Source organism: Aphis gossypii, chromosome 1 (genome assembly GCF_020184175.1).
Source record: "Aphis gossypii isolate Hap1 chromosome 1, ASM2018417v2, whole genome shotgun sequence".
Lineage (NCBI taxonomy): Eukaryota > Metazoa > Arthropoda > Insecta > Hemiptera > Aphididae > Aphis > Aphis gossypii.
In genome coordinates, this window is record NC_065530.1 from 60,393,424 (window position 1) to 60,530,189 (window position 136,766).

The window sequence follows — 136,766 nt, forward strand, 5'->3', positions numbered from 1 at the left end:
ATGGGTGTGTACGACATGAGTTGTCTATCTAAAAGAAAGTGATCGATTATAATTTATTTTAAAAACTGTACTGGGTGGAGCTATCAATATGATTTTTTACTGTTATTTATTTGTTATTTTTGCATTTCTTACCAAATTATAAATATTACATAATTGTACATTATTTTATGTATCATTGGTGGTAAGGTTATAACGTATAATATAATACTATTTTATTAAAAACTATACCAATCTGTCAAAGGTAATAAAATATATAAGTATATTATAAATAAATCATAATTTAATTTTAACATTACAATCTCAAAGAAGGTAATCATCAATTTACAAGAAAATTATAATTTATAATACATTCATGTCATGTATCATATTACATGCCTTAATAAATTAATGCACTTGCATCCAAATGTTATGATTTTCCGACATTCATCACTTGGACAGTAAATGGTTTTTCGCCCAAGGGTGAACGTCAAAGTAATTTCGAGGGTATAATATTATAAAAGTTATTTTAGACCATCGTTTACTGCAATATGTCACGAGCTAGTTTATATAGACTAGAGTAGAATAGAATTTACTTAAAACTAAATATAAGTAATAACTTCTCCTACGTGGATTTGTAGAGACTTTAATTCGACAACTCAGTGATTTTAACGCTGCGATACTTTAAAATATTTACCAAACTACAATAGAAAATATTATTATATTGTTTAATTAATTACTTTAATACAATTTACGATTTATTAGTTAAAATTGTATACATTTTATAAGCTGAATATTTTCTTAAGCTAATATACTATTCAAATTGATCCGTGAATAATATTTATAATATATTGGTATATACTACTATACCAGTTTTTAATCAGTTTAACCTATTATTATAAAAGTGATATAAAATTGTAATAAATAACTATTATTATATACGGTATATTAAATATATACAACAAAATTACTTAAAAACAATTATAACTAATGTATTCAAAATTATTCACATAGCCTAGAAATATTATAGCCATTATATTTTAATTTATTACAACCAATATTCCAAAAACCATAACATAATTCAATAATTATATAATATAATAATTGTCAAAGTACAATAATCAAATAAAAATATAAATCTTAAACAATTTATTTATTTATAATATACCTAGTAAATGCTAGATCATTAGTGAAAATTATATGTGAATACTGAATATTATTACTCGTATACTTAAATATTTAATGAACATTGTATAAAATAAGTTATAAAGATCAATATTTTATATAGATAATAATATATACTATAATATACAATTAATTACACGGAAAAAAATATTTAACCACTAAAACTATAATTTTTTATCTTTAAAAAAAAAATTAATACCTAGTCAAATGTCTAAAATATAGTATAACTAAATATCTACTCGAAAATAGAAAAAAAACAATACTAATAATACCTAATGTTTCTGTATACAAATTGTAAATAAAATATTAAATCTTAAAAACTACATTTTATATACATTTTATTTAATTTTAAAGAGTGCTAAATAGTATTAAATAGCAAAGATGCTTTGCTGTATTTAAATATTAATACAATTTAAAAAAAAATAATAATAATATAATCGTAGTCATTACATTTTAACGCTAGATAAACATGAAAATAGGTTATAATATAATTTAAAATTAACAGATTTTAAATCTTTTCTACGGTATATTTTATTTTAATAATAGTAAATGATGTCGTTTAAACTTTATAATTAAAATATATCAAATCTTTTCTTTGTTATAATTGTTTCTAACTCTTTAAGTTAACTGTCAAATTTACAGTTGCTTTTAGTCAGTCATAATTTTAATATACGAGTATACCTATTACTTTTATGTATACGGTATACCACTACTAAGTATTGATAAAATAAGTTTTAACCACAATAATTATTAGGTACTTATTAGCTACTCGTATATCCTACTATAACTGAAATTAGTTCAAAAACACAGCAATTTATAATACAGCTTAAACAATTATCTGCTTCTAATTAAGAGAACTATGAAAAAAGCTTATTTTAAATATATATTACAATGTTTTATGTAAGTACAAATTAAAATATCTATAATCTATATATTATAAATATTCCTAAAATTAGTATACTAGACAGTCAAAATTCTTAAAGATTCAAGAATTAGTACCTGACTGATCAAAAAATGTTCGAGTAATCCACGTTTCGACAAAAATTATCATATCATGTTCAATGGAAATATTTTATCGAAAATTGTATTGTATACGTATAACTATACAAGTTTAATCAAAAAATATGTCCCTACGGACATGTATATACCTACGGGTTACTCATAAGAATTCGTTTGATTGATAGACACCTTTCCCCTGCCTTCGCTGGAGATGATTCCACTACGCAAACGTCGTTTTGACCGGTGTTAAATTTATTTTCACCTCCGACCCGATTAAATCTAGAATACCCTCATCGACGAAGTCATTCGTCCCTCTCAAGTATTTTTGATGTTTATCACAAGTACACACGCACATTCACATGCAAACACAAAACAAACAGGGTGCGTATAATGTGTGTGTATATGTGTATTGTACTCACTGCGGGTTGCGTCGGGCGCTCAATTCGATATTGTCGCGATCGAAAATAATGTATTATATCAACCAAGTCCCCTCGAGCTGACCTGCCGTCAACCACCCGTCGTGACTCCTAGCCGCTTGTTGTGTAGGTACAATAATAATACAAAATATTATATTATGTTATTATATTTTCAATTTTTACGGGCGTCCACATTCCGCCGTCTTCGTCGCGCGTCACTCAAATGGATTCTTATTATCCGACTACTTTAAAAACAGCAGCAAACAACGGTCCCCGTCGTTATTATTTAACATCGTCTTATTTTATATTTTTTTTCTTACCAATTATAGTCTGTTATCGCCAGTACGAATTTTAAGCTACATACTACCTATGGTATATGGTATATGTGTATACCATTGTTACGATATCGCGTCCGGTATACGCGATTATTGGAAATTCCGTCACAATCTTCCTGCGGACGGTGGCGGCGAAGTGATCGCGTTACTTTATATTACTTTAGGTACCTACCGAAACGAATTTGTCGGACGATGATAATATAATAAACACATCGATTGACACGTGTGTCGGTCGAATATAACACGGATTCACACGTGAAAGGGCACCTCGACTGGGTCCGGTCATCGATTAACCTTTGTGCGTCTCGGAGCCCGGAACAAATGGATCATGCGTGCGGAGATCACGCGGCGAGTAGGCGACTAATTGTCGGCTGTACATAATACGATGTCGCGTTACCACAATTTGTTTTTTTTTCCACCATTCGGTTTGTGCGTGCCTTTTCACAATACAATAATATATTACGACGACGTATTTTAAATCGATTTTTATTATTTCCATTCTAATTTTCACGCTGCAGTCGAAATATTCGATTCCACTGCAGTCTCCCTACAAATCGTCGCGTGCTTGTCGAGCCAAATTTTTCCACGCGCAGTTCCGACGATTTTCTTTCTCTCGCGATCATATATACCACTCGTCCATCGACCGTCACACACTATTGAAAATTACACACACAAATCCATGCCTCGTGCCTCATGTCACACGTGCGTGTATGCGTGTGCGTATAGCCTCGAGCCGAGACCAACGCACGCAAAGGTACCCGGCTGATACGACAGACTTCTCTTTACGAATGACTTATTATAAGTAATTACGTATCACACCCCAACGAAAGATATGATATGATACAAAAAATTCTGACTTAAGTGTACTAGTAAATACGTATGACAATACTCGTGTAAGTGAAATAACTTTCTAAATCCTTTCCGGTCTTGCATTTTCTATCAAAATAACATGAGATCTAATTTAAAGATACATAACATATTATTGTATAAAACTATAGAATATAATAGAATTTACTAAAATGGATTTTTAAAAATATCATAGGTATATTAAGTATCATATATTTTTCTTTAATTTTGTTTTTCTAAAAATTACATTTTTTCTATAAATCTAATATTATGTAATCTTTTCTTGCGGAGTTGTGATAAATTGGTCATATATTCTACAGGTACCATGAACACAAATCAAAATCAAAACATTTCTGCTGACTAGCGTGTGCTTGTGCTATAATAATTTTATAAATTCATACTTAAGTAGGTAAGATTAGTCTGTGTACCATATAGTCCGTGTACAGTTCATTCCTGTCGAATACGACAGTAATAATCACACCCTCGTTATCTGCTATGCTGGCCGTTTTAGTCAACTCTCCCTCTTAGAGCAATAATAGCAATAGGTAATCATAATGACTCAAACGCATTTATAGTATACACGTTATCGTTAAATAGAATACAAATCAATATATTATCATATTATTAGTTTATCCATAGTTAAAAATTTAATTAATTACCTTTGATATAGTTTGATTAAAGATCGATTCATAATATGGTTACAGTTTAACACAATTCTGTTACTAATACAAGCTATAAATCATCTTTAAATGAAAATTAAGCTAGTTTAATACTTTCAGTAGTTACCTGTTTAAATAATTATCTGTATATTTTTAGACATAAATTTGAAAAACTAACTCTAACATAACTATATATTTTATGATTTGAGCCCATAAATAATTTGATAAAAATTATATGATTAAAAACTATTTAAATTTATGGGACATATTTTTTCGAGTTAAAATAAACTAGATTCTTGTAGAAAATTAAAAAATATTTATTCTTAGGTAATTTTTCACGTATATTATATTGTTTAAAGTTGTCATGGTTTTGGTTGTAATTATTACATTTTGATTGATTTATAAGTTAAGTCTTCAGTTGTGATTAAACTATTTAACTTAAACGAATCACATTGTATCATGGGTTCTATCAAAAAGATTTTACCACCTCAACCACATTATTTGTCCGGATACGCAGGGTATGTTCCAGGCTACAAATTTTACTATGGCCAGAGTTATGGAAAATTAACTCACGATTTGTTTTTTGACAAAACAATTAATCGGTCTAACATACCAGTACTGAGTGATCTTACTAACGTACATGATGATACGTTTTTTACTCCTGAAGAAATGGACTCCATAAATAAGCGATGTGAAACTAGAAGTTGCAAATATACTACTAATATAATACCAGGTTATGCCGGATATGTACCTCAATATAACTTCTTATGTGGAAACAAGTATACATAAATATTTTCAAATAATATAAATTATTGATTCCTAATATAAAAAATATCCATTAAAAAGGCATCCTAAAGATTGTTATTAAATTTTAAATAAAAATTATAGAATTTTATGTTTAATATGTCTATTATTGAATAAGATTTACTGTGGATGCAACCCTGGGAATGACCAATTTTGTAAAAATTCAAAATTCATGTTTATGTCCACAATGTGAACAGACACAAGGATATTCTAAAAAATTTGATAAAAATATTAAAGATGTCAACAAATATACACATCCGTTCAAAAAGGTTAAGTAAAAACTGCAGTAATAAAATGTTAATTCATGGAAATGTCTTTTTATTATTATTTTCAACGTAATATTATATTATTATTATTATTATTATTATGTAATCAATTATTATTAACTAGGTAAAGATTTTCAAAATATCATTAGTAAAAATGTATAATAACCAAAACAACTTTTATTTTGTAGTTAAAATAGTAGATACCTAATTAATTTTAGAATAATTAACATTCAACCAATGCTCGTTAATTTTTTTATTCAATTGCTCAATATTGCTTAGTTTTTTTTTAAAAATTTGATTTTTTACATTTAATTTATATATATATGTATAAACATAATATCATTAGTTTATCAATACTTTTACTTTGTTTTTTTTTTTTTAAATACAAAATTGAAATAATTATTCATTGTTGTATACAATTTTGGATAAAATATTATTAAAATATTTTTTAGAACGTTGATGGTGTAAAATTATTTAAAGAACAATACGAACCAACCTTGCCAAGTCCACCTAGCCTTACACCTTATTTTTTGGAAAACGGAAATCCTCACAAAAAATTTATGGTTGGTTACGCAGGACATGTACCAAATTTATTATTTCAATTTGGCCAGTCATATACTCCTTCCACAAACGATGCGCTAAACATATTTACGGACCAATTAGAGAAACACAAGTTAAATTCTATATAACGATAATATTTAGATAGGTACTAAATGTATAATATAATACATTTTTTTTAAATAAAAATAAATACATAGAAAAACAACTGTATAAGTTTGGTTTTATGGTTTTAGGAAGTAATCGAGTTAATATAAGTTAATAATGCTCTTCTGTAGAGTATTAGTGTTTACTAATATTATTTATTTATTAATAGAATATTAACTACTAAACGTTTCCAATAAAATGCTTCTTCGTCCAATTACATGCGAAAAAAAGCTCTTTTATAGCACCCTAATATTTTGAGATTTTTGTACGAAATCGAAATGTAACCACTAACCATGGTAATTTTTTATTTGTGAAGAAAAATACAGAATTTTATTTAGTTACAAATGACATTTCTTTACAAAATAATTATAAAATCATGACACTTTAAAATATTATGTTTACCTATTTCTTTGAAAGTAAAACTTATAGTGGAACATTGGATTTTATAATATAGTTTAATCAATTTATAAAAAAAAAAATTGTGCAAAATTATTATTGCATTGGTAAATTATCGTTACGAAATTAAAAATTGTTAAATTTTATTTCAAATTAAGTAACTACAAAAAAACATCGTCGTGTCGATCAGACTATTAGCAAAATCGAAATTAAGTCCGCAGCTATTTTTAAAACTGTGATTTGCCATTAATATAGTTGTAATAACAGCTAGGTATTATCGTTATTACCAGTACAATTTCGATTATTCTATTATTGGAAATTCCATCACAACTTGGCACGTGGAGCACACGCGTCCGGCGACACTTATATATTGCTACCGAAACGAATCCGTCGGACGATAATGACACTTCGATTGACGCTTGTGCTGGTCGAATGTGACATTATTGTAACAAGGATTCACACGTGACAGCACCTCAACCTGGTCCGGTCATCGATTGACCTCTATGCGTCTCGGGACTTGGAACAAGCGGACCAAGCGTGCAGAGATCACGTGAGCAGTAGGCATTCAATATAATCACATCGCTCGTATAATACGTCACAGCAATTTATTTTTTTTCCCCGATCGATTTGCGCACCTCGCGACAATATAAATAATACGACTCGACGACGACCGAAGTATCTTAAATCGATTTTCATTATTTCCATTATGGTTTTCATGCACACGCTACATTCGGAATAAGCTATACGTATAACCACTGAGGTCGTCGAGTGTTCGTTCGGTCGGATTTTTCCACGCGCCGTCCCTACGACGTCATGTCCTCTCATCATGCTACTCGTCCGTCACACACTATTGAAAATAATAAATAAAAAATATAATTATTACACAGACACACACACGTATATCCGTGATTGTACACAATATCACAATAAAGTGTCTGTGTGCGTAACCCCGGGTGCATGCACATACAGCCCGGCTGACACGACCATCGTATATTATATTACGTGACATTATTATGTTTGACAAAAACGTTTGAGACTTCGTGGCTGAATACATTTTTATTCTCCACCAACCAAGCCTGTGAAACATGCTCAGAGATATGATGAAAAAAAAACGTTCAGCGTATACCATCATGTCTAAATTTATTTAGCCGTGTAAGACTTATTAATTTTTTATTATTATCGTTATTACTGCTGTTGTTTTCGCTCCGGGATGACCGAGCTGATTACTATTTACTGTACGGTGCACGGTATAAGTGTGGGCGATGAGGGTGTGATTATTACTGTCGAGTTCGATACGACTACGTGGACTATACACGACGCGGCGTAATACGTAGGTACAAAAACCGTATACGGTAGCCCGCAGACATTTGCGAGCAACCGCTTCTGGATTTGTGTGTAGAACGTCCGTCTATACCACTGGTAATATACAATAAATATATGTAATTACTATTTATTGTAATAACGGACTCCGGAGACCGCGGTTTGTCGTATACACGCGCACCTATAATATACGTATGTGTGTGTGTGATTATTTTATACAAACTATTCGGTCACAATATGGTCAGCAACATATAATATTAAATTTTGAATAATCTCCTTTGCATATTGCTATAAGGTACGGTTCTAGGTGTATCATTACGTACTTCGAACTTATTCTATCGCTCGTCTACAATAAACATTCTTCGACGTTTGAACGATCGTACCACCGCCGTTGCGCATCATCTGTAAAAACTGGATTTTTGTCCATACGCTTTATAAATATGCAAATTATTCTGTATTCCATGGGTCGTGTAATTGATTTCGTATTTACGCGCAGTATACTAAATGTATGTTATATAATGTGCATTTTAATATGTTTACCCAGTCATCTTACTGTTGTATTGTGTCTTAAAAATTACATTTTCAGGTCTGAGGAGTAAGGTCGATCAGAAAACGAATACCATATAATTCAAACACAGATTCGAAGAAATACGAGTCTTGTATTATCCGTTTTGGACGTATCGACTACGGCTGTATTTCATAGAGTTGTATTATTTTAATTTGACTTCGGTAATATTTTAGTCGTTATACCTATTATATTATACGGTCGCTCTTTATTATATTCGCTACAATTTTCAAATTGAACATGAACAACTAAACAAGTATAAAGTAATATATTATATTATGCTCATATTTTCATACGTAATCGTCTTATTCACGTACGTGCAATTTTCTATTGATTTATGTGTGTAAAAAAAAAGCTTATTTGTTCGCGCAGCGGAGAGCTATAGCTGGTTATAATATAATTATTATTATAACCGTGTGGTTTGTTTATTAGAAAACATTTCCTGACAATAACTTCAAACGACATAACGTATTTATTTTTATTTTTTAATTACAATATTTTTTAATAACAGTTTTGAAGCGAAACAGACAATTAAAAAAACATTCACTGTTGGATGCCGTGTCGATGGGGTCCGAATATAAAAAAACAATAGACGAACGCTCACTCACCACGAGTCCCGTTGAATCACTTATTATTTAATAATACAATATTACACATATTTCTAGTAGTATTCGAAGCTTAGTGTCTATACATATATATATGTATGTACGTATGCATATATAATGTATATATATTACATACATTTATGTATGTGTGTGTGTTCGTATGATATGTCCATGATTAGTGGGGTCGACACCGATAATTTTACGGTGGATCACATCACGCATTACCTTATGCGAAGAATAATAAAAAAAAATAATAAATCGTGAACGACTAACCGGATCAAAATATAAAGTTTTAGACGGTTTTTCTACTTTTTTTTTTATTCTTTTTATTATTTATACCCGAACATCATTGCAGCACACACGAATTTGTCCGTCATTTACTCGATCCACCCTAACCACGATATATGTATGGTAATTATTATATATATATACGATAATATAGGAAGATTCCAATGGTTATCTGTCAAAAATCACGTATCTGGTACCGGTATACATCGGGCCCAGGTGCCGTTTGGACGATTAGTGTCGGTGGTTAGAATATATTATGTTATTGGGTTCAAAGGTGTAAGACACGCGGGTGATTTTTAACGTATTGAACACTCGAGTTTTTTTATATTTATATATATGTATATAGTATATTATTTCAACAATCGTATCGAATTAAAATAAAATCCTAACGCGCCCTAAACCATCGCTTGTCGTTATCCCGTGTGGTTCTAAATTAATAAATCTGTTTTTTATTTAAATACCGAGATTTAAATGCCAGCTTGAATTGATAGAGAAAAATTCTGTTGTGTACATCATCGTCACTAAAATGAATAATGTTTTGTACTTTATTATAGCACGCAACAGTTATAAATTAAAAAATGTAGCACGAACATACCTCCCAATACTATTTCATAATACATTTATTAACAGTTCATAAAAACATCAATTAAGTTAATTAAATGGACTTAATGCGGTTCATAATAAGACTATTCGTTATTTGTTTTTTGCACGATTGAATTACCCTTGGTCTAACATCAACGTTGAGTCATAATTCGATTAGTTTAGTAAAATTATATACCTGCCTAATATAATTTACTGGATTAAGCATGTGAACACGTGTGTGTCATATAAATATAAGTCGGGTAAGTATATAGAGTGATGATTGATGACATACACCCCTTAATGTGACCAACTAAATAGATATTGAATGGATATTTTATTGCATTAATGAAAAATAATGTACCTACATAATGAGTGTTTAAAAACTAAAAATTAAAATACTAAAATAGTATTTGGTGGAAATGTATTCATATATTTACCAGATTTTAAATTTAACCAAAATTTACTATAAGTTAATAACTGGTAACTAAAGTATATTATGTAGTAAAGTATTCAAGTACCTACTGCTTTTTGATACTAATCTTAGTATCAAATACTTTTAAATTAATTAATTTATATTAAGTATAAATAAAAATGTCATTGTCAAATGCTAATAAAGTAAAAAGTAAAAGTTTTTAAATCTATGTAGTAACTATCTTTTTATATTCTGGGAATTAATTTATAAACCATCAGAATTCATAAAAAAAAATATATAGAATACAATTCCTAGCTTTAATCAAACTTTTCAAGTAAACCGACTTTTGGTCAAATTGATTGACAATGAAAATATTTTAATAAAAATTGTGTTTTAACCACGCTGAGATCTTAGAAAATAGGATTTTATAATCAAGGTTGCTAAGCGATAACATTAATACGACAATACAATTCCTAAAGTTTAGGGCCTAAACTATCTATTAAAATTCTAGCTTAAAAATTGTTTAAAAGATAAATTGTATGTACAAGTTATCGAAATAGATTACAATAATTGTTATGAAATATTTTTTATAATCGAAATAACCATAAATATAGTTTTACTTGAATAGAAAACTTAGTTCACACTACACTATGTAACCGTGTCATTTCGAGTAAATATAATATATTCCATTGAAAGTAACGTGTTATGTACCTACCAATATTTTTAAACCTATAAGTAACGTGACATGACACAGTGTAGTGTCATTTATATTTTTAAACTTGTCTTAAATAAATTTATTATCAACCAATATTGATAATATGATAACAAACTTTTGTTGTGTTCATTTAAAATTAGAATTTCTGACTTAGAACATTGCAACTTAGCTAATAACACAACAGTGCTATTTAATATATATATCTATTTGTACACATTAATAAATGATTAGATACTCTCAACTATAGTTTAAGATTTAAATCAAATGTCCTGCTTTTCAATAATAATGCGTAATAACATTAACTCTCCGTTAAACCATAAATAACATTTAAATGTTGAAATATATATACATATTTATTTGATTTTAATTGCTTTGGTGTCATTCTGTTCAATTTACGGCATGCGATTCTACGAGTATAACAACAGTATCTTCAATCATTAACTCTAATTATTCTAAAACAGCCTTAATGTTAATAAAAAAAAAAAATTGTATCTATAGTTGCCGTACAACGTTAACTATACATTTAGAACCAGCAGGAATGACTTCTTGCCACACCCGTAAACAAATCATCATATAATTAATTCTATATATAATAACCTTGTACCACTACATACCAGTGTATCAGCACACCAAACTGCACACAGAAAGTTTAAAATGATGTTGCAACCATTTTTGCACCAAAGAAATTACATAGGTATTATGTATACCATTTATCATTTAATTGGCTAATAAACGTTAAGCGTTGATTATCACTTTAGGTTATAAAATATATTGTGTATACATATTTTTAAACTCAATTATTGTTTAGGCCACTTAAGTCATTAACTCTGTAAATACGCATTACATTGCTTGAGCAGTAGCCAGTAAGCTATAATGAACGTACCTAGTTATTAACGCACTGTGGTAGTAAGTATTGTAGTTGCCAATCAATTGAGTTCAATGCAACATACAATTTTGTCGTAAAATCTTTAATTATCAGTTATTTACATTTCAACTCTAAAATATTATTTAGAATTCAAAAATATAAATCGATTATAAATATAGCGCAAGAAAATTGACAAAACCTGACATTTTTGTGACGTTAAATAATATTCTTTTTTAAGAGCACGTCGCGCCCACATGTGTTGTCTCTGCCCTATACACGCGTAACATAGTTAAAAACTGTTTTGCGTGGGATGACTTTACTCCCTAGATATTTATAACAAAATTAGCAAAATTATAAATTGAACTGAGAAGAATTTTATCTGTGCCATAGCCGTTTTCATTTTTTGATAGTAGTAACCATCGATTTTTAATAATTAAATTTAAAAAACCCTAAAGTTCAGAGACAACACATTCAAGCTAGGTCAACGTTGATTATATATGTATGTATGGCATATCATATGAAATTTTATAAGAAAAAAATTAAAATAAAATAATAATACATAGAACTCAATTTGTTATTTTATCTGCACTTCGTAAATTACTAAATATCTTTTCAGTTATAATTACACCGTTTATATATTTTTTCTCCAAAATTTTGTAAGTAAACAGCTATAAAACATCAATTTTAATATAGTTATAAATTAAATGATTATTATTTACAAATAAACAGTTATTTTTAATATTATCAAGTATCAACACAATTGTACATTTAACAATTTTTATCTACTATAACGACGTAAATCGTTTTATTGTGATATTAAAAAAAAAATAATAACTTATAATGGTTAAGCCGTCTTATTACAACATTTTTAATATAGTTTACTAAAAGTATATACTAACCTTAAATATATACAGTAGGTATATACCATACACATTATATAGATTTGAATAATTCACTAGTGGGGAATTATTATTTGTCCACCTACAACCCAAACTCCAAAATGATAATAATTCAAAATCGTATTCACATACAGCGGTCAACTCTTAAGGTAGGGATATTTTATATAAGATTTTAAGAATAATAAATAAATTTATTACATAATAACATTATAATACGTTAGGTATGTAGAAACGCGCATCTTCCAGTAGTTTAATCCAAAACGACTGAGCGTGTTATGTCCCGACATTTATGTTTTTTCATAGTTCCCTGCGTATTACAATAATAATAAAACTCGGAGAATAAAATAAATACAGTATGGTTTATAATATTTGACGAGAATAAAAAAATATACACCGACATTTGACACATTTAATTATTATGGTTTTTTTTATTTAATGATATACATATTCGTCGGAATATCGGACTATTATTATGGATTTTGTATGTTATATTCCATTATCCAGAAATACCTGTTTTCTTCCCGCCCCGACTAAACGTACAAAAACATTCCGCCTGTCAACCACGTACAAATAGGGTTTATGTCATCTTATACATTATCTTGTATATATTTATATATAGGTATATTAGGTATAGAAATATACACCATATAATAGGTGTCCGAGTGTATAGCTTCGGATTTCAGACGGATACTAACACGCAAATGTACTTTACTGTATTACACTATTACAATACTTGCCAGTAGAGTTCTTGGGATTTTCTATTTAAAGGGGATAAAAATATTGATTTCGAAGTTTGCTGCGAGGTCGTGGTCTCCACTCACACTCATCATTATTATTAAATTTCAATAAATATTATTTTTTAACAAGTCTCATGTTTAAAAGTAGGGTTATGATTATGAAATATATATATATATATATATTTTTTTTTTTTAATTTTGTGTTTATTGATATGTTTCACAAAATCATCACTAGATGGTCACACTGATTTTAATCGTTAGATAAAATTTTCTTAATATTCGATTCAAAATATTTTCAATTTTTTACTGGCTTATACAAAATACAATACAATTTAGTTTAGTCTCATTTTTTTTTTTTTTTTTAGTCTTGTAATAAAAGACAGAATATAGCGTATTGCGTATTACGCGTGTTATTTCGTTATGACGACAGCTGCACCTTATTAAAAATAATAAACGTTATAGATTTTATATATAACTATATATATAATAAGTCATGAAGGACAAAACAGCGTCCATCGTTTTTTTGGCGCCTTTTTCCCTGCGTTCTTAGTACATCTCTGACACACATTCCGCGCTGGTTTCGACCCACCCCCTCCGTAAATTTACTTAGACGACGACCGACGGTGCTGGCGTCGTCTACTCAAGATGCAAAGAGTACCTGCTCCTATATATAAATATTATACATACGTAATGTAGTCTCGCCGTTCCATGTTCGTATTCGGCGAGACTGAAAAAGGGTCTGGCGACAGTCGCCACTGGAGTAGTCTGGGGACACTCAACCTAGACGTCTGATGGGACTATACGGATGTCGCATTAAGCATTTCGTAGCAATCCCAACAACTCAGACGAAGGATTCGAATCCATATAAATCTCTTAGTGATTTCGTGTAGTCTAATAATGTAGGCACCTCGTCCGTCTGTAGGTATATACAATAAACATTATTATATACTCGCAGCAGTGCTGCAGTACATATTATTATTATTTATTATACCTACTCGTCTTTCGCTCCATGGTTTGTGTTTGTGTTTTGTTTTTTTCTTTCATTCGACGTTTTACAATTCGAAATTATATTTATATCGTACTACATTAACTTCCTTTTTTCGAAGGGTGAACAGTATACGAGACGGGGCTCGGTACAAAAACATTTTTTCAACAATACTTCAAACTGCGTGGCTTAAATCGTCGAACAATAATAAGAAGGCAATTACAAATTAATGTCGACTCATTTTTTTTTTTATGCAGTAGTGCACCTATTGATGTTTAAATAAATAATATTTGAACACGCGTTCTATCATAAAACACAATGCATATAGTATATACTACCAAATTTCAAACTTAAGTGAATTGTTTTCCATTTATAAACAATAATAATAATATGGTAGGATTTTAGTAGTCCTTTTATATAATATATGCTCACATACATTTTCAAAGACGTTTAATTTTTAATTTAAATTATTTTTTTTTAATGTAGAAATAAATTGTTTATTTTATAATTTGAATTGATTATTTTTTTTCAAACATATTCATATATTTCATAAAATATTTTTTTTCTGGTTAATTGTTTAAAAATACAACATTGCGAAAAATTGAACAAAAATAAGTATTTTATTTCCAAAGCCAGTATTTCAGGAATAAACATTTTATTATAGTACTTCGCCTAAACAATTGGAACAACATAATACATAATATAATTTTATAATATCAAAAACGACTTCTAACAAAAAAAACCTCCTTGTAACGATTTGTGTATAAATACTTTTATTTACTTACTTTCATTCTTGGTCGTACATTTTATCACATGAAATACGTGAACAATAAAGAATAAAAACCGTTTTTCGTATGAAATAGAAAATTCAAAGATCAACTAATACAAACTTCTAGAACTCAATAAAATTACACTTAAGATTTGTTATACAATGTATACATTAATGGCTTCACAGTCCACTTTAAATGTCTTCGAATAGGTACTTTAGTACTTATTTTAAGTTATTAGTTAAACATCCATTAGGATACGTATTAAAACTGGTTAGATTGTTTAAACTAAACATTTTTAACTATGATAATATTATTTTATTACAAATTACCAGCTGTATAAAAAAAAACAACACAGTTTTCAATTTGTTGTTTTTCTTTTTTACAATAGTAGTTAATTTTTGTAAATAACTTATTAAATCAAATTTATTGTTGTCAAACATATTAAATTATTATTTTAAGTAATTTTTAGTTTTCACTTAAAAATAAAATCATAAACTTATGATTTTACCAATAACAATACTTTTTATAGTAATTATTATATTTATTAACCTAAAAATATAAGTATAATTTATCATAATATTAAGAATTAAAAATATTTTAAACATTATAATTATTAAAGTAAAAATATGTTTAAAATAAAAATTACAAACTAGGTTAATTGTATAATACAGTATTTTACAATCAATGTTCGCCGAAAAGTCCAAATGTATCACGAAATATAGATACTATGAATAAGTAAAATGATACAATAACTTTCAAAAAATATTTAACAAAAGTTATGTAAATTTAATAAGTACGCGAGATTGGTATTGACTACGATTACAAAGGTACTTATGTATTACAACAACATTTAATCATCACACATTTCTATACTATGCGATTGAAAGTCCCGTTAGTAGGTACTATTATTTATTACACAAATAATAATGTGTTATAAAGCTTGTTTAAAACCCATTTGAATATTTGATTAGACAATTAGTAAATTCACTTTGAAATATTTAATCTATGCAATCGAAAAAATTTAACTTCAATAATATAGTGACGCACTCACGATGTTTGGTATAATCAAAACAACAACACATGGTTGAAGATGATTACAATAATAATAATAATAATAACTGATCATTCCTGACATAATACATAATTATGGACCACACTATATTATAGACGTGTAAAAGTAATCAAGAATATTGGTGGAATAAACGTTTAAGGTATAAAAGAAGAATATTCCAACGTGGTTACGTGCGTCGTATATGTACATCATCGGGTTGGGTGCGGTTTTTGCGGTTTGTTTCTAATAGGAACCAATTTTATAGGTGTCGAATCACGTGGGTTAAATTTGTATTATTGTGTACTGTAGACGTTGATTTTGTCCGATGAACTCAATTGGTATAATTTACATTCAAACTGTTTCGTTCTCGTCCGGCTATGTTTTAACTCATAAATAAATGGGTTTTATTGAATGCTAATCTGTGAAAATAATATCATCCTACGCCTGAAGGAATTCATTATTAAGTGATCTTGGTATATAAGAGTATACCTAACAAACCGTTATACCTATTGTTTAAAATCTAGAACACTATAAATTTTAAAAATAAATGTAATTATTACCATAATTATTAATTCATAAAATATTATTGTACGTCGGTACCGACGATACTTAATGAATATTAATAAACATAAAATGTAATATAAAGTATCAAAATTGAGCCGTACTTATTATAGATAGGTCATATCATTCGCATTTCTCGATCATAGTCTAACCCAAAAATCATTTACAATTGATATTTGTCAATATTGCTATCATATAAACACAATGTAATGATAAAATTCAATACAAACATTAGATAGGAAATACACAATAATTATAAGTGTATTAATTTAAATATTCTACAATTATACAAATAACTAGCAGTACCTGTCCGCTCTGCCAGTAAATTCTTTAATTTATCTAATTTATATTTTTGTATAGAATACAAAAAAATAATATTTCAGATATTTCAATATTGAAACCTAACCTGACATTTTTTCAAGACCTCACACTCGAATTAATCCGAACCTGTAATACCCCTAAAAACCCTGAAAAAATCAAACACCCAAATTGACCAAAATTCAAATATACATTCTCGTTAACCCGAAACCCGAATAATTTATTTTATATTTTTATAATCTTCATGTGTTATCATTTCGTTATATATTTCTTGGGGTTAGTTTGATTTTGTAGATGGTTTAAGGTTTAACAGTACTAATAACGGGAAACATTTTAAAATTATAATCATACTTAAATTCATTATATATTGGCATAGGCAATAATAAAATTGTTCAAAATAAAATTTGTAGGTAGGTACCTAATTAATTTCCCATTGTCTTAGATCTTATAGTTTCTAGAAATGTTTCTTAGAAAAATGTAACTACTGTACTTTAATAAACCGAGTTTAATCTAAAACAAATTTTGTACATTCGTGTTAGGAAATTCTAGGAAATTTTAGGAAATTTTATCAATTATAAATAACATAAATCATTTTTTTTCGAATTAATATACATTTTATTCTTTTTTTTTTAGGGGTGGATTGGCTTTCAATAAAAAGTTTTGATTTTTCTAGACTATTGAACACCTGTATTAATGAATATTAACCCGAATAATAACGGTTATTAACATTCAAACGTTTATTTAGATTAATTATTCTGGTGTTTGAACACCCGAATACCACCCAAGACCCGAAATCCGAAACTCAAATAAATGATTCGAGTGCTAAGTCCCGCATTTTTTATTGGTAGCATTCTAGTATTTCTATTATATTATTACTCACACTTCGTTACCTTAAATCGCATTCAAAGTTTTAATCGTTATAGATATATAATATATTGGTTTTATAATTTATATAATGGGAAAGATAATAAAAGTTTATTTTTCAAATCTGATGTATCATGAATGTAATTTATAATTATATAATATTATATATTATAATTAATTATTATTGACATATTAAGAAACAATAATATAACAATATTGAATATACGTATCTGCAACAGTGGTGTACCTAAATTGCCTATTCATCACGCCGTATGCTCGTATAATATTGTTTCGTTGAAATGCATAATTTATCAATACCTAGTTAAAGAATTCATTAGTCAATAATTTATCGTAATATTATAACTAAATATTACTTGTTTTAGATCATAGAATATCCATTAAGAATCTTTTTTTCAAAATAATAGTTTTTCATTATTCTCAAATGCATGCATACTATCCATAAAGTTTAAATGTCTACCGAGTACTTGTTAAACAACTAACAGTGTTTTTAATAATTCTACTCTTGTGACTATTATATTATACTAATTTATACTAGATTTTAAATCATTAATTCGTAAAAATTATGTATGGATATAATAACAGTTAAATAAATAGGTTAAGTAAAAAAAACGCCAATATATCTAATATCTTTATAAAACTTACTATGGTTTTATTTTTAAAAAATTGTACGCGATTAACAAAAGTATGAATATTCTTTTAGATTTATATGGATACAACACTCAGTCGAAGTAAGAAATGTAGACGGATCGTAATATCCATTTTAATTAAAAATTAATGTTTATATATTTATGCTTAACATTGATAAAGTGCATTTGTAGTTGTAATATGATAAATATTTTTCGACATTTTTAGAATTTTAAAAACAATATTATATCGAATATTTAAATGTATTTCAGACCATGTTTTATCAACCCATAATAATTTAATCGTTTTTTTAGCTTTTAATTGACATTAAAGTCCAGACTTCGTATAAATACAAAAGAAAAACATAGATTAATTTCAAATCGTTTTACCGACAGCAGAGTATACGAGCTCAACCACGAAAAATTCTAAAACCACACGATGTAATATTGTAGGGTGTTTCATAAAGACACGCATAATATATCAGTAAATTATTTGGAAAACGTTCGGTCGTTGGTCCCTAACGGACAAACCGCAATCGAATCCCACGTCGGTTATCTTAAAGCCTCGCGCATTGTTCAAACGTACAATGTGTTTATTACTTTATTTTTTGTTTTGTGGTTAAGCTGCAGCTAAATCAATTTAATCTATAAGAGATACCAGTTCGTTTCTCTTAACAGTTTCCAAGTATGTTCGTAACTTGTAAGTTACAATTTACATCCAAAAGCATATTATACCTATAACGTTATAATAGCAATTCTCTATAAATAAATTATGCATCATAATCTGAAGCATTATATACTATAATAATATACTGACACTATACATCATATGTTTATCAGCCAAGTACCTTATTATATTTTATTTCACTGTGAGTATATATAATATACTAACTACAATCATAATTTAATACATTCGATTGGTATCTGAAAGGAAATGGCGCTTATAATAAACATTTAAATTGTTATGAATTGTTAAAATATAAATATTATATATTATTATGTTATGATTTCAGTAGGTATTATAATATTATTATTATTGTTTATTATTATTGAATAAATATTAATGTATAGCATCCAAAATAAAAAGGACTCGATTTTCATTGTATACACAGGTGTGTTGTAGGCAGGAGCATTAAAAAAACTATATGGTAATATAACAAAATATATTCCTATAATACCACTATGTATATGATTATAAGTTTAAGAACAAAAGACTGCAGCCGTTGACGCGAGTTATTGTTCTATTGCCTATTGGTTTCTCTTATATGGCCTGCGCGCGGAGGACTTTGCCATTCGAACAGTTATTAATGACCCCTCAGACACCTATGAATTAATTATCTATCGCTAACAACGCGTGTAAGACACTAAGACGAAACACAGATTTATCAAAACCGTATATGACACGTAATTAAACATTATTACGACGGACGCTTTACTCCGGGATGCTGCCGCACCAAGACACCCACGTATGGCGTAATAACTCTAACGGGTATAATTAATTAGGATTATATATGTGATTAAGATTTGTTTTTTCTCTCTATTATTTTTTTCCTAAGTTCGTCCCCTCCAACCAAAACCCCCTTGTCGACTTAATTCAATACAATATATTCAGTATTCAAACACGTGTGCTTCGATGCAGCCGCGGACACGGACAATAGAGATTCGAAATTCGAAATACACTCGCTCCATACAACATAATATTATAATAACATCATATTATGGCTTACTGTATGTATGTGAGGAGAATTAAATAACATATTTGATTTTTAACCTTGGAAGAATATTAAAGTTTTAGATGCCGTATAATGGTCACAGACGAATTGTAAATACCAAATGTTGATGGTATATTTATTATTTCAGTATACATTAATTTAATATTTTGCAGTATATTTATACATATTTAATAATATTATATTAACGTATTTTAATCACAATAAATCTTTTTGTTAATTAATTCAAAATCAATAAAAAATTAACCGTTATTTATTTTAACAAAATCAATTTAATTATTTTATAATTAAGTAATGTTTTATATTCAAAAAATATTAATACGAATTATATTCATACAAAGTAAATATACACGTGGACGGAATGTAAACTGAGTCTGGCTATATAATAACAGATAATAAAAAGCTACGTTATTGTAAACTCGACCGAAATTAAAATATTCTTACAAACTACAAAATTGAAAGTTGTAAAAAATTATGGTGAAAATACAAAAAAAATTTTATGATAGTTAATTTACAAATAGCTACACCTATAAAATAAATACAGTAGCTTTAGACTTAATAAAAAATAAATAATTTTATAAATTTTCTATTTTGAAATTTTAAAAAAAGGAAATCGTATCTTCCTATATAAATTAAAATAACAAAACATAATATATATGATAGGTAGGTCATGTACTATTTTTTATTCCCTCGCAAGTAATGCGTCTTTCGGAAAATTTTAAATGGTTCTTAAAAATATAAATAAATTGTACTCAGTTTAAATAATTAACGATTATTTAAAAATCCATACTTAATTTACGCAAATATTTTTTTTTATCCCTGGTTAATCAGATTTTAAGAGATATTGATCCGTTTATAATAGTTACTACTGTAATAAATTGCCGGTCAAAATTTACAATCGTTTGTTAATGAAGTATGTATATTATTATGATAATGATACTATTATCTATAACGTTAATATCTAAATTTTAAGTGCTATCTAAATTTGAATTTGATTTGAACTAATGAGCTAATAAAATATTAAAATAAAATTTTATGCATATAAAATGCATTAACATTGTACATAAATAACGTAAAACTTGACATTTCTTTCAATATTATCGTATACATATTACAACTATTGAACATTTGTAATTTGAGTAAAGTTGTACTGAGAAAACGATAAACTTTACGATTATATTATCTCCAGTATAAAAATTAAATAATAATTGTTATTAAAAATTTTAAGTTTGTAGAAGTAGATAGAAATAAAATTATTTTTACGATAATAAGCGAGACGACAAAATATAAATCTAGAATCATAAAATAAATAAATTCGAGAATATTCGTACATTATTTTTTATAACATATGTAGTGAATTTATTATTTTCTAACAAATTTTTGGTAATTAAATAATATTGAATTTGCCATTTCCGTTCAAACTCCTAATAAAAACAAAATTAAACACACAACTATGTAAATTAGATTGCCTAACCTAAGCTACCGATTATTTACTGTATTAATATTTTATAGTCTTAATATTCACACAAAGTTACGTGGATTAAAATATCTGCCTCTCAAACCTACATACAATGTTCATATACAACTATAAAAGTATAAAAAATGACATAATAATATTACTGTATCATAGTAGAATCTATAGTGTAAGTATATTATACGCATATTAATTGATAATAATTGATAAACGCACGATTGATGTAAACAATAATATAATTGCAAAATCATTTAATCGGACCTAATTAACCCAAACTTCCTCCTGCTGTGTTTATCTTAATTATATAATGCACAAAATATTTAATTTACATTTATGTTATATGATCAAAATTCTGACGAGCTTTTTAATAAATCTGCCGTAAGTAGCTATTATGGGCATTTTGTTTAAGAATAATGAAAAAAATTATTTTACATTATTATGCTTGCACAACTGCTATAATATTTAAATAAACATAATTGTATCCGTAAAGTGTATAATATATTATAACATGATATTAACACAATATAATATACTTAATGGGACACTATTTACCTGCTTTGTAAGGAGTTTTGTATAGGCAATAAAATAACATTTTAAAATTAAATAAGTATATTTAAATACCATAGTTGCCTAGTCCATAGTAACTTAAAAGTGATCTAATTTCAGTACCATATAAGTTGTTGTGTAATTACTAGATTATATATAAAAACGTGCTCGGGCAAAAAATAACTATTTAAGGAACAACAATCAAAAGGGCTGAATTTTGTTAGTAAGCCAAATTAATGATAATATTATACAGTATACACGATAAAACATTCAGTGTGTCATAGCGTTATTCTTTATTTTTGATATTATTAATACGAAAAAAAGTTATTATTGTTTTGAAAATTGAAATTTGTTATTCTGATATTTTTAAAGAAAAACAACTTTTTTTGACTTGAATGAAATGTCAAACAAACAAAGACGAACCTACGATAATACAACCAATATTGTCTTATGCAATCCTGCATCGTATACAAATCTGGTTTCTGGACTAGTGACTATATTATGATAGTTCGAGTTGTTCTTTTTCAAACATAATAGCTTTCACAGGTACTCTCTCATACGTATTATATTGTAAACGGTATAACGTACGTATAAATAGCTATAATATAAGTACTGACTTACAAGACGATACGATTTTACACCGTGATACCAACAATAGGATAATGGTACGATGTTATAATAATGTATAGATAAATAAATAAATTCTAAACGATTTCGAACTGGTTCAGTTTTATTGCACGCGTCGCGAATTCGAATCACATTAAGACATTGGCCGTCGCTGATTATATCCGTATAAAATAATATGACGATGATGATGATGATATTTTACATCACGTAGACTTCCCCAACGCTGGCGATCGACGACCGGCATGGCGACAGGCACACGCCCGACAACACGCACAACAGTAAAATAAAAATAAATTTAATACGAACGATATATTATATTTTACCGTATACACATCTCAGTTGTATCGTAATTATGTAGACGCCGCACGTGCGCGTTTGTTATATAATAATATATTACTCTAGTCACTACCACAGCATCACAAGAGCAACGCGCCTTTTTCGGACCAGTCCGGATCGGTCTGTACATTATTGTTGTACGCGGGTACGATACAGTGCGCGTGCCGTGGCGCCGCCGCTGCGAATTTCTCGAGAACGCGCGTCGTTCGATCTGTATAGAAGCTGGTATCTATAATGTATGTATGAACGTTTATTATTATTTCGCGTCGTATCCGCACGTGTACGATATAGAAACAATATAATATTGTAAACGTATATATTCTATTGCATAAGATATAATAATATCGTACGGACGAGAGACGACGGACGGCGTGATGATGATGATGATGGTAATTTGTAATCCTGAACACGCGTTCGCGTGCCAACATATAATATTATGTACGTCCTGTTGTATATCGATCTGAAACGCGTTCGTTGCGATTTTTCACGATATTGGTTTCTGAGCGGAGCGATAGACGTATATATTGCAGATTAAACAACGACGTGTATGTCGTTGTTTTGTTATTAGAACTATAGCTATTTAACCCGAGTTCGCTCTGGAAAAAAATGAACATTCGATAAGTATATGGCGCTAATCGGTGTATCTCGGTTCACGTGCAAATCGGCATAGGTGTACCTCGCTTAGTGAACTAATTCGATGGAAAAAGCAAACCCAGTGCCGGCGGAAGGCATATGCGACCTGTGCGACCGCACAAGACGGCAAATTTTTGGAATATTAGGGGCGGCATTGCTTATAAATAATAATATATAAATTACACGAGGGCGGCATATTATAGGTAATTGACACAGGGCAGCAGCGAAAAACCGCACTGAGCAAACCGCCTTGGGCTTATTGGAAATAGCACCATTAACATATTTTGGTATATTTTTTAACGTAGTTCCGCATCAACTCTTTAAATTTTACTAATACACTGATACCTCTAAGAACATTCTCTCAGTTCTCTGAAACGATTATAAGGTCTTTAAAAATATACTCGTATTTGTGCTTATTTGTATTTATTTCTTTTTACAAAAACTATGATTATGATAAGACACATGTCATTATTTTATTGTTTTAACGAGAATGATAATATTATTGTTCGAATTCAGTTTATATAATTATTTATATTTGTGTATGTGTATATAAATTCGTAATCATGGAAATGTATCAATTTTTTTTTTTATAACTCGTATAGGTAGATATTAAAATATTAAATAGTGTAATGGTATGCTCACTTTCACATAGGTATCATGATTGTAAATTTCTTATTTTTATTTAATAAAATAAATAACGGTCGAGTTGTAGCACGCACATAATAAACCCCAATAAACATCTTAAATAACTGATGAAAGGAACGATTTATATTATTTAGTCACGTAGGATATTATACATAGTCGTGACAGTGTAACGCAACATATGTGATCTATTTCGTGTGCCGCCAGAGATAATGGATGGTCCAGTAAGAGTCTGTGTCGCCGGTGATAAAGACAATTTCTTGGTAACACAGAGACCTTTGATGGGGCCGCCTGCGACTCTGGCTGGCTTGACCAAGTCGTCTCCTCTCATCAGTGCATGAGCACCTTTCATAGCGATCAGTACATGAGCACCCTCCAAAGACACAAGTGCACAAGCACCTCTCAACCAGACAAGTGCAGGAACACCTACAACCATCACAGATAGCCAACACATACTCAAAAGATCCTGCGAGCGACAACTGTGCCGTTTCATTTTTTTTAAACGAAATTTAATCAGTGTTCAGTCATTTCTTTTTGAGTAGGTATTCAAAATAATTCTTTCTAGACATCTACGGATAAGGTAAGGTGCATGCGCATCGATATTTATATAGTCATAATTTTATATAGGTATCATATTTTATTTATTAATTTATTAGTAGGTAATAAATTAATAATTCACTTAATATTTTATCAACGGTATACTTGATCGTTCTCGAATCACGACCTCGAGAGCCCTCCGACAATCAGGAGGAAAGTAATTACGTAAATTTAAACTTTATAAACGGGCGGCTCATAGGAGTTTGGTCTCCTTATCTCTAATCTTCATGATAACAGTAATACACAGGTGATAATGAAAAAATGATAGTGGCAATGATAAATGAATAATTCTGATATCACCGGGTATGAATTTGATTCGGTGCTGCCAACTGAACGATCCGACTGCTTGGCGAGCGTAAAACAGACGACGGCGGACTTCCCGATGAGGATTCCTGCGTCGGCAATTCAAACCCGTATACTTTAACGGCGACGCCAAAAGAAATACGACAACCAATTGTCCACGGAATAGATGTAGAATCACAATAGAATAATAAATCGGTCGGACGACGGATAAAATCACGGAAAATCATGGATTACAGCAATATATATCCACCTTGAATTACAGATAACATTTTTTTTTTGTTTTGATAACAACAAAATGATAAGGATAACCATATAACCACACCTCACAAACAGTATATTATATGTTCATGACCACGCCGTCCACGTGTTTACCATGAAGACTATGACAATAAAGATAACTTGTTGACTGTTGTTTTTTAACCAAAATTCAAATCCGGAATTATCGAAACAGTTAAAAACTTTAAACGTTTTGTACCAACGCATTCAAGGCTAAAATTACTGAATTTGCCTAACGAAGACCTTTTTTACTCCCTAATTTGGCCAGACCGCTAAACCACTACACTATTGTGGGGACTTTCTTACGTGTAAGCCAACTTAAATATTATCAGCTTTAAATAATCCAGCAGCCTTAGCAAATTAATATTTATCATATGAGTGAGTGCTGAGTGGTAAGTAACTTGTAAGTCTTAAAATGAATGTGTTTTCTTCATCTCAAAAAACATACAACTTAGTACATTTGTATTCAGCAGTTCCAATTTTATAAAATAAATAATAATAGAACAAATTAACCAAAATTGAAGATAAAAACATTAGGTAGGTATCAGTGTTTTCTCATGGGTTTTTAAAATTGTAAGAAAGTTATAATTAATACATTCAATGTTACAATTTAAAAAATCTGAACTCGCTTCAAAATTTAAATATTGTAAATAACGTATGAGGAAACAGATAACATTCTTAAGTTATACTTTAAGTTTGATAATAAATCAATTCACTCTATTATTAATGCTAATATTATATAGAATTGGAACTGCTGAACCTAAGGTAAATATGTTAATATGTTGTATGTAAACAACACGCCATGTGAATGTGGTGTTTTCTAAGTTTCTACACAAACTTTAAAAATATTTTACATATATTTTTGAAAATTATTTTCATATTCCATACAGTCTGCGGTTGTAATAAATGTATCAACAGTTTATACCTACTTAATGGTAAATACAAATTAATAATGAAATACTTTCTATGTGACTATGTTTTATTAAGGTACCTTGATTGAGTGTTGAACAGATTTAAATGTTTGTAGCCCATTTTAAAATCATTAATAAGCGATATCTATATTAATATGATAAAACTAAAGAATTTTTGTTTTTAAATATGCTAAACTCAGAAATTACTTAAACGATTTCAATAATTCCTTGAGACTTTGAGGATGATTTTAACTCTTTTTTTTTTTATTCTTATAAAATGCTAAAAAGTAGCCCACATATAAATTTTGTTTTAATATAAATATACAATTGCCATTGGTTACAAAAATAAAGTAAAAAAAAATATATATAATTAAAAAATAGCAATGGTCGAACTGCATTCAGGTAAACAATAGGTAATGAATGATCAAACTGCAATTGGGTTAAAAGTAGATGTTCGAAAAATTATGTTAATTTCTCTTATTATTAAAAATGCAATGATTGGCATACTAAGTATTATTTTTTTATACTTATTAATTTTTTACATGTATAAAATATATTATATTACAAGTACCTATATATTATTAAATGAAATTATTTTTGTAAAAATTTTAAGAAAATCTGTTATGACATTATGTTATATAGAACTGCCTGTCTAAAAACACTGTTCAAGAATTTATGGAGGGGAATGAGGTTTTACAAAATGTTTGGTACTTTCATGCATAACATTTTTGTTAAAGCTTTTTGAACCAGAGTACAATTTAAACATTACCTACTTTTTAACCTAAGTGCAATTCCACCTTACCCATATTTTCAATACCTACTTATTATTGTTATCATTTTATTTATGGCAAAAAAATATGTTTAATAAAATAATAAGTTTGAATGCACACCCTACATCCTCTCATTAGTGACATAAAAAATACTTATTTTTAATAATTTATGTTTATAGCAAGTGAAAAACAAGAAGATAAATTTAATATGGAGTTAAGAACAACTTCAAATGATGCCAAAATCTCTTCCAAGTAAGCAAATTTATTATTACTTATAAGTGTAAAATTACTAAATATACTTTTACCCTAGTTTGTTTTTAAAACATTTCTAACACTGGGTATTTTTATAATGTACATATTATTTAGTTTGTACATTGTACTTATCTAATTAAATTGTAAATACCTATTTATTAATAAATAATTTGTTTTTTTTTTTGCAATTTATTTTAGGTATGGTTATATATTAAACAATTCTAGACAGTTGATAATTCCACTTATTAGATGTGATCATTTACTCAATCGACCATCTAATGTAGTTATTAAACAAGAATTTATTGCCAAGACAGAGTATCATAATGATAGTCAATTATTACAAAGTGGGTAAGGATTGTATTTTTATAATAATATAATAAAGAATTTATTGATACTTTTTTGATTTTGATAACACTTTAAAAATATATATATCTGACATAATTTATAAATAATATACTATCTTTTAATAAATAAAAAATCATAATATTATAATATGCTTAATATAATTGTCTACATTTTTTATACATACAATAATTTACAAATTTTTCTGATACTTAATCATATAAAAATATTTTACTCTATAATCGTTTTTGTATGCATATCTAAATTATACATTAAAAATATTCTAATTTAGTATCGAAAAGATACTAAACCAAAATACTCTATGTAAATAGTTGTATACAAACATTTACAGCATATTCTAGTAGGCTGATTCCTCTATGATATTTTTGCTCTTCATGAGTCACCTTTTTTAAATATATGACGTACGATGATCATTTTTCAATCATTCTCGGTTTGTTCACTTCTGCAATGAGGAACTGTATATTTTTTTAGATTTTTTTAATGTGTTTACGATTTGTTCAATTTCTTCCAAACTTGGTTCTTTAACTTCAAGTTCTACATTATCTCTTCTTATTTATTTGTAAGGTAGGCAGTGATTGTTTTGATTATTTGAATTATCTAGTAGTTTTTCAAAATAGTTCTTAAAACTATTGACTTTTTTTTCTGGATTCGATAGAAGATTGTTCATATCATCCTTCATTATTAAGGAATGTGCTTTAAAGTTGTATTTTATTAAATTTCATTTGTCAAAAATTATCTTGGGTTTCTAAAAGTTTTACCGACTATAAATTATTTTACTTATTACCCATCTCAATAGTTATTTTTTACAAGGATTTAGATTTTCAACCAATAGAAGGGCTAAAAATTAAAAACTTACTGGTAGACTTTAAACGTCTATAGGTAGGTTAAGCAATAAGCCCCATAACTCCCCCTAGTTTTGCCAACAATAGGTAGGAGCCAGTTTATTAGAAAAAAAAGATAGATGAATAGGAATATTAATATTTTAGTATTATCAAAATAATAACTTATCTTTTTTAGACTAGAAAATAATTAATAATTTTCAAATTTAATTACTTAACAAATAACAAAAATTAATAAAATATAAAAATAAAATTATGTTTTTTTTATAGGACTGTACATAAAACTGGAGAAAAAGTAAACACAAATATTACTGATATAAAAATCGAAAATGATTATATCGATAATAATGTATTTGAAAGTATAGTTGTTAGGCAAGATCACTCTTCAAACTTTCTGGAAAATACCTTAACATGCGAATTGTGTTGTAAAAAATTTACTGATGAATTCAGTATGAGAAGACATATGAAAATATATAGGGGAAAACCCACTTTTACATGTGAAATATGTAAACAATCATTTCATCAAAAACCACAGTTGATCGCTCATATTTTAAATCACACAGAAGATAAATCTAACAAATGTGGTGTTTGTAATAAAATGTTTACAAGAAATGGATATGTAAAAATTCATATGAGGATCCATACTGGAGAAAAGCCGTATGAATGTAATTTATGTAATCAAAAATATGCTCACAGAGGAGGTTATGACATTCATATGAAAAATCATACTGGATTGAAACCACACAAATGTGGTTTATGTAATGCATCATTTAGTTTAAAAGGCCATTTGAAAAGACATATGTTGACTCATACCAGTAAAAGAGAAAGGACATATGTTTGTGACATTTGTAATAAGTCTTACTATAATAGTTCACATTTGAAAAGACACAAATGGCTTCATTCTGCAGAAAAACCTTATAAATGCACTATCTGTAATAGAACATTTTCAGACACGAGCCATCTCAAAACACACACAAGAATTCATACTGGTGAAAAGCCTTTTAAATGTGAAATTTGCAATAAATCTTTTATTGTAAAATCAAGTTTGACAATACATATGATGAATCACACAGGGTTGAAACCTTTCAAATGTAAAGACTGTTTTAAGACATTCAGTAATATGACACGACTGAAATCACATATGTCAGTTCATACAGGAGAAAAACCATTCGAATGTAGCATCTGTCATAAATTATTTTCTAAATCAACCAATTTACAATACCATATGATGAAACATAAAGACGAAAATCCTCATAAGTGTTTCGTGTGTAATAAAACATTCGCAATCGCATCATTTTTAAAAAGCCATATGGTTATTCATTCTTCCAACAAGCCTTATAAATGTAATGTTTGTGATAAGGTATTTTCCCAGGCAATACATTTAAAAGTTCATACTAGAACACATACTGGGGAAAAACCTTATAAATGTGATATTTGTTACAAATCATTTTCGGTATCTAATTCTTTAACTTTACACAAGAGAACTCATACTGGGGAAAAGCCGTTTAAATGTGAAATATGTGATTATAGATGTACAACATCTTCTTCATTAATAATTCATAACAGATTTCATTCTGGGAAGAAACCTTATAGTTGTGATGTATGTAACAAGGCATTTGTTGCTACTTCACTTTTAACTGTACATAAAAAGAAACATACAGGAGACAAACCGTTTAAATGTGACTTATGTCCTAGAACATTTATTCAAAAATCTACTATAAGAATGCACATTATGAGTTTTCATTCTAAATTCAGACCTTATAAGTGTGATGTTTGTAAGAACTCATATGCTTCAAAATCAATTTTGAAATTACATATGAGAATACACACTGGAGAATCCCCTTTTACTTGTGGTATCTGTAATAAATCATTTCGTCATAAACCACTGTTGAAAAGTCATATTATAAACCATACAGGAGAAAAAGCTTATAAGTGTAAAATTTGTTCGAAAGCGTTTACTAATAGCTCAGGTGTTAAAATGCACATGAGAATTCATACTGGTGAAAAACCATATAAGTGTGATTTATGTACGAGAGGATTCCGTTATAAAGGAAGTTTTGATATTCACATGGCCCAGCATACTGGGTTAAAACCCTTTAAATGTGATATATGTAATAAAGCCTTTGCTGTGAAATCAAGATTGATTCGGCATATGAGTATTCATACTAATGAGTAATGATTAAAAAACTAAGAATAAGAATTTCTGAAGTAAAATAAATGTACTTTCTTAGAAAAATTATGTTATGCATTTACATTTTAACTTTTTATAAGATTTATTTAAACACTTATCTATTTATTATTTTCTCTATCTAACATTATACAATTAAATTGATTAATTTTATGTTATGGCGAATGAAAGTAAATATTAATATTTGTCGGGAATTTCACCTCCACCTACTCATCCATAACATATTATTAATTTTTATTTTTACTACGCACTTACTAAAAATGAGTAAATATAGCATTAATTATTATGGTGTAATTTATAACATTTCTGTAAAATATGTGTAAGACTGTAAGAGTATAGTATTATATAATGACACGTATCTAGTATACCAAGTCTATATACATATAAAGTTCTAAGATCTTCAATCATAAATTATATTAAAAATAATAAATAAGAATATGTTTTTTTTTCTATTAAAATTATAACTGTGATACCTAACTGATAACTTAGTTGTATTTTTGATTACTTCACAAATACCTTATTATATACTCTAGTGTGTACTTGTATCCAGTTATATATTAATGTTTAATTACATTATTTTTTATCACACAATATTAATATTTTGTAAGTAAAAAAAAATGAAAGTTATCACATGAATCATAATGTAATATTCATAGACGTGTCTATGAGCGAGGTTGGGTGGGCAGCTGCCTCCCCAGCGATTTATTGAAGGGTTTTACCATCATTCGTTTATATTGAAATATTAAACAATATTGTGAAGATTGGATAAAGTGGTTGGCTGATTCTGGAAAAGAAACTATATTAAATAGTAATACAGTAGAAACTCGATTAACCGTCACAGTCGAGACCAGGTACTAGGACTATGACGTTTAATTGAATAGATGATTAACAGAAATTTTGCAAAAAAGAAGTATATATGTATATATTTTTTTTTTACGTATGTATTTTTAAAATAAAATTCATACTTACTAAATATTATATACTACTTTAAACAATATTAAACTAAAACATATTATATATAATTAGTATTTTTTTTTTTTGTTTTTTTGATGTTCTAGCTTTTTTAGTTGCAGTATTTAACTTTTTTTTTCGGCGGTAACCGATTACGGATAACAGAGAGTGACGGTTAATCTAGTTTCTACTGTACTAAGAAAAGAGTCACAGATATTTTAGGTAGGTAAAATGAAGTTAATGGATGTAGTATAAATAATGTTGTAAATTTATATTTTTTTCGTTAACTCGTTATTTAATGTTAACTTAGAAATAAAAAAGTAACTTATTATGTTAAGTTAATTTTAAATAAAAGTAACGAGTTAATTAACTTAATTTTAACTTTTAATTCATTAATGCCCAGCTTTGTGTAATATTGTTATATCATTCATTTGTGTACTTTAAAAAATGTTAAATATTTTTAATATTTCTGTAAATACAGAAGTAGAATGTATTAAAAAAAAACAGCTTATAAAACAGTGGTGCCCAACCCGCAGCCCGCGAGGCACATGGAGCCCTCGAAGGTAAAAAAGTGGCCCGTTACAATTGTTTAAAATTAAAGAAAATTAAAAAAAAAAAAGAATTTTATCTTATTAAATTAGCGATTTTTTCCGTTGGGCATTTCAATTATAAATTTTACGGTTAAATATCGATATTACTCGTGCACAAAGAGCGTACAGGTCAAACTATACCTAATATGTACAATATGTATCTCAATCTGTAATTTTTTTGTTAGTCAATAAAAGATATGAAAACAAGTCCAAAATATACTTATATATATAATATATATATATATAATATAATATATTGTACACTACTATGTATAGTATGTATAACAAAATTATATTATTAGATTAAGATTGAGAATATTCGTACTTTTATGTTTAGTTTAGTTGAAGATAATTGTTTACCTATGTGGTCTGCCGAGGAAAAAAGGTTGGACATCACTGTTATAAAACATTAATAATTACCTATTAATTTAGTTATTTGTTTATACTCATGAACGACACAAACTAACTGAACTCCCATGAGGGGCCAGGGGGTGACCAGACAGTGCACCTCCTCCCCGCCTACCAAGAAAAATAATATTAATTTATAATTTAATAAATATTACCATTTACCATGATAAATTAACCTAAATGTGGCTTACATTATCTTTAATTCTGTCTGCTTAAACTTTTACAGTAAGTATTGGTACTCACTACTCAGCTTTAATTAACACCCACCACTTACATCTCTCGCGTTTTCTATTTTATAATCAATAGCTATCCCCGTGCACTTTGTTAACCGTACAAAATGCATCCGTATTAAATTTGATTGCCTAATGCTAACATTAATTAGCGTAATACATAGGAATAAATAATATTTTTGGTTTTCTGATTTGGTGTATAATATATAAATGATATTTCCAACATATCAACTTTACATTGCTAATCCGCTTAGTGTTGCTTTTCTACCATTTAACGGCAATATTTTTCAAAATTTTTTTTTTAGATCCAAATTCGATTACCTTTTTATTCCTCCAAACCAAAAACCAACGACATATGTTATTATATAAAGTTTCAACAATGTGAACCAAAAACAACGGAAAAGTTTTGCACTGTTATATTAAACCAATTATTCACTTAAATACTAATTTTCTAATAACAACTAATAATAGGTAATAGGCACGGATGAAAAAAAATTATGTTAATGACTTATGTGCGTATTTTCCGATTATTTAGAAAACATAACTCAATTTTCTACTAATTTATATAGAATCAAAAATAGGCTTAAAACCTGCTCCACAATGTACTATCTCAACAACAACAAAAAAAAAAAAATCAAGATAATTGGATGAGTAGTTTTAGAGAACATGTTTGACAAAGATTTTCATTTTCATATTTATATATAAAACATTAACTATTAATACGACGCGAATGACTAATGTAGGATAAAAATGTTTGTAAAATAATTAATAATGTAAAAACATAAATAATGTGTTTGTAGTTCGAACACCCGACACCACTGAATACGACGTAAAGCGTTAAATTATTTACATTATTGTTATTATTTTTGGCACCCTATTAATTTTTTCAAAATAATTTATACATTAAAATCTTCCCTGAATCTAGATCTCTATTCATTAGTGAAAACTGTGCTAAAATCAGTTATTCAGTTAGGTGCTTTTTGAGCAAAAGGGCTTCTATTTTATATACCTAATGTAATAATAATATAAAAAATTACTTTTTGTGACTTAAATATAAAAGTTAGAAATTTGGTATCGCTGACATTATTGTAGACATTATCAAACTCTACAAGTTTTCTCTAGAACCCAATCATAATTCGACTCTCCTAATGAAAATGGAAGTAACTCGAATTTTTTCATTTTTCAGTACCTAGAGCTATTATAAGGTTTAACTTAAATTACTATTAATTATCGTTTTTTAACTGTTTCATTTTAAATATTTGTATTTTCTACCTTTGTTGTTTGATTGAATATAATATTATCACCATAATTTATAGTTTTTTAACTTCCACAGTAAATGTTTGATGGAAAATAAATTCAAGTTACATCTTTTTTTCATGGGGAAAAAAGTTATTCGAAGAAGTAACTCGAGTTACTTCTTTTTTCGTGGGAAAAATCATTTATTATAAAGAAGTAACTCGAGTTACTTCTTTTATTTTGGGTAAATATAGATAAGTGCTAAAAAAAATATTTTCAAATAAAATTATTTTATTTTAAATTAACAACAACATTATAACAAACCAAATCATAAAATCAACTATAAAAATGTTAAATTAAAGAAACAAAATAATTTGTACACCTATCTTAGGTAGATTCAAATAATTATAAAAAAAATAAAATAAAAGAACAAACTACTTACTAACTTAAAAATATTTAAAAACAGTAGACAAAATAAATAAATATAAATTATTCAACGCTCAGTGATCTATAAAAATCGTGATAAACTGATGGTATGAGTCAACTATCACATAAAGACAACAAATCTTTAACTTTAAGTTTTTCTGTTGGAATTTTTCCTGTATATGCAACTTTTGGTTTAAAGTGTAGTATATCATGGCATCTTTCTTTGTTTTTCTTAGTAGCTATAATGTCAAGAGTAATAAAATCTGTCGTATTAAGGTTATACCTACCTAATTTCTATTAAAAATGGCCTTTCATGCAATACTGATACCTCTTTCACATGATTCCATTTAATTCCATTTTTGTTTGTAGATGTTTTCCAATTAAATTGTTTATTTTCTACTAAACATTTGAAATCTAAAAATTCATTGTTTGACATTTGAATAACCAAATAAAGTTGTTTAGTTACTTTAGCACTTTGCACTAAAGTCACCCATTGCATTGGAACATAAATAATTGTTCCCTTTTTAGCACATTCGATTGTTGCATGCACACTATCACCTTCATTCTGTGTATGACCCTTCTCCAAAAATGTGTGTCTTATATTAACTTTATATGAATGAAAGCTACATATTCCCACATTGAGTATATGTATCGATTCCTATTTTGTCCTGCACAGTTATCTGAGTAGAAACTAAATTCACTTATACCATAGTTCTCCTTCATAAATTTAATAGATTTTAATAAACATGTACCAATCTCATTAGAACCTCTTTTTCCATCAGATTCACACCACATATAACAATATGCTTGTTTTTTGCCAATATCATAAACAGTAAAATTGTAGGTATGTGGCGAATTTTCTTTTGTAATAAAAACTCCCAACATCACCTTGAGGTGTTGTTAGAACTTTTTGGAGATCAAACACAGCTAAACAAAATTTTAAATCGGTTAATGCCTTTAGTTTATCAGATTTTTTTTGTCTTGCTAATGTTTTATTTATTATATGCAAATCATATTCAATTTGCATTGTAGTTTTCTCTAATGGACTGGCTAATTTATATTTTTCACATACATCACACTGATCCTTCTTTGGTTTAAAGAAGGATAAATTAAAATTATTATTAAAAATATCTGTGTATTGTCTTAATGTTTGCATTTAATACTCTAGGATCTAATGTGGACTTTTCTTTTATCCAATCCAAGTAAAGTCTGTGCATTTTTGATATAGATAGTCCACTTTCCAAGTAAGTTTGTAAAAACATGGATTTGCAAATTTGAATTTTTTCTAATTTAATAGTAAAATAATATTTACGAGAATAGTTTCTACGAGGTTGTGATATACCCTCAGAAGTACCAAAAGTTGTGCTATTCTTCTTACTCATCATTTGTATATTGCTTGAAATAAAGTCTCGCTGTCTCATATGGCTACCTAAGCTCCAATATGAATCAAAAATTATTTATACAGTTATAAAAAATAAAATATTATCTATATGACTATATCTGTGGTTGCAGCCTTGTGGTCCGCCGTGCTGCACAATACGTACCTATTGGCGGTGAATATTTTATATTAATTATTAATTAATCCACTTTAACGCATCATTTTCTAAAATCCTTTCTAATTTCTCGGTTAAATTATTGGAGGAATCGATATTCCAAATTTCAAGTTTGTATGTACATACTATGTTATGTAGTTTTTGAGATAGGTACAGCGATCAGTGAGTGCGGTATTTGGCTTTTATATATTTAGATATTATAATGTATTTTTGTAATTATTTATCTGTCAGACAAATTTGTGAACCAAATATTATAATACTCATAAGCCTGTAATTTATTATTTATATAATTTAAAATGGAGTTTTCTCTCCGTAAATAAATAAAGAATTAATTGCATTAACAATATTACCTACCTCAAACAATTTTTTATTTTGACATTCATTTTATCTGTAGCTACAACTGCCTTAGTCCAAAGTAATGTCTAGTATTTTGTGAGAATATTCAAAAACTGATGGAAGAGTATAAATTATGTTTAAATGTGAATTATTATTACATAATTTAAGAAATGATATCTTAAATCATGATAATTACTTAACTTTTAAAATAAATTCGCGCATTTTTGTGTCATATAATACCAACGTACGAAAAATGATTTTATTGTACAAAAGCGCATAACCACAACAAAAACATATGTTGATACTCTGATAAGAATATGAATATATTATTTTTAAGTTGGTTCACGACACTTTTATACATATACATTTACACAGCTCGGTCTTCACTTTTTTACACAATATTGATAATTGATATAGATATACTTTGTCCATTTATTCACATTTCACTGTCTATTCAGAATTGACTGATAAGTTCTTCGATTTTAGTAAATTTTAAGATTTATATTCATTTTTGAGTAAAATAAGTATACTGTTTTACAAATTTATATTCTTTTTGTATTTCGTTTATTGTTAACTCGATACATTATGGCTTCTGATGAGACACCGTTGTATAAAGCAATTGCAAATTACAGACCACCTCCATTCAATAAAGATACTGTATTAAATTACTACGCCCCAGCGTATGGCACGTTAAACTATGCACTTTTATCTATCAATGTGATGAACCCCGGACTTCTGCAAAGGTAATTAATGAATCTATATAATTTTCACGTTATCCAACTTTTAAATGGTATATTGTTTATGTTTATAGAATTGTACCTAAACCAGACCTCACAAATATATTTTTAATCAACTCTTGCGTTGGGTCATTTTTATTTATTGCTGCGCGCCCACATCTCAGCGAAGCGCCTCTCAAACTGCGCATAGTATACAGGTTAAAAATTATTCATTAAATTTAAACAATAATTTATTGTAAACATTTGTTAACAATTAATATTTTTGTATTTTTAGCGTTTATGGATCAGTTTTGTTCAATATGGGATCGGTATTATCATGGGCTATTTTACGTAGTTTATTACCAAATAACTCTGGTTTAGCTACTGTTGCTGGTTTAATCTCAGGATTTGCTTTGACTGGCTGTGGTGTTGCATATTTGAGCTACAATGACAAAACTGTTAAAGCAAATAAAAAGTAGACATTTGTTTTTATGGTGATAATTTAGTTTAAATAATCTCCTAAGTTCTTTGTAGTAATTTAATTCCAGAGGGCTGATTTTTTTTTTATAAATATTTTGTTATTATTTCTGTTTTTTTTTTTTTTATGTAGCTGGTAATACCAAAATTATGATAAGAAGTAATCCCATTCTATAATATTCAATATTCATATTATTCAATTAAAAAATTAAATAAATTAATTCGTTGTGTATTAATTCTGACCTTTTTTTGTATATTTATGTACACATATTTACATACATGATACATAGGTATTGATTTGTAATTTAAAATAATATAAAAAAATCATTAAATTTAGTTCTACAATATCATTAAATAATTGTCTGATAAAATGATAGTTATTACTTATAACTTAATAAATAATGTGACTTTAACTATATTATTATTTATTGTCTTAAGTAGAAAATAAATATTTTCATGTTTCTTATACTATATCAGGGATGGCTAAATTTTTTTTGGTCACGATCTATTAAAACATACTTCACTTTTGAGGATCGACTTCCATAGAAAATTTTTTTTATTATTGAATTACTATAATTATAAAGAAGCATATAGGGCGCGTGGCCCTAAAAATAAATTTTAACATAATCGCCTTTGAAATAATTGTCCACGATCAACTATTTAGCCGCCCCTGCACTATATAACAGGAATGGCTAGCAAGAAGAGACTCGTGAACCACCAAATATATTAATAAATATGGAAGAGCCAAAATGTAAAAAAAAAGTTATGTTGTTGTACAATACCTATATAAATTCATATTAAAAATTTTTTTACGATAATATGCGAACGGCAAGTCTAATGATGCAAGGCGCGGTTTGGCCACCCCTGCTATATAATATAATACATTTTTATCATACTATTTCTAATTTTGATCTTCAATACTTAACATAATTTTGTACCTGGCAAATTTCTTAATAAAATTTAAAACTTAAGTGCATTTATTTAATGTTTATCATGTATTATGAACAATTAATTGATTACTATTGAGTTAAGATATGCAATTTAGTGTTTTATCATTTTTTTATTGCTAATAAATTATTACACAAATATTAAAATATACAAATTGTTTTATTATAATTTGATAAAACGATTTTATTTCATAAGATAATCATAATTTTTTTATAATTAAATAAAAATGAATTCAAAATTCAAAATATTGATAAGAATTTAGTAATAAGTTATATTATTTTCTATTAACAAAATACAATAAGAATAGTATTTGTTATTTTTCTTATGAATTTTCAACTAGCACAAGACTTAAATTTATAAGAAAATGATTTATTTCTAATTAATATTAGTTTAATATTATATAACCTACATAGTGCGGAACAAATGCACTTTACTGACCTTCTCACTATTTTCTTATTCTTTTTTTTTTTATAATATATTTTTATACCTTTTTCAGAAATGATTAAATATTTTTTTCTCAAATAATTAAAAAAGTTATGATAGTTAGGTTAGGTTGTAATGGTTGGTAAGTTTGTTATTTTTACTTGTAGAATACAGTACAGCATCTATAGTAATTTAAGTTTTTATGGTTTGTAATAATTTTGACATTACTCAGAATTGATTTTACATAGATGTTTTTTATTTTTGACTGAAGTTGCAAATAGTATCAATTAGACGGAACACACAAATAGAAACCATCTTCAAATTTGAATAATTTTTTTACTCCTATAAGGCCCAGTTTTTCAATTGCCTTTAACTGGCAGTTAATAGAATTTAACTGCTGGTTAATACTTTGTCCCAGTTGATGTTAATAGATAAACAATAATAAACATAATTTTACTATTTATTTATTTTTTCACAGAGTACCTATCTGTAAGTAAAAAATATTTTTTTTTAAATATTTATCAATGACAAATAAAAAATAAAACTAATCAAAACCTTTGTTTAAATTGGTTTATAAATAAACGGGAGTTTGTAATTTGCACCAAATTAAAGATAGGTATGTAATTTACACCACTGCAGGTTGTCAAAAATAGTGTTTGTAATTTGCACCAAAATAAGGGTATGTAATTTGCGCCACCCACAGATAGTCGAAAATAGAATTTGTAATTTGCACCAAAATGATTATTTATTTGTTCGATTATCGAATATTCGATTATTCCTCGGTATCTTCGTAGATGTCGAGACTAGATGGACACGAATACGAATGACAGTAATAATTTTTTGGGATTTTTCGCCTTATCTGGTAATATTTTGACGTTTTATGTCCAATTATCGGTCATAATCGCGTTATATATATTTATATAATGTATATCAGTTTATTATTTTGATCAAACACTAAGCTATCTATACGTTTCGTCGTAATACGTAAGTTAACGTAATATTTTTGTAGTGCAGTTTTTAATATTTTTTGATTGAATAATGGAAATTAAGATAATTAAAAGTAATCGTGGGGAAGATATTTTAGAGTACAATAATCATTTTTATAATTATTTAATTTCACTTATAATTTTTTAATTGGCTAACTTTTTCTATTTATACAATTATACTTATCTATTCGATATAAATATTATATATATTTTTTTTTAATTAGCCAACTTTTTTTTATTTTCATAATAATACGACTTTAATCTTACATATATTTTTTTTATATTCAAAATTATACGATTTTATATAAATTTATTATGACAATTATAATATGCGCATAAGCTCAACTATTTTATAAATAAAAACTAAGTTAAATTTATATTAGGATATAAAAACTTGTAAGTTTATACTATCGAAAAAATAATTGATTTTAATTTTGATGCAAATTACAATTCCTACCTATTTCTTATTACCTGAGGATGGGGCAAATTACATATCTTTATTTTGGTGCAAATTACACATGTTGTAAATATTTTGGGTCAATTTTAATGCAAATTGACTACAGCCAAATAAACTAGTGTTTAAGCAATTTTTATCAAACTTGCTAATATAATCATAGAGCAGATTAAACATTAACCTAATAGTAAATTAGGTATACTAAATCAGAATACTTTAGTCAAACACTCATATTTTCAAAATATATCAAAATATATTTAATGTATTATCTTTATGAATGTCTGATGTATACACTAATATTTAAACATACAAATCCATTTAAAGCATGGTAAATATTACAAAATAATAACAAAAAATACTCAATGGTTTATAAGAAACAATACGTCATAAGACATCAAAATTCCAAAATTCATAGATAACCTACATTATAAATTTGGATAAAAGTTTCAAGTCTATTTTAAAATCAACAGTCTACATCTTTAATGTGCCATTATCTCAACATAGTATTTAAATTTCACATAAAACGAGGATGTCACGACTTAATTATTTGAACTCTAACACAAAATTATTAATTATTTCTTTTAAATTTAACTGACGAGCTCGGTCATTTTCAATAGATAGAATTCCAAGTCCACTTAATCTTTCTTCACACATAGTGCTCCGTAAATAATTTTTGATTAGTTTTAATTTTGAAAACGATCGTTCCGCTATAGCAACTGTTACAGGAAGTGTCAAAAATAACATGCACGCTGTACATATTTCAGAAAATGTTGTCGCTAATGTAGGGTTCTCAATAACAAGTAATTCGGTAATTGCTTTTACCGATGTTCGTTTTGTAATTTCTTCTTTAAAACAAGATCTGAACGATAAAATTTGACCAGCAAGCGCATTAGATAAATCAGAATCATAATATTCTACTAATTTATTAGCGGAGTTATAAATTTGTTCGTCTGTTAAATTAATCAACGAATTAGGTTGAATAACTTCAAATATTTTGAATACGTTATTTAAACTGGTAAAACGTTCTTTTAGTTACATTATTGCATTATCCAATGTTAAATAAAATATGTTTATTTTAAAATGTTCTTCTGCTGAAATAAAACAATTATCTTGGAGGATTTCGTCATAAAAACGTTTTATTCTTCGGTTTCGTTTTTCTTGAAACTTTTGTGATACACCCCATTTTTTTGCCATTTCTACTGCTATTTCAAAAAAATCACTGTATTGTGACCTGTATTCTTGAAGATTTATCAACGCAGAATTAAGCAAGGAAACTGCTGTGCTCAGTTCTTGTTTAGGAGACTGAAGAACTTTTGATACAACATTTACAGTTTCCAGAATTTTGCCAATGAAAATTACACTAAATATAAATTTAAAATCTTCCATATGAACTTTTAAATAATTAGCTTCAAATATTTCGTCTTTTTTTTTGCTTCTAAGAATTATTTGCGATAAGCATTTTAAAATATCAACTTAACGATGTCGAATAGCTAATAAAGAATCATACCTTGATGACCAACGAGTGGTACATAATCTTTTTAATGTAATTGAAATATTTGATGACTCTGAAGATAAAAGTAACTGCCAACGTATAATACTATTTGAAAAAAATGTATAAATTTTTTCCACAAGTCCAAAGAAATTTTTTATTTCCATTGATGAATTCATTGCATCGTTTAGAACTAAGTTCAAATTATGAGAAGCACAATGGATATATGTTGCCAATTTTTGTTTAGATTTTAACCTAGCCTAGACACCTGAATATACACCACTCATGTTGGCAGCCCCATCATACCCTTGACCACGAAGTTTTGACAAATTTAAATTATTTTTTGTTATACAATTAATAATAGATTCTTCTAAACCAGCACCTGATTGATCTAAAATTTCGACAAAGCCAATAAATGATTCATTTATTTGCAATGTCTTAGGATTACCATCAGAGTCTAAAATAATCGAAACATATCGAATAACTTGACTAAGTTGATCAGTCTTACTAATATCTTGAGTAGTATCCATTATGACAGAAAAAAAGGGTGATTGGTTAATACTTAAAATAATTTGTTCTAATATCGTATTTGCGAGTAAAGTAATTATCTCATTTTGAATAGTGTTACTTAAATAATTTGCTGTGCCCCTACTAGCTGGCATACTCAATAGTTTTTCTAATATAAAATCATATTTTGAAATAAGAGTAATTATGGATAAAAAATTGCCTTTATTTTTACTAAATTCTGTTTCTCGATGACCTCTAAAAGACAAGTTGGATGTAGCTAATGTTAAAGTGACATTGATAATCCGATCTAATACTTGTCTCCAAAAGTTACATTCATTTTGAATAGATAATTCCATTTCTTCGGAAATTGTTTTATTTAAGCGCCATTGTTCAAATATAATACAACATTGAATATGATCATTTGAATTATCATGGCGTTTAATATTTTGAGTAAGATGTCTCCAATCATTATTTCCCGTAACCCAAGATGAACTAATTCTATCTTGAGTAGAAAACAACCAACAGCATTGACAATATATTTTATTTAAAGTTAATGAGTAACATAGCCATGTACGTTTTAAGGTAATATTAGCCTGATTTGTAAAATAGTAAAATTTTTCTGAAAATGATCTAGAATTATCACTATCAGTTGGAAATGGACCCTTAGGCTGACAAGGGCCTTGTGAAATAATAAAACGTTTTTCTTGGTGGTTGAGTGGTTCTTTAAAATGAACTTTGTCGGTAGGAAAACGTTCACAGATTAAACTGTTAAAAATATTAGGTTCAACATTTTTAATATTAATAGTATCAATACTAGATATTTCAGTTGGCTCTAAGACTGAATTATTAGAAGTATTAATTGTATTTAATAAAGTACCTAAGACATCAATATATTGCTCTTTTTCTGTTTCTTCGTGGTTTTGTTTAAAATACGTATCAATTTTCGGCATTCGCTTAACAGATTCTTCTTTTTGTTTTTTTATTTTGCGTTTCGCAGCACCACTAGCAGATTTTGATGCCATTATATAAAAAATTAAGTACACTATTTTATTGAATAGATATTTTCAATTTTAAAAATTATTTTGAATAGACTCCGAATGATGAAACAGGACACAGGCGATTGATGAGCGATAATATTTAATCGTGTACATTTATGCCATAGACATCTATAGTATACGAATCTAGGACGTTTCCAATATATATAACAAGGCCTAGCTATGATAAAATTGTTATCGACGATAATTTGTCGTACTATATAATTTAGTATTCGTACCTTAAACTAAGAAAACGCATTAAAATCGTCAAAAAATGCAAAAAAATATGTTTAAATAATCAATATCATACATTAAGATGATCGTATACTTCTGGTAAAACCAAAGTACCTATTTTCAAAATTATTATTATGTAAAAAAATATAAACATCAATTCGGGGGGGAAACGTCTCAGTCCGGGGGGGAAATGTCCAGTACCGCTAAAATTCCCGGGGGGGGGGGGGGGGGGAACGTCCATATACCATAGTATACGTATAAATAATAATACGTACATCTGAAGATAAAGATTATAATACGACGGCCAATGTCGATAACAAAAAACCACGGGAAACAGATTGCTATAAATAACGTTTAGTCGCCGTCAAAGTGGTACAGACGTACAGTACATCACAGAAAATACAATATCTATATATTTTATAATAATGATATACTGATATCAGATAGAGAAAATGAGAACCGTTTGAAATTTAAAACTATTTTTTTATTTTTTCGTAAATAACTGTATTTATTTATTTAATATTTATATATTTTTTTTTTTTGTGGAACGTTGAACAATAATGGGCCCCCTCAAGCCGAGGGCCCGTGGCATTTGCACACATCGCACACATGTATGACACGCCACTGGCTAGGCCGCTAGGGATATTTTATTACCTATTGTAAAAAAAAAAACTAATATTAAAATAGGTACCTACCATAAAATACATTTTAAATTGACTAATTGCTTCTAAAACGTAGCGAAAGAAATGTAATATATACTTGTCAGTTGTCAGTACATTGTAGTAGATATTGATTACATTCACAGTGAAAATTAAAAAATGCAATTATTAACAGGACTCATAAATATAGAAAATAATAATTAATAATCACTAAATAATTATTACAATCCCAATTTTAAATATTATATTCAAATATCAAAGTATGTATTATAATATTATTATATTATACCTAGATTGTAGCTTATAATAATATACATTTCAGTCCTAAATAGTATGACAGAGTTTATTGTTCATAAATCGTTCAAGGTTCAACAATTCAACATAAGGTTGGAAATAAGATTAATTTTGGCCAATCTGGAGATGATGAATCATTAAAATCAAAAGGTAAATTGAAATTAATGAAATTATTCACAAGCTTATATATTTTTTTATACATTATAATATTATATTATAATAGATTATAGTTGATATAGTTAAGAGTCGTTAAATAATAAATACATTAAGCGTTAAATAGCAAATATTCGATAGTCTATTGGCATTTGGCGCCGCCCAGTAGTCGCTACCGCGACTGATCGACCCGGTCTCAAAGACGATATAAAAATCAAATTCCTTTGTTGTTACTCCGTGAAAACAGCTGTTTAACCGTTCTTCCAAGGTCTTGGCGCGCTCTTTTGGTCCCGCTCCCACCGACCACCTACCATTTACCATCCTCAGCGCCCGTTTTTGTTTTTTATTTATTTACTCGGATAGTCGGATGTGATATTATGATTACGCACTAGTGCGATATTCTTGCATGTTCTCCTCGCCGATCGCATTGGAAACCAGTCGATTATAATCGGTTTTTTTTTTGTGTGTACGTTCACAATATCGTCTCCACTACCTAAGTCGTCCGTCATCAACACGTAATTCAATTTAATCGTAAGTACGTTGTTTCCACTCAACAGCCATCAGTTACATAGGAAGCATGTTAATAATATTCCGTACTTAACCTTAAATGTCGTGTGTTTCAACTGAATTTTTTCATTTCGCGGTATCACGGATACTTTTATTTTGTACGCCAATTCAATCTTTTGTCTATTCTTTGCACAGGTGCCGTAACTCATAGTTATTGATCATGTCTAACACGCACAGAATGCGGTACAAAAACGAAGGCGTTGACTCGAAAGAGTTGCGTCGCAGGCGTGAAGAAGAAGGCATACAATTGCGCAAGCAGAAACGAGATATTCAGCTATTCAAAAGGCGCAACATCAACGAGACTATTCAGAATGAGGACCCTGATGTAAGTAATCCATTATGTGATTCGAGACTACAATATTTATATGTATTTCTATAATCTAACTCATTGATTTATCATGAATGCCATTGTATTAGTTGTACAGTACCTAATGTTAACAATGAATTGTGTTTTATTAGGTACTAAAACATAATATTCTATATTATTGATAACTTTCTGTTTGTATATCATATTATTTAAATATTTATTTTATAACTGTTTTTACTAGAACTTACAAATTCCATACTTAGTTCACTCAGTTAATATTAAATTAATGAAACCTTAATAATGCTTTTTATCTGCTCAACTTTGATATTTGATTAAATATTATTTTTAAACATACCTTTCACTTCAATACAATGTCTAAAATTATTGATAATAATTATCAATACCAACCTAGCACCTAATTATAATTGTTAAGATTAGAAATATTTAAAAGCTGTTACTAAATATATTTTAGTGGCTTAATGAGATGGAATAATCATTTTTCTTTATTTTGTATTGAATTTTTAATTAACATTTATATAAAATATAGTACTAACATTTTCAATTACATATGTTTATAGGTAGTTTTACCTAGTGCTGTGACTGATTGGTCTAATATAAATGAAGAACTGCTTAAACATTTATATAGCATTAATGAAGAAGATCAATTAAAAGCAACACAAAAGTTTAGGAAATTATTGTCATCTGAACCTAATCCTCCTATTGATGCTGTTATTAGCACAGGTGTTATTCCACGATTTGTAGAATTTTTGAAAAATACTACAAATAGCCATCTACAGGTATATAATTCAATATTTATATTTAATAATTCTGTATTTTAGGTAATTTTTAGTTCTTATACAAATCCTTTTTCTTAGTTTGAAGCAGCATGGGCCTTAACAAATATTGCTTCCGGAACATCAGAACAAACACGAAAGGTAATGGAAGCTGATGCCGTACCGGTATTCATATATTTGCTTGAATCACCACATGAAGATGTACAAGAACAAGCAGTTTGGGCTTTAGGAAATATTGCTGGTGATTCTCCCATGTGTCGTGATTACGTTTTAAACATGGGCATAATGAAGCCTTTATTAAAGTAATAATTTTTTTATAAATTTTTCTATAGTTGATTATAAATTTATTTACTTAATTAAATTGTACATATGCAAATATTTAGTAATTATTGACTTCTATTATATAATAATTTCTAAAGAAGATATTATATATTACTATCCATATGTGTTGTCAAAGTCTTAGAATTACTAAACAGTAAATTTACGATCAGTAAAACCAATTTTTTTTTGTTAGCTTTAATAGGTATTGAAGTGAATTTATTATCTATAGTATTTTCTTAGCTTTTATTATTTTAATTTTTAAGTAATTTATAACTTAGTAAAATATTACAATTTTAAAATCCGTTTACATTTTTTTTTTTAAATAACTTTTGAGTTATAAGCACTAGGGTAGTAAACCAACATTTTGCGAGGAATCTTCATTCTACTCCACTAACTTGACTTTATATACTTATAACAGTTATAACTCATAAACTATTCATCTAAATTTAAATTTTTATTTTTTGGAAATACTTCAAAAAAATACTCTGCTTCTGCATATGAAATAAAAAAATTATGTTGTTATTCAAAAAATCAAAAAAAAAAAAACTAAAAATTAATAAGAAAAATATTTTAAAGAATGTTAATATATTTTTAAATATTGAGTATTATTAGATACAAAAATCTCTGTATAGGTTAAAAATTTAAATATCATTAAAAACCTATGAGATGTCTTAAAATCTAGGTACTATTTTTATTTTTAACTTTTGTTAATTAGCAAATTCATTTTAATATTAAAACTAAAAACACTAATATGCTGTTTTACTTTTGTATGTCAAGAAAATTTGTGTAGGTATAGATGTCCTCTTTAAGTATAACATGTTTGAATATTTATAATATTAATTTATATATTCTTTTTTAGACTACTAAATAGTTGTTCACGACTTTCAATGACTCGTAATTCTGTATGGGCTGTATCTAATTTATGTCGTGGAAAAGTACCCCCACCTGATTTCACAATGGTGTCACCAGCTCTACCAGTCTTATCTGATTTGTTGAGTCATAATGATTCAGATGTACTGGCAGATACTTGTTGGGCTTTGTCATATTTATCAGATGGTCCAAATGAAAAAATTCAAGCAGTTATTGATGCTAAAGTTTGTCCAACTTTAGTTGAATTACTTATGTGAGTTATTATTTATAAACAAGATTAATTTGTAAATAAATATTATATATTGCTTTGTTGTTTAAAGGCACACACAAAACAATGTTGTCTCTGCTGCTTTGCGAGCTGTTGGTAATATAGTAACTGGTGATGATGCTCAAACACAAGTTGTTCTTAATTGTTCGGTCTTACCTTGCTTACTTAGCTTGTTAGGATCACCAAAAGAAACTATCCGTAAAGAGGCCTGTTGGACAATTTCTAATATTACTGCTGGAAATAAAAATCAAATACAAGTATGACGTTTAATATTAACAAGTTAAAACTAAAACACTGGTAGAATAAATTTTATATTTATAGGCTGTTTTGAATGAAAATATATTCCCTGCACTCATACATATTATGGCAACAGCTGAGTTTAAGACAAGAAAAGAAGCAGCGTGGGCAATAACAAATGCTACTTCGGGAGGAACCCAAGAACAAATTCAACATTTAGTCGAGCAAGTATGTATTTCTATTTAAACATTTTTTAATACTTTGTTATTTATTTTTCATATTTATATTTTTAGAAATGTATCCCTCCATTATGTGATCTCCTGACAGTGACAGATGTTAAAATTATCCAGGTGGCTTTGAATGGTCTAGAAAATATTCTTAAGTTAGGGGAACAATTAGCTAGACAAACTGGTGCTGTTAATCAGTATGCTGTTTTGTTAGAAGAATGTTACGGTCTAGATAAAATTGAGTTCTTGCAATCACACGAAAACATTGAAATCTATCAGAAAGCTTTTGGAATTATTGAACGTTATTTTGGTTCTGAAGAAGATGATCCACGTGTTGCGCCATCTGTACAAGAAACTGAACAGGGAATTGAACAGTTTGATTTTAGGGATCAAAGTGTCCCTATGACTAGATTCCAATTCTAAGAACTGTTACAGGAAACATGATTTGATTTTTTTTTTTCAATTGTTTTGTTCATGATTCTTATTGCACATACATTTTAGAACACAAAAGAGATTCTCTATCCTTTAAAGAACTTGTGACTGATTGCATTCAACTACTGGCATATTTCCGAAGATGACGAAATATTATTTGAACGACATTAATAAATGGTTTATTTCAACTAGTGTTCTTACATTATGTTATATTTTCTGTTTAATATTATACACATAAGAATCAAGTAATATTATATTAAAAAATTTTGCTTGAGTAATAATATACTTGGTAATTGTTGTCACAAGTTATTCAGAAAATAACTTAAAGTATGACTTTCAAACTACGTTAATCAATAATACAAAATATATTTTGTACATAAATGAGATATGTGTAGTCATTTTTGTTAAAATTGTAATTATTAAAAATAAAAATAAAAAATTTACTTAACATAAAAAAAAGTTTCAATGTGCACAATATTTCATAATTTATGTCTTCTATGTTGGTACTTTGTACCTTAGTAAATGGCAACACTGTGCTAATGCATTTATGTCCAGTCAAAGAGGACCTTATACATTTAATGTTTAAAGGCGGTCATTTATTTCGAAACTCTCGCCTGTTATTAATGTGCTGAATATTTAGGGGTGAAAAATGTTATAAGGTGTTCTCTTTATAATTCTCAAGTCATTGCTCTACGAAAATGAAAAGAATATGTGTCCTACTGATGTGTAAGTATTTAATTTATTTATATATATTCATCTACTAGATTTACTTAAATATAAAAAAAAAAACGACAATTTAAAATAATATTATGGTCCTTATATTTCTTACGAATATGACGTAGAGTACAGTATACTTAATAATATACACAATTAAATGTAAAACGAAAGGGTTATACATTGCTAGTTTTGGCGAAATACTTCACTGAGATTAATTGTTTTATTTTCAAAAATATATACTGTAATATTAAACGATATCACCGATTTATCATTTGTATTTAAAAACTTGAAGCTATAGTAGCCTATAGTAATAAATAATTTAGTTACCTATACAAATTATATAACATTATTTTATATTTACATTAATATATAACAAATTTATTATAAAAAGATGAATCTTTAAATTTCTATAAAATATGTACTGATTTTCTGAAGTATGAATTACGTGACTCGCGGTAAAAAAACTCCGCTGTTGAAATTACAATATAACATTATATATGTATATATAACAATATCTAAAAAATAGCTAATTTAACTATCGTTAAAAAAAAAATTATAATTTTTATAAAAATATCTTGGTATTGTTCTAATATTATGACTAACCTTTTCTAAAAATTTTATGGTAAGAATAGATAATAATTCATTCTTTGGCATAAATATTAACCAGTTGGATATATGTTGAATTGAATTTTTTTTTACCAGCTCACCCATGCTGTCGATAACTTATTTCGCCCTATCTGCCGCTACTTCTAATTTCATTTTGTGAATGAGTATCCAAATAGATGACTGTGGTCAACTAAATGAGTAAATCTGTTATTCCACGATTCACTTATATTATTCGTTCGGTGGTCACTATTAATCGTAGTTTTATGTGCATTCCAAGTATTCGGAGGAAAAAGTGGACTAACTATTTTTAAATTTAAATTTGGTAACAACCCCTTCTTTTTTAAATGGTCCAATTACGCAGGTTGCGTCAAAATAATTTAAAAGATTTTCTCCTTCGGGAGAAACAGTGTTTTAAGGTAAGTCATTCCTTCGAAAACATGTTCAAGAGGAAGAAATGAAAGGCCCTTCAACATTCCACAAAAATCAATAAATTCGTCGTTATTTTTATATCTGTTGATTAATCCTAAATCTTGGATTTTTTTGTAAGAACAATTTATATTAATACTAATTGGAAGTTTGATTGAGTATCACATCGTATTTTTATTTTACCTAATTATATGTACCGGGCTTTTTTACCATTGACTTTTTATACCACGGACTTTTTGGTAGTATACCGAATTACGAAACGGTATTTAGGAGTGTATACATAAACATACACTTTATTTTTACGTTTAATTAGTAATATTCGATTTTTTTTTTATCATAAAAAATTTTAAATGTTCATGATGCTTTTCAATTAGGACCAAAAAAATATTTGTGGGTTTTGTTCAATTTTAACTAACAATAATTATTCACTTAATTTGAAACCATTAATCAGTATTAAATACATTAAAAATGCTTTGTTGTTCACATTAAAAAATAAGATTTTGATATAAATTTCGCCAATATTTTTATGATTTTTAAAACAGTATTTTTCATTTTTATTAAACGGCAAATTGCAATTTTTGTTATGCATATTACGATAGTACAATTTCAAGTAGGTACCTACCTATGTCTATTCAACATTAATCGGTGACTATATCTACCTAATAGGTACCTACTTTGTTATTATAGTACTTATTACTAATATATTTTTTTAAATTAAAATTAAATAAATTTCACTTATTCCGTTATTCGTAGGTATCTAATATACTTATGTGTGTCTTATACTGTGAAATTCTTTCTCCCCTTATTTTTTATATCTACACATTAAACTAGCCTATTACCCAAAATACTATTGTACCTAACTGATTACGCTGAAGACAAAGTCATCATAACATAAATCTTCTTGCTGACTGATAATTTCCAAATTTATACCAACTTAAAAGTGGTACACAAAATGAAGTATTAAACCTAACTCATCTAAATACATTAGTACCTGTCTATACATACAACATCATCCACTCTATATCACTCCTTTTACCCAAGTGTCTACCTAAATAATGTTCCTATAATCCTATTTCAATGACTAACTCAGTTAGATACTTTGGTCTCAAATACTCAATACTTGGATAAACGACTCACTTAGAATAGCCTTATCTGTTTTAAGAAACACGCCTTAAATACCCGTCTTCGTAGGCAACGTATCTTTCTTATAAACCATAAACACTCAAAATTTAAATTTAAAGTTGTTTGTCTTTATGTAAATTATAAAACATCACTTAAACCACTGTGGAAACTATGGTCTACAATTATTATGAGGTGTCTACTGCAAAAGTTTCTATTACTAACAAAATTCAACAGTTCCAGAATATTAATGTCACGTACTCACGTCCCTTGTATCCGATTCCGCATTATATAAAGCTCTTTCGATAAAAACTGATAGAAGAAGCTGTGCGTTTCTACAAAAGCTTTCACAATCATCTTATATCCCACTTTAGTCCATTCTGTAAAAAATAAATAAAGTTTAGTTATTTAATTTGTTTTTTTTATTAAAATTTTAATGGTTAATATGTATCTAAATAGACTGAAATAATCTGCAATGTATTAATTAATTATGATTTAGATTAAAATTTGAAACAATTAGGAAATATATAGGTATAATAATCAAGTAAGTAGGTAGTTCTTGAAACATTTTTGTACCTACTAATCAAATTATAAAACGATATTTTTAATTTTAGTTAATAGTTTCTATATGTTTTAACTAAGTGTTTTTATAGTGTTATGATGATTGGCGAATACAAGTATTTAAAATATACCTACCTATTAATATTATTATAAATAGTTAATGAATACGCAATGATTTCATATCATTTATAAATTTTACTATAATAACTACATCCTACATTACACACTATACAGAATGACCTATTATATCCAGACCTAACTCTTAAAATGTATATTTTGTATTATGTTAAGTAGTTATCAAAAATTATAAAAATAAATCGGTCAAGAATTTAATTGCCTACACATTTTGAACACTTAAAAAATCAATATTGATAGGGTAGTTTAAATGTTTTTAAAAATGAATAAATATAAATAACGGTAATCTAGGCATAAGGTACTTATTATACTTATGGTATATCAATACCAAAAACCAATATAAGCGGAAATATACTATTAAATATTATTCATTGTATAGCTTTCACCACAGGAGTTTTTATTTAAGAAATGAGTTGACTGTTGAGACTGTATAATTTATTAATAACTACTTTTATACGCATGTTGCAGCTTAAACATAATCAAACTGTATTACCCCCTGTCGTTAAATCGTGATTTTACATAATTTGTCATGGCGATTTGTGACACCGCGGATAAGTCTAGGCCAGCAGTATGGTTGTATTATAAAGACTAGGGCCCGAAGGTTCATGTACTTACATATTTTTACTTACTACAGTGGTTTGTTAGAAAAATTAGTAGATAGGTATTTTTATTCTGCACATTTGAATCACACTGATATCTACGTTCAATCTTGTAATCCACATGATAAGGATATGTGTGTGGTGTGTGTTAGGAAGGGGGAGAATTTTACATATTATCTAACCACAGTATTAGGCGTTAGTCCTACGATCGAATGCGGACCTTCCACATAGGCGCAAATCGCAGGGGTGCTAAAGGTGTTTAGCATCCTGAATTTTAATGCTAGCACCCCGAATCCCGTAATTACCTATAACTTATTAACTATATTTTATAACATAGGTATTCATTAATATATGCTGCATTTGTAAATCTTATAAGTTATAATTAATAGATACCTATTTATCATTTATGACTAGCTACGGGAGAAGAATGTATGTATTGTGAAAATGTACTACCTGTGTATTGTAAATGTTTCTATATAAACTTTAAAAGTCAAGACGCACTTAATATTTTTCCGTTGTTAATCGGACATATTGACGAACGCATTTTAAATTTGTTAAACATTAAAACATGTAGAATAGTATAGGCACCGTATATCTGTGATTGTGTGTGTTTATATGTTAATATAGGTGTATAATATTTAATACTTATACTTTTCACTTTTTTCAAACTGATGTTTAAAACTTCTATCAATAAAAACTTTGATGGGGCCACGGACAAACTTCCTTTGGTCGTTTCCGCCGTTAGGGCGTTGTCCGCACTCAGCTGCTGTTGTTTTATATAGGTACACCTATTATAATGCATACACACAATATATATATATAATGATAGTAAATATAAACGTAAGCATTAATATAATGGCCACCATTGAATCGCATTGAATGATTCCGTTCCCTTTGCATTTAAGTACATAGCTCGCCAATGTATATATTTAATAGATGTAATAATATTTGCAATAAAGTTACAAACAAAAAAACCTTCATTATTTAATGCTGCGGTGAGTCGAAAAGAAGAAAAATATAGACCGGATAGTGGATATACATTTCAATGATAATATTATGTAAAAACCACGTTTGGTCATTGGTATTTTGTCTCGTTTATTCGTCCAATGTTGGATAATACCTAGGTATATTATATAGGTATAGTGTTCACTGTTCAATAAACAATATTGTATACATAATTGCTTTGCATTTTACAGACTTTGCTATAAATCAAAATAGGTACGAGAAATCCAATGTATTATAATAGAATAAATCAATAGAATCTAATTATAAGTCATACCTATTTAATGTATTTATTATTTTAAGTGATCGAGAATACTTAGAAGAATCACGTGAGAGGTTGGCAGTTCCAGCAGGTTTTGTGACTCGCGAATAGATATTATTAATAGATATTAGGTACCTATTAAATTTATAATGTTAAAAACTAAGTTCTATCAGTATATTTTTTAACTTTCAATTTGGACTTTATTTTTACACTAATTACTCTATATTCTATTTACAGGCTCGGCTAAGACATTTAAGAAAACCAAGGAAAACCTAAGTTTTGTCGTCCTTGACATATTTAATATTTATATATATACCTATTTTTTCACGAAATAACCTATATATTTATTTTAATTAAACTGAAATCAACATAATTTTGTGTTGGTAAATTATATTTATTTAAATATAACAATTTTCTAGATCAGTACAGTTATAACTAGTATAACCCCCCATTAGTTTAAATCAGTGGCGTAATAAAAAAATTTGGACCCCCCCCCCGCAAAAATAAAAAATGGGCCTCTGACATACCTATTGTTATATCAAATAATTCTAGTATACCTAATATTATAACCAAAGGCCCCAAATTACCATGGGTCCCTCCGCAACTTGGGGTTTGCGGGTCCTCAGTTACGCCACTGAAACTAAGTTAGTTACGTTTGTGTGTTAATATTTAATATTTTTACTGTGGATAATAGACATTACTTTTTGTGTTATCATAATAATAGGTCAAATGACGAGAAAAAAAATTAACATAAATACTTCATATTTAAAAAACTAATTTAACTGGCAATTAATAAAATTAAAGTTTATTTACTTTTAACTAGTAAAGTTAAAATTTGTAATATTAATATAGTAGATACAGAGATATTCATTAATATTTAAACTCGAGGATATTTATATTATTTACAAATTCATAGTGTCGTTTGTTAAAAATTATAGCAAAATAATTAATATTTATAATATTTAATACATCATACAAGATACGACTGTGTGGTTTATATCTTTATAAAAATTATTTATAATATTAACATTTCAAATGTCTTCCTCAAAAAAATGACGCCCTATAGGCGCGTCTATCCCTTGCTTCTCGGGTAGACCCTGTCTATGTATAATTAATCTGATAGTTAAGAGTGGCATGCCGCATGCAATACATATTATAAAGGTACATTAGAAAGAATTGATAAATCGTGACATTTGAATAACGATTCGTGGTGGAAGTTTAGTTTATTATACATAATATTATATATTATTGTACTATTATATATATTATTTATATTATTATTACTTAACTTCCTATATAATTTTATAGGAGGTTTTAAAATCGACATTGCTCATAAAAATATTTACGAGTACTTACCTAAATATTTTCAAAATATATTGAATAGAATACGTCATGTTATTTATACTACCTATTTAATATGATATTAAGCATTAATATTCTATATCTTCTGCAAACACAATAAATGTATTTGATCAAATTAAATAATAGCCATAAAAAAACTATTAATCGTACTTATAAAAGTATTCAATTTAGCAATGATTCAAACATTCTTATAGATACCTATATCTATAATATTATAAGTGGTAATGAAGAAACTATATAATTATTATAGAAATAAGGATAGTCATTTTCATACTTACTTTCTATCAACGCATCACCTATATATCATACATATATATATTTGTATAGTGCATAATTAATGTAGAATTTGATCGTTCTATGTCTATGATGATTGATGGTATATTATATTATTATATTATATAGGTAGATATAATAGACTTTAGAAAATATCTAAGTTATTAAAATAATAAAATACATTATATATCTAGGTAAAGTGCAGTTTATTCATAGCGTACTTATGTACAGGTTTTAATTTGAGTTGCAGAACTTAAATTTTGTTTGTATGTATATTTTATATGTATTATGTATCAATTCATTACTTTTATTTTAACTATCTAGATGTATAAAATGTAAAATATAAATACTATAATCTGGGTTAAGAAATGTTAGAGTGTAATTTCAAGAGCGACAAAAACTCTTACATACATATTAGATGTATAAAAAATACCGCACGAGTACGATTAATAATATTGTTGCCTTTACTTCCATTTGAGAAGTATTATTTTTGATTGGTGTTTTTGTAAGCGTTTAACGTAACTTTGAACAATAAAATAAAACCTCATTTTGAAAACTGGAAACTTAAAAATTAGAGGGTTATATAAGGAACTTAAACTCAACTTTTACTTTTTATGTTAACGTACGTATACCATGACCGTATATAATAATAATTCAATTTTTCGTTTAATTTCTGATATAACTATTAATGTGTTAATGATTTTCCGTTGGTAATAAAACAACAACACAACTAAGTTTTCGTCATAGCTTGCTTCGTGAACGCCGTGGTTATATTTGATGATTTTTGAAATGTCAGCAATTTTTGTACAACCCCTGCAGAAAACAACCTTTAGTGAAACAATATAATATGTATGTCCCTCGAGGACTTTAAATGTCATCCGAAATTGGGTCAAAATATATGATTACCACCTGCCCAAATTATATTAGGAATGTACTATCTACATGGATTATTCATACTGTGTGTACCTACTAAGTACGCTGTACGACTTACATTGTAAGGCACAGCTAGTAAGCAATAGGTATCTTGTACATCATATGGTTAATACTTCATACATATACGAGTAATATCAACCTTATTATTTTAGGCACCTACTACCTAGGTACCTATATAATATATACTATTTATTATTATATGCAGACACATCGAATTTTAGGAGGTACGATAAGATTTACACAATGGAGATTGATTGCACTTGCTATACTAGCAAGTATACCACCATTCCCGAGGGAATAAACACTATATTACTACTTAGTACTTACTATACACGTATACGATGAATGGTGGATTTCTTTAATTTAATTACAACATACTGCATAGAGATATTTAATATTGTTTGGAAAAGTAATTTTACCCGTTGGGTCATTGGGATGTCCCTCTCCCAAAGCTGATTTTTCCAGCCGGATGATTCCGATAAATTTTTCGTTTTTATTTTATACGTTTTGTTATAGGTACCTATATATGTGATATGAATAGTATGTTGAATGTATCTATTATTATCTATCTCCCTAGTCACCCTATATATATATATATATATATATTATACATACCTCGTGTGGCGTTTGCCTATTAATTGGCTATTAATTATATTACCAATTTATCTAAGTAAAGTATATCATGAAAATAAGACAATTTTACATTAAAATTACATTTGAATGTATAAAATGATTGTAACACTTCGTGCAGTATAAAAGCCTATAGCTCTATAGCTATATATTATTATATTGATTATGGTGTTCGTGTTAGTATGATATTGTGTTATGACGACTTCATATTAACAATAACTTTTCTTAAATACTATAAACGTTTAAAAAACGAACTTACCTATAGACACCTAGTGAAGATTCTCCAGAGTCGTTAAAAATTGAAAATAAATGTACTGATATCAATGTATATACAATACATATAATTAATCCATGGCTAATCTATACTATAAATGTTAATTGTTAATAAATATAATTAATAGGTATATGCGTATTCGATATATTTTATACTTTAGAAATTATTCAACATTCGTCATTTTCAGAATAGCTGGAACAAAAAATACTAATATAAGTTTATTATCTGCGAATAATGCATTACCTAGTCAGAGCCCAGAGGCGTGATCATCGTAGCAATGAGGGTGTAATAACCTCCCATTCTTTTGGCTTATTTTTGTCTAGAATTTTCATTATTAATTGATAGATTGAAAATTCGTATTTCAATCATTTTTATCGGTTTTTAATACTTCATATATTAAGTTTAGTTGATTTTGATAAAAATAAAATGTGTGATAAATTAAGTAATGAAAGTATTTCTATGTCAAAACGATAGAATGAAATAATGCGAATAATATTAACTATGTTTTTATCTTACTTTAAGTTTTAGATATTTGGACAACTGGATACAGCCAAAATGGAGATTCAAATCAAAAATCAATGGGTCGAAAATTATGTCCACCAATGGAAAACGTACCGCAGCCCATTAATCGAGTCAACACGTCTGCTATCCTTCATGAGTAAAATACAAATATTATGTATAATATACTTAAAGATGGTTTATGTCTTATATAATAACCAATAATTATTAATTTATACATTTAGAAATTTATTTATCTATGTATAAGAGAAAGAGTATTGTGTACCTTATTATGTAAAACTAATTACTATGTATACATATAGTATATAATACATACCACTATAGTATATTTAATCTATGATAATATATAATTTATAAATATTAAATATTAATATTATATAATATAGGACATACTGTACTACTATAACTCTGAACTCATATACTTTTACTAGGCATTTCGTTGAATTAAGCTATAATAGGGGTATTGAAAATGATATACTTAAAGTAAAATCTAAAATTAAATGTGTTTAAGGTTAAGAAATGAAATGAAGAAAAGGAATGCACACCACGGACCTCCAATTGATGCATATATCGTTCCAGATACAGACGAACATCAAGTAATTAATAATTTATTGAAGATATTATATAGGTGCAAAGTATACTCATCGAGTTATAAGATTTCATACAATTTCGATAACAAACTTTTTTAGTTTGTCTTAATATTTTACCATACAATAAATTATAAAAGTATTAAGAAACTCGAATAAAATCGATGAATTATATTTTTCATTATTTAAAAACATTTCATTGTATGTAAACAAAAGTTCGTTGCTTCGTTATAATATGTATTAAAAATGTTTTATTCAAATTATTAAAAAGTAATTAATAAGTGATACTGACTTATTTGTTCAGTTTATTTTGTAGGTTATTATTTGAAATCAGAATCACTCGTTTTTTTTTTTAACTATATGGTCTATTGGCTTAATAAACAAATAAAAACAGGAGGGTGCAATGTTATATTTTACATATTATATACAGGTATAAATATATTGTTTCAGTAAGACTATTGTAACTTCATTGTAATATTATAATTTATAACGCATGGTTTAATAATTACATTTGTGTGTGTGAAGAACGAAGAAGTGGCGGACCATGACAAGAGACTGAAATATCTGTCGGGATTCAGTGGTGTCGGCGGGGTGGCTGTCGTGACACAGACTAAAGCAGTTTTCTGGACTGGGTGGATGTACCACAAACTGGCGGACGAAGAGTTGTCTTGTGATTGGCAGCTATTGGTCTACGGAGAGTCGGTAGGCGCAGCTTTTGCAGATGTATAATAGAATAGTTTTTCAATAACTACTAGCGCATTATTGTACAGTGTAGTGGCGGTTATCGTTTATCGTTTGGTTGCACGTTACTAACATAGTAGCACAGTACATGTAAAAGCATTATGTCGTTTAATATTAAAAAAAAAAATGTATTTTATATTTTCAGAAAAGACTAGTCGAATGGTTGCTGGACGAGTTAAAGCCTAATTCCAGGGTAGGTGCTGACCTTAAGCTCATTTCAAACGGTGACTGGGAATTCTTGTATCACGCGTTGGCAAACGAGTCCATCAGCTTGGTGCCCATCAACAACAACCTTATCGACATGATTTGGATAGACAACCGGCCCGATAATCCAACACGCGAAGCATACGTCTGGCCGCTAGAATATGCAGGTAGGTATCTGTTTTTATTAGCCGAGTACACATAGCCAACAATAAAGTATTCTATGTACTATTTAGTAGGTAGTACATTACATTTACGAGCATTACAATAGCAATATATTATTATGCACCAACATAATATTAATAGTATTAATACATTATTCATATTGTATAATATTTTAAAGTTCCAATAAGTATATGAATATGAGTGAAAAAAATGCTTCATACCACGGAAGCTTGAGGAGGGTAGCTACCCAATCGTAAAACTCAAACGTAATAGAGATTTGTCTACCTACTTTATTAAATAAATTTAAAGAGAAAATAATTATTTCCTTAACAAATAGTAATTACACTGAAACTTGTTTCACACATACCTAATATAGCATAAATAAATGCTCCTTTTTAAGTATAAAAATAATTGTATTATTGTAATTTTATATAAATTATATATTATATACTTGCTCGTGGCTTAAAGGGATCAAATGCAAACTAAGTGATTGTTTCCCATAAACATTACACCGTCGAATATTAGTAAATCAATAATATATATAAAAAAAAACAGGCAAGAGATGGCAAGACAAGTTGGATGCGACCCGCGATAAAATTAAAGCTATGGGGTGTGATGCAATGGTCGTGACGGCTTTAGACGAGATCGCATGGCTGCTGAACATTCGTGGCCACGACATACCTTACGGTCCTTTCCTCAAATCGTACGTTATCGTTAGCAAAGACCAGTTACATCTATATACTGATTCCGTGAAGCTCAGTCCTGACGTTCGGAAACATTTGCACACTGACAACTGCATTTCGGCCCATTGCGCCAGGTCAGATCACATATTGTTAATGTGTTAAAAACTAATAACTTTTAACTCAAATACTATATACATACTATATTATTATTTATTATGCTATACAAATTATGATTATAAGAAATAACTATAAATAATATAATATGTTAAGTGTATCTTTTCATCACTTATAATAATATTTTATATTGGTAATACATCATTATCATACTAACATTTTAGGCTCCACGATTACGAAGCCATATGGATCGACCTGAGGACACTGTCGCAGATTTGGCAAAAAGTGCTAATACCGTCTGCCACGGAGTACAACAACGGAGCGAGCAGATGCATTTACATTTTGGTAAGTTTTCAAAATTATTATGATGGCCTTATTGAATATTAGTACTGTACATTTATATCTATATGGTGACGTTATACTATAGTCTATATTATGATTATTTTACCTTATTAGTTATTAATAATTATTATTAATGTATTTCATGCTTAAAATTAATATACCGTTAAAACTTCATTTAAATCTTCACTCCGGTTTGTTAATGTAAATGTATCTTTGTATAATTAATCTACTTAATGGACAATTTTAATTCGAAAGTATAGTTTGCGATATAATGAATAAACAATATTATGTATACCTATATAAGCATACCGTTATCTTCCATCATTAACTACTAATATACTATTATAGCAAATTGTATTATATATATTATATATTATATAGATATAGCTTCGTCCTCGTCAGTCATGACGTTAGATTGATTGCGGACTCTATAGTGGTGTATAAAATGTAAATGTAATTTCTTTGTGTAGGTACAATGAATAATAAATAATGTGTTTAAACTTTCAACTGTGCAACCGCAACGTATGATGGAAATATAATTAAATGATTTTATTTTTATGAGGTTTAATTTGCTTATTTAATTGTTGTAGATCAATACTGAAAAGAGAAAGCAGGCTCCTTCGCCAATCATGTACATGATGGCAGAAAAGAATTCCGTCGAAAAAGAAGGAATGCGACTCTCACACATTAGAGATTCGGCGGTTGTGTGTAATATATTGGCCAAGCTTGACGAACAGGTACTTAATTTATTATAATACAATTACAACTTATTTAATTACTATCCTATTTGATACGTACGATATTATATATACCCATATAAGACAGACGAGTATGAATAAGTCAAATACCGGCTGCTTGTAAAAAATTCAAATTTATTTTAGTTTAATTAGCATAATTATTATGGTTTAACACCATATGTACAGTAGAAATGAGGAGAGAGCTAAGCCCCTCCCCAAACTCTCTTTAAAAAAATGTTTGCGCCCTGAAATTTTAATGGATTTCTGCTTATGTAATAGCTATACTAACAATACACCAAATATTCATAATAATTCACGAAATTCAAAGTAAGTAAGTGTATAGGACAAGGTGCCCAGGTGGTGATAATACACTTTGGTGGTGGTCATCACCAAAAAGGCCTAATAAACGGAAAGGATACAGCTAAAGAATACTTTTGTTTATAGAAGCTATATATTATTACCGCCATTCAATATTCACGTATACATACTTATTTGTACTTTCTTAAATGTGTATTTTGTCAGTTTAAATATGGACAGCAACTCACCGAACTTGCAGTGGCTAACATGGTGGACAAGTACAGAAGCGAGCAAAACTTCAGTCGTGGTGTGAGTTTTAAATCCATTGTAGGATACGGACCCAACGGGGCTATACCACATTATACACCATCGACTTCGAGCAGCTTGAAAATTGATCACATTAGCACTTTGGTCATTGACAGTGGTTCTCATTACTGGGGTGAGTGTGAGTCTGATGTTAAGTGAAATTACACTTATGATAAACACTCTTTGACAATTTTAAATATGATAGAATTATCATTTTTACCTATATACATTGCGTGCTTGCTCTATTTCATTGCTATAAATAGAAATTAATATAATAAAATTAGGTAATATAATGTATAGAGAGAAATTATAATAATGTGAATGTAGCGTTAACTTAATAAGTTATTAATATTTATTAAATATCATAACTAATACAGAAAGTGAAAAATCTCAAATTAATACCCATGGACTTAGTTACCTTGTATAATATGTATATTTATTCGCACTCGAGATGACGAGGTGTATGAACAATAGTATCAAATAAATACCCATCATCTGTGGACTACAGATTGCAGATAAATAGAATAATCGGAAGTGGTTATTCATTTCTACATCACGATAAATTACAAACGTGTCATATATTTGTGACATTTGAATATCTAAAAAACAATATTATGATATATTTATACGTTTGTATTATTTTTCATAAAGCTTATAAAATTAGTAATACATATCATAAGATACTACAAACTAGTTTATATTATTATATATAAGTAAATTTATTTAAGAAGCATAAAAATCGTATCATAAGGTAAATTTATCATTTTTCATAAAAAAATGTAGGTCAACCAAACATTCTAAATGCCAGGTTGGTAGTAAAACGATTTTTTTATCGTTGGCGTCACCGAATCTCATACCAAAGGCCAAAGGGCACTGAAAATTATAATTGACGATTTGACGATAGTTATAAATGTTGATACGGTACATATACTTTACTGGAATGTACCTATACCAATATAACTATATAATACTAGTTTAGGACCCGCCCAAATCGGAAATATCGGTTAAAATTATGATCAAATATCGTATACAATCGGTTTATATTATAGTTATTGATATTTTTGAAATAAATAAATGATTATATCCTGATAAAGCTATCAAAATATCAAATTATTAATTAATCTTGGAAATTCCATTTGTTAAACTGAAATAAAAATGATAATTTTTGAATGTGAAGGATATAATGTCAAGATATTAAATTTATCGCTGCTACTTGTATATGAATTTTTATAAAATGTCATCTAAAACCGCAATAGAAATTTAATCAAACAATGATGACCATCATATAAAACGTCTTGTGTGGATCGTGACATCGCGATCGTGTGATTATCGTAAATTCATAATAAAATATATCAATTTACCTAATAATATTTAATGTGAAACAAAATTAAAAACATGTAGACAAATAATATTTAAATTTTACATGTGTACCTTATCTGCTGCAGATGGAACTACGGATGTGACTAGGACGGTGCACTTCGGACAGCCGTCGGCTGAACAAATCGAAGCGTACACGAGGGTGTTGATGGCTTCCATCGATCTTGCGTCGTTCACATTTCCTCACGATTTAATACTTAATCAGATTGACGTAATCGCCAGGGCACCGCTCTGGGATATTGGTTACGACTACAACCACGGTACCAGTCACGGGATCGGAGTGTTTCTCAATGTACACGAGGGTAAGTGATCAGCTTATTATTTATTCATTTTTTGAAACAAGAGGAAGAAGACAAATCCAAATGTTCTTATAACGTGTACCATATATTTGCCACCCGCTGTATACATTTATATACTGTACTCAGTACACTCACAGGATGTGAGTTGAAATAACTCTTATAATACATCACTTCTATTCTTTGTAGAACCTATTTAAAGTTGTCAACCACTTATCATCTATAATTACTATAATTCTCATACATGACTATGTCAAAATATCAAAAGGATAATATTAAGTGATATCAACTCCAATAATTATGTCTGTATAGCCCATTATTGTTTTGCAGTTGTTGAATGTTACATAATTATTTAATAATACAACGCCAATACGCCATACATTTCTATAACAGTAGAAAGTTTGCATGATTTTCGATTGTTTTGTACACTATAAATATGTATATAATTACATGGATAGAATAAAAATGCGGTAAACAGTACACATCGGTGTGTTTAAGAATTTTTTAAGAGACGAAATGAGGTATTGAATCAAATATACATAACACCCCTTTGAGGTTTTCAATAATTACCTAACCTAACTGCACGTCATAAACGACATTCTACATATTACATACTATAAGTACTATAACATAGTCATTATTTTTAACTGTATCTGAAATAATTTTTTATTTATTCTAAAAAATTATTCTTAGAAATAAAACTCTATAATTACCCTTCTACTATCACCACCAAATATGAATAACAAAATAATAAATCCTATGCAAAATATAAACAGTACTTATCTACAATATCAATTCTTAATCAATTGCATTTACAAAAATTGAAAAACAACTGAAAAATACTCTAAAATAGTTATTAGGTACTAAACACGACTTAATGTCTAGGTGTCTTATGTATAATTTACCTAAGTCCTTTTATTATAATAAAAAAAAAAAGCAGTGGGATTTATCCACCAAATTTTCTCCTCCCCCCCCCTCCTCCCCTTATACGCCACTGATACTAAATTTTGAGCCTTTAAGCAACAGTCTGTAAATAAATAACAATTATTATTGTATATTTTAGTTTTCTAGAACAATGTTTCTAATTTCTATCGACAATATTAGAATAATATAGCGAAAACGGTATTATAAATTTAACCAAGGCAAGAAAAGTAATTACTAATTAGGTAATAATTTATAATGATCAGACAGTAGCGTAAAGCTGAAAGTCGAAAATATAAACTAAAAAAAAATAGAATTACCCTATTGGTATTTGATAATTAATATCCTGCTTAAAAAAATATATTGTAAAATGATTGATTTGAATTTGTTTAAGATCATCAATATGACTAATAATTGTATTACTATTTTTGTTTATATATTTAAGCACCTGTTAATATGTATTACGGACGAAAGTCAAGTGACGTAGTGCTCAAGGAAGGATATTTTATATCTGACGGTAAGTAGGTAGAATTATACTCATTTATAATTTATATTATTAATAATTGTACGATAACCATTCGAATATCCGATCTCCAATTACTTCATTCGTATTAAAGAGCTTGACTGCAGACGTTCATATTTATTACAATATGTTGTTTATATGTTATTAGTCAAGAATAATAAATGTTTTTTTTTTCAATACAGAGCCCGGTTATTATAAAGAAAATGATTTTGGTGTACGACTAGAAACTATATTAGAAGTGATTACAAAGGTAATTATAGTGCATGATTACAAATATTAACTAACTATGAAGTCGAGAGATTGTGTTGAATAGTAAAAAAAAAAAAACAATATCCCCATAACGTATAACTTGTATAAATTGTATAGAACGAAACAATGGGCAAATATTTGACGTTCATGCCGATCACTCTAGTACCGTTCGAACCAAAGCTCATCGACTACTACATGCTCAGCCCAAAACAAGTAAGTACTGTTGTAATATATATTTGAATAAAACAAAAAAAGATCTCGCAAATATTTTTAGTTTCAACGTGCGTGTGCTACACGATTGTTTTTCGTTTTATTTCTTTTAATGGCGAATGATCTCGACCTACACTATAAATACGGGTTTTTCACATCAGGTGCGGTGGCTAAACGCTTACAACGACAAGATCCGGAAAATGGTGGGCGTCGAGCTCCTAAAGTACAACAGCAGTCGACTAGGCTATGAATGGATGATGGAGCGAACGATGCCGTTGTTTTCGGATGCGCGCAGGAACGAGGTCTGCACCTTGGTCGTCGCAGCGCTAATTGTCGCGATTGCTACCGTCAACTTGCTGACTGTTTAAAACATAACCGATTCCCCGAAAACATCGTATTATTATTATTATTATTATTTCTATCATTTTTATTTTAATATCGATTAATAAAAAGCGTTACGAAAAACGCGTATATGTTGCGATGACGCCGATAGCCGAAATTTCGCCAATGACATAGTATGTATTATTATTAACGTACTCAACAAACGTTAAAAAAAAAATCGTAGATATTTTATTAGAATACTTCATCGAACGTGTAATAAACATAAATATGAAAAAATGCGTACAATGTATAAAGAATACGTACGCTGAAAAATTGTCTTCGGAAAACAATAATTGTTTATAAATAAAAAAAATAACAATAACTTACAGTACCTAATACGTAAAATTAATCTCGCGTTTTGTACAATTAAGTTTCATAGCCGTTCGTGATTTTCGCGTGCGTTTGAATTTTGTCGTAGGACTTAAAACAATCACAATTGATTATTTATACACGAAATATTATAGATGAAGCGTGGATCACTTATCAGTTATCACATAATTTACAATATATTATTACTATTTAGCTTATATCATATTATATAATAAGTAGTGTATACGGTCATACGGTGGCCGCAATCAATGGCGATGATCCGAAGACCGATGACGGTTTCGGTTGTTGGCTACCGTCCTTGAGCGCTTTGTGTATCCTGGTCAGCGCCTTTTCCGTAGCGTTCTCCTCGTGCTTGCACACGTACCGGTGCCGATTACTGCATTCGGCGCCAGAGTACGTATACACTTTGGTCGCCGCGTTGGGGGTGAGACGCAAACATCGACCGGATCCGCTGATCTGATCCTCGGGCCTAGTCGAATCCTTGGGAACCACGGGCCGCGCGCTGTTGGCCCATATCCAAAGCAGTCCTGGGTTTAGGCCGCCCGTCCAATAGTCGTAACCTGTAGTGATTCCGATTTGCATTATAGCATTTTTTTTTTTTTTTTAAACAAACGATTTTAATATTTGACACATACAACCAACGAAAGCGTGTGCGCGTACAATTTTTAATTATTTGTCTCGAATATAATATATTGTTATTGTATATCTACTATAATAATGTATATAGGGTGACTTTTTAACGTGAACCTTTATTCGTTATTTTTTCTATCAATCGTAAAATATAATTTTCAAAAAAATAATTTAATTGTCTGATACATATTGTTACTTATTTACGATGCGCTAATTGAAAAAAAAACAAATATTTTTAAATATTTGATTTTATATAAATTACAAAGGCAATTCATAATGTTTAGAAAAGTATTCTCCTTCAGTTTATGAAATAAAAAATATGTCGTCCTCGAAAAAAATTAAAACTCCAAAAATTGACATCACTTAAATTTTTTTTAATTAATTATTTTCTTAAAAATGCACGTTAAAAACACCCTGCAACCTTCATACTTAGAACAAAATGATCCCTTACCTCTTAGATACTTGTCACCGATAAGATACGTCAGCACATCAATCTGTTCGTCTTTGTTTTCGAACTCTAACAAATTTCCTCCCAAACTCTTGCACATCGACATGGCTGATTTCCAGTTATACTGTCTCTCACTAAAGTGATAACAAGTATGTGCGATACGCGTGAAATTTCCAGGGCAAGGATCTGTGAAAAAATAGGATAGATGTAATATTTACAAGTAATAAAATGTTAATGATCTACCATAGAATATACTCTGAGCACACACGATTGTACAACGGATATAATGTGTTTATAATTATTAAGCTTTTACTACTTTTACTTTTATATGTGCACGTAATTATTGTTTTTATCTAATTTTTATAAATAAATATTTGTATGCTATGACTAATTTGCGCTATATGCCCACGCCTTATATTATAAATATATTGATTATCTGCGAAGGAGTGAAGGATATTCTTTAGGTTGACTAAGCCTCGAGGAAACCTGATTATGTCATATTATTAGACATTATGATACTCAGAACTCGTTAAATTTAATAAAAATATATTATATATCTAAATTATAGTCATTTATTATAAGTTAAAAACGTTGTTCAAAAATTTCGTTTCTTGCACTTGAACTGTTTTTAATATTATTGTATCTATTTACTATTAACAATGATTGAATATTTATTTTAATGTATCTATTATAATATAATATGTATTATTGTAATAGTATATTATATAAATAATACGACTTAAATATATCTGTACAATATTCATCGCTTATATTAATTGTTGTAAGTATATATATTAATAATTAATAAATAATATTAATACTATAAAATTAAAAGCATATAAGTTATATAACTACTATTTTAAAATAATCAGAATACTTTGCTTTTTTTGTTATAATTGTCTATTATTTAAATAGAAGTATTTTTCTAATTATATAAAAAATTTAAAACTAACAATCATAATAAGTATATGTAGCTATTATTTAATAAATAGAATTAGTAGTATGATTGTTTATAGAACAATTTTTCTTTACACAAAATATGTATTAGATATAGTGCTATCATAAGATTTTAATGTTCTAAAATAGCTACTAAAATACTAGTATTTAGATGTAATTATAATTAATAGCTGTATATCTTTAAATATTTAAAAAAAAAAAAAAGAATAAAATTATAAAATATGTGTTCCTTTTCTTCTTTCGTATAATAATTATACGAAATTATAATTATAATTATAATTATTATAGTATTGTTCTACTGAAATATACTACGTAATTATTGATAATATTAAAATAATACATTTTTTATGAAAAGTTACGAGAATCGAAGAATAAACATACAATATAGTATTATATATTATCTACAAATACCTACTCTCAAACAAAACGTACTGACCAGTGACCAGACAGCGTCAGTGAGCTAGGAACTCTCGTTAATGTCGTTTAATAATTTAGTTGTATTAATATTCAGAATGAGTCTGTAATATTCATTAAATATAGATATTCTTTTAGATTCTGAACGAAGTGATGAATGTATTGATTTTACAATGATGTGTGTTTTTTTTTTTTTTTTTTTTTTTGTGTCTGTGTACAGCATAACTAGTCGAAATAATGCTCCAATTTCAAACAATGGGGGTGGTTTCCGATGTAAAAGTGAATATCCTTGGTGCATTATAGAGGTAAAAAGTTAACATTTTCCAACAGTTTTCAAAAAAATCGAGAAAAACAAAAAAAAATGACGGAAAAACGGCAATTTTTACGCAAAACCAGTTTTCGACCAAATCGATTTTTTTTTATGGTTGTAATTCAAAAACTAATTACTGAAAATACTTGAAATTTTCACCAAATGTTAATGTCAGTGGTATCCGTATATAGTTAAATTTATACTTTATACTTTTTGACTTTTTTTGAGTTATTTATAGACCACTGAAATTTTCTATTTTTTTGAGAAATTTTTTTTTAATGTGTCGATAAAAAATTTTTGGATGACCAAAAAGTTTTGAAAATTTAATACAAGGTTCCTTATGAGTTGTTTTTAATGTAGCTAAAAAAAATTAAAAATCGTTAGTCACAATTTTTTTTTATAAGCGTTTTTAGTTCAAATTTTTACGAAATCTGTCGAAAACGCGAAAATTTGCAAGTAATTTTGAAGTTGAAAAATCATAAAATTTTTTTCTTTTATAACTAAGTTTTGAAAATTTGGTACAAGGTTCTCCATACATTTTTCTTCAAATATCTGTAAAAAAAACTCTACCGGATTCAGACAAAAAATTTTTATGAGTGTTTGAAATTTAAATTTTTACAAAAACCGCGTTAAATAACAGTTTAGCCTCAAACGATTTTTGATATTTGTTATTATTCAAAAAGTATAAGTCGTAGATACTTGAAAATTTTACCAGTTATTAAGATTCGCGTTTTCTTTACGTGATTTAAATTTCAAAATATTTTGACTTTTTTTGAGCTATTTATAGACAACTGAAATTTTCAATTTTTCTGAAAAAATATTTTTGAAGTGTCGATAAAAATTTTTTGGCCCTATCAAAATACTTGAAAATTTAATACAAAGTTCCTCATATGTTATTCTTATAGTGATTAAAAAATTATAAGAATACATAGGCACAATTTTTTTTTATTAGCATTTGAAGTTCAAATTTTGACGAAAATTCGTCAAAATTATGAATATTTGCGAAATATTTGAAGTTGAAAAATCATAAAATTTTTTGTGTTTATAACTAAGGATTAAAAATACAACACTAAGTTTTCCATAAGTTTACCTTCAAGTATCTATAGAGAAAACTCGAAGCATCATTATAGGAAAAATTTTAAGTGCGTTTGAATTTTAAATTTTAACGAAATAGCGTAACGATAACGATTTATCCTCAAATGATTTTAAATATTTGTTATTATTCAAAAAGTATAAGTCGTAGATACTTGAAAATTTTACCAGTTATTAAGATTCGCGTTTTCTTTACGTGATTTAATTTTCAAAATATTTTTTAATATAAGCTGGTTTTTTTAAACCACCTTTTTTACTAACCACTAGAAATTATATCCTAGGCTGACAAATCATCTTCGTTCAGAATCGTTTTTCGTATACAATGATAACTATCATTGGATTCAAATTTAACACTCCTATAATATATAATAATGATCCATACGGCACCTAATGTACAGCAGAGCGGTACTCACTTGCCCACTTTTTTTTATTTGAAAATATTATTGTTAAGATTATAGTAAGTAATTTAAATCATTGCAATTGTCTCATCACAGAAGGTCAGTTCCAGAAATAAACAAAGCACTATTCTTTCGAAATATTATTTATAAATTATGTCACACGGACACGGAGATTTAACAAAATTATAAGCCAATCATAGATGAAATATCAGTTGGAATTTGATAAAGTAGTTAGAATAAATAATCACAAATTTATAAAAACATACGCAGAAGAAATAAAAATTTATGGTAGATCAATATATAGAACTATAGATGATTTCAACATTTTTCTATACACAGTAGGTACTACAGTAGGTACCAACAAAAATTAGAAAATTAACTCGTACTTTTAATATTTCAACTTTCAAATACACTACAAATTTTTATTTACTAATTAACTAAGAAATGTAATATAAATTATAAGTTAATTTTATTCACTCAAAATAAATGTGTATCAAATTGCATACACTATAAATGCAATTTGGATTTAATTCAATTCTGAATTAAATAGTTTGATACTAACATATCATAATTTGTTTAATCATGTATTATGTTTTATAATTTATATTTTATAGAACCTTATGATATGAACCTATAATCACGAATCACCTAACAGGTATAATAATAAGTATGTATACTATATTAGATAGTACAGGCAAATAAGCAAATAAGCAAAATGTTGCTTATATCCTTATTACCGTATTAATCTATATTATCTTTATTGTTGAAAACCTAGTCCAAAAAATAAAATATGGTAATGTTTAAATTTCTAATAAAACCAGTTTAATTTCGTACGACAGTAATATATACCTGTAGACAGAAAAAATTAGGTAGGTACTTATATGTAATTAAAAAAACCATTTTCGAGTGAAATGCATTATCAATAAAATGTATTATATTTACAGTTTATACACCGATTTCAATAATATGTATTCAGTTATTTGTATCTCCAGATCTCCTGAACATTTTCATTTTTGTAAGTAACATACACTAATGACCAATCTCATTGATAGATCATCAAATGTAAAACATCTTATTTAAAAACTAGATGGTAACTATTAATAAAATTACTATAGATTTTAATGTTATTTTATAGTATGGACGCACTTCAAAATTCTGAAAATACCAACACCATTGGCGGTACTTGTATTTATCCATAAATCATAATAGTAATAAACAAAATGAACTGTTTTGAAAAACATATGTTGAATTTATTTAATAATGTTATTCATCGTAGTCTCATAGACTTAAAAAGAAAGTACCTAATTAAAAAAAAAAAAATAAATAAAAATAAATATATTTTCTATGAGTATACCTATCACCTATCTTTAGTTTGAATCTCGATTTCTAATCGCAGTCAATGTACCGAGTACCGACTACCGGGTGTACAATCGCTATAAATACCTATTTTTAAGCATAGCAACATACTTAACACGGAAAATTAAAAAGTAATAGCATGAGTACCTACTATAGTATCCAAAGGTGACTAATAATAAGACAATATTCATTATTTTGATAATTAACCAAAGTTGAATAATTAACATTATACTTCAAACTGTATAACTAATATACACAATAATTTAATAGTTCATTTTAAATACCTGCTTAATTTAGGCACGATTTCACATAACTAAATAATAAGGTACCTATTTGCATTTTGTTCAAATCATTTAATATAGCTATAAGTACTATATTAAATTGCTGTGATGACAATATTTCTAAATGGTTTGTCGTTTTCGTTTAAATTTTAAATTATTTAGAATTTACTATATGTCTATGACTGCAGCAGTATTGACGTTTAAACAAAGTACCTAATACATATTATTCGTTATGACTTCAGACTTAGTGTTCGATAATGGTAGTTGGCTTAGTTATTTTTTCATTTTGAAACGTTAATGGTAAATTGATAAATAAATAATAATTTCTTCATAATATTTAAATACTGCGGTAACATGTTATTCAAATTGTGTTTGGGGCTTTATTTTGTATATAAAACAAATAATTCTAAATAACTATAATAATAGTAATAAATTATAAATTATTCATAAATACCTAACATATAAGATTGGCTACGCAATGAAAAATAAAATTCTACCTACTAACTATTCAAAACTCGGGATAATATAATTTTGGCAAATAATATGTAGCATGTTTTAACATAGGTATTGTATAAGTGCACTTATCAAATAAAACTATATATGCTACCATGCGGACAAGGACAACATAGTTATAATAAATTGTATTATTGGTACTATCTCAAAATTCATTTCAATACCTGTACCTATAAAACAAACACTAAAGTGCTAATTTAAAAACAAGTGCAATTATTATGATTGTGAACTTATTATTGTTGAACATTTAGAAATTCTTACTGTCCTAATTGGTTAATTTATACACACGGCCAAAATAACATGTTATTTTCTGTATATGCGCAGCATGCCATAGATTATTGAAAATTATCCATTATCCATTTTTATAGTTCATATACAAATACAATGTCCAAAAAACGAAATGTAATATAGATCGTATACCTCTTTCATTTACTAATATTGATAATTATTAAAGAAACAGTTTAGGGAAAATTATAATTTAACACCTACAGCAGTATAATAGAGCGTCCATCAATAAGTTTCATTATAAATTGTTAAAATTATCAGTAAGTACTTAATATAGTACGTATGATTGTTGTGATAATATGACTTTAGATACAATATATACACGCCATACCGAATTAAAGAATTTTAAATGTAAAGTAAATTTAAAAAATATACATTGTAGGTACATAAGTACCTACAATGTACTTATTAACTATTACTAACTTATTATGATATAATAGCTAGTAATAAATGTAGCTATATTATTAACATTATGATAATTTCACTCTAAAAAACAACTAAAAACCACGAAATATCGAATGATGTGTGACAATTATAGCAGAACTCAATCCACTCTCACTGACCTACCGACTACCATGATATTTCTAAATGTACTAAAAATTTTTATCTATAATATGGTCTCTAAAATATATGAATATTATAGTGCTCCTTAGCACCTCCCTACCATCATATTACCTTTACTGTATTTTATTTTTTAACACATCGAGATGTGCCGATACTTAAATGAGGAACGAAGTCAGGTTTTATTGAATATTATTTTTACAAAAACATGAAAAAAAAAATCGATTATTCATTATTAAATAGTCTTACTTACACGGCTACACATTTATATTATAATGTACTACATTTAAATAAAGTAAATAATTTTTTTTCGCACTCACTGGATACTTTAATTCCGGCAGTACACTCTCGCGCTCGACTGCTTTCGCGACGTCTCGCGAATATGTACTGCCGAAATCAAAGTTTAAGCATATTATACAATGTAAATCGTACATTGTGCAAGTCGTTTTATAGAAATTGACTATTGCCTATTGGTATTGATTCCAATAATTATTAACACATTTGACATATATAAGTAGATACATACAGTAGGTATATAATAGCTATTATCTATAGTCTAGTCCTTATTTTTTAATCCCTGATCATAGTTTTATTTAGATTGTGACTAACCTTCTCTGTTGGCTGCATTTCCTTCAACAATATGTTGAATGAGTTCTTCTGATCGTTTCAACCGCTTTTCCATTAAATCCATTCTGTGCACTAATTTTTCTATAGCTCCTAGTAAATACATATCAGTTTCTGAAACCTATAAAATCAATATTAAGTTTTTGTTGAATCAGGAATGATGCATCGAGTTATAAACATTTATGGCAAGAACTATTCAACATACGTATTATAATAGGTATAACGCGCGAATTTATCGATTGAATTTAAACATAACGACATGAATTCAAATAGTTATTAGTTATTAGTTATTATAATTACTCATTAGCAAAGCTCGACAGTAACTTGTAAAAAGTTGAAAGTTACTTATTTTGATAACTTTTAACTTCATTAGTAAAAAAAAAATAATGTTAAAAAATAATTGTAACTTGTATTGTTAAACTTAAAATTAAAGTTAGGATTTGTAAAAAATTCCTTACAATTTTTTTTTTTTAACTCGAATACTATTTTACATAATTATTAATTGTAAAATAAATAAATTATTAATAGTGCCAGCACAGGGACGACAATATTATTATCATCGTGGTCACTGGTCACCCGAATAATAATGATAAACTTGATAACTTAAATAAGTTATAATTTTCCTAAAAATTTGTAACTAACTCAGTTCATAACTGCTCAAATTAATTTGTATTTTAAAATTAACTTTAACTTAGGAATAACTTGTACTATAGATGTAAAAAATAGTCAACTTGCTCAGGTTTGCTTATTAGTCATTAAAAAATATATCATAATATACAATTTTCATTGGAAATTATGAATAAACGATAAAATATTCATGTACTTCTTTGCTTGGTTCTTTGTTAACGTCCACTCGATCTCCTGCAGAAACCATATTTTGAGACGGTCGATTTACAACGTAACCGGTAGGCAAAGCTACCGGCACATTTATGACGTTATTGTCGCGAGTCGCTAGATCTTCAATAGTAGTCAAACGATGAGCAAAATCTAGAAAAAAACGATCAAGCCATTTTGGAATAATAATAATCTGAAATTTTTATTTTCGAAATATAAATTTAAATGTAGCTACCTCGGTTTGACTGAACGGCCGTGGAAGACAGCAATGGTATGAAGATGCACGCTATTATTTTCGACAAAATCATATTTGCCGTTTATATATAAACCTGCTCGTGAAAAGGAACGACGACGGTTATTATTTATTGACACGGACACTATAGATAAGTTTAAACTACGTGAAAAACGCGCGCCGATTGTGCACCGTAAGCGAATGATCGCGAGAATCTGCCTGTTGATCACGCACCAGTGCCACACTGAACGTAGAAAACAAAGTCAAGCGTCTAATAAATACGCACCGCAAACGTGTTACTAATTACTGACCTAAAACCATTGGACCTTAACCATGGTCACGTTCGTTCAATCGGCCGAATACGTTGACAAATCGACGACATCGATGCACCTAATGGGATTTTCTACAGGTATCTAGTGCGAATTTTGATGCGCAGAGAAAATTCCGCCGAGGTTTATTAGTTCGACGAAAGGCGATTTTTCTTTTGATCTAATGGAGAAAAAAAAATGTATTCGAATGGGAACCACTGGCCGAGTGAAAGTTTTCCATGCACTAAAACAAATGGACTGTGAAAAAAAAAATAATAATAATTCTCACAGCATGAGGGCATCCCATTCGTATCAGTTATTGACATCATTTGCTCATTTGCATATTTCGGTGACAAATAGGTTTTACCTCTCTGTAATATTAGAGAGTACGTCATAATAAATGAAATCATAACACAATGTCGTATAAAAAACATTTAGGTATTATATATTTATGTATGTAAAAAAACTAAAAAGATACATATTAACTTATTACTAATTAGTTGCGTAAATATATTATGCTAATAAATAATAATACTTAGATATTAATAATTTTTTATTCTGGACGGCTCATGTGATTAGTAAACTGGACGGAATACTTTTTCGTTTTAATCACAATTCAAAATGTTTAAATTCTTAATTAAATTATGTTTATAATACAAATATAATATATATATATGTATAAAAAAATAAAAACAAAACAAAAAATTATAATATACCTTGTCAATTTCCCCTAAACCTAACAAAAAAATTTCCGTTTATCCACGAGAAAAAAAACTAAGGGACTTTTTGAATATAGTCACAGGCAGTGTAGTGCATTAGTGCAAATGTTTTTTAACATAATTTCTTAGCAATATAAATAGGTACAAATAAATTAATCGTTATTAATACTTCATAAACATTAAACAAATCATACAATATAATATGCTATTGGGTGAGTGGTCTCTGGACTAAGAGATCGATTAAGCAATATCTACAATAATTAAAATTAGGTACATAGGATTATAATATATCACATTGAGGTTTCTAGCGGTTGGCTATGTGATCTGGGCGGAGGTGAAGGCGCCTGATCCAAATTCGTTTCAAGAACTTCTGCACTACTGTATACTCCTCGACTACTTAAGTCTGTCCACATACCAACTGTAGATGCAAATGTTGAGTTGTCTCTAAAACCTAAATTTATACATATATATAGAGATAACTTTTTTTTTGGATCTATCTACTATTTACTAAAACTAAGAAATTACCTTTATTTTTATATGCTAAATCATAATCATTTTCGATGTGTATGGGATCGTTAACATTGTGTACTTCATATAAATCACTTGGCTCATATTCATCAACAGATGAATTGAATTGTGATTTTATTATGGAATCGTTACTTCCATTGGCTTTGGATGATACTGTGTTAAAACCACTGCTATTATCAATTATCTATAAATTAATATAATATTAAATTTTCTCAAATACTATTGCTAAAAATTATAAAATATCATAGTTATAAAAAATGAAATTGATAAAATTATTTTAACATACTGGTTTACGTCGATAATTTAATTCAGAAAACGCAGGCTGTGACAAGGATAATGATCGTAAAGACGTTAATGATTGACGAATTGAGTTTCGTCTGTTTAGCCTTTGCACTTGCCTTCGTTTTGATTTAGTCCACCAGCAACATAATATAGATGCCACACAAATTAAACAACCAAATATTAATCCCGTAACAGCAATGTTAACAAAATCGTCACGCCATTTTAATGGGTTAATCGTCACTTGAGGGTCTAACAACAAATAAATATTTTATTAATGAGACAAAAAGAAGTGCTAATGAGTGAAGTGCAAAAAAATAGTACTTCATTTAATAATTATTTTAAAGAAAATTTATTATTACCCATTTCACAAATGAATGCATTACGAAAAGCACATTCTACATTAGTGTGTACTTTGTTAAAACCGAGGGCTGTACACTGGCCAATGTAGTCGATATGCTGAACCCATATTAGGCCATAGTCATAAATCTGCAATTGCAGTGTTCTCCTGATATTTGCATAATCACCAGTAATGAATGGCATTGAAGCATTCATAGTCTAAAAAATAAGACATAACATTTAATCTATGTTCAACAACTCTGAGTGCATTACTTACCATGCAAAATGTCTTGGCTTCATTAAACGTCATTGGTACTGCAATGTATCCATAGCAAGTATTAGAATTTGGCATCAAGATCCACGGCGGAGGACATTTTTCTGATTCTAAGATAGTCTTATTTGTTGAGTAATACGGTATTACATCAACTGGCATTAATTCTATTTCGTCTTTGTAGTCTTTGATGCGTCCATGCACAGCAATAGTATCATTAAAACCCCAATAGTTGTGACGAGCATCAATGGAACCATCAATAGCATAAATGTAATCACTGCAAGTATTGTTGTAATGAATAATGGTAATTATTTTAATTAAAAAACATTAAAATCAAAATGTCTTTACTTTGATCTATTATTACTGGTTGCAGCTACGATTTCATAATTATTTTCAGGGTCATAAAATATATTATGTATATAATATTGACCGTTTGATAAAGCCAATATTGTTCCTTTATTCTTTAAGTTTGTTGCCTCATTCCTATAACAATAAAATAAAATTAATACTTTAACAATTACACAAATAAATTGTAAAATATGTTTACCAATAAAATCCATTATGTGAAGTTGATGACTGTAATGGCAATCGAATTCCTTGAAAACCAGACATTTGTAGTACATGATAACCAATGTTACTATAAACGTAGTTGAATGTAAAATTTGAAATAACCTTAAATGGAAGAAAGGTAAAAATTATAGAAGATGTTATTTTAAATTTAAATGTATTAAATGATTACCTGTACGAGCTGAATGATGTTTTCATATGGAGCAATATTATCAGAGAAAAAGTTGCGGTAAATAGTTATATGTTGTTGAGGTGCTACACGTATACCACTAATATTTAATACTGGCAAATTAACATTTTCTGTAAATAAATTATTATGGATAATTGCTTGCAAAGCAGTTGCGAATCCACTAGAATCTGCTGTCACTTTAAGACCACCTTGATTTTTCATAACAAGGTTATTCTAAAATAAAAAATTAAAATATTGAATAATATTTTATTTTTATGTTTATAAAAATTGAAGAAAAATAAATTAAATATAAGTACAAATAAAACAGTTCAATATAAATCATAAAAAATAGAACATAGTTGAAGAAATTGAAGAATAATAAGATGGAAACATGGAATAATTATTATTTCAATATTTAAATATTTAAAAAATATTTGAATGTTTATGAAAAAAAATATTTAAGGGCAATAAAGTTTGTGAATGGTCCCAAATAGATCAACTTGACAAAAGAATTGAATAATTTATTTATAGCAGGGATATTCATGAACCAAGTATTGAGATAAATGGATAAAGTAACTCATAATATACTTTACACTTTTAGAGAAAACAATAGTTATAAAAATTAAATTAGGATGAATAATACTAGGAACAATCAGAAGAGCAAGTAAAAAATAATTTATACTAAGGTTTTATAAAAAACATTATTTAAACAATCACATAAAAATGCCTTACATGTAGTAGTAGACTTTGAGTATTTTGCAGTTGAAATTGTATAGGCATATCACATGTACTTATGTTTGAATTGGGTATGTGACGACAATTATTAATTATCTTATTCCAAGCAACGCTAATATGTGGATTTACCTCACCAGCACATGCATAACTTAAAGCACCCATAAAGTTATTGTTGATCACTGAATATGAAATATTATGTTCAGTGTTGCGATCTAAAATTAATTAATAAAAATCAATTTATTTTTTTATATAATGTTATAATAATTATAAGTTATTAAATCTATTAAAATCTTATATTCCAGATTAATAATATATACATACCGAAACCAATTGCAGCAATAGGAAGGGTCATAATTTCTGCAATAAAACCATAAACACGAGAAGAAGCAGCTCGAGCTACAGTTTTTAAACTAATGCTACCAAATGTGGATTTGATGAATCTTCTTCTTTGCGATTTTGGAGATTTAACAAGACGAATAATTTCAGAAGTTTTATTATATAATATTCCATCATATATTCCCACATAATCACTTTCATGTGCTAAATTTAACTGTAGTAATCTACACATATTTAATGAATAAAAATTAAAACAATTAGCTTAAAAAAAATTAAGAATATTAACTATTAATTTGTTTTACCTTAAACCTAATGATTTAGATCCCAAATAACTACGGAAAATTTTAACACAAGATATTGGTTGATCGCTGTATTTGAAATGTACTATCATTCGTTCATACACTACTACATCTTTGATGGGATCACACATATCCAATAAACCAAATGTATCTTTAGGAATATTCACTTGTTTCAACACATCAAAGGAACTTTCATCGTTTTCTTGTCCTTCTCCAGTTAATGAAATTATGTTAATACCAATTCCAGTATTATTTTCAATCCTAATACACAAGTGATTAATTAAATATAATACAATGAATTATTAAAAATATTACAACTAACCAATTAGAAAAGAGATGTATGTTTTGGTGTTTAAATGTAATAACAGATATCCCATGAGATGCTGAATTTGTAACATTAATAGAATTTATGTAAGGAGATTTTCCAATCATCATAACAGCCGGTGATAATTCATTATGTAAAACTCCAGCACCTTCAATTCGCACATATTGTAATTGAGATTGCACATTTGTTTTCAATCCATGATTTTCATTATCGTGCAAAAATTCAGAATAATCGTTTACTTCAAAATCATTGTTAGCAAATCTATAAAAGAAATAATAATCAATTAAAAATTATATTAAACTGGAAATTAAGCAAATATAAATATAAGAGTGCGCAGACATTAATTCGAGAAAAGATTCAGTGCTTGGACAGCAGTTACTAACTACAGCAGCTACTGCAGCCTGCTGCTGATACGATTTGTCGATTTATAAAACTTATTCTTAATAGTAAACTTTTTTAATTTTTCCAATAATCTTGTTTCTTACAATTTACGTTTATGGACGTTGACTACCCCGTGAGCACACTTATGAATGTAAATTTCAGTTATTTGATATTTCAATCAATATTTTTCTAAGTTTATGTAATTTCATATTGTATAATGTTTAATTAACTATACGTATTAAATTTATAGAATATGAGCCATAGGCTAAGATTAGTCTTGGCTCTTAATTTTTTATGAGCACATAAAATACAGTTCATCATAATCTCCTTTTAGGGTTTAATTTTTTAGTATATATTTAAAGAAAATATTTAATTGATTGAAATCTCTTGAAATATTTTTTATTACCTTATACCTCCCCAATGATGTTGATTACTAGTAAGAATAGTTTCAGTACAATACACAAATACAAATGATTCATCATTCCAATCACATGTTAAATACTCGTCAGTAAAATTTAAAATTGGACAATCCAGGAAATTGTTTTCATTTCCTAAAATAAAACATTTATGTATAAGCAAATCTTTTTAAATTTATTGAATTAAATTACCTAAACATCTAAAATGTTGTGGCCAACTTTGAGCAGCAACTACCATTTGACTTTCATTATAGTAATGTTTCTTCCACGTAAACCAATTGTTGAAGGTATTACTATTCGATCCAATTTCTTTACATACCACTTTTGCATTAGCTTCAGTGAATGAGCGATCACAAGTTGGTAACCATTGCATTAGAGTACTGTTCCATATCTCCAAAAATCCAAATACATTAGCATTTGTTTCATCAACATTTTTCATATGATTTAATCGTATAGTAGGCCTATATGAATGATATAATTAATTATACTTAACTTGAAAATTATGAATAATTAATTGTCATGATCATACCTGGACTTAAAACTACGTGAATGTGGCATCATAACTTTATTTATGGGCTTAAATGTTATTTCACCACCAGTATAACCTCGAGCGACCAAAGAACCAAGCACAAGAATACCAATATTAGGTGCAAATTCTAATGTTGTTCCTGGTAATATAGTTAAAGTTACTCCAGGCATTACAGTAATATCTGATAAAACTATGTATGCATTTTCTTGTGGAGTAATAATCAATGATTCTGAAATTTTACCACCTAATACTCCACTTGAGGTACGGAATGTATCATCCCAAGTTGTCTAAACCAAATTCATAAAATATTATAATCTAACTTCATAAATATTTAAATTATAAATGGTACTCACAGATAAAGAGGCATCAAAAGAATCATCAATTAAAAATGGTGTAAAAACACTAACTGCATTATTATTCCAATCATCAAAATCGAATATAAGGTCTTTTATTCGGTTAACATCTAGAGAACCCCACCAGTTATTTGCCATGTTTATTGCGTTGCTTGTTCTCGATGTATGCAAACCAGCAATAACATTATAGTTCATATTATTACTTGATGACATTAAATTACGATCAATTTTAACATTTTGGATTCCATCAAATACAATCAATGCAGAGATTGACTAAAATACAAAATTGATAATTATAAGTTATTGAAGTATTAATATTTTTTAATATATTATAATATAATTACTCCTGTTGTAAGCAATCTTGAGTTACTATTGAATATATTTTCTCTAAACAATGCAAAAACCGAACTCATAATCTCACACTGGCTTTTAATATTAAACTTGATCATAAATTCTCCAGTGTTGGAAATAATTGTATTTTTCCAGATTAACATATACTTTTCCATACCGGTTATCATTATCAAACCATCTAAATAATTTTAAATGTGATGAAAATAAAAATGAAAAATGTTATTAAGGAATGACCTTACCTTTGCAAATATTATTTTGTATAGTATTACGAGTGATATTTAACATGGCAAAATGTCCACCAATATTCAATTTTAAATTTGAATTATGAACTAATGTGTTATTATCAATTATCACAACATGTGTGATGTTTTCATCATATGTATATAAATATGGCAATATCAATTGGATACCATCTTTTAGATTGCGTTCAAATGAATTTCCAGTCAACTCCCATTTGAAAACATTTAATGAATTTTGTGTGTCCCTGAATAATAGTTAAAATAATTGGTTAGAAAAAAAATTATAATTTGTAATTCTTTATGGTATTGTAGATAGAATACAAATATGATGTATTAAGTGTATTAAGTGTAAATGCAATCATACTTGGAATGATGATAAATAATTTTTCCATTATTTGCTATTATTGAATTATTGACACTTATATGAATATGAGATTTGTTAAACATTCCATATGGAAAAGAAAACGGCTCAATTTCACGAACTAATAAAGCTTCGTTTGTATTATAAGATATATCACAATCATACAAATTTATTGATTCATTTAAAGCTCGTAAATAATACTGGCCTTTTTTTGGTTTATTGTTATACTTATGACTTTCAGTACTCATAAATCTAAACATACAATATTAAAAAAAAATTGATTTTAGAATTAGAAATAAATGTTTAGAAAAAAAACTTACTCGCTATAGTAGGTAATAAATACTCCAATGTCATTGCTTTTAATAGCAGTTTTTGAAACAAATAATGTTGGTTTAGGTTGAATTAATAATCCTTGATGAATTGAAGCTAAAAACCAAATAATTATATTAATGTAATTAAAATATTTTTAAATATTAACTTATTTAAATTATTCATACCGGGTACACATGATATGAGAAGAACAACATTTCCTCGTGGATTTGATCCACTGTTGTAATTCAAAATGATACCATTGGAACTACTTTGAGTTGGGAAAATGCCAGTATCTTGATTAGAACTCCATAAAATGTTATCATTTATCTTATTACTATGAATGTTACGAATTGAAATTTTTTCACTACTATTGTTATGCGGAATATTTAACATCTGAATTCCAATAACATAATTGATTTTTGTACACTAAAATAATTTTTAATACATAAATACAATTTTTCAAATATTAATTTAAAAACCGAATTACTTGAAAAATTATTTTTGATTGAATAGGTTCTGTTAAATGCATTTGCTTAGTGATAACATATCTAAATTCATTAGTTTTTAAGTCTATTTGTAAATTTGGTTGATCATTGGGCAATAGTACAGGTTTATATTGATATGAACTTGATGAAAATGGTTTAAACCACCCTGCCAGTTCTCGTTGTTTATCAATGCTAATTGAAACATCATGTTGAATACCAAATTTATTCCTTTCAATTTTACTATCTGTAAATAAAAATACTTGTATACTTGTACATTTGTCTCAAATTAGCAATATACAATATTTACCTTGAATGTTCAAACCAAGTTGTTTGAAAAATATCCCAGCTCCTTTATTGCCACTAAACTCTGATTTACTAATATAGCTCAAACTGTTATGCAAGTCAGAATAAAGTACTTCCAAGCCATTTCCAGCATTGTCTATGATACGAACCCCTTCAAATGTATGTCTATTCAAATCTACCTGTAGGGCTATAATAATAGATATATAATAAAACTGTAAATAAATACTAGTTTTATTACAAAACTATTTTTTTGGAATTTAAAAATACAGTTTTTTTTAAAAGACTCATCATCACTCATTCATAAATTGTTTCTTAAAAACTATACTCTATAACTATGCATACACATTTAGAAGCAGCCTGGGCAGTGACCAGTTTTTACTGAGGGCATACAGTCATACAAAATTATTTCCTCTACTTAATCAACTACCAATACTCATGTCATACCTATGTGCACAAATCAGCTGCCCAAGTTGCTTTTAAATGTGATTTGAGTATATTTTGTGTGGGTTCTACAATATGGTCTAAGATCTTTATACCTAAATAGTTTCAAGTACTTTTATTTATTTTATAAGAAAACATACCTGGTCCAAATTCATTAGTAATGTAATCGAAGAGTCCTGCTTTTTCTATTGTGATATATTGTAGATTACACGTATCTGCCAATACACCTAATCTTAATCCAGTCCAACCAGGTTGTTCACATCGAAAAGCAACATCTTTCGAATGATCACATAACTGTTCAGAGTCAATTACTTTTTCTGCTCTACAATTTATCAAGTCTATATCTTCATCAGAACAAGTGACATTGCTATAAATAAACATTCAATTATGATTGGAATATGCAAGGATATAAAAGTTTAAACACTTACGTTAAAAACACTGGTTCTAATGGATCAGCAAGAGGTACATCAACTTTCCAATCTGCAGGATTTAAAACTAGACCCATTTGTCGACATACTAATGCAGCATTATCAATTGTCCAGCCATAATTACAAACAGTTCCCCACGCATTTAACTCTTCAGAGAATACCTATTTTAAACAAACAGTAATTAATAAAATGCAACAAAAATAATATAACAAAAACCATACCTGAAGTCTTCCTTCATTAAATGTCCTTCCAGCAACCAACTTAACTCGAGTATTTACACTCACAGTTTCAATTGGTTCATCAACCATAGGAACAGGAGGTTCATTTAATGTAAATTTGATACTACCGAAGCTTCTACCACGAGCTTCTAATTTTCCAGCTACCATTATGCCAACACCTGGATTAAATCTAAAATATTTACATTTTAAACAATACATACAATAATTGTAATATAATAAAATATAAAATTACTTCAAAGTGACATCAGGATGAATAATTAATTTTCCACTGGACGCCACATTAATATCTCTTGTGACAACATATTCACCGCTAGGCACAGTTTCCACACCATCAACTTCTCCACCAAAATCATTGGGTTCTTTATACAACTGAGTTACAACTGTAGAAACAGTCATTATTGACGTAGTACCAGGGTTTGAAGGATGTAACAAGAAGGGGACAAATTCAATTTTAGCCAAATTATACCGATCACGTCTGTTAAACATTGAATACTAAATCAATACCATAAAATAAAAATAAAATAATTAAACTTACCTATGAAATAGTCTATTTATAATAAAATGATCATTAGTGTTTCCTAACCAATTATAAGTAGTGTTTACTATGAGACTTTGATCTTCAAGCTGTACTCCTATTTCATAATTTGACAATGGGTTTTCAATAATATTTCTCACAACAATTACATTAGAAGAAGCAACAACAATTACTGCCGCCACTTTATTTCTTGAAACTAACTTAAAAGGTTGAGTTATTCTATTGTTCTTTAAATAATTCCATGTAAAGAGCAAATTATGTAGTTGACTATAAGTACTTAATCCCAAATTAACGACATAGCTTCCACTGTTATCATAAAATTCATTATTTCTTAGTAAAGCAGTTGTTGGTGATTCATCAAAATCTTCATCAAAATGTTCATTTCTAATTAATATACAACCATACTCTTGTTTTTTGAATATATTGAACTCCAAGATTGCATCCATGTTAAGCATTGGTCGTATAAGTACGGCCAACTTCTTATTATTAAAAAAATCATTATACGATATAATTACATGAGTTGTAGCTGCTTGTCGTTCAATACATGATTTTATTTCTAATGCATAAATGCTAAACTTAAAAACATTTTCCGTGACATTTATTAGTGATTTACCATGACACCATCCATCAATTTCTACTGTATTGTTATTGATTTGAGAATATGTTAAAATTGTTTTCTGAGGTACGTTGCTGATTGTTTTATCTAATAATCGAACAGCTATTCCTGGTCCTGAATTTGACTTGATTAATGAATATGTAACATTACGTACTCCACCATTAGTATTGGTTAAAATTCCAAATCCGTTATTATACACTATTTCAGAACCTAATATAGTTATGTCAGCAGAACCATTAAAAATATTGACTCCAGCACTTCCACTATTGTTATGCACTGAAGAGTTGAATATTGATACAGCACTATATAAATTCTCAACAAATAATCCAGAGCCAATATTATCAGATAGAATACTTTCAGATATATTAACACTATGCCACTTCACTAAAATTAAATAAAAATAAAAGAGATAATTTATTTAATCAATGAATATTTTATATTTTATATTATTAGATTTAAATTAATTCTCACCAAATCCTGATGTTACTCTAAGAAGACCAAATACATTTGTTCTAGCTGGTGCAGAAAATTGAATTAATATGTTGTTACGACTTGATGTTACTGATTGTGGTACAGTACTATTGAGGACAGGTATAGTAGCTAAAAGCCTATAAATGTATATTTTATTTTTAATAATATAATATAAAATAACAAATATCAAATTTATGAAAAAATACCTATCACTAGTTGATACTTCTCCATCATAAATATATATGAATGAATTATTGTCAAGTTGTTGAGAACGAGTATGTTCAATATTAACAGTTAAAACTTGCCCAATTTTTGTGAATAAACTCTACAAAATTAACGATATATAGATTATAAAATGTAAATAATATCATATAAAATAAAATTATAAATAAATACCTTGTAGCAGTTAATTTGTTTAGCGTTATAACTATTTTGTTGTACAGAAACCAGCACAGGAAATGTTTGACTAGTTGTTGTTGGAAGAGAACATAATTCGTTAACATTACTCATGAGATCATGATTAACATTGCCTTGAACCACATGTATACCATCTCCTTTGTTATTAGACACCAAAGTTTTCATTAAACTTAATTGACCAAAAGATGAATTCATAAAAATACCATGTCCTAAAAATAAATAAAAATAAATATTTATGTTGATATTAAAATTAATATATATGTATTAAAGATAAATCAATTATTGTATTGTGTTACAAACACATATTATTATCAAAAAATGATGTATAACAATATTGTTTTATATGTATATAAAAAAAAAATTAACACTAATAAATTTAATTTAATATAAAGTAGTGAATTACCTCTATTATTTTTAATAATACAGTCTTGTAAATCTAGTATAGAATCTGATGTTGTTATGTTGATTCCATTATATGCAGAATGTAATATTGATACATTTCTTAATAACGGTGGTACTCCATCAACTTCTATGACTGAAGTAGATTTAAACTCAGCACCAACACCAGCATATCTACAAATATCATAATGAGACTAAATAGTATTAAAATTAAAAGATAATCAATGCATTTTAGGGTTCACTAGACAGTGGAAATGTTGACTGACTTTTTTAAAAATAATATTTATTCTTCCCATAGCTTTTGATTTTTTTAAAAAAGTAGGTAATTCTCACAGTTTTTACAATGCCTATTTCATCGATAAACCTTATAGTAACTTTTGTTATTTATTAGTTTTCATATAATATGTTGGCCAATACATAATTTGATATTTATACAATTAAAAATTAGTCTATACATCTTAATCATTGATTATAAATACAATAATAATAATAATAACCAATGATTTTAATGTAAAAATATGATATCTACAAGAATAATCAAAAATACTTAACTACAGATAAAAAAATATTAAATCGAAATGTTTTTTTTTCGAGAAGGTACAAAGGGCCTAAAGATCATATAAATTATCAAAAGATTTTTAAAAATTATAGTGTACATTTATCCTATGTTCTTTCTCCCAAATGATAATAAAATAATAAAATGATACCACTGAATTAATAACTTATTCTATACGTCATAAATATATAATAAGAATAAAATATAAATAAATAACATACGTTAGTATAACATGATTCAATTCAGATAGCGATACTGGTTGATATAAGGTGTTATGGTGTATTAATGATTTTTTGAACTGTGCTTTTTCAAATTTAAGACCTTTCCAATAACTTTTTACAGCAAAGCTGTTTTCATAATATGGCTGACATTCAATAGCAATATCTTGCTTAAGATCTGAAAATAATTATTAATACTTTAATAATAATATTAAATACTTTGAGATTAAAAGGTGATTCATTAAAGATGAGTCATATATTTAAAAATATAATTATATTGTTATAAACACTTAAACTTACCACAGCTACCAGATCCTAATTTTTTATTTCCCCATCCGTTGCAGCTATTTAAATCATTTTCAATACCTTGACATTGTAAATTAGACAATAGAAGTCGTGAGTGAAGTTTATCTACTTTAGGTTCCATCCAACGCAAAAATTGACCTCCGCGAAAACCCAAATGCCGACATGTTGTTTGAAGGTCTGCATTATTCCATCTGTATATTTAAAAAAAAAACATTTAGAAAATACATTTGGCAGCTTATAAATATTAAAGTTTGCTTACTGTGTTGATGTACAAACAGATCTCCAAGCACCTTTATAAAATAACTGTAAACGTCCAGCTAGTATACTAGGACCATCTACAAGTCTTATATTTGAAGAAGAAATACTTAAACCATCGTCAGTATCTTCTACATTAGCACTAGATGTCATTACAATTTTGTTATGAGCATCTCCCTATAAATTTGTTATTGGTATGAGCATATTTGTTTTTTTATTAGATATTTTTAAAATACATTACATTTGCAATAATGGATCCTTTCACTGTAATCCCGGTTTTTGGTGAAAATTTAAGTATGACACCTGGATCTATAATAAGCTGGCCAGTATCTTCAATAATAACATTATTTAAGACGAAGTAAGGACTTTTGTCAGCTCTTAAACGATGATGATTAGCAACGATTCCTCCAGACCATTCCGTATAGTCTTTAGTAGATTTAAGTTCATTTGGCCAAGTATAATCGGCATGTGTATGAAATGCGAATAACTCAATAAACTGAAACAGGCCCAGTAATTTTACTGTTGTTAAAGCCATTTTCTTTTAATATCACATCATTTAATTTATTAACGTGTTAAAACAAATTTTCTAGTTCAAACGATTTTAAACTAATAGAAAAACAAAAACAAAAAAAAACAACAAAATTCTCTAACTAAACTACGAGGAAAAATGTACTAAAAATATTTGAAATTCTACACCCAACCCATTGTTTGTGTTTTCGTACGGTACTATCAATATAGTATATTTTGTATTAGTTAAGAATCTTGTTGACTTTAATAGCGTAACGGGTAAAGGGGAGGGGATCGGATGTCGCAACAGTCAACAGGTGAATGGAACAAAGACATTATATATAAGTATCATTTTTTATTGGATCTCCAAATTCCTCTTCAACAGAATTCAACCGTTAAATTACTTAAATTTAGAAAGATAATTTACTATTTACAATGACAGTCGATTTGACGACTTGTTATCAACATATATATTGTGTATGAAATATTGATTATATATATTTATAGATATTGTTTAAAGTTTTAATCATGCTATAGATATAAGTACATCGTACACCAAATCGTAATTCATAAAATTTTAAATTTTAATTGATAACTACCTATTAAAATATTTTGTTAACCGTTATAAATGTTATAGCATTTTCATGTATTGTCTGTTAGTAAATAGTAAGTTGTCAAAATCAAAACATAAATTATATTTATTATTTAATTTAATGCATAAAAATAAAATATATTTACAAGACATTTTAATATATTATAATCCAGTATTATTTATGTAACTGTTGCCTGTTTACAACTCATTGCCATATTATTACTAGGTACCAATGTCCAGTGGTCTTAACACATTTTTTTTTTTATATTGATGATTCATCAGATATTGCTCTGACATTAGAGATCCAGACATCCCCAGTTAAATTAATAAATTATGTCAATAATCAATGAACACTGGACAGTTTAAGTGGCACTACACTGATTATGCATAAAAACCATTACCAGGTTAGAGTATGGATCATGGGATTAAATTTGTCAGGATTGATGAAATTTTAAACAAAAATTTTGCGCTCTCCAATTTCCAAACAGTTATTAAGACTCATTAGAAAATATTTTATTTAACATATAGTTCATAACTACATTGCTTTTTGAATAAATTCTTTACAAAGGCTATACTGCTATAGCCCTTTTTCTCCCCAATTAACCTACAATTTTACGTTGACCCTAGGTATGCATAATATGGGGTCGACATAATGATAAATATGTGTGTGTACTTTAATTACAAAGTATTTTCAAAATTTTATTAATAGACACTTGTTTTGATAGTGATACTAAAGTTTTATTACGTCACAACACTCACAACTTTTATAATATAGTGTATTCATATGGTGTCATGGCGATCTAAGTATTTCAAGTATTATTCATAATAAATTCATAGCTAATAGAAAAATAAATTGTAATAGTATTACACACTCTTCAATTTACTTGATGCAAAATCTAAAAATGTCATACTCATTCAATAAGTTAATAAAATTCATTAAAATTCAAATATTTCAAACTATGTTAAATTGTTTTGTTTTAAATATTAGGAGGTTTTTATTACTTATGTATTATATTAACAGTATAAACATTACACATATTTATTAATTATTTTTTAAATTTAATAAAATAACCAATTATAAATTATCAGTTCTTCAAAAAAATATACAACAGTAATACATAAATGTTAATTGATTAATTTTTACACAAAATAATAACAAGACTCAATCTAAAAAACTGTCTCCTTCTACAACTTCTTTTAAACTGAGAACTTCCATTTGAGTAGTACCTTTAGAATCTGATCTCACAAGTTCATCTATTTGTCTATAATTTCCAGGATCAATAAGTAGTATCTATAAAATAATACAAATTAATACATTAATTTTTTTATAGATTTTTTATAATATTATTTCTAATACCAAAGTAATTTCTCCAGATTCCCAATTTTCAGATTCTACTGATGATGCTAAAGCAACAAATTTTTCCTTTAACTTTTTTGCATCTTTGCTCGTTGATTCAACTTTTAGCCTCATCATAGCTCTATCAAGTGGAAGCACAGTCTTGATTAAACGTATGACTTCAAGAGCCTGTTAAATGTTCATAACAAATTTATTATTTATTAGAAATATCAGCAGTCTGCCAAGCAATTAGTATTTACTTGTTGTTTTGAGTTTCGGTTTGGTTTAACTGAATAATGTACATCTTTCATTGCTTTTTCTATCATAGTTACAGAATAAGGTCTTTTTGTTTCTGGGTTAACACATTTATCTGAAAATAAAAATATTATAATTTTATATTAAATTACATGTTTTAAATTAATTTTCTAATTTATTTATTACCCGCAACAATAGTGGCAATATCTTTGTAAGACGCGTCCAATTGAGCAGATCTTTCTTTATCAGAAATCTGTAACTCTCCTTTCTCTAGTATATGTTTGCAAATATCGGTTAAATTATCAGTGTCAAAAATCTTTTGTAAATCTTCTTTTTTGGCCACCTGACCTTTGGATACATTAGTAAATACCGAATGTGTTTGTAACACCTCATCGATATCTTTTTCTCTATAGAAGCAAAACAAGCAAGAAAATAATTAATTGTGTCTAAACAGCAAGTATTATAGCTAGTGTTAACATACATGCCATTCCTCCACGAAACTACTTTATTCTTATAGCAAGCTATTTCGAATCGTTTACCATTTTTTTTCATCCGAACAACAGCCACATTAGTGAGACGAATTTGATTAGTTGGAGTAAATATCTTCGACATAATAGAAGCTTGTAATAAAAACACTTAAATTTTTACTTTTATAATTTTATAAATTTAAAACCACCTTTTAGAGTTCAAAATAAAAAATAAATATATTAGTGTTCCAAATTCTCAATAATGAAACTAATGAGTAATGAAAGCATTGTTTAAAAAAAAAAATTATTATTATGTTATTGTATTTTATGATAAAAGATATCACTATTGATACTATAATCAAACTACTAGCGCTTTCGGTTCAAAAACTCGTGTATCTACATGAAAATTAAAACATTTAAAACTTGTGTGTAGTGCGTACGGTGTACCTACCGTGTAGGTATCTATTTAGTTATGGTACATTGTGTACAGCATACCTTGTCGAAATAATGCTTCAATTTCAAACTTCGTGGATGGTTTCCAATAGAAAATTGAATACCTATCCTTGGTGCATTATACTATTATAGAGGTCAAAAGAAAACATTTTCCAACAGTTTTCAAAAAAATCGATTTTTTTGTATAATTATAACTCAAAAACTATAATCACTGTAAATACTTGAAATTTTCACGAAATGTTTATATTAGGTAGTGTTATCTAACGTATACACAGTTAAATTTTCAAAATATTTTGGCTTTTTTTGAGTTATTTATTTATATACAACTATTTGTGACGTGATGATTTTTATGAATTAAGTACTTACTTCAGTAGGTATATTTTCATAGGGCGTTTGTAATTTTACAAATTACCATTTTAGTATTTTACAATTACCAGTTACCACTTCTAAAATATTATTTTAACATTATAAAAATAAAGTTATCGGTACCTTTCTTATCCAATATAATATGTCTATACTCCATTGTCATTCGTCTTGTCATCTGTATTCATTATATTTTATGATTATAATATATCTGATCGATACGACGATACTACAGACAGACCATCACCGGCCACCGCTCTAAGTGATTAAATTGTTTTTATCATATACAATAATTTATCTTTGAATTCGACATTTTTTATGGGGAATGGGAACAATTTTACTATGTACGCAATAACATACAAGCTAAAAAATGTAATATCAATACCTAGTAAAAATATAATATGGTAGAAATATACATTGTTATAACTTATAATAATTAAAATAATATTTAAATATTATAATATAATCATTGTTGCACTTGCCAATCTTTTTTTTAATTTTGTAACATCTCATACGGGGTTTTTTTTACGTGATTTTTTTTCGAGGACTAAATTTCTGTGGTTTTTTGTGTTATCATCTGTGGTCCACCTAGACCTAGTCATTGGTGAATGGTGGCTTTTAAGTAGGTATTTTATAGGTTTTTATAAAACGTCATAGTGTTTACGAAATGTATATCAATTATAAAATATTATGATCAAACGGTATCATACCTATTAGGTCATTATTACCTATACACAATTATAAAAAAAATAGCGCTAGTTTTACGCGGAACCTATAGCCCGCCCAGAGGGTTATTCTGGAGCAAAGCATTTTTTTTTGTTTCAACTTTAATCTATTATCAAAAAAATAAAATAAAATAAATACTTAAGTATAATTTAATTTGTTTTTTTGATAAGGTAACAACCAACAATAATTTATTAAACAGGACTCTCGAGTAGTCTGGACTGAATATAATATCATACATGACACATGTTAAATACTTAAATATTATGTAAGTATATTATAGACTACAGTATTAATGTATTATAATTTATAATATATAGATATTTTGTATATTGTGTAAGCGTGTAACACATTGTATAGTGTATACTTATAGTATAATATTAAAGGATATAGCTAATTATATGTGCAAATAAATAATACGATAACTGCTGGGCGTTTGTTATAAAATATTGTCATTGAATCTTTTTTGATGGACGTTATGTGATTTGTAAAACTCATAAAATATATTTATAATAGAAATAGGGTAAATTGGTAATTATTAAATTTCGTGTTATATTTTTCGATGTCACCGTCGATAAACGTTATTGTGTAGGTACGGGCGTTGGAAAATATAGCTGTCCAATTATGACAATAAAAAGTGGTTAAGTAAATTACCATAATATAATATCTATCCTTCAGACTATGAAATTAGTAGGGTGTAATTTAGACCGGGTTACAAATGATTATGGTGTTTGGTTTCACGACTGATAATTTGCACGCGTTCGCGTGCGAGGTGACATATTATTATGTGTCTGACTATAGTCATCGTTTATATAGTCATAAACGATAGGATATTACAATAATACAACATTATTATGTACCTATATATTATTATATACTATATAGTATACTATAAACTATACCTACAGATGTTATTAATTTTAATTTAAACATATATATATAAATAGGAGTATAAAAATGACGTTAAAATATAATGTGTAATTAAGTAAAAATACATTTATATTTATGAGCATAGAATAAATATATAACTCAAATTAAAGCAAAATATTGGGACGGAGCAGTCAGTATCGCTGATTCCCAAATTGTATACAGTTTACTACTATTTTGCTTTCCTTTTCAGTACTGTACAACAGTCGCAGTCGTTCAGAAATATCTAATAATTATATAGGTAACACTGCTGATATAGCCAAATTCGTGATTACCGATTTCGCAAGTTGGTAAATTAAAAATTCAGTTAAATGGCAAACATTTTTTTAATGTTATGTTTTGTTATTAGGTTCTAAAGTTTCCAAAGTTCGACATTTTACTATAATATTAGAATTATTATTAGTTAACTTCTGGTTTGTATTCAAATTTATTATATTCAAAGACTAAATTAGTATAAACAGCTTATAGTTCTTAAAATATCCGTATAAGATAAAAACATACAGCTATATACCTATTTAGTCATTTAGATAGGTACCTATTTATATAACATTCAACAATCCTGCTCAATTCATACTATAGTGACTTCACAGTTATACATGAGAGACAATTTTGGGTGTTCAAATTTCAAACCGCATCTATGTTTTTTTCACCTTAGAAATGTTTCTATAATACATATATAATATAACAAATATAAACAATAAACATAAATATTTATTTATCTAACCGCCTTAGTCTTTCTTTAATGAATATTTCTGCATATACCACTGACTTTTTATAATAAATAAATGGTTATTTAATTAGCTACTTTGTATGAATTATTATTAATACTATTCATCAACTTACTATCGAGGAACAGTCTCAGGACGTATAACTATTAACCTATATATAGCATGTATAGTAAATATTATTAATTATCAATATAAATAAATATGTTTACGTTTATTATTTAATAGCCTGTATTGTAGCTTACATTAAAATGTATAATATATCAATCACGTATTTATATCTATGGGTTTAAAATAGTTTTAGTGTTTTATACACTATATACAGGGTAATTTATCTAACATATTATGCTCACTCTAATAATCGTTTCTTTAAATTATGAAGTAAATACATATATATTTTAATTTTTTAAGTATTTAAATCAAAATTTGAATGAATATAATTTCTAAATTTTGTATTAAAATGTATATATTTACTGTTAAGATAATAATCTTTAAATAATATAGTTTAAAATAACTATAAAATGTACATAATGTTTAATCTATATACTATATAGTATTATATTATAATACTCAGATAATCATCTTTACTAATTAATAATTATAAAATGTTGATGGATTAATATAAATGATTTTAAAACTATCATAGTACATAATATAATATAGCTTGAGCTTCCGAATCTTCTAAATCTATTATCTTCTTATATCCTTAGTACATTAAGTTTAATAACTCATCAATTACAAGTTCAAATTTCAATTTGGACATACATACAATTTTTCTAAAATATTATCTACTTAACTATTTATAGGAAAAAAGGGATATATTTTTTTAAAAAGTTGGTATTATCACAGGATTTTTCTTAAATGGAATACAAAATCTAAGAATTTGAAAATAAAGCCGTTAAGAGTAGCTTTTTAGAAATTACAAAGACTAGAATTTGAATATATTTATTACTGAATAAAAATAATAGGGGTGGAGGTAGATATACTTGACGTGAATCACTCTGTATAGTGGATACTGGATGATGTAGTATTACTAATTTATAAATAACTTTTTATAGCTATATAATATATTTATTTTAATGTTTATTATTGGCAGCAAAAGGGCAGTTTCCAGTAGGTATATCCTGTAAAACGAAATATAAAATCGTGCAACTGAATGGATTCATTGAGTTTTAGTCGAAATAGCTCTAGAACAGATTGTCCGTCCTGTATACAAAATAATTATAGCAGTAGGTATCCCTTTTTCATAATTTATTATGCAATATATATTTTTCAGTACCTTTACCTATATTGTAATTATTCAATTGAATTCTCTTTTAGAAAATGACAAATTGCATGATCATGAATGTACTTGTAAAATATATGGTGTGCAACATAGTCAACTCCGACGTCTGAAAACAGATACTCCGAGAGAAAAAAAAGACGCGAAGTATTACGAAAAGAGAAAAAGGAACAACATGGCAGCTAAAAAGTCCAGAGAGGCCAAACGTAGAAGAGACAATGAAGTAAGTTATTTTTGCAGATTTTAATTTAATTTGTAAGTATAAGATATACCTACCAAAAAACTATATGCGTATAGTATATTAATATCTATGTTATACCTATGACCTATAGTAGTTATTTTTATTTCATTAAATTTTACTGTGGGAAAGACGAAACTACATTTAAGTTAGGTATTAAGATAAATAACATACAACTGTACAAAATTATAGCTAAATAGGCATTATGATAACTAATGAAGAATGGTTGTAATCCATTAATTGTTTTATTAGAAATTTAATGGGAAAAGTAACCTATATGACGTTATAACAATAATATAAAATACCTGCAGCTTAACAATCACTCATCATCAATACATTAAATCAGTTTTAGTTAGATACATTTTAATTGATAAAATTCAGTGAAGTTTTTTGGTTGGTTTTATCATAGATTAAATATAATAATAGTAGGTATACCTATAGAGAGCCTAGATATAGGCTTATATAGGCTCTCTAGGTATATCTATTTAAACATGTAATCTATGGTTTTATTGGTTAGTTAGGTACCTAGCATTTCATGGTAGGTGGTAGGTAGTACCTATACTACATTACTATTGATTATTATTGTATTATAGTAGGTATTATACCTATACGACTATATCTATTAATTACCTTATATCTACTTATAGTGTATTATTTTTCAGATGGCATTAAAATTATTTCTTTTAGAAAAAGAAAATATGTTGTTAAAGTTCCGCCTCAGCACAGTATCTGAAGAACTTGAAATTATAAAGAGAACATTGGTTTTTTACAATACAAATCAAGTTATTTGGACAAATAATATATTACCACCTTTTCAAAATAAATAACTACTAAATTAAAATATGAAAATGTGAATACCTACAGGCAATTATAATTCACGATATTATATTGGTTTAACATAATAAAACCTGGTACTACATTAATACGTATAATGCGTATTATTTATTTATTTTATTATATTTTAATACCTAATTAATTTCAAACTAGTCAATTGTTTATTGTTGAAAAAGTATTTTTTACTTAAGTCAGTTATACGGTTTTAGTTATATATGTAAATCTATCTATAAATCCCGCTAAGAATTAAAGCGGGATGCGGGACAAGTATACTAAAAATCGGGAATACCCCGCCAAATCGAGACGTATCCCAACCCTATCATAGAGTAATAGGTACATTAATAATAGCACACCACGATTTAACTGATTTAAGATATACATATAGGTATAGGTACAATATATATTTATATATAGGTATATCTTAAATCGTGTAGGTGTAGTACACTAACGTAGAATACAAATATATTCTGTTAATTCAGGGCCGGATTTAGGGGTGGGTAGGGTTGAGTGGAGAGATATATATATTTAATGTGCTTTAATCGTGGTCTTCATGCATGTATATTATTTACGGTCTCGGTATTGATAACAATTTTCCATCACCGTGTGATAACCACAGATATAATACATATGTGATAACATAGGAAGTTATTAAAATATTAATTATTAATTCCAATTTTTAAATTTTCTACTTTTCTAGTATGATTTATTATTGTAATCCTTAAAATTCATTTATAATTCATTAGTTTATTTATTAGTATTCATAATTGAAATTATTTGATGAAAACCAATAGTTTCTACTATCTATCTGCTACCTAATTTTGGGGTTTACAAATTTGAAAACTGTAAGTACCTATAAGTTTTTAGTCTCTTTATTTTAAATCAATGAATTGTTTTCATTATTTTGATAACATTAAAACAACTGTATATTTATTAGTTTTAATTCAGTGTTATATATTATTATTATTCAAAGGTGATTTCATTATTGTTTAACTAAATATTTAAATTTTAAATTAAATTTTTTAGATAATGAGTCCTGAAAAAAAAGCATGGATTAAACCATCTTTTGAAGAGATTCCACCAACAATAAAATTATTGAAGCAATCTAGTAAAAAAAGGCCTCATACGGCTCTTACTCAAAGTGAAAATAAAAATTCTGATTGGTGTAATATTTACACTCCTCAGTCTGTTTCTAAACTAGCTGTACATAATGGTAAAGTAAAAGAAGTAAAACATTGGTTTGAAAGTTTAAATAGCAATTTATTAAATAAAAGTAAAATTTTACTTGTTACTGGACCAACGGGATGTGCTAAAGCAACTGCAGTAAAATTGATTGCCAAACAGTGTGGTTTTATTTGTTTAGAATGGATAACCCCTATGACAACTGAACCAATTTATGATCAGTGTACTGACAGTTATTGTTACCAAAATGTAAAAGACAAATTCCAAGATTTTATTTGGGGTGCAACAAGATATCGTAGTTTAAAATGCGGTGTTTCTAATGGTCAATTTTTGTTGATCAAAGATATTCCTAATATTTTCCTTGATAAACCAGATGAGTTTCATGATATTATGATGCGTTTTAATACACTCTCACAATTTCCAATTATATTTATAATTAACAACGAGAAAATTATCCGTGATCTATTTTCTACAGAAATCTTAGAAAAATTGAAAGTGCAGCAAATCAAATTCAACCAAATCACTAGAAAATCTGTCCTGACTGTATTGGAACAAATTGTTAAATCTGAACAACAGAAGAATAAATTATTAAGGATACCAAATTCTACTGAAATGAATGCTATATATGATGAGACTAACGGGGACCTGAGAGCATCAATTATAAATTTAAGTTTTACTTGTATGAGCGTCCGAAATAAAATCAGTAAAAAGTGTTCTACTACTTCTACTTCTTCAATGGACGTAAATCTTGATTTATTTCATTCCATTGGTCGTGTTATATATCCAAAGAGAGAGGTGATTAATTCACCACTCCAGTTTAAATTTACTCATAACCCTGATAATTTGGTTGAAAATTTTGCAATGCAACCAAGTACAGTTTTAGGGTTTCTTCAAGAAAACTATCTAACTCGCTTTTCGAGTTTATCTGACATTTGCAAAGGAGCTGATGCAATTAGTGCTGCTGATGTAATGTTAAGTTCAGACTTTATGTTTGGTGTTTCTATATATGACATTAGTTTGTCATCATTATCAGTAGCTGTCAGAGGATTAATGTTGGCAAATGAAAAACCCATCAAAGTATTTAGACCAATTGTTAAGCCCAAACATTTCCAATATACTAATGATATACAAATGTATAAAGATATTAAAATATGGTTTGATGATGTACACGAATCTCCTAAAGATATATTGTTAGATATTATCCCATTTGTAAATGAACTAGGAACTGATAAACAGAAAAATGTTGCTAAAGAATTGTGGCGTTTCAAAAGAAAATAATGACTGAGCAAGATTAGAAATAATTTAGATATCTATAAATGTATTATTTTATATGTATGTATACAAATTATAATTTTTAATAGCTTGTATATTTTGTAATATTAGAAATGTTTTGTTAATTAAATCTATACAAATTAAAGAGTAAAATCTAATTTTTGAATAATTTTATTTTTAACAACTGAAAAGAAAATAACTATAACTTATATATAAATATCAGAGAAAGTCTTCGCCTCTTGAAATTTATACAACATATATATTGTTAGTAGCCTTTTCTTCCTCTGAATCGCTGTCTGTTATCCAACTGGAATAAAATTATTTGAATATTAGATATTGTATAGTATAAAAACATAATAGTTATAATTTTACTAATATAATTTAAAAAATAGATATTACAGTTAATACAATTATATATTTAAACAGGAATGTATTTATTAGCATTTTCCATGATACATAGATGAAGAATTTAATTTTTCTTTTTTTGTTCCATATTTTGAAATTACTAGGTTATTTTTGAAACAGATATTTTTGCATTTTTACTTGTTTTTTTAATCAAAAATTTGCCATATTTTAAGAATAAAATAATAAGTATATTTTTAAATTATTGCCAATTATATACTCATATTTTGATTTAATTTTTTCAATAAAATAATTAAAATCCATATCATAAAACTGATGTATAACCTAATAGGTTATTTAGGCGATTTTTTAGAAAATTTGATTTTAAGTTCTTAATAATAATTAGAAAAATTAAAATTTTTTGTAGTTATTTAATAAATTAGATATTTATAGTACTTATGATATTAGTAACTCAACTTTTTTTCTTCATTATTCTATCATTTTAACTACATATTTTAAACAAATTTATTTCACAATATTTAAGAAAGGTTATATCATACCTACCTATATTTATCTAATTACAAATGTTATAAAAACTGATACCTGCTTATTAATATAAGCTAGGTATTTGAATTTGGTTATATAATATTATCTATTTGATTAAATCAACTTATTGCTTACAAGTGATCTCTTGCATTCAAAAAATGTATTTTGTAATGCTAAACATTCTGGTGGACAGTTTTTCTCTTTCAAGCAGTCTTTGGGCAACTTTCTTTGCTAAAAATTATAATTAATATCCATTACAAAATGAGAATATTTATAAAATATGTATTGTGTACTTTTTGTAGGACAAAGTTTACTTACTATTTTACAACAGTCTGATTCCAACAAACACATTTTGAGATCCGCTCTAATGCCTGCACAAGGCCTATTGTCTGTGAGTTCACCTTCATCGTAGCGCATCATCTTGATATAAATTATTGTAAGTTTTACAATACGTCTATTGAATATTAATAAGATTATAGATACGGTATTATAATTATTTTAGTATTTATATAAATAACTACAAACTATATAAGTGTGTAATTTGGTTGTCTTCTGTTTTACTGCAATAGTTGCAATTACAATTTTTTGCGATGATGCAACACCACACAAACTCGAATTTTAAGTACGTTTATAATTGTTTTTTTAATTTATAATTAATATTTAGTATTAGCTGTAGGTACATTGTTTTTAATAATAATATTTTGATTTCAACTCATACTGTTATCAATTATACATAAGTAGATAACAGTAGATAAGCAAACATCAGTTGTTAAACAGGACGTATGTTGATAAACGGATAAATGGACCCCGATAACCATTCTGAATTTATACCAGGTCTGATCTGACATTTGAATCATTTAAATCCACTGACATTCAAAACCTCAATCAGTTTGAGACATATTAACTCTACTTACATCTTAATTACAAAAAAAAAAAAATGTATTACATACTATCATACTATACAGGTGACAAAAATATAGTTCAATTGTACTCTGGCGTTGTACTTATAATATTTTTTTGTGCGTTCCTATATTATGTCTTTTAGTTATATATTATAGGTAAACTATATTAACTATCTAAAAATCATTATTGTAATACCTAAGTACCTAACTCAGCTCCAAAATTAAAATTATTATATAGGTATGCAGATACGCTGAAGTTAAATACCTATGTGTTTAGTTTAGACGCAACAGATATTAATACTTAGAATGAGTAGTAAAATATCCTAACTAGTAACTAGACATAAGTAAATATTATTATATACTTATAAGTTATAGGGCTACCTATATTCAATATTGTATCGAACGCGGTCCTTCCTTTCTTATACCAACTATTATATTATTATAGGTGACATAATATATTATATGCATGAATACTTTAAAAAAATATCCATAATATTTAAGAAGTCGATTTAAAGCTTAAAATTTTAAAAACAATCCTGAAAATTATGATGTTATTTTTAAAATTACGTTTAATAACAAATTGCATTACGTTTATATTTACTATAGTTACATCAGATTTTAAATAGAAAAAGTGACATCCAAATAGTCGGCCTAGTCTAAAAATTTATGAATTAAACTATTTTTTTGAAATTACAACCAAACTTCAGAAATTTTAATTATTCTATTGTTTTTAGTTGTTTTTATGATCATGCAAAGAAATATATATTTTAATTTCCGTGTACAAATTGTAACTCTAAGGCCCGTTTCACATAGACGCGTATCATACGCGACGTATCGTACGCGCGCGTTTTTAGTTTACATCGATTAAGTTCATACGTGCCATTCCGAGGGTCGCGCGTTTTGCTCGCCGATATGGCGCGTATGAACACTATGAACTTAAACAATGTAAACTAAAAAACGCGCGCGTACGATACGTCGCGTACGATACGCGTCCATGTGAGACGGGCCTAAGTAATAGTATAAGCGTCAAGTGATAATGTATTACCTACAATTATGTTCATTAATCATTTATTATTATCCTGACACAGCTTAAATGTTTATGTCATATAAATTATCTAAATATTACTCCTTATAACATGCTACACTCCATCCCATATTATGAGTCATAATTTATGACTAATATGGGTCGAAAGCTTAACAAATAAGTACCATATATTTTTGAAATAACTGTGTGTTCATGTTTAATCATAACAAATGTATAAACGAATATTATAATTATCATTATAATTACGTAACGATTTTCTCGATATCTTTGAAGTGAAATGATGAATAGAGTTTTTAAAATTTAGAATTCGGTGTACAGTTTTTTAATTAATTGTACTTATAGGCTAAAATTTCTAATCCAAGTTGATTGGAATATCTCGTTAGACACCATCGTCAAAAAAATCAAATATCTCCCAGATGATGAATACAGAGCTGTTTATTATTAATCAGCGACGGCCGACGAGGAAAGATATAAAGGATCCTATTAGGTCCTTTTTCTTTGGACGTTTTTGCTTGTTTCATCAACACGATTTTACGATCTCAAAAGATTACCGACGATTTCTAATTTTAATATCTGATTTAATGCTGTAGATATTTTAAAGATTTCTCGATTACTTTTTTCATCCCACAATTTAAAAATTTACAACTGTAAAATACAAATTTAAAATATACCTAATGATTCACGTCAATGTGGATCTATGCGAATATATTATTATATTACTGTTAACCTACTTCTTTTCTAAATCAACTCGCCATGCCGTCTGCTTAGCTTTGGAACAACAAAATTATTACACAATCGATGCCATGTACTGCTTTTATAAAACAATATACATCGACATATCGTATACGGTATACCTAAGTCAATTTCGTAAAATTTACGAACAATGAAAATAATTTTCAAAGATAATTTGGTCACTATTGCTTATAATTACACTGTCATTGCACAATTTATTACTACAACGAAAATTGAAAATCAATTTTCAAATGGTTTGTAATCGCAAATTTTGAAATGCTCACCATTTTAAAGAGATAATATCAATTTTTATTATGTCGCAATCGGAAATTAAACTAAAATATATATAAGTGATCTAAATTAAATTTATTATAATGTTTACCAGCAAAAACTTTTTCATAGTCTACCAATATTTATTAAAGCTTTCAAAGTATTTACTGCTTATTAAATTGTATAATATAATAAATTAAGTTATAATATAATTTACGGTAATAATATTTTCTGTATTTATCACTATGCACAGGTCATTGAGTAATATCACTCTATGCCATCGACACTCGACATTGAGATTTAAAATTCGTTTAAATAATTGAAAAAAGTTGAATATATTGAGGTTGAATATTATTAAATAATTTTATTCAACCACATGAGTGAACAAAAATTGTTTTTGTCGTAAATTTAAAAAAAGTAGTACTGCGGCGCCAGATGTCTGAATACATTTCTTTTTAAACATTTGTTTGGAGAGTATTACTTATTATACACGGAATCATCTTACTCTAAATCAAACATATTTATTTAACGTGGAACGTAAACATTTTTTTTTATACTCGTCCAATATTGTGAATATAGATGTTTTTCTTGCTATTTGAAGACATATTATTATTGTGATAAATCATTGGTTATGTCTTATGTACAAAAGGAATAAGTATACATATATATTATATTGACGATGCCGCAAGTGTAACATAAGTCATAAATCTTTTGTAGCTTTCTATTTGGTAACCACCCCAAAAGGAGGAGTCGAAGAAGCCTTTAGACTTCATTCTCATTAATCACCCAAAAACAAGTAGGTAAGGGTCGACTGACGACGCCCATGTCACATTTCTTAACAACAAACATATGTAGTTTTATAAATATATCAATCCGTATAGTTGTTTTTTCAGTTACAAGTTTAATTTGTACTTATAAAAACAAAAATATTCCTATTTGAGATATTTTTTTTTTATATTTTCTTTAAAATTTCGTCTACCTATCATATAACATTCATAACGCAGACTAAAAATTGGTTAAATCCAAGACCAAAGTATTACCTAGGTATTGGAATATTTGATTTTTTTTTTTTAAATTTATTTTATTATATACTATGTATATAAATTTGTATAATGTTAGAGCCAATAAATACAGTGACAATATTACACATGCATAATAATTGCATATTGCATAATATGTTACTGGCGAGGAGCATGCATTGTTATAGTTTTAAAACTGAGTATTGATTTGTGTCAGTTGTATTACTTATGCACTTAACATAAATATGTGTGTTATTTAGGTATATACCTATTTGATTCCATTAATTAACTATTTCCATATATTCCATATATTAAGAGTGTAACTACTCGTATAACTGTTTCGGTCAATTAGTTATAACAATATTACCTATGTCATGATTAGTAAATTAAATCATCTGCAAAAATAATAAAATATTGCATTTATAATACTTAAACTTTAACAGTTAAATAGTTCAACGGTGCTTATTATAGAATATAGATATGTTGTAGGTATATCTACTGTCGAGTGTTATTTCTTTAGAGTTGTAATGCTCCACTGGACTTCATCGCACACCCACTCAACAATATCAGTCAACTCGGTAACTCGGCGACGCGCCAACTGTATTCGTGTAAGTAGGTACATAATATTATAGTGCCTATACGCGAGTAAAATGTGTAAAAAAATTAATTAAAAATTTTAAGTATAAAAAATATAATATTTGTTTAATTTGTACATATTGCGAGTGACGTATAATACTTATAATTTATATATCATTATCATGTAGAAGTATAATATATCATATACATTTTCGTTAACATTATATTGGAAAATATGATTTAATTATATGTTACTCGCTAGTCGTCTTTTATGTTATGCTTATACGTTATTATCTCGAAAATATTTGTGAATATATACTTCATAGACACACGTATTGCGTGGTATCCACGACCCACGTGTTAATAATAAATTCATAAATAATTATTAAAATTAAATGATAAATATAGATCGGTATACTCCAGTACAGCCACACAGTCTAGCCTTGAGCGCTGGCAGTAATTTGGCGACGGACGTGAAGTCTTGTAGTAAATTCGCGCATTCGCACATCAGCACGTACTGCTTGTCGCCGTTCGATTGCGATTTGTGTAACGTTATCCTTCTTAGGCCGGCTGATTTCGGTAGATAGTTGTAGATCATGCGTGCACCTGAAACGCGTCGGACGACATTCAAATACACATTTTTAAATCAAAATTATCCCCACGCGATACGTTAAGTAACTGTTATATACGTATACGCATGCGCACGATGGTTGCCAATTAGTTATTTCATTAATATTTATTATTGTATAGGTCTTAGGTTTACCTGTCCAATAAAGCCAGTGTTTCTCGAACTTTTCACTATCGTCGCCGTCGAATACTTTGTACACAGATATGATGTAAGCTGTGTGCGTACTTCTAGGCCTTTTTGACTGGCTCATTGGGGGGCACACGATGTTGGCCACTTCGGTGAACAAGTCGAACGTGTGATCGGTGGTGTGCTTGATGGCCCGGGGGTCGAATTTTTTTAGAGTCGTATTTCGAACGTTTACCGCCACTTCACGGGGATTTGACACCGAAGACTTATTCAGCACGTAGTACGTAATGAACGGGAATACGGCTGTGTTATAAATAAAAAATATTCTATGAACATAATATAAGTATATCGAGTAGTGGCGATAAATAAATGTATATATATATAAATAAAATTTCCTTGATATTACATTAGAAAATTTGATAAAAACACCAACAAAAAATATATTAATAAATTATAAAAAATAATTATATGAATAATAGTAAGAAATGTGCAATAAAAATTAAAATATATACTTCATTCTGATATGTTATGGCTGTTATGCAATATAAATACTATTATTATGAGTTAATTTATTTCTTAGTTAAATTTATAAAATTCCTAAGTCGAACTAAATAATAGATATCAAGATTCTAAGTATAATTATTAAGTTATATTTACAAAGACTCATTATATATATACAAATATTTAATAATTATTATATTTTTTATCATTGTTCTATGCAACTATGACTACTTGAAGTAATTGATTAAAAATGTTGCTGAAACATTTTAAACAAAAGGCTTAAACTTTAAAGTTTGTAATTACTAATTTCTAAAATAAAATTACAAAATCATATTAAGTCAGTAAGTATAATAAAACTATTAAATTATAATTTCAAGTATTTATTTGGAAATTCGTTTTTAAAAATGTACAAATCGGTACACAGTCAAAATCAAAATATGTAAAAATCGGTTTACAAAATCGAAACCGAACCCGAAATTTCCTAATACTGGTATTGAAAAATTGAAATCAAAATCGAAAAAATTAAAAACCGGTATTCGAAATCGAAACCGAAACCGAAACCGAAATTATTTCAATCGGTTTCAAGCCCTGACAAAAACACGTAAAACTATATAAATACAATTAACTATAAAATACAGCTTTAAGTAAAATTTTAGTTAATGTAATAGTTGAGAGTAATATATTATTTAAAAAAAAATATTTTTTTAATTTCTTAAAGAATATGATTTTATATTTTTCAGCATAAAAAATACTGAATTTTAATTATTTTATGGACAGTTTTGAAAGAAATAGGCAGTAAATAAGGATTATATAAGAACATCTGCGCGTTAGCACATTAATCTGGACTAATATACAGAAGCAAGTCATTTTCGTATACTAAATTACTAAACAGTATACACATAAGACATTTTTAGTTGACTGTTTAAGTGAATATTACCGTCTTTTTCTAAATTTGCCAGCAACATGCCTTCCGAAGCTACTTTGGTAGCTGCTATTTCTGTAAGTAGTGAACATGCAGCTGCTGTTTGTCTGGCCATTGGATCCGACAAAGGAGATTCTAAAACAGGATCGATCGGTTCCAATGTGGTCATCATGTGAAACATAAGGCAAGTTTTTGGGTCGTCTATTTCGACCATATTTAAAGCATTGGTTTTACTTGGACTTGGAGACCTAGGGAGCTGGAACAATATAGATGCCATAAGTGACAACATATTTAAATGGCTGTTGAATTACTTATAACTCATAAATTATAAGCAAAGCAGCACGTACGTTGACTCCGTCGGGTAGGAATCGGTCCAAATAAGCGATTGGTATGATAAAACAATCTTTATCCAAATTGGCAATACTCGCCGAATCAACTTTTCTGACATGGAGAGTACTATGACCGTTTGTACCAGTAGGATTGTTTAATGTAGAATACGAACCATGGCGACCTCTGCAATTCTGAAAGTTATAATTTGTAAACGGACTTTTTTTTTTACGAACAAAATAATAATTACAAAAATGAATGCATAATATTTCTATTTTTATAAAATTATGAGAAAATATAGTGAACGAAAATCACCATCATAATCTAGACGAGTCGGAAAAGTACAGGGCAGAAATTCACTTATTGAACTACCATTTTGGTATAAAAAGTAAAAAACATCTCAAATATTTATTTTCTTGCAACGGACCGCTATTTGATTATGTAAATTATAACGTCGGAGTTATTTTGCTAGAAAATCGAGTTGAATATATATATGTTGTATTAAGCATAGTATAAGCTTTGGAAAGCTTCCCGGTAACACAAATTGATTCTTTTTCTTATTATTATTTAGCAGCATAATAAAAAGATATTGTCAGTCATTAATCGATTACTTTTTACGCCAATGTAATAACAAATCGCAGCAACTATGGATATTGTGTCAAAATATGCATGTTATCAAAAGTTTATCATACTTTTTAATTATAAATATTATGTATCAACTATCAAGTATTTCGAAAAAAGTGTTATTATTATGTTGTTGCGTAACAAATGTATTTAAGATTATCGACTTTATATACCTACCGCAGGACACTTATATTTAAATGTATTTAAAGGATTAAGTTGTGAAATGAAAAAGTTTCATGTCGGGTCCAACGTCTCCATATTGGCTCATACTCTTATATAATGTGTATTGTATGATACATGTTCGTATAATAAAACCACAATGTTCATGATGGTATCATGTAACGCATAAGAAATATTAAAAAATATTATAATAATGTACATAATTACTCCCACTGAAATAACTTAGAAGGCACCACACACACCCGTTTTTTAAGAGGTTTGTTGTAAGACATTTTAATGAAATGATCAAAACAGTTTAAATTTGAAATTTTCTCTCTTAAATATAGGTATTAAATATTAATTAAAAATAACTTGCCTGTGATCTTATGTCAGTTCTATTGTCGGATGTTGATTAGTAACGACTTTATGAGATTATAAGCGGAAAATCATTATCGGGCAAAAAAAAATCATCACTCTGGTTATAGTCATATTTAAGAGACAGAATTTATACCTACATGATAAAAAAGACAATAGTGCTTGTTTTATTTATAATTTTTTTTTGTGTATTAAGATACTAATATATGAATGTATTGTGTACAAATTTTGGTTTATTAACTATGACTGCAGTCTGAGTGATTTTTGCATCTTGCGTGAAACAGTTTTTACAAGCAATTTATGGGTGTGCTGGTGTATTGCGTCCTCTTAAATATACGAAACAAACGCCGAACCTTGTCAATTGGATTGTTGTTGACCGAGCTGCAAGTCGCACTCGCACTAGTCCCAGTGCCATTTGCGAAATGTGGTGTGTTGGTGACGATCGTCTCCGCTTTCCCCGTGGACTGTTTCCTCCGGATCCACCGTATGAGTGGGACAGCTGAGGTGGGTTTTGGTTGCGCCAACAAAGGGGGTCCGACGAAGTCCTCGAACTCCTGTGGGAAGTTTGCATGACCCAGGAGGATGTGGGTCCTAATGGACAAGTATGATCCGAGTCGATCATCATTGAACACCTGTATTGTCACAACATCAGCTTGGACGCGGACGGACAGTTGTGAAACACATCATGTCCGATCAGAGGCGTCCCTAGACCCATTTTTAGAGGCAGAGGAGAAAAAACTGAAGGTGTAAACTAAGTTTTTTAACGTAGTTTTAAATTGCATATTATAAAATTTATACTTATAATCTGTATTTATCTTAATAACGCGTATAACACAGCACATTTTATGTAAGAATAATCCATTTAACTTTGTTATTTTTAATATATAATGTATCTATTGACCTATAGTTAAATTTAAAGGTAATAATATTAATTAGTATCTAGTAAAGGTTTTTTTTTGAGATTTTAATTTAAAAACAGGGTATGGGAATTTTAAAAAGACAAAAAGTAAACCTACAGTTTTAAAATGTTCATAACTTATTTTAAAATTAAAATATCAAAAAAGTCTACCCGAGACTAAAAAATCTTACTCTTTTAGTTTTTATTAGTGATGAGATAGAAAAACTATAATTATAGTGTTCATTATTAAAATTAACTAGCATTATTTGAACTGTAAATATTATACAATAAAGATCGGGGTAGATACTTGATACGAACGTGAGCTAATATTTGTATTTTAATATATTATATATTTAAGTGTAAAAATACCGTAATAAATTTAAATGAGGATTATAGAGCTGTTATGTGGTTTTGTTAAGAAAATGAGAAAAACAATTATTTGGTTTAAACTTAATTTATATAAAAATATTAAAACACAAATATCTATACAAATTTAATTTTTTTATACGGGCACAGTCACATAAGTGACATTAAGTCCTAATTTTTGTGGAAAAATTATGAATTAATTAAAATAATTAATTTGTTATTAAAGAAAATTGTTCTTATTATTTATTGTTAAAAATATATTAATTTGAGAATATGGATTATTAAGTACTTATATAATTTTATAATGATTTTATTCAAATAATACGAACTATATTATATTTTATAATAAATTGTAAATATGTATTTTATACAAATGATTATTTAATGTAGATAAAAATAATAATATAATATTTAATTAATTTAGTCGAGTTAAATATTTGATAATTAAAAACATAATATAAATTGACTTGTAGTAATTAGTTATTCAAAGGGTATAAAATAAATTGAATCTAAAAGTACTGAGAATGTTTGATAACCGTAAATAAAGAAGTAATAAGTATTTTTATAATTATTTTATTGCGCATATTTTATCAGAAGGTCAAATATTGAGAAATCATTGTCATTATTATTATTGCGTTAGATAATAGATTATTGCTTATTATTCAATTTACTTCACGCCTAATTTGTCTCTAATCCTCTCACAGGGTTATAAAAACCGGTTTTAACACCACCCTAATGGACAGATGTGTTAATATATTATAATACCGAGGGGTGAATTGGTACGTGGGACGGTAACTAAATAATAATCCTTATCGATTACGGTCAACAGCTGCTAACCTGGATTCCCTGGTCCTCCGCACGGTTCCCAGTGCATTGGTGTTGCCACTAGTCGTCCTCCTGCCCAGGCCACTGGAATAGCTTCTCTCCTTAGAGGAGCCTTCCGCCTGAAAATTTTTCCGGAAGAGTATATTCATGTTGTGAGCGCGGAAACTCACGGATTAAAGATTTTATTTATTATACAATATATTATTAATATTTCGGGATGAAAACTACGTGTAATAATGTCACGAATTCGTGTCGTGTGGAACAGTATCACATTTTTGTGTGTTCATTTTATTATTGGGTGTTTACTACGCACGTCAGGAGACAACTACGCGCGTTTGTAACTGATTTGTGTGGCTAAGTCTAGTGTAGTATCTGTCGTAGGATAGCTTCTATTTATAAATGTTGGCGCCCTTTGTGGGAAGAACCCTTGCCAATTTACCCGTATAACGAATACACGTTAGTGAAATTGACGATTTGCGTTCGATTCCGGTAACACTAATACAATAATATACAATATTGTTGTATTAATGTTTTTGCTGACGTGGTACACGGTTGAACACATTTGTTGGAGAATAGGTATAAAAATAACCCGTAACGTAAACGATGTATTCATTTTTTTACTACGGAATAAACCTCATTTTGTAATTTAGTTTTTGTTAGTCGACGTGATCGTTTCAAATATTTGTCATTTTTTCTTTTTAGGTTAATACCAACACAGATAAATTTACTAAATATTAATGCTTTTTATTGCATTCATCTACATATAAATACACAATCTTATGCGTACAAAACTATTAGTTTTCATTTTAAGTATATCAAATTTATACACGATAATATAATTTACGAAAAAAATAAACAAACAAATAAATAAATAAATAAAACATCAACAAAAACAATATAACAGCTGAATGCATACAGCAAAAACAAATATTACAAGTATCATTCTTAAGTAATATTATATAAAGTCTTAAATTTAACTTGGGCAAAAATCAAAAGCATTTTATAGTATTGACAAGAGGTTAAGGACGTTTGTATAAAAAAATATTTCAGTCATTGCAGGTATAGTAAAGGAGCGTCGTACCTATTCGAAATCTTAGTTCACTTCTACAAATCTAAACGATAAATCAAGTGGGTTCTCTCCGGTGGTTTTCTAGTGTATAAAATAATAAATAGTAATTAAATTCTTCGCTTATTGTTAAACTAACTAATAGTATTAAATTTAAGGACTAGACAATTTGGTCGAATTATCAATATTGAAAATCGAAAAAAAAACAAGAGGTTTTATAAATTGGTTACAAAATGTTAAGGTGTATGCACACTGTTCAAAAATGAAAATAAATTTCGATGTGTACATTTCACCCCACGTTTGTATATTATAATGGAAGTTACTGGTTTGTAAAATAATAAAAAAAAATAACGTCATTCAATTTTGAAAATGGCACAATAAGGTATGCTGATTTATGTATCTTGCAACGTATTTCTTCTTATTGTCATGTTTACCATGTTGTGCGATTATTACGAATGATTGAATTCGTTGAAAACATGAAAGAAATTATTATACGTTGAAAAAGAAAAAAGAAATATTTGAGTTTCGGGGAAATAGAGATACATAATATAGATTTACGCGATATAAGTAAGCCTTCTATACATAATATTATACAATATATAAATATATATTATGTACCTATTGCCTATGTATTCAGACTATAAATAACGACGGTATGAGTATATATGTGTCTAGGAATTATTGATTTTATTTTTTTTTTGTCAAATGTATTTATAAAGTATACACACACACACACGCAGATACACAGAGTGAGGTGGTCAAATAAAAATGATTTCGGGGGTAACCGAGCAGGATGAGAGTATACGAATTGTATGTAAACACGAATACTTCCACGACTTGAAAAAAAAAAAAAAAAAATAAAAAAATATATTGGGACGACATCTACCAGAGAGTCACGGTTCGGCGTCGGCTTTGGATAACGATCAAAATATTATTATTTAATAATATTGTCGTCGTCGTCCTCCGACGGGATTTCTAAAATGCGACTGCACGCACACGATATTATCGTATCGATCCATGACATTATGATTATCAGCGACCGCGCGACCGCCGTCCGCCGGGTCGGTTCACGGCGATTCCAAGTCCGAAATCCGACGTATCGATCTGTACAGATTCAACGGCGGCATGTTTGGATGTTCGATGCGCGTGGGCGACGACACGTGAGGTCTGATGGTCTGGTACTCGGGCATGGCGCGGCGGATGGTAGTGATCTGCTGGTATTCGTGTTGCTGTTCGTACGGATAGTAGGCGCCGTTCTCGAAGTTCGGGTTGGCTATGGTCTGCGGATGGTGGTGCACTGGTCGCCGGGTCGTGGCCGTCGTGTCGATGTTGCCCGTGGGCGACAACGTGGCCCAAAACGTCTTTGGAGATATGTCGATCGTGTCGTACAGTGGGGGACTCTTCTTTGGTTCCGGACTGAAGTCCGATTTGTTCCAACGTTTCTTACTGCGCAAAAAAAAAAAAAAAACGAGTAAAAGTATGTCGAGTGTAGTGAAATATATGAAAAAAAAAATTGTTTAAAATTAGCTCTAGTCCTAGACCAAAGACTGAACGGTGCCGATCACGTGTATATGTGATAATAATAATAAAAATAGTAGCTTAAAACGAGTGTGGTATAGATTTTCTCGAATAGCATACTATTGTTATACGAGTAGTATTAATTATAGATATTGATTTCGGGTCGATAGGTAATAATGTCTAGAAACGATTCGGCACAGGTGTATATTATTATGTATTTTAATAATGCACTAGCACGCACTACTTATATTATGTAATATAGTGTGAAAAAATATTTTAATATTGTTTAAAATGTCCTATTATAATGCTTTTTGTATAATACACGCGTGTATGAATTATTAAGATAAATTTATTTCGACCTCGTCAACACGTTTTGACACATGTTAAAAATAATTCGTATTTTGTACTCACTCTCTCAGCCGGACGATTACCACCAGTATAACAGTACCGACCAGCATCACTCCGAGCAAGCATGTGGACAGCAGCATCCACCAGGAGTATGTCTCGATAATAGGTCCTGGAAAGAGTTTTTGTTATAGTGTATCAATCACCGACATTTCGTTATAAATATTTAAAAACTCTTGTACTTTTTGTATAGTATAATATACTATGCTTAATCGAATCGATTAAATTGGCGATTAATTCGGATTGGCCTCCTTGAAGACAAAAAAAAAAAAATAAAATAAAAATAAAAAAAATGTTATATTATGGACCAAAAATAATATATAATATAAAATACACATGTATATGAAATAATAAAAAAAAAAAAATAACTGCGTTTCAAAATTAAAATCAAACATAATAGAGGAATCAAGTTCAAAAATGTTTAGAGCGATTGTTTTTTTCACATGCACACACAGACACACGTCATACCTTGCTGCGGTAATTCGACAAATCCCACCCCTTGATCTGTATCGCACATGGCTTTGCACGGTTTGCCAGGTTCCAGTTCATTGGTTTCCATCAGCATCTCTTTATTTGGCGAGTTTGATTCATTGCTTCCAGACTGATCGCTAGGGACGGCGGCTAAAAATGATGGCATCGGAGGCGGTGGCATGTCCAGTATAGACGGTGGCGGTCCTAGATCTCCGCATTCACGGCCGGTCATGTCCATACAAGCGGCCATCGTGGCTATACACAGACTTGACCCGATTAAGTAAATCTTCATGATGGCGACGTGTTCTATTAATAATACGAATGAAATAATTCACTTATAAAAATAAAATAAAATAAAATTACAAGTAATGCCAGTAGCATTTAAAAAAGTATTATTCTATATTATATTTTTGTAATTTACTTCAAGTAAAAAAATGATATACTTTTATACTATAATTCATTTGTTGTACGATAAAGGAATAAATGAATACTAATTTAAAACCTTGCTATAATTTTTTGTGCTTTTCTATTTTAACCGTAAATTCGCTCAACTTTTATTATTTATTTTATGTCAAAACCATATTTATATTCACGCGGCGAAAAATATTCTAACTCTTAACTTTATATATTTTTATATTTTATTTAGTCTATTACTATTCTCCCTTAAGCTGTAGGTTTATCTTAAAAATTTGAAAATGCATGGAATAATTTTCAATAAGTCTGCAGTAAAACGTTGAAAATAAATTTTAGTTTTGCCTAAAGTCATACTATATTACAAAGATGGTAAATTCCATTATATCAAACGATTGCTTTAGGCATTTTTGAAGTAGTAGTTGATGTGAAACTCTATTTATCAACTTGCTGTGACAGTCTACATCATTTTGAAATTGTGTTTCGTCTCTGAGCACATTTCTTAAAACGGAAATTACACATATATGTCTAATAATATTGTGTACTATCTATTATCTGCCCCGTGAAATGACTATTGAAAAATGAGGTTGCGAGGGTGAAACAATCGATCGGCTTACAGTAGGGGCGATGATTGACAGTTTTTGATTACCATTGTACATTGGTGACGTCATTTTTAAAAGAACCGATGGAAAAAATAATAAACATTTAAGTTTTTGAGGTTGAAGTATATGTACAATTTAGTTATGTTTAATTGAAAAAAATAGGTAGTTATTTTAGTTTTTTATTTAAACATAGATACTAAAATTAATTAAATCTACGCATTTCATAAATCATCACATCCATAATCTTAAAATATATAGATTTAATTTCATAAAAGATACTTTTATTCATTCATATATTATTTATACCAATATAATATTATTATTAATTATAAAATATATGTAATGATATTTATGAATATAACAGCCACTATAATATGTATACAATTAAAATAAAACTATAATTTAACCATTTTACTTAGATAAATTACTAATAAACTTGTACGTGTATTAATTAATATTATTTAGTTTGATTAAACTATTGATATTTAAATCATGAAAACATAAACCATAAAAATTAAACAATACCACTAGAAAATATTACTGAAAAGTTAGATAATTATAATTTAAGACAAATTACCAAATATAAAAATACATTAATAAAATATTGATGTTTATTAGTTGAGATTTAAGAAATAGTTTATAGAATTATGTATTAAAGTTAAAACAATAATAATTATAATAATAAGTCTTACAATAATAATTTTAAAATAAAATAATATTGAATATTGTAAAAAAATTAACTTATTAATTATGAATGCATATCGTTCCTTTATATATATATTTATATATAATATATACATATTACATATATACCTGTGAGTTGACTTATTAATCATTGTTCCTATTGGCTATTATAATAATGCGCTAATATAATCTGTATATTTATATAAATTAATATTATAACACCCATAGCAGTTTTAAAAAGTGATAAACTATGCCCAGAAACATTATATAAAGAGTTTTTGGTACTTAATATTAGAAACAAAAATAATTGTATCTTTTAGTAAATTAAGTGAAACAACAGTCTTTGAAATAGTATTTAAGGGCTTGAGTCCATTAGCCCCCTATCATATCTACCTTTGATTATTTAAGTAATGTAATATTTTGCAACAATTTATTTATCATTCAGAAAATAATAAAAAAATGAAATTTATGAATTATAAGTACACAAAACAAATTAAAAATCTATTGTGGTCAGTTATATTATAAAAATAAGTTCGTTATTAAATACAAAGTCATACATATAAATAATTATTCATAATTTATAAATTATAATAATGAATATCATTCAGATATTATTTATATATATATATATATATATATATATATATTATGGGCTTAGATAAATAATTTTAAAAAGTATGATTTAATCATTTTTTATAGATAACAAAATTAATATTTAATAATAAATAACTATAAAAAAATGTTAAAATGTGCTCTACAAGATTTGTATAACCAGCTATGGTAAAAATTAATTAAAATAAATACCTATTCTAGTTATGAACTATTTACAAAATTATATTATGATGTCTTACAAATTAATTTATTATTATATAAAAATAAAATAAAATAAATAATAATTATTCGAAATTACAAAAATATTAGATATTTAAGTACAACTTTTGTAAGGAAACAATTTATTTTTTACATAAAAATATAGGCATCTAAAATTAAATTGTTTTATTTAACTACTTGAATATATTTTGCGTAGGCTCAAATCCACGAAACGGAACAAATAGGTTATTTTTGTTTTCTAGTTTAATTATGTTTACTTTGTGTTAATTTTAAATGTATAAAGTATATTATTATACTTCAAGCAATAGATCAATACTTCATAACAGGATTATTATATTAACTGTTCTGAATGGTTTAAAATTGTTGATTATTAAAAGTTTGTAATAAATAATATTATGAATCATACATATTGAAAATAACTAAAATTAAATACAAATTTCAATATTATGGTATTTTGACAATGTTACTGTTTGTATCCATTACTGTTTACTGTTTTATATCTAAGACTGATAACGATTCATGCAATAATGTAATAGTACTACCGATTTATGCGTAGTAAAGCGACGAGATATCTTTGACTTAAAAATAATGTTAAGGACCATTAAATGTATGTTTTTATATTAAAATATAATAACAATAATAATAATAACTTACATGTTATGTGACGTCTTTGTGGCTCGGCGACGGTCTGAGTAGATGGAAAGGCAGCCACGGGGCAGATGCGCAAAATCGGCTTTCCCGACCCTTTTATCGATCTCCCCGCTCCGTCGTCTCCCCATATCCGGTCACCCTGGTAACCGGGTAAAAATACAAGGGAACTCGTTTCAGGGTGGTAGGGAGAGGGCGTCTTTTCTAATGACTCTGTTGGGGTTTGAAAAGACTTTGGTAACTTTCTGTTCTGTCACTATATCTACTGGTTTAGAGTAGTCATTTATTCACCTATATACCTTATACTTTCTTCTGAAGGTCAAAGAGTAGAAGAGATAGACTTAAAAATATTAACATTTTAGATTGAGACTTTAACTTGAGGTAAATTATTATTTGGTGTTATCAGTCATCAACTATAAAACTTAAATGATTTTATGTATCTATATAAAACTAGCAAAGTCTAGAAAACTTAAAAACGAATGTAATTGAGGATAATATATATATATTATTTTAGTACTGTTATAGATAATATATAAGACGAACAAATGAAAATTATAATAATAATTATTATATACAAGTACTCTGCATAGCTCATTTTACACACCGTTTAATTATGTACTTATATAGTATATAATATATTTTGTATACAAATATAATAAATGTATATTAAGCTTTCTTAAATAATATAAAATATAAATATAGTATGAAACTATGTTTATTTAAATTTTAAATAATAATCACTAAAAGAAATAAAATAATTATTAGTAAGTTTAAAAAATAGGTAACATTTATACAATATACCATGTATAAAAATAATTGATTTAAGTCTTAACTAATAGTTTGACAATATACATAATTATTTAGATTTTTATAATATAACTATAAACTTCACTAGGTTTAATATTTTGTTATATTGACTTGAATTTTTGTTAGATAGTAAGAAATAAAAACAAAATATATTAATAATAAGTCATTTAAGTCTTAATTAATAATTTAACAATATACATAATTATTTAGATTTTTATAATATAACTTTAAACTTCACTAGATTTAATATTTTGTTATATTGACTTGAATTTTTGTTAGATAGTAAGAAATAAAAAAAAAATATATTAATAATTCGGATTTTAAAATGAAAAAATAACTTATAGTTTAAAGTTATATAAAACATACTGAAGTGAATTTAATGAGCCAATAACATTTATAACAGTATTGAACATTAAATGTTACTCGTTGTATAATTTGGTTGTAATGATAATTGCAATATAAATTAATTGTGACAGAAAACAAATTATTTACTGACAAAATAATTAATGGTAAAATGTCTATAAATGTTATTATTTTCATCTCATTCTAATTGGATTTTACATCTAGTAGATTTGTTATTTGATATTTCTCAAAGGTGGGCAAGTTAATGAAAATAATTAACTGTGGCTAGTTAAGTTAATTCAATTAAATTGCCTTCAGTTACAGTTGAAAATTAACAAAAAAAAAAAAAAAATTAACTAGATAAGTTAAAAGTTAAGATAGAAAATAAAATAAACTTCACTCAGTTAATAAAAGTTGATTTTTTTTCAAGTCATAAATTGCACTAGTATTTTGATTTGTACAAACATTTACCAAGACGCTTAGTACTGTGTAAACATTAAATTTAAAATTATTATTATAGTACATACTACATTGTTACTAGAAACGTATAGGTTACATCTATACATAAAAAAATTAAAATTAACTTAACTGTAAAATAATGATAATTAACTATAAAAAGCTAAGTTAAAACAATATAAAATTTAACTGAATAAGTTAATAAGTTAAAAACAAAAATAACTAACTAGTCAAGTTGAAAAGTTAAAAATTTAACTTTTTTACTTAACTTTAACTTTTTAACAAGTTAATGCTCACCATTGATATTTTTACATAGTATATATTACATATATAAAAACAATAACATTATTAATTAAAATATTAAAATATTTCTATTATTTCTATTAATAAAAATTAATACATTAATTTATTTTTATTTTTAATTGTATGATAAATAATAATCAATTTTATTTAAACAATTGTAATATTTATCGTGTTTCCTCGATTTATTAACCAATAATGTAGTATTGATAGTATTTAAGTTAACTACGGCATAAGACATAAGTTCAACAATGGCAAATGTTACTATAGTATTTAACGGCAAAGGACGTCATCAATAGCTTATCGGACAATATGATTTATTGTGTTGGTTAAGGGTGGTAAGTAATTAAATGCTAATATATTTATGATTATATAAAACAATAATGCCATTATTGTATGTTTGTATTGTTATTTAAAAGTCCTTTATGAGTAAAGCTTTTTAATTAGGAATTAATGACTTGTAAGTAATTTGTTAAAATATTTTCAATAAAAGTAAAAATAAAAATTATTCATATCAAAATATGAGTATAATATAGAAATATTTAATAAATGATGTCCCAAGAAAATTAAAAAAAGGCTAGATAATATAGTTTACATAACCACCTAATAAAGTTTCAGTAAAACTTTTACGGTAACTTACTTAACTTTTCAATCACATTAAGTTTTATATTAATTTATAGTTTAAAATAAAGATATATTTTTATGAATAAGATATCAAATCAAATTTGAATAGATGTATAGAGGAGTTAAATAACTATAAAATGATTAAATGAAATAATTTATTTTATAATTTACAATGTCATGTTTAAGCTTTTAAATTAACTTAACTTTATAATTAATACTAAACAATAAACACTAAGAAAATTATAATTAACAATAATAAAAATCGTATAATAATGAAAATAGCGTGTAGGTACATTTATATTTGATAATGGCTTTAAATAAACATTTTTGGATATTTTCCAAATTATGAAATGAAATTATAATGTAATTTTTATAGCCCTATCTAGTTTAAAATACCTAGCTATTTCATATTATAATTAATGGAACAACTTTAATTAATGTTTTATAAAATAGAAACTATTAAAATAATTTTATATAAAAATTGTCTTATACGCATTCATATATATCCACTCATACGTCTTATTATTTGATACTATTATTGGTTTTAAATAGTTCAAGAGTCATAACTCATAACGATATTAGAAAGTTATTAGGCACGTAGCTAAGATTTAATATTTTTGTTTTTTTGAAGAGAAGGGGGAGGGGTCTTAATAATTTTGTGTACAATTTTTATGTTTTTACAAGATTGATAAACAAAACGTTTTAGTTTTAATTTTTAAAACTTTCAGAAAGGGGAATGTGGTCTAGACCTCATGTATCCCCCCGGATACGTGCTTAACATTGATGTCTCACATTGCTATGTCTTAAATACATCAATCATCGCATTATATACTAAACATTTTCTTATATGAACATTATAAACTTATATATTAATATAGGTACATAGAAATTGGATCCTACTTTGAAGTACTAGAAAATGTAATTTAAACCCACAGAGTATACTAATCGAATAATATCTACACGTTATGTTACTCGTCTTATTGATTATAAATAGATAGATGTAATGTCGAGATCAAAATTAATTTAATTTAAAATTTGATTATTTCACATTAGATAGCTGAAATTGTACTTTTGTAATACTCGAATTTCTTTATATACATATTAATATATTATTATTATAACAATATTAACTAAAATACCCAGATGGTAAAATATTTATATTTTTATTTAGTTTTTATATAACAATTTAAGTGTATAAAGGGCGCTTTATAATATTTGTTTGCAACTAGATACCTAGTGAAATCTAAAAATAATTTGTCATTGAAATATATTGGAATAATTATTAATTACTGACTAAAAGTTCAAAGTATAATATAGTTTTTATTATTTAATTAAGATACACATTACACATATATAGTATAACTTATAATAGGGGATAATTATTTTATATTTATTATTTTTACTAAGTCTAATATTTTATCTATATTATTACTATTTTTTTTACTCCTTAAGTATAATTATTATAAAAAGTTATTGAGTTAAATTTTTAAATAATAACAAGATGTAATAAAGTAAAAGCTCATAACAAAAAATGCTAGAAAATATTTGTAATGACAGGATTCTAAAATAATCATTTTGAATTGTTTATGATTTTAATAAATACAAAAACAAATAATATTATTATCATTATTTATTAAAATTAAGTAGACTTTAATGAATTATTTTTTAACTGTAAATGTATAAATTGTATGAATTTTGGGTCAATATTTTTGGACAGTTTATCTTGGTCGTGGTTTTCATTATTATTATACTGTTCAAATACATTTGTATCTCCATTAGACCATACGACGGCGGTACTTGAATCAAGTACAGCTGCTGTTGTTGATTGATCAACTGTTTGTTCGGCGTTTTGTGTAGCTAGATGTATGGAAGGGGAATAGTTCTCTAAACACTAAATCCAACACTATCTATTCCAGTTTTCCACTCTACCACACAGATAGGTTTAGGTAGATAATATGTAAAAGCCACGAATGCCTCTTGAAAGCATTATCTTGGCGTTTACGCAAACAATATAACAACTTACATTTATTCTATGCCCTTAACTTATGTCGAGAAAAATTGCCTTTGTTTTAAAATAATTAATTATATAAATATCGAATGAGCATCAGTGAAAATAAAAAATACCGGAAACATATCTGTATATTAATTAGTGTTATTAATTTATTTTTAGCATAACAAATAATTTATTTCCTTCATTTTATAATGACAAAAAAAAAACATGTTTGTTTACAATTTGAAATATGTTAACGCTATAAAATCAGTAATGGAATATTTAAATATATTTAAATTTAATTCAGACACATTTTGTTCGTGAATGTAATTCGTGTTTTTGAAGATAAGTAATTTAATTTTAAATTTTTTACTTATACTTAAACTATAGATTAAAAGAAAACCTATTAAATACTTTAAATTCTTTCATTTTACTTAAAACTTATTCCCTCTGAAGTCTCCAATACAATATGTTTCATTATATATTGAAAAAATTGATAAGAATGCAGTTTCCAAATTTCTATATTAAAGTTGTTTTTAATTCGTATAATGCTTAATATTACACTTAATAAATATTAATTAGGCATATAAGTTTAAATTTTAGGTATATTTAATCAAAAAACTACAGTTGATATTTTAAGTATTGACTTCTTAAAACATACATCTATAATACATCTTAAATTAAAACGTTGTTATAATTATATTAGCTAAAAACGATTTTAGATTTTAGATCATAACAAAAAGTATTTAAATTATTTTGAAAGTATTATAAGTATGACAGCTAACAATAAATTTATAGTTTACAAGCATTATAAACCATAATTAACTCAAGTACGTTAATGTAATAGGAAATTTTATGTTTTATTTTAATATACAATTTTTTTCATAAATTCCTTATTTTTTTCAAATATTAGAAATAAGTTATTAATAAGTTATAAATACATGTTTTTACATTATATACAAGTATACAACACACAAAAAGTAACATAAACATAAAGTAAGTATTAAAAAATATGTGTTTTAATTTTAAATGTTTAAACTGTTATAAATATTTAATTTATGATTTAAAACAAAGTTTAATTTGTATTAATAATACGAATATTACGTATTGTTATTATTAGAATCAAAATAACCATTTTTTAAGGATAAATCGTATTTGAAGAATGATCTTTTAATTTTAAAATTAAAATTCTGAGTTTAATGTTATAGTAAATAATGTTATGCATTAAAATATCGTTATTTTCTAGTAAATAACAATAGTTGCTTAACTAGCTAGTAATTATCGTAATTTTTTGGGATTTAGTTATTGTTACCTAATTTTTAATACACGTTGAAAGTTTGGTATTAGTATTTTGGCATATTTAAATCTATATACGTATTATAAAAAAAAGTTATTCAATCCTAGAGAGACTTTGTTTCGAAACTAATTTTACATTTCGCTTTCAATTCAGGAGTATAACTAGATTCAATCACTAAATCACTAAATATTAATGGATTCTGATTTGTTATTATATAATTATTATCACTATTTTACAAAATTTGTCTTATAGAAAGCATTAACGAGTAACGACAGTAACGTATTAGCATTTCTTACTTTTATAAATTATGTAAGCAAGTAAAATACAAAATTGAAATTTATGTTATTGATGTATTTCTTCACATTTGAACATTTGAATTAGTTACCGAAAATAATGTTCTTAAACACAAGTATACGAGATCTCAAAAACAAAATGTTGTTTGATCTCAAAACTAATTTTAAATTATTTGGAGAAAAATATAACATTTCAAGAAACAGCAGGCTATAATAGTATTTTAGGTCATCAAAGATGTCACTGTAAAATGGATCATCAGATGAATAAATGCACCTGTTGAGTAGTTGGGATATTACGCAATTTAAAATGCCACAGTTGTTTATAATTTGATTCAAAATAATATTATAATATATTATACATTTAAGTATAATTGATTAACTAATATTGTTTAGAATTAACGTAAATCCTTAGTGAATACCGTTATAAACTTTGAAAATTATTCGTTATTACTTATTAACGTTAATTACTGGATAATTACATTAATATTAATTTAACGTCTTTTACTGTAACATCTGTAACAATTAATATATTAATATATGTGTTAGATATATTATATATTAATAAAATATATAAAATAAATTTATAGTTTTTCCTTAAAATGTTCAAATAAAAAAATTAACATTTTTAAAATAGTGTAATATAAAAACTAATACGATTGTTTTAGGTATTTTTTTTTATTTGATTAATATTTAAATAATAATACTGATGATAATAATGATATCTCACCATTCATTTTTTAAGTAATTAGAATATTAATATTAATTTATTATTACTAAATAATGTTGTTATGAAATTTATTTATAAATTTGAAAATGAGAATCTTTCATGTCAATGATTTTGGGAATAATATGTCCGGTCGTTAAGTGGTTTTTAATAGAGCAAAAAGCAGAGAAGGTCTTAAGTCTATTTTTGACTCTATGAGTTAATTAACAACAATAATTTTTTTAAATTATCGGCAAAGACGCACATAAAGGTATAAAAAGAAGGAACGCCATTTGTACAGTTATTATCATGTTTTATTTAATTTGATTCCAATTATTTCTTATACCTATTAAAATATTTTAATACGTTATTTTAAAAACGGTTTCTCGAAAATAAACTGCCCATCATAGATAAGTAATTTTTGAACTTTCTTTTACCACTTAATTAAAGTTATAAATTAATTTTTTTGATTCATTACTAAATAATACGTGTTTCATTGTTGCCTTTTATTATTTATTATGATATTTAAAATACTTTTTTTTCAAAAAAAAAAAAAAAGATTTGAATTTCATTACACCACGTATTAATTAATGAATCGAACAAAGTTTGAATCATATTATAAATAGTATATCATTTTTAATTAGCAACGAAGTATACAGGGACATTTAGTTTAATATATATTTAGGGAAAATAAAAAAAAATTGTTTATGTATTTGAACAAATATGTATATTCTTCAAGAAAGTTCAAATAGTTCCAAAAAAGTCAAAAATTTAAAAAACCACACTACCTATAACTAACTCTTAGAATGGGTATTGGGTATGCAAATATAAACATTTAATGAAAATTTCAAGTATCTATGGTTATTTGTTTTGATTTACAAAAAAGGAAAAAAAGAGAAATAATAATAATTGTCATAAAAATTTGAACTTCAAACAGTCATATAAAAAATTAATATGAATTCTAATTAACTTTTATTTTTGTTTTAGTTTAAAAACTAAGGAGAAATCATTTGTAACATTTTAAAATCATTATAGGTGTATGTATATAAAATTTAAAATTTTTGAATTATAAAATTATTTGTAAAATGATGATATTTTTTAACTGGTAAATGATCAATTTATAAGGAACCTTGTACTAGATTTTCAGGAATATTAGTTATTCAGTGGTACATTTTTTATTGACATTCATAGAAAAAAAAAAATGGAAATTGAAAATGTTTATGAATAGTTCAAAAACAGTCAAAATATTTTGATAATTATACTATTTGTACGACACACTATCATAAACGTTTTGGAAAATATCATGTATTTAAGGTTATTATTTATTAAGTTATATAAAAAAATAGGTTATTCGTTCTTAATTTAAAACAAAACAAATAAATCAATTTTGAATAAAAATTCCTGTTTTTCTTTAATTTTTATTTGTTTTTCTTAGCTATTTAAAAAAAAATATATATATATAATGGTTATTTTAGAATTTTACTGCCTTAAGTACAAACTAGATCCAATTTTCTATCAGGAAATATCCTAATCGTTGAATATTGAAGCAATATTTTAAATTACTTATCGTGTATAAATACAAAAAAAAACATAATTTTAAAATTAAATCAATACGTTCATTACTCCGTTCAGAATCTAAAGATAAAATACAATGATTTTCTTATTATAAACCTGTATAATAACACAAGTGTGTAACTGGTTGTACGAACAAGTAAATATGTATAATATTTTTATTTACAGTAAGCTAAATACTTATTTTTTTAAAAAAGTAGTTACCTATGTTTTTGGAATTTTTTTCCATAATTTAAAATTAGTTAACAAAAAAAAAAAAAAACTATTAATCGTTATTATTTTTCAATTTTTTGTTATCCACGATGAAATACATTTTAATTCCATACTAAAATAAAGCATTTTTTTTTAAATTGTCAAGTATAAAATCAAATTTTTAACGATAAGTTGTTACTAATAACTCATATGTATTTAGTTTATGAATTGAATGGCGAATCATCATATGGTGAGGTATCTTTGTACTAATCAATTCTGCTTTTATAAGCATTTTAAATACTATTATACATCTGTAACTACTACTATATAATATTCTTTTGAAATAAATAAAAAACTTCGACAGTTATGAATCTACGGTTAGCCATTTTCTCCACATAGTTGTATTATTATTTCGTACACGTCAGTTTTTTAAGTCGATTCAATTGCTCTGACGACATTGGCAATTCGCCCAATATTCATGACTGTCACATGATTGGAAGCCAATTCTATGAGTGTAAAAACGTCTGTATGTGTTTAATATAATCGATGTTTATGTTTCGATTAGATTTTCTTAAAGTAAATTTGAAATTAGCCATGCCAAATGATACGATTATTCTTTTTGCTTGGACATAGGTTATTGATCACAGTAGGAAACCTCACTATAATAAATATTACTTATGAATTTAAAATCTTGATCAAAGAATTATATCATTTTTTAAATTAGCTAGAAATATTCTCAGAAACGTAAAACTATATATTATATTTGAATGGGTTTATGTTTTCAGTAGAATTGTGTAAAACAAAAGAATTATAATTTATAAAAAAATTCTAACAAGTATAATAATAAAATTAATTGTAATTATTATAATAAAATTATCCAGTTATTCAAATAAATGCTACCTATATATATATTAGGTATATAAACATGAAATTAAATTATGATTAATAAAACTTAAACGATTTTAAAATGCCATTGTTATTATTTAGTTGGTACTTTGTATGCGCATTTTGTAATCTTATATTCTAATCTGAGTCATATATATTTCTTTTAACTGTTTTGCATATCCTATGAAGTGACAATGTTGCCTTATCGACTTCTATTTTTTAAGAAATTGTTGCTAGAATGTGCGTGACCGATTTTATAAAAATATCTGTTATTTTAGCCCTCACAAGAATCAAGTATTATTTTGTTAGTATATAGTGTTCAAAATTTATTTTAATGTTTATTTGTATTATATGTAAAATGTATACGGTAATAAATATTAATATTGAAATTTTTACTTCATGTTAATTTTTTTTTTTTAAATTTGATGTTTTGTCCAAAACTCAAATGGTATATCTCACAAGTTAGGTCCTAATCCTAAAATAAATATAATTTAGGCAGTTATAGATACTATTATTAATAAATGATGTTAATTAGTATTATTTATAGATACTTCATAGATTATTTGGTGATAAAATTTCATATAATAGTGTTTCCAATGAAATCTCCAAGTAACTAATAATCAGTAAATCAACTAAATAGTAAAAGACCTTTAAGAGGAGGTCACACTCGCTGTGTTGTCTCTGTCGTATACATCTTTAACATAGTTAAAATTGTTTTGCGCAAGATGACTTTACTCCCTTGATATTTATATCAAAATTAGCAAAACTATAATCTGTATCGGGAAGAACTTTACCTGTGTCATAGTGTTTTAATTTTTTTTGATAAAATGAATACAATATTAAAGTTATTGGTTTGAGAACATTAGATTTTTTTAATTTATAAATATTAAGAATTATTGATTACTACTATCAACAAAAAAAATAAAACGCTACGAGACAGATAAAATTCTTCCCAGTGCGATTTATTATTTTGGTAATTTTGAAATAAATATCGAGGGAGTAAAGTCATCCCGCACAAAATAGTTTTTAACTATGTTACGCGTGTATAAGACAGAGATAACACATGCGGGTGTAGCGTCTTCTTGACTATTTCTCACCAATATTCTTTTGTAATACTTAACTCACTAAAAAAAAATAAAAACTATTATTACATTTAAAAATTTAACCATTTTATTGGTCATTCTGAATCTGATTCAATTTTAACTAATGTTAACGAAAAATTGATTTAAAGATTTAAAATACCAATTTAGGAAATGCAATATTCAACTACACTTACTCCGAGGAAAACATTTTTGCTATTACTAGTTTCAATAATTACAAGAATTTCAATCATAAAAATCTATTTATTTCCGAATCTTCTTTTAACTTACTAATTATAAATTCTTAAATTATATACAAATATATATATATATATATAAATTATAGTTTATAGCTATTGTAACACATGTGGAAGTTGGTATTATTGTAATTATCAGCAAGAAGAATTCTTATTTAATTAATCATCTCGTAAAATTTATTAGTATTAAATATATGAAGTTAACTTATTATATTTTAAGTTTCTCTTAAAAATAACTAATGAATAAAGATTTTTAATTTTTTTAATTTAAATTTTATCGAGCTTGGTCAACATTTTGGCGGATGGTTGGTCGTGATACCTATAAGCTAGTATTACATTTTTGACTTTAGGATAACAATTGTTGGTATAGTTATAAAGTATTAAAGTGTAATAAATAATATATAATATACGAAAGAATGTATACTCTTCATATATTTTTTCATTTTTTTTTTTTTTTAAATCCTTACCTTATTATTTTCGGACCTATAAGACGATTTGTCAATTTACGGAGGATTAAATATGTATTTAATTTTTTGGTGCTATAGCTTATGGAAGCTTAGTAAAAGAATTCAACAAGAATAGAAATTAGGTAACATATTATAAAATATACGTTATATCTTAACATTAGAATTAAACTAAAAGCCAGCTAGAAATACATTCCAGAATATATTGTAAAATTAAAAGTTCTACATTTATTGATTTATCATTTTTACTATAATGATAACTGTATTTTATTTATAATAATTTAAAAATATACACAGCATTAAATATGAAAACGATTGTATTCTCGCACTTGTAAAAAATAATAAAATCACAATATTGAATGTATGGAGAAATAAATATGTTTCAAAAATGTTTAATTTTAAATTAGATTGGATAGTGTTAATTCATTACTCAAATACACAAAATTAAGCAATTATAACAATAAACAAGTTTTAAAATATTATACAAGGATACAGATAATATTACTTGCACTGCAATAATTGTATTTTAAATTAAATTTAAATTATACAGTATACACTCATGACTGAAATAATCTAACTATGCATTATTTAATAGTTCACGTACGTATATTTAAATTTCAAACTAAATTTAACACTAATGTTAAGTATAATACTGAAGAATTTGTGAAGCATTACAAATTTTATTAATGTAATATCTTCTTTGAAACTTTAACGTTTTGTTCAATTTTGGTTATCGTTATTCACTTTTTATAAATTTAATACGTTAAACTTGCAATTATTATGTTAATGATCATTATGATTTTTAGATTCTGAGCGAAGCGATGAATGCATTGTTTTTTATATAATGTGTGTTTTTTATTTTTGTATTTGTCATAAATTTTTGGTGCAGTAAAAATGCTGAGATTCTAATTAGTACTTAAGAGGTCAAATGTAAAAAATTATTATACTTTTTAAAACAACAAATTAACATAAAATCAAGAAAAAACCAAACATTTTATGTAAAATTAGTATTTGATAAAATCGATTTTTTTTTGTGTTGCTTAAAAACAAACAACTATAGATACTTTTATTTTTTCCAAACTTTCATATTAGCTTTTTTTATACGTGGTAGATTTTTAGTTTTTTTTTTCTATGAATAATTTAATAATAAAAATTTTTCCGCTTGGTTAATAAATTGATAATTCAATACAAAATTCCTAGTAAATTTTTACCAATAAAAAAAAAAATTATCGGAAAGTCACATTTAACTATGATGAGCGTTTGAAGCTCAAAGTCTTACAACGTTGGTATTATTAAACCGTAAAATAAGTTTTACTTTTTAATGCGTTTTTGATATTTTGTTGTAATTTAAAAATAAACTACTATAGATACATGCATTTTCACTAAATGATTATACCTAAGTATTATTTTTTTCTAAATAATTTATTAAGGATTAAGTTTTTGAATATTTTGACTCTTTTTTAAAGTTATTTACAGACATTTGAAGCTTAATAATTTAAATCAAACCTTATTAAATTTTTATTATGGCTATTAAAAAATATTAAAGATATGGTACAATGTTTATTGATAAATGATAAGCATCTTAAGTTCAAAGTTTCGTTCAAATTCGTCAAAATAAAACATTTTTTTTGACATTTAAGTTCAAAATTAGACAAAACTTGATATTCAAACAATGATTTTAGTTTTTTTCTTGTAATAATTTAAACATTATATTTCTATTACTTAATTGAATTTTTTAAAGCATAAGCACGTGGAGATCCTCTAAATAGGATAAACAATAGGCACTACAGTAGCTTGAAATTCCAGATAGGTTAGGTTAGGCTTCTTCTACATTTTTTTCTAACTATGGTCCTAAGGTGTGACAATAATCTTTGAAATTAATTTCACAGAAAATCATGGATGTGCTCATATTAAGCCATATCATATATTGATTTATACGATTATAAGTTTAACATAAAAATATCACAATAGTTTTCAATGTTTCCTTTTTAAAAATAAGAAATTATAATAACAATTTTTGACGTTGAAATTGCATTATCAAGTTTGGATGTTACAGTTTAATGTTTATATTCGACACTGCTGCGCAGTCATTATTTTTACACTACAAACCAGCAACTATCGCTGAAGTGTCTTATCATTATAAAATATAAAATAATGTATAATAGTATTTTGTTGGCAAAATTCATATAAAAAATATTTTTTGTTTTTAATTTTAAATACTTTGACGGAAGATCTCTGGGGAAGGCTTTTAGAGGAGGCAGCTACTTATACTGTTTTTCCATGCTTATATTTTAACATATTTTATTATATTTTATAGTATATAGTATATACAATAACATTTTTAAATACAACGTTTTTTTTCAACATAAATTCAGCTTACTGTATCACTGATAGTAAAATAAATTAATTTAATAGCAATATAACATAAAATATCTGAGTAATAATATGAAAGTGTATACAACAAGAATAATCTATTTTTGCTTAATAATAAATAAAAAATTAAAACCTACTTGCACGTTTTTATATATTACTGTTCAGCAGTTTGTTATCTTTACAAAATCTAAAATAATAACTTACAATATATCATACAATTAAATAATAGAAAGTTAAACGTATTTAACCTTAAAAAAGTTGTACTATATTTTAAAAATTGGAATGAAAAATTGTGAATTTTTAACTAGTTTATTTGGTAACTGTGTTATTTTTCAGGTAAAAAAGATAAATTATGTAAGCACTTCAATATGGAACCTGGTTTTCTCCATCTCTGAAAATATTTCATACTATAAATTTAACATACAATTATTTATTAGATAATATAAAATATATAAACATTTAATAATTGTCATTATAATTACAGAATTTTTAAACTGATCTACAAAACAATGAATAGCCCAAGTAGTTTTCTTTTAAATTTTCTCATAGTTAGTTTTATTTGGAATTTAAACAAATACGTTGTTTGACCTTTACACTCAATCACATATTCTAAGTCGAAGACCTTAAAACAAAGCTGAATTAATCGGGCGCCCGGGAATTGGTCCACAAATTAAATCTATATTTTTAAAGTGTACCCGGAAATTGGGCCATAAAAGTATAGCACACAAATATACTATTAATACGAATATAATCTAATGTTTATTAACTAATTATTATTTTTTTAATATATAAAAATACAATTCGTCAAATAATTAATATTTTTTTAAAAATATTTTCATACAGATTTAATTAATCTAATATATAACTAGGTCCATAAAATTAGTCGAATATGAAATAAATTTTATAAAGAACGCCAATACTCATTTTAAAAATATAATATAAGGACCATAAAGTTATCCAAAAAATAAATAATATGAAAAAAGCATTTTCTAATAGGTACATATAAATATAATACAAAACATTTAGATCCATAAAGTCAGTCAAATAATAAATAATATGAAGTAATTTTTTTCTAATATAATATTTGAAAATATTAAAAATATAATTTTTTTTTTTTTTTTTATAACATGATACAGATTGTAAATATTCAAATTGGGTTTTTTCCCCTTCTTCATATTTTTTTAATTTCAATAAGAATAAAATTTTGTCGAACTAAAGTTCGTTTTCTTGTTTTTATTGTTCCTATACTTCTTATCTTAATATACACTTCTGATTGAAGTTGAAATAAAACATTTAAACAATTATGTATATTTTGATGTGATATATAGAAATTATTTTTGAAATGTGAATGAAAAGACTCGATGGCATTTGTAGTTTGAGTTAGGTTTCATAATCTTTGCACACTACGCGTATGACTATTTTTATCCATTTCATTTGATGACAATTGATAATTCTATATCATAAGATATTGGATAATTTATTACCTTTTGATAAGGCATACTCAGTCGCTTCAAGTAAAGTTTCGTATGCGCTGCAGTATTAGGAATTGTATTAATTTATATAAAAAGATATATTATATTAAATATTATTTTATTACAATTTAAAATGTAACAGTGGCCCAATCACCGGATCTGCCTATTATAAATATAAAATTTTAGTGGCCCAATTACCGTATACCTTTGGAAAAAATGGTAAATTGTGGCCCAATTCCCGGGCGCCCAATTAATCGTACGTGTGTCTTTTCACGTCACCGAATCCTAATTTGCCGAATCCAAATTCATTGACATCCTAGTTTACTGATTTCCTATTCACCAAAATTTCGATTCGACTACTATTATTTCACATATTTCTAATTTGCTGATAGACCTGTTGCCGAGTAAAATATTATTAAATTTAATAAATCAGTTTAAAGGTTATACAAAGTATACCTATACTCGTACATAAATATGCATAATTATATTATTATATTATTAAAAAAAAATTATAGTTTTGTATAAAACATGGATATATTAAATTTGAATTCAATGTCAGTCTTATTATTAAATAAAATTCATGATATATGTGTTATATATGAAATAAAAAGTCATTGTAAAATCTATACATTCATCGTTCCACTTAGAATCTAAAATATTATAGTTTCGTATGTATTAAGTACATAAACAAATTGAATAACAAAAATTCGTCAATAATAATAATAATAATAAAAAAATGTTAGTTTCATATAAACAGTACGTAGGTAAATTGATTTTATAAAAAATAAAAAATACTTATAAGTCCATGATATATACAGTATACACTGATGACTGATTTGTCAGTAATAAAGATAATAAAAATATTTTAAACATTGAAATTAATGTTATCGCTATTCAGGTACATTATTGTAATACTAGTTTCGGTAATACTATAGAATTGGGAATACTGTTAAGTTGAAATAATTGATATATTTATCAAGACGTCGGTGAACTAGAATGTTAGCGAAATGGGAATATATTAATATGATAAAACCAGTATATTATTTGTCTACGAATTGAGATTCGGTGAAGTGGGTATGAACTAACGGACTTCCCACTGGGAATTGGCCAAAGGCACTAACTAGGTGTATCTTTCTATCTTTAAAGTTGAATATTGAAACATTTTTTATGCTCTAAGGTGTTTAGACAGAAATAAAGGAAAAAGAAAAAAGAAAAGAAAAAAAGATTGTAAAACCAATACATTCCTCGTTCTCCTCAGAATTTAAATGTGTATTTTAAATTTGATTTAAAGCTTTTTTTTAGTGAAAAAGTTTAAAAGCTTCTTTTGAAAAAACATTTTAATTTGCTTTGTCTTAAGGCAAAATTGAATATATTTGTTTTCAATTACTTATTAATAAGTTTACCTTCTAAACAAAGTGATCGTGAGTTTCAAGTTCATTGAAGCTAAGTTAATATTGTTTACGAGGAATATATTTTACTTAGTTCATAGAGTACTAATAAGAGAATAGAGTCTATGAAATGGTAATAATTTTATAAGATTGTTATACCTACCAGTTTATACATAAGAACCATATAAAATGTATTTTTTGTTTTCCCGAATAAATTTAATACTTTAAAAGTTAGTTAAATCTTAAAGGTAGGTACACAGTACACACTTATATACTTTGAATAACGATTGTATTCAATTATAAAATAATAAAATAATAAAACGATATTTTATTATTTTTATTATGCTTAGATTGACATGTATTTAGTTCATTTTCAATATAATGTGTTAGAAATAATGTAAGTAAAAACATAAGTAATTAATCTCATGTATTTTATTAAAACATAATTATTTAAAACAATTATCAATTATTTCACCATTTTGATTTTTTCAAAAGAAAGGAAAATAAGTTTTCTTCAATATTATATACGTTTTATCGCTTTGTAAATGCAAAGATATGCAAGGTGATCATGAAATTTTGTTTGAACAAAAAATAAAATGTTTGATGTTATTGCTATTAATTTTTTGTATTATTACTTATTGTATGACATTATCTACTAATCAACTTTTATTTTATTGTATTTTTATACATATTTTGAAATCTAGACATATAGTTTATTTTTATTTAAATTAACATCTTTGTTTTAGAAATTATGACAAGTAATTAATTAATAAATATTTATTCGTCTGAGAATCTTGAATATTTGCCATCAAAATTGAATATATTAGTAGTGAACGTGTTTTGCAAAATGTTCTTAATGAATTTTGTCAAATTAAATTACATAATAATAACTATCATCATTAGACATATTAGTTCATATACACCGAATTTTCTATTAAATTTGAATAAAGTAAAGATTCATTATGGATATTTTTAAAATATTCGAAAATTTAATATTTTATTAGATTATTTATTTATTCTTTATACAACTCGTTAATAAAATAAACAAGAGTTTAAGGAAAATTCGTTAGTAAATTGATTCTGTTATTCTTCAGTATTATATATGCATTATGCATATTAATTCTGACGTGTTTATGTATACTAATTTAAGCAGCTATTATTTCTAAATTAATGTATATGTAACAAGATTTAGTATACATTTTTTATCACATGAAAATGTTATGTTTTCACATTTCATATTCATATTTATGTTGTTCTAGTAAAATTATAAAATATATATAACACTTTTAATATATATCTAGTATATGTTGTATACCTATAACTTAACAAATTTTCTATCATCTTGTCTATATGACTACCTAGTATCTACATTGTTTGTTTTTAAGAATGGTATAATAATAATTAGTGACTAATTAAATATTTGTTTAAAATTAAATTTGGTGTGTATATTAGTATGGTGCTTATAGATTATAGCATTGTAATTACCATACATATTTAAAAAGGAATGTATATATTTAATGAATATGAATAATAAATTTTAACTGTCTTGAAACTTTACCAATTTTTTAATATGTTAATGTAGTGTGTATGAATTATTTTTAGAATGTGCTTATGGTTAA

At 27.1% G+C, this 136,766-nt stretch overlaps 14 protein-coding genes across 20 annotated transcripts; 7 read left to right on the plus strand and 7 right to left on the minus strand.

Moving 5' to 3' along the window:
- The first annotated feature begins 4,790 nt into the window (after positions 1-4,790).
- Positions 4,791-6,252, plus strand: LOC114124388 (protein FAM166B). The gene is made up of 3 exons (XM_027987627.2): positions 4,791-5,195; positions 5,339-5,489; positions 5,939-6,252. The coding sequence occupies exons 1-3, from the start codon at positions 4,876-4,878 to the stop codon at positions 6,173-6,175; spliced, it is 708 nt and encodes a 235-aa protein (XP_027843428.1). The 5' UTR covers positions 4,791-4,875; the 3' UTR covers positions 6,176-6,252.
- A 19,357-nt stretch (positions 6,253-25,609) lies between these two features.
- LOC114124382 (zinc finger protein 808-like) lies at positions 25,610-31,306 on the plus strand. Of its 4 annotated transcripts, none has more exons than XM_027987616.2 (4): positions 25,610-26,324; positions 27,793-27,865; positions 28,064-28,213; positions 29,338-31,306. In XM_027987616.2, exons 2-4 carry the CDS (start codon positions 27,822-27,824, stop codon positions 31,241-31,243), a joined length of 2,100 nt encoding a protein of 699 aa, XP_027843417.1. In that variant the 5' UTR covers positions 25,610-26,324; positions 27,793-27,821; the 3' UTR covers positions 31,244-31,306. The 4 variants fall into 4 exon arrangements, with proteins under 4 accessions (XP_027843417.1, XP_027843416.1, XP_027843418.1 ...); XM_027987615.2 differs by having other exon boundaries at positions 25,610-26,310; XM_027987617.2 differs by having other exon boundaries at positions 25,610-26,240.
- A 6,081-nt stretch (positions 31,307-37,387) lies between these two features.
- LOC114124381 (uncharacterized) lies at positions 37,388-38,414 on the plus strand. Its single transcript, XM_027987614.2, has 3 exons — positions 37,388-37,728; positions 37,797-37,919; positions 37,997-38,414. Exons 1-3 carry the CDS (start codon positions 37,571-37,573, stop codon positions 38,178-38,180), a joined length of 465 nt encoding a protein of 154 aa, XP_027843415.2. The 5' UTR covers positions 37,388-37,570; the 3' UTR covers positions 38,181-38,414.
- Positions 38,415-42,738: 4,324 nt separating this feature from the next.
- Positions 42,739-44,007, minus strand: LOC114124394 (uncharacterized). The gene is made up of 3 exons (XM_050207250.1): positions 43,800-44,007; positions 43,206-43,718; positions 42,739-42,935 (listed from the first exon to the last, which is right to left on the minus strand). The coding sequence occupies exons 1-3, from the start codon at positions 44,005-44,007 to the stop codon at positions 42,739-42,741; spliced, it is 918 nt and encodes a 305-aa protein (XP_050063207.1).
- A 1,678-nt stretch (positions 44,008-45,685) lies between these two features.
- On the plus strand, positions 45,686-49,570 carry LOC114124390 (importin subunit alpha-7). Of its 2 annotated transcripts, none has more exons than XM_027987630.2 (8): positions 45,686-45,894; positions 46,062-46,251; positions 46,812-47,030; positions 47,109-47,329; positions 48,208-48,471; positions 48,539-48,743; positions 48,808-48,951; positions 49,017-49,570. In XM_027987630.2, the coding sequence occupies exons 2-8, from the start codon at positions 46,087-46,089 to the stop codon at positions 49,371-49,373; spliced, it is 1,575 nt and encodes a 524-aa protein (XP_027843431.1). In that variant the 5' UTR covers positions 45,686-45,894; positions 46,062-46,086; the 3' UTR covers positions 49,374-49,570. The 2 variants fall into 2 exon arrangements, with proteins under 2 accessions (XP_027843431.1, XP_027843430.1); XM_027987629.2 differs by having other exon boundaries at positions 45,687-45,890.
- Positions 49,571-49,721: 151 nt separating this feature from the next.
- Positions 49,722-67,140, plus strand: LOC114124389 (xaa-Pro aminopeptidase ApepP-like). The gene is made up of 14 exons (XM_027987628.2): positions 49,722-50,108; positions 58,804-58,939; positions 59,312-59,396; positions 59,913-60,089; positions 60,274-60,499; positions 61,050-61,311; positions 61,516-61,636; positions 62,224-62,370; positions 62,893-63,106; positions 64,419-64,652; positions 66,013-66,084; positions 66,273-66,340; positions 66,457-66,552; positions 66,711-67,140. Exons 1-14 carry the CDS (start codon positions 50,081-50,083, stop codon positions 66,915-66,917), a joined length of 2,073 nt encoding a protein of 690 aa, XP_027843429.1. The 5' UTR covers positions 49,722-50,080; the 3' UTR covers positions 66,918-67,140.
- LOC114124391 (uncharacterized) lies at positions 67,096-76,462 on the minus strand. The gene is made up of 5 exons (XM_027987631.2): positions 76,199-76,462; positions 75,953-76,116; positions 75,115-75,250; positions 68,342-68,524; positions 67,096-67,820 (listed from the first exon to the last, which is right to left on the minus strand). The coding sequence occupies exons 1-5, from the start codon at positions 76,269-76,271 to the stop codon at positions 67,489-67,491; spliced, it is 888 nt and encodes a 295-aa protein (XP_027843432.1). The 5' UTR covers positions 76,272-76,462; the 3' UTR covers positions 67,096-67,488.
- A 460-nt stretch (positions 76,463-76,922) lies between these two features.
- LOC114124398 (protein bark beetle) lies at positions 76,923-90,415 on the minus strand. Its single transcript, XM_027987639.2, has 36 exons — positions 89,923-90,415; positions 89,686-89,858; positions 89,421-89,617; positions 89,124-89,298; positions 88,351-88,520; positions 87,927-88,156; positions 87,737-87,855; positions 87,531-87,667; positions 86,444-87,443; positions 86,141-86,383; positions 85,891-86,077; positions 85,670-85,830; positions 85,382-85,608; positions 84,805-84,987; positions 84,500-84,741; positions 84,198-84,438; positions 84,021-84,126; positions 83,704-83,952; positions 83,340-83,584; positions 83,094-83,278; positions 82,750-83,022; positions 82,397-82,683; positions 82,060-82,328; positions 81,858-82,002; positions 81,068-81,331; positions 80,749-81,006; positions 80,432-80,670; positions 80,108-80,322; positions 79,379-79,609; positions 79,187-79,311; positions 78,988-79,122; positions 78,646-78,916; positions 78,392-78,587; positions 78,037-78,281; positions 77,748-77,934; positions 76,923-77,673 (listed from the first exon to the last, which is right to left on the minus strand). Exons 1-36 carry the CDS (start codon positions 90,214-90,216, stop codon positions 77,513-77,515), a joined length of 8,265 nt encoding a protein of 2,754 aa, XP_027843440.2. The 5' UTR covers positions 90,217-90,415; the 3' UTR covers positions 76,923-77,512.
- Positions 90,416-91,803: 1,388 nt separating this feature from the next.
- Positions 91,804-93,137, minus strand: LOC114124375 (ribosome maturation protein SBDS). The gene is made up of 5 exons (XM_027987607.2): positions 92,853-93,137; positions 92,558-92,778; positions 92,377-92,486; positions 92,138-92,305; positions 91,804-92,071 (listed from the first exon to the last, which is right to left on the minus strand). Exons 1-5 carry the CDS (start codon positions 92,981-92,983, stop codon positions 91,943-91,945), a joined length of 759 nt encoding a protein of 252 aa, XP_027843408.1. The 5' UTR covers positions 92,984-93,137; the 3' UTR covers positions 91,804-91,942.
- A 1,337-nt stretch (positions 93,138-94,474) lies between these two features.
- Positions 94,475-98,461, plus strand: LOC114124384 (transcription factor ces-2-like). 2 transcript variants are annotated; one of them, XM_050211066.1, is made up of 4 exons: positions 94,475-94,645; positions 97,126-97,258; positions 97,350-97,534; positions 98,212-98,461. In XM_050211066.1, exons 2-4 carry the CDS (start codon positions 97,186-97,188, stop codon positions 98,374-98,376), a joined length of 423 nt encoding a protein of 140 aa, XP_050067023.1. In that variant the 5' UTR covers positions 94,475-94,645; positions 97,126-97,185; the 3' UTR covers positions 98,377-98,461. The 2 variants fall into 2 exon arrangements, with proteins under 2 accessions (XP_050067023.1, XP_027843422.2); XM_027987621.2 differs by lacking the exon at positions 94,475-94,645 and adding an exon at positions 95,612-95,717.
- Positions 98,462-99,019: 558 nt separating this feature from the next.
- On the plus strand, positions 99,020-100,992 carry LOC114124395 (cell cycle checkpoint protein RAD17). The gene is made up of 2 exons (XM_027987634.2): positions 99,020-99,225; positions 99,407-100,992. The coding sequence occupies exon 2, from the start codon at positions 99,410-99,412 to the stop codon at positions 100,838-100,840; it is 1,431 nt and encodes a 476-aa protein (XP_027843435.2). The 5' UTR covers positions 99,020-99,225; positions 99,407-99,409; the 3' UTR covers positions 100,841-100,992.
- LOC114124376 (cytochrome c oxidase assembly factor 5) lies at positions 100,990-102,411 on the minus strand. 2 transcript variants are annotated; one of them, XM_027987608.2, is made up of 4 exons: positions 102,248-102,411; positions 102,041-102,176; positions 101,858-101,953; positions 100,990-101,141 (listed from the first exon to the last, which is right to left on the minus strand). In XM_027987608.2, exons 2-4 carry the CDS (start codon positions 102,140-102,142, stop codon positions 101,100-101,102), a joined length of 240 nt encoding a protein of 79 aa, XP_027843409.1. In that variant the 5' UTR covers positions 102,143-102,176; positions 102,248-102,411; the 3' UTR covers positions 100,990-101,099. The 2 variants fall into 2 exon arrangements, with proteins under 2 accessions (XP_027843409.1, XP_027843410.1); XM_027987609.2 differs by having other exon boundaries at positions 102,244-102,411.
- Positions 102,412-106,364: 3,953 nt separating this feature from the next.
- On the minus strand, positions 106,365-112,362 carry LOC114124386 (uncharacterized). The gene is made up of 6 exons (XM_027987623.2): positions 112,030-112,362; positions 110,282-110,519; positions 108,791-108,964; positions 108,459-108,699; positions 107,030-107,323; positions 106,365-106,872 (listed from the first exon to the last, which is right to left on the minus strand). Exons 1-6 carry the CDS (start codon positions 112,164-112,166, stop codon positions 106,658-106,660), a joined length of 1,299 nt encoding a protein of 432 aa, XP_027843424.2. The 5' UTR covers positions 112,167-112,362; the 3' UTR covers positions 106,365-106,657.
- A 1,406-nt stretch (positions 112,363-113,768) lies between these two features.
- Positions 113,769-118,799, minus strand: LOC114124378 (uncharacterized). Its single transcript, XM_027987611.2, is given in 5 exon segments — positions 113,769-114,529; positions 115,013-115,118; positions 115,475-115,773; positions 115,775-115,783; positions 118,660-118,799. Coding segments are annotated over 5 exon segments (918 nt in total). The 5' UTR covers positions 118,785-118,799; the 3' UTR covers positions 113,769-114,150.
- Positions 118,800-136,766: the final 17,967 nt, after the last annotated feature.

Bases quoted from the DNA above. Each gene is read 5' to 3' on its own strand.
- LOC114124388 (XM_027987627.2), top strand. From the start codon at position 4,876: ATGGGTTCTATCAAAAAGATTTTACCACCTCAACCACATTATTTGTCC. The intron at 5,196-5,338 runs GTATACATAAAT...TTATTGAATAAG, and splicing joins AACTTCTTATGTGGAAACAA to ATTTACTGTGGATGCAACCC. The intron at 5,490-5,938 runs GTTAAGTAAAAA...AATATTTTTTAG, and splicing joins ATACACATCCGTTCAAAAAG to AACGTTGATGGTGTAAAATT.
- LOC114124382 (XM_027987618.2), top strand. From the start codon at position 26,741: ATGTGGTGTTTTCTAAGTTTCTACACAAACTTTAAAAATATTTTACAT. The intron at 27,866-28,063 runs GTAAGCAAATTT...AATTTATTTTAG, and splicing joins GATGCCAAAATCTCTTCCAA to GTATGGTTATATATTAAACA. The intron at 28,214-29,337 runs GTAAGGATTGTA...TTTTTTTTATAG, and splicing joins AGTCAATTATTACAAAGTGG to GACTGTACATAAAACTGGAG.
- LOC114124381 (XM_027987614.2), top strand. From the start codon at position 37,571: ATGGCTTCTGATGAGACACCGTTGTATAAAGCAATTGCAAATTACAGA. The intron at 37,729-37,796 runs GTAATTAATGAA...TTATGTTTATAG, and splicing joins AACCCCGGACTTCTGCAAAG to AATTGTACCTAAACCAGACC. The intron at 37,920-37,996 runs GTTAAAAATTAT...TTGTATTTTTAG, and splicing joins AAACTGCGCATAGTATACAG to CGTTTATGGATCAGTTTTGT.
- LOC114124394 (XM_050207250.1), bottom strand. From the start codon at position 44,007: ATGGCATCAAAATCTGCTAGTGGTGCTGCGAAACGCAAAATAAAAAAA. The intron at 43,719-43,799 runs GTATTGATACTA...CTACCGACAAAG, and splicing joins AGAGCCAACTGAAATATCTA to TTCATTTTAAAGAACCACTC. The intron at 42,936-43,205 runs GCAATTTTTTAT...CGATTATTTTAG, and splicing joins AGAATTTAGTAAAAATAAAG to ACTCTGATGGTAATCCTAAG.
- LOC114124390 (XM_027987630.2), top strand. From the start codon at position 46,087: ATGTCTAACACGCACAGAATGCGGTACAAAAACGAAGGCGTTGACTCG. The intron at 48,472-48,538 runs GTGAGTTATTAT...TGTTGTTTAAAG, and splicing joins ACTTTAGTTGAATTACTTAT to GCACACACAAAACAATGTTG. The intron at 48,744-48,807 runs GTATGACGTTTA...TTATATTTATAG, and splicing joins GAAATAAAAATCAAATACAA to GCTGTTTTGAATGAAAATAT.
- LOC114124389 (XM_027987628.2), top strand. From the start codon at position 50,081: ATGAAAAGAATATGTGTCCTACTGATGT. The intron at 61,312-61,515 runs GTCAGATCACAT...CTAACATTTTAG, and splicing joins ATTTCGGCCCATTGCGCCAG to GCTCCACGATTACGAAGCCA. The intron at 61,637-62,223 runs GTAAGTTTTCAA...TAATTGTTGTAG, and splicing joins GCAGATGCATTTACATTTTG to ATCAATACTGAAAAGAGAAA.
- LOC114124391 (XM_027987631.2), bottom strand. From the start codon at position 76,271: ATGATTTTGTCGAAAATAATAGCGTGCATCTTCATACCATTGCTGTCT. The intron at 76,117-76,198 runs GTAGCTACATTT...GTTTTTTTCTAG, and splicing joins GGCCGTTCAGTCAAACCGAG to ATTTTGCTCATCGTTTGACT. The intron at 67,821-68,341 runs GTAAGGGATCAT...GAATCACTACAG, and splicing joins CGGTGACAAGTATCTAAGAG to GTTACGACTATTGGACGGGC.
- LOC114124398 (XM_027987639.2), bottom strand. From the start codon at position 90,216: ATGGCTTTAACAACAGTAAAATTACTGGGCCTGTTTCAGTTTATTGAG. The intron at 89,618-89,685 runs GTAAGCAAACTT...TTAAATATACAG, and splicing joins TCTGTTTGTACATCAACACA to ATGGAATAATGCAGACCTTC. The intron at 89,299-89,420 runs GTAAGTTTAAGT...AATTATTTTCAG, and splicing joins ATTAGGATCTGGTAGCTGTG to ATCTTAAGCAAGATATTGCT.
- LOC114124375 (XM_027987607.2), bottom strand. From the start codon at position 92,983: ATGTCGAAGATATTTACTCCAACTAATCAAATTCGTCTCACTAATGTG. The intron at 92,487-92,557 runs GTAATAAATAAA...TTTTATTTTCAG, and splicing joins TATTGCCACTATTGTTGCGG to ATAAATGTGTTAACCCAGAA. The intron at 92,072-92,137 runs GTATTAGAAATA...ATTATTTTATAG, and splicing joins AATCTGGAGAAATTACTTTG to ATACTACTTATTGATCCTGG.
- LOC114124384 (XM_050211066.1), top strand. From the start codon at position 97,186: ATGGATTCATTGAGTTTTAGTCGAAATAGCTCTAGAACAGATTGTCCG. The intron at 97,259-97,349 runs GTAGGTATCCCT...ATTCTCTTTTAG, and splicing joins TATACAAAATAATTATAGCA to AAAATGACAAATTGCATGAT. The intron at 97,535-98,211 runs GTAAGTTATTTT...ATTATTTTTCAG, and splicing joins AACGTAGAAGAGACAATGAA to ATGGCATTAAAATTATTTCT.
- LOC114124395 (XM_027987634.2), top strand. From the start codon at position 99,410: ATGAGTCCTGAAAAAAAAGCATGGATTAAACCATCTTTTGAAGAGATT.
- LOC114124376 (XM_027987608.2), bottom strand. From the start codon at position 102,142: ATGATGCGCTACGATGAAGGTGAACTCACAGACAATAGGCCTTGTGCA. The intron at 101,954-102,040 runs GTAAGTAAACTT...TATAATTTTTAG, and splicing joins AATCAGACTGTTGTAAAATA to CAAAGAAAGTTGCCCAAAGA. The intron at 101,142-101,857 runs GTAAGCAATAAG...ATTTTATTCCAG, and splicing joins TTGAATGCAAGAGATCACTT to TTGGATAACAGACAGCGATT.
- LOC114124386 (XM_027987623.2), bottom strand. From the start codon at position 112,166: ATGAATATACTCTTCCGGAAAAATTTTCAGGCGGAAGGCTCCTCTAAG. The intron at 110,520-112,029 runs GTTAGCAGCTGT...CTTGTCCATTAG, and splicing joins CGGAGGACCAGGGAATCCAG to GACCCACATCCTCCTGGGTC. The intron at 108,700-108,790 runs GTACGTGCTGCT...ATATTGTTCCAG, and splicing joins TCCTACCCGACGGAGTCAAC to CTCCCTAGGTCTCCAAGTCC.